This window comes from Bactrocera latifrons, unplaced genomic scaffold (genome assembly GCF_001853355.1).
Source record: "Bactrocera latifrons isolate USDA-ARS-PBARC rearing strain unplaced genomic scaffold, ASM185335v1 scaffold_130, whole genome shotgun sequence".
NCBI classification, from domain to species: Eukaryota; Metazoa; Arthropoda; class Insecta; order Diptera; family Tephritidae; genus Bactrocera; species Bactrocera latifrons.
In genome coordinates this window covers 384,364-527,999 of record NW_017534742.1, presented here as the reverse complement: position 1 = coordinate 527,999, position 143,636 = coordinate 384,364, and the positions used below count along the sequence as shown (strand labels likewise).

The following is a 143,636-nucleotide window of genomic DNA, read 5'->3' as shown; positions in this document are numbered from 1 at the left end:
TTTTGATTTGACGCTTGCACTGGCTGATTTGACACCATATGCAGTGTATTAGATTTATAGGTACGGCCAAGTAAAGGTACATGCTCTTCTAAAATAGAACAATAACAAAGTATAAATAAATAAATGTAAGACATGAGGAAAATAAATTGCATAAATAAAAATTTATTCGGATGTGCTTCCATATGAATATGCTGTGAAATTAATATMAACAAACATACATAAATATATACTACTGTGATCAATTTGAAAGGTGAATTTTGTTCAAAGTAATCCCCTCCCGCTGAAATACACTTATGCCAACGAATTTTCCAGTCATCATAGCACTTGAAAAAATCCTCCGTCGTTAGGGCCATTAGAGCCGTCTTCGATTCAGCTATTATATTCTCAATTGAGTCAAAACGGTGCTCTCCTAGTGGTCATGGGAATTTGCTGAATAGCTAGAAGTTAAACGAAGGTAARTCAGGCGAATGTGATGGTTGCGWCACGATGTTAGTTGAAAATGTGGCGAAATGATCACGAATAACAATTGCAGTATGAGGTGGTGCATTATCGCACTTCTTTGTTCAATAAATTCAGAAATAGTAAACATCGAAAAATTCACTTTTAGAGCCTCACAAAACGACGCTATCTCAAAAAGTAATAAATATTTTGRCGTGAAATATAGCATAGATGTCACTAACAGTACTACCAACTTGAAGAAAAAAAATTGACCGATTCGAAAAACACGCGAAATATAAATTAAAAATTCACCTTYCAATTTGATCACAGTAGTATGTATGTATCATTTCATCTCCATTTATTTTACATACATAAAACAAACGATAATTATAAGAACCCATTATTGTAATTTGTACAGACACATTAGTAAATTTCTGGAGTCAAAGGTATCCAAAGTCAATTAATTTTAGGTTTGTTTTTAACGCGATGGCATAAGGGCAGAAGCCAACATTGAAACATTCATTTACTTTGATGTTTCAGTTAACACTTTTACAATCTGCATAACACAAAATACATACTAATACAAAGTTTCAAAACACAATCACAAGAACAAAATACGTAAAACCCAAAACATTTGGATGTGATTAGTTTATCTAAATTCTTATGTTAAATTAGGTGTAGTTACAGTTTTTACAGCATTTGATTTTTACACATGCATCGACAATTCCGCACCATACTCTCTATGGCGACAAATTCATCTATATTAAGTATATATGTATGTACATATGTACACATGATGTGCCTCATCTGAGGTTTTCTTATCAAATMTAAATTGAAAAATAACAAGTAAGATAGAGCTACGTTCGGATGCAACCGAATATTTTTTACTCTTTGAACTTTCAAAAATCAAATATGTAAAACCAGTGGATCGGAATCTAAGCAATTTTATATAGATATACATATGTTCCTTATAACTACTACACTGACGGACATATAAGGTATGTTAGAAAAATGAAAATCATGATATGTACTATATGGAAGTTAAGACAGTATCGACCCGATTTTACTGTTATAATGCCACATACTATACATATAAATGTTCCCTCGGTTTCATTAAAGGTACSTCACATACAATCACAAGTCTTATTGAGTAAATTCTGCCAGATGTTCGAAATACCTGATATTAATTATATGGGAGGGTAGGTCAAGTTTTTGTCCAATTTTATTTATTTTAGGCATAAGGATACACTGCTATGAGTAAAACATGCTTTGTAATTTTCATTGAGATCTTAATTGACTGCTTATTTATGGCACTTTATAGGCTTAAAGTTAAAGACGTTTTGTGGGCGTGGCAGTGATCCGATTACACCCTTYTATGAATTCGTAATTTTATTTTGTACTAAGAAACCCACATACCAGTTTTATCAAGATATCTCAACTTTTACTCAAGTTACAGCTTGCACGGACGGACTATCATCCTGATCGGTTAACACAGGTTGCAAAAGTATAAAAATAGTTGCGAAAGAATTCAACATTCATTGTTCGGCGAAGCATAKTTTTTATTCACAATGGCATTTTATGCCCATACAAAACCATACCAATTATGGTACCAAAGAACATGTATACACAGTTTCATCAAGATACCCTTTTGTTCTAGTTATAACTTCCAGRGACGACAGACAGTCACCCGAATTTACAACTGTCCTGCCGTCTTAATCATTAATATATGTATATATAATTCTATATCTACCTCGACTAGTTTTATGTGTTAAAAAAAATCTATTATACTCTGTAGAAACATGTTATGAGATTATAAAAATATACATTACTCAAATCACATTAAAAGATCTTTCAGATTGGTCGGTWTGTTTCTGAATGAACTTAGATATTTTTCTGTTCTGTTATTTTATAAATACGCTTAGGGGAAATCTAATTGTTGGAAAGAGTGCGTGGTCCCGTCGAGTAGACCGATTTCAACCTTACTATYATCCTCTTTCCGTTTAGAAGTGGTTGAAATCTTTATCGAATCGTTAATAAATGTTTACCATGCGTACAATGTACCGAATGAAAACACATAAAATAGTTAAAGAATTATATTTAACAACAAAAAAATTAAACATAACAAAATTTAACTAGATGATTTATTCAAAAGTAACATATTTACATACATACGTATATTACAAATATAAATCGAATGAGTCAAGCGATGCAAATAATTATCTACAATTACATATGTACATACGCACATACTATTACTACTACTCAGTATGCCTTACGAAGATAACTAATGAAGAATACAATAATAATACCCAATTTGTACATTTCATTAAAGCGTACATATGTATGAAGATACCTATAATATAATAAAATTATGTGTATATCCAATGTTTGTAAATATTTGCTAACAAGTGTCTGTTATACAAACTTATAATCTGCATTCAATTCTTTACTTACGAAAATATTTTTCAATCAAACTTTACTAAGCTCGTGTACAAGTACAATCAAGACAAGCACAAATTCTATAATCTCATGAACTTACCCTGSAGCTGGCGATTTATTAATGCCGTTAGGCCATGTCCTTCCACACTCTTCTTCATGATCAGCATGGGCTTGTCTTCGGCATCATCATAACTGCCCGATGGTAAAAAYCCATTACTAGCTATGGATTCGCTTACCTGAGAATATTCAAAAAGTAGATAAAAAAGTTATAAGAATTTATCATTCTTCACCAACCTGTGTGACTTGCATCAACTTCTTAACAACGTCGCGGCCCAAAATATGATCAAAAACTGATTGTAAAAATGGTTCAGCCATTATCGATAATTTTAATTTGTCACGATGCCAAATAAGAACGCGTGACTCCTCCATAGCCATAATAGATACCTGATGTATGTACACATTTGTTGTGTAAACATTTTGGAGATTAACAAAGCGAAATAAGCTATAACTCTGCGTATATATTTTCAATAATACATTTGAATATGCACACACTAGCATCTCACTTAGATAGGAAGCATTTAGCAAACATTATAAACGATCCTGGCTTAAMTGGATTTTCACTTTTACACGTAATGTAAGTAAGTATTTCTATGTCAAATTCTATAGTATTTTTATCTAGGGATCAGGTGCATCCTGACCTAAGTGAATGGCTTCGATAGCAATAGGTAGGTGCATAGAGTTTTTAGTGCGACATTAAAATATACATACCTGAAAGTAATCATCGGTTGATACTCCAAACCATTCCGGCGAATCTAGGAACTGATGAGGAAACACTATATGCAACGCCCTCTGATTCTGTGATACTACCAATCTATGTAAAGAGTATAAAAAAATAAAATTGTTCAGTTTTAATGGAAATGCTTTTAATTTTCCATGTCTTTTGCGAAATATTATTGGCATTCTATATTTCATATAGATTATCACAAGAAGATAACTCAAAGAAAACTTTTGGGCTTATTATTTCAACTTACTTTCCAGACAGAACGAGCGATAGACTGTCAACTTTGGTTATTTTTTCTTGCGCATACACTTCCTGGTATTTCAACGATCGGATTAACTTCATACAAGCCAAAATTTTTTTAAATTGATGTCTCGTCACGCGAAGGGGTTTAAATAAACTGGCATATACCTGAAAGCATTCGATACCATCTATGAAATCCTCAATTCTTTTTTTACATACTTCATTAATTAAAAAAATAAAACAATATTTACAAAAATATTTTCATACATACATACAATATACCATATACCATATGTATGTATCGTAATATTAAAAAAAAATTATATTTATAAAAATATTTTAATAGATTATGTATCTAATGATAATATATGACAATATCAAAATTTTTGCTGTATGTATATAGTCAAAATACATTCACGTGGCTATAGGTTTTTACAATAACAGACAAAGTCAATAATTTCTTATAAACTAATTTGAAGGTATGCAGCTAAATATGTGCGTTTTATCATATTATTTTATTTAAATATTCAATAAAAGTCAATCATTAGGAAAGATATCGCAATATACAAGTAAACTTAAATTGACTACCTGGGTTCATGTATGTACATACATATATACTATATATAATATTTATCGGTTATGCGTTATGACATGATCATTTTCATTGCGCTTCATTGTTATTCAAGAAAAATAAAACGTTAAAATTGTTCGTCAGTGCTTGCATGTAAGAATGTCAATGATAGTGCGTAATCTTAGTTGCGCAGCACCTTCAAATTCAAATAACAAATACGTTACGACATACGTGCCTCTTACGCCTCTGTCAGATGTGCATCTTGACGTTATCTCACAAATGGAGGGCTCTTATAGAAATTTGAACCCCCGCCTCCAAGTAACTGTTGGATTGTATTTACCAGAGGTTAACGGATGCCAACTTATTCCAGTTTGAGAGCGGATCAAAACTAGTGTTTTTATAAAATTTTAAATTGTGACCAAATAATAATTTTTGGGCATTTAAATTGAAACTCCGCAACATTTACTATCACTAAAAATTATTATATATATATACATACTTATGTATATTCGTTTAACATATGGAGAAACTATTTAAAACTTTTTTTGTGATTTTATGATATATTAAAACTACGGATTTGAATTTTTTACCATTTTCAATAGTAAATTGATCACAACAAACATCACAAAAGATTTCATCGCATACATTTCAATTTCGCGTCTTCTTTAATAGTGATCTTGAATAGTGGCAATAAATCTCTCCTTTCACATTTGTTTCGTGGAATTTCAAACTGACCTGAATATGTTAAACAAAATATGTAGGCAAGCAAAGATCATATTATGTAAACTAACAGTATAGTTTGAATACAGACTCACAAGATAACAGAATAAAATTCGATACATATGTACATATATTGAATGCTCCAAACAATCGTTTATGAAATTTATCTAACAATATCCTGCTAACGAAAGAAAGTGAATATCGCTTTTAATGTGCACACATTCCTACCATAGGCATTGATGATTACTAACTGTGGTTGCGCTCATTTATAGCCATCCGAACGGCACAGTAATGATTTTGCCTCTTAAGTGCCAAAGTCAAACAATGAACTGACAATAAAAAACCCGACTGCARAAAACATAATGTCATTAAAAGTAAGACTACCTAAAAATGAAATAAAATACCGACCGACCAGTAATATCACAAAAGCGAACGATATCGAAGTGAAAAAGCATTACAGAATTGCTCTTCAAGATCCRCAACTGTGCTTATATCGCTAGCGCAGACATTACTGATAACACCAGAGTCACGTACACCACTCGCAACCGGCCAATGATCCAACGATTCCACTGTCCGACAACTGTAATYACCAACACCAAGCAATTTTAGGTATATCCAGCATTTCTCACCCTGAGTAATCTTATAAGCCTGAGCGCGACGAGGCAGTATGCTGACATTATTCAGATTTGCCACAATTTCAGCCGATCGAGATGGAGCGCAAAACAATTTGCGGAGAATCTCATACAATAATTTGCAACAATAAAAACGCGCTCAAACCCTCCTGCACCGACAAACGCGTTACATCCTTTATCACCGTCCAAACCACCCACTTGCATATCTGAGCATAGCTTTTGCATTGAATAGTTTACGATACTTTGAATGGTGGGAATGAGAACGCTTATATGTATATCAACATAAATCCATACATACATATGTATATATGCATGTAGGGGAATTTTAATACCCATCAACAAAAATTAGAAAAGGAGTAAAATGTATTTGAAAACGAATTTTCTAAACAAAAGAATCTCAGTAAATGCACTCAGCATGAATTAAGCTTTTACTAATTAGCCACTAGTCCCTAAGTTACCGATTTATTATTTCATTAACGGTCATAATAATAGCGCAAAGCAATAATTTCGGGTAAGAAAGTATATTCAGACAAATTATATTAATGAAGATAAATAAGATAAATTCTTCATAACTCCCCAAAGAATTAGAGTCATCTCGACTAGTTTTTCATTAAAAATTTACTTTAATCTTATCGACTTTGGATGCCATAGATCAGCACAGTAGTCAAAGAGCTAAAAAGTCATATCTCCCTCAAGCAAGCTTTACTACTATGAGCAAAATAGTAAGACTTTGGTCATAATTTTAAAATTCTTAATTTATTCTTCAAAATCCATTCGTTCCCCTCAAAGTAATCCCCCTTGGCTCCAAAGTTTTTTCCAAGCCTCGAAACTAACTAAACTAAAGTCAACTTTCGTATTAGCTTTCAATGTGCCTACGATTCACTTTTAATGTCTTCAACTGAATCAAAACAATTTCCCCGGAGCGGTCGATTGAGTTTGCTGAATAGCCAGAAAYCACACGGAGCTAAATCTAGTGAATTCGGCAAGAATTTGGCGAAAAAGTCACAAGGAATCAATGAAGTATGAGACGGTGAGGGCACAATAGACCCTAGGTCGCGGTGCATTACCTAAAATAACATTATCTATCTATGAGACGGTGCATTATCGTRCTGCAAAAATCAAGAGTTTACGGCCTCTTGGCGCAAACGTCGTTTAACTCTCTAATAGTATTCCTTGTTGACTGTGGGGCCGGTCGAATGGAGTTCGGAGTGCACCACAACTCGTTAATCGAAGAAGACTATCAACATGACCTTGATTTTGACCTACTTTCACGTGGTTGTTTCGGCTTCGGCTTCGGTTTTCACGATATTCGGCCGATTGATCTCTGTTTCCGCGTCGTAAACCTACATCCAAGACTCATCGCCTATTTGAACAATTTGGCCAGTTATACCTACCTAAAAAAAAATATTTCGACAAATTAGTTTTTTGCGCGAAATTTAGAATAAAAAGTATTACTATCCCCTAGCCTTGCCCTATAYATATTTTAAAACCAAAAATTTATGTACGTACATATATATGAGAAATTCTTTTGATACGCAATTGCGTAGAATGAATTTACTATAACACTTTGGGGGGTTGCCAAAATGATGCAACTTTGAGCAATGCAATGATATTTTTAATAATCGCAAAACATCTAACAGTATTGTCATATATTGATACATTGTATGAAGCCCATTAAAGTCTAGCCAACAATTGATACAACACTCATTTGTTTTACCAATAGGCACGTGAGCGGTTAGAGGATTGCGACAAAAATTCGAATCTCTACTTTGCTGCTCGTGGTCAAATTTTCAACAACGAAAGATGTGAAAACAAATTTACTAGTTTAATCTAAAAACTAATAATCGCTAATGCTGACTAATACTTTTTCTATCTGTCATGCGAATCGTGRCTGCAGTAATTATCGTTTTTTAATTAGTTAAAAATATTTTGGAAATAACTAGATAAATTAGTATTAGTAAAAAAAATTTGATAATATTAACTTTAATACAATTTTTTAAAAGTTTTCTTATCAGAATTTTGATAAGAAATTCACATATGTATATGTATGTGTATGTACATATGTATGTATATAGGAAAATGCACACACATATGTAGGTACATTTATAAGGTCAGTGCCCTACATATCATCATTGAATTGTGGGAAAAATATTCAAATTCCTATAACACATACATACAAATGTGCATAATGTTCACATTTTCATTCTGTATTTACATASGTTATTGAATGAGCGTTAGAATAACTCCACATACGTACATATAACTCCAGAACTGATTCAATACCCATGAATTACAAATCATATTATTCGCGACAATAATTGGACCTTGGTTTTATGACAATGATAACATCACACTTATTCCTACAAAGTAATATAATACAACAAGAACGAGAAAAACATTCCATGGTATTGTACAAGAAAGTTACGAATTGAAATCGCGCAAGGTCTCACGTGAGCCATAGAAGCAACATACACACATATGTATGGTTTTGCCAATAACTTATCGTCAAACTACGCGATTAACGACTGTATGATTGTTTATCTAGARCACTACTAACACAGCAAAATTATTTCAATAATTTCACAAAAATTTCGTAAAGATTTTAAAATACATATGACTGCGCTCGCTTACTTTCGTCACAGACCTATTCATTCATTCTTATATGTGCGTACATACGTAATGCTCATATGATCGTTCATGATGCGTCCCGTGGCCGTATTGGCCCCCTAAAATCGAATATAAAATATATTTATGTATGTAGTATATGTCCGCTAACAATTATGTACACAATGTTTTACTGATCTTATCCGTTGCTAAGGGGATTTTTTCATACTTAYAGATGACGCTGCTATTGACACCAAATACAGTTATGATGAGCAACTGTATTTACCTTTGTACGTCATTTTGACCACACTCATMCTTTCAAACATCAGAAGTATATTTAGTCTACAAATCAGGTAATTAATTATTATTCACATACATTTCACATATTACATATACATTCATGCATATATATTTATTTTTAAAAAACTAAAAAATGTCTGGTAATATTTACATTTACTAAGTAATGTCATTACATGCAACAAAATGTATTGTCTTAATATTTTTTTTAATTACTACTAAAAAAATAATTATGATATGAACAAATTGTGAATATTACACTGACAATGATCACTATTCGATTTTGGTGAAATTTGTCTTGTATTTATGGATTAATGGTATGATTGTATGTATTGTGGGAAACTTCGCAACCGCAGAGTGTATCACATTTTTGAGCATCCAAAATATCGGGGATCCCATTAAAATGACGATATATGGAATGAAACTAACTCATGATTCATAAAGTACAAATCTATACTATTATCAGCCGAAAGCCTTTGATGCTAGCGCTGCGTACTTTAGTTTATTTAATAATTTGTTTATTATGTAAGCTTTAATAAAATAAAATAAAAAAAAAATACTATATAGATTAAATGATTTAAAACAAAATGTCAAGTACTTTTAAGAATCGAATATCTAAATTATATACCTTATCATAGAATTACAAGATCCTTAAAATTAGTTTTTAAGTGCATACATTTACGATTACCTATTTACATATAGTACGTTTCTATATATGTAAACATAAAATCTTCTATAAAATTAAATAATAGTCATTACTAGGTATACATCCCTGGTTTTGTAATTTCGTTTTTTTTTTTTTTTTTGGTGGAAAATAATATTCTTCACTCAATCCTCTTTGATTCCAATTTTGTCAAATTAAATGATGTACTTAAGAAATTTAGAAAGGAAACTGTTGAGTTCAGTTATGAATTTCAATTGTTTTATTATTTTGAAACCTGTGTCTGAATATACATATATGATATACATAGGAACATATGTATGTATAGTGAAATAATAATCTGGACAATAAATAAATTTGCGCACCATTCAAAAAGCTTCACTTGCGCGCTTGTCACTAAAAAATTTGGAAGTAAAATGACATTAGTACGCCGTCCCATGAAGGAATGATGACAATCACAAGGTAATAGTGGTAATAAAGACAAGTACCATCACTTCCATATTGGAAAGCTGTAAATCTCACGTAATTTCATGCCAGTATTCTAACATCGTATATTTAAGGCGTCAGTTAAAGCACACATATTAATACCGATAAAGTTTAACAGTTTATTCCACGTATGTATGTGTATTGAACTCATAGACAAGTGATCAAATCGGTTATATTTTATAAAACTAGGAATATTTAAAAGGTGGCATTCTCCCTGCGACAAACCGATGAGTTCAAAAGCATGGTCTGAAGGGTATACAGATGTCAATATATGTACTATATCTGACTTCCCAACAGCAAACTACCAAGAGAAGCTTTTATTTACGTTTTATACTTGAAACTCTTATATTTCGACAATTCAGCGGACGATCTGAGTCAACTGAGCGAATGAGTAGTAGTGCCAAGCGAAGAGCAGTTTGTTCACGTTTTATGTTCTCTGGTTGAAGTTCTCGGAGCGTCATGCGCACAACACCGAACAATGACTGGCCGCAGTTGTTGTTGTTTGATGTTCTCTGGACAGGAAATGTGATCTTTGACGAATGTATTGCACGAATATAAAACCTCACTGCAGTGATAATTGAATCAAAAGCGTTCAATACTTCGACTAGTCCAAGTATCGTGCGAAAGTTACGGTGCGGTCAGTTCGAGACAGTTACAGTGGAAACTCACTAAAGGAATAACAAAACAAGTGTGAAAAGGCTTTTATCGAAATTAATAGTGAATCGATCGAAACCTACTAATAACCATTTTAATTTTAAATTAAAACTCCAACCACAGTGCCTACAAATTTCGAAATTTAACAATTATAAGAAATAAAAAGAATAAAGTGGCATATTAAATTAAATAAACAAAAAATACACTTATGTATATGCTGACACTCATACCATATTCCTCTGAAATAACCATTTAAAAAAAAAAAGCAAAAATATGTGCCAAACTTCCGGTCCCGGTATGCAAAGTGATCAAATTCGGAAATTTATAGAGCATGGAATGCCGGAGAAAATTGTAAAGACTGTGCAGTATACAATTCGAAAACGGGAGGCTGCACAAAACTCCCCTAACACCAACATGGATACACATAATATAAACGATGTGAATGCCTTAAATCCACTTCCTACGGAACAGATGAAACCTTTAAGTATTCCCCGCCTGTGCGGGCGTTTTCGCAACCAAGCAACAGAGTCCGGTGCTTCATTGCAGGATAAAATCACTAACATCGGTGCTGCAGGTAGTGAAGATATTCAAAGCAGTAAACCTCAAGGCGATATGGACGCACTCGCCATAACAACTGAAATGACGAAACACTTCGTGCAACGCATGTGTGACATTGTGGAAAAAATGCAAAACAGCAAATTATATACGTAAGTCTTCAAATCGCATGGTATATCACTTTGTACATTGCTTGTAATTAAGTTGGCAACAGCGCATTGCTGCTGCAATGGCTTTAGATTTTTGATATTATTTTATTCTGCTTATGTTCGTACAGACTTTGTGCATGTTAAATACATACATACACATATAYATCCAAGAATAATTCTTTCGTGGTCTCATGACGCTTGAACGGTTAAAAATTTCATTTACTTATTAAACCTAAGGACGTATGCATACTGTATTTGTTTCCGCCCGACATATGAACATATTTACATGCATATGAAATATTCTTTTCAACGTGAATGTTATATATGCAGTGTCCTAATGGCAATGTCATTACGAACTTGTGAACGATAACAACGTCACGACAGCCACCAATTGACATTCAGAATTAGATCAGTTTTGTAGCAGGTGCTCTTTCAGGTACTTACACACATACATACATATGTATATACATCTGCCCGTATGAAGTTAGGTATAGGTGCGCGTGTACAAAAGCTTTGTAAATTTTATCTACAGACGTTCACGCGCCCGCTATTGGAAAGTTTCCGCCTGAAAAAACAATGCAATTGATAGTCGATGTGAAATCATACACAYAAACACATATACATACACCGYTTGCATGTAGATGTTATTTCTATGTCAACACGTGGCTTCTCTGTGACGATATGGTTTAAGTAATATAGAATAGTAAATAGCTTGAGGTGTGACATCGTAATCGTCGTCTACCGATCATAAAAAGTTTGCGAAGCTTCAAAACCATCCGTACTTTTTTATATCACATTCATGCGCGCATTCTCGTTTTTCAACGTGTAAATTACAATTTGGCGCCTTCTTAARTTTCGACTGAAAGCAAATGCCAGATTGCCCAACTACAGTTGTATTCGTTGTAAAGAAAACTTCTAAAACGATTGAATGAAGAAACTTATTTTGTTGTCACTCAAGACAATACACCACGCACTGTATGTATACATGTAAGTGCACTTGAAAGGCCTAACATCGCCTCCGCAGCCAATGAATAGTGGCGAAATATTTTCAATACGTCATTGATGCTTTAAATGTACTTTCACACATTTAGAACACATATTACATTATGCACTAACTGATTTATTATATAAAGCTCGACCTGCATGTGCATACATAAACACTTTATTAATTTCTGCAAAGGTAGTTTCAACCCAATAGTGTCATGTGGTCTATACACACACAGTTTCAATTATATTTATATATGTGTGTACTTTGTACTATAAATGTTTAGTACAAAAAATCTGATTAGACAACGCCACAATAAAGATCGCAAGTTCATAGTTCACGTTGAAATGTGCCATAACACCGCACAATTAAGCTTATAGCTTTTTTTTTGTTAAGATTTTACAAAAATTAATTTAGCATCCTTTCGCGCTAATTACGAAAATACATTTGTACCTTGAACCACCTGCCGTTGCGTATTTTATACTCCATTTTACACCTATACTTATTATTTGTCCAGCTAGTCAATTAAGTGTTGATATACCAGCAAATCAGGGTTTCAATTTGCTGCAATTTTATATAGGCAAATATTTAGATTTGTACATTCATGGAAATGCAGTGTCAATGAATAATTCTGCCGCTTGAGGGTTCATAATAAAGCGTTAAATTTGGAAAGTACATACATATATCTGTATATTGAGAAGGTGACAGCAATTTCGTGCGAGCACAACCGTTCTGGTCCCAAGTCAGTACTCATATGAAAATTTAACCTCATTTAAACTGCATGCGTTTTCGCACGTACGCCACACCGCTGCGACTTCTAAGCGCATAAATATGCAAGGCAGAGAAAAAATTCAAGCTTTTTTCATAAGTTTGGTATTTTTGCAAGCTATACACATCGTATTTTCAGAAATAAAATTACCTGTAAAAATTAAGCAAGTCTCCGGCTCATATCATGATGTTGTCAATTCCTTCAACAAATAAATACATTGCATGTATAACCGTTTTATAATTTTGTTTGCGAAATAGGAAATAATAACTATAAGCCGTCCCTGAATTCCTTTGATAATTTTGAATAGTATAAATGCATTTAAAGTTACAAACTATCGATATTTTATCAATTTATAGATTGTTGACGAGAACAACGCAACCAGCCCACATTGTTGCCGTCTGCGTACTGACTTTTGTTACTTTCACGGTATGGCCAGATATAGTCGACACCCGTAACGTCTCCAATAACAGAGCCTCGCACCAAGTTTCACCAATGGGCGATCGCCGAAGCGAACGACATAATACTTTGGCTACAATCGCATACTTGGGTGCATTCGCAACGCATTTTGGTGCCCAGATATGGATGACATTCATCTCAGGTAAATTACATATAGTTTTCAGTGAAATTACTACATGTACGCTCTGCGTAAATTTATAGAAGGAATTTTATTTCTAAACTAAACGAATGTTACATTTTCATTGTCCATATATTTTACAATTTAAAGCCAAAGCCGATCCCAAAATCACCGGTTATCAGAAGTGCGCAGACGAACCAATTTTCTGCAGAAAATTTAATAAATTATTCGAGCAAACAAATATGTACATATATACATGTGTATATTCGTAATATGTATATATTAATAGGCGCACAGAAATATAAAATTTGAACCAGCACAATATAATGATCAGCTTATGTCCGTAAATTAAATAGTTCAGTAACTGTATTCATACATGCATAAGCAAGTACTATGTTTTTTTTTTTTTTTACAAATATTATACGTATTTATCTCTCGCATCTATTGGAGGAAAGAAATTACAAACACATCAATATTAATTRCAGATATGATCAGGTGTCTTAGGTATGTTTCCTAAAGGTGGTTAACCTGATATTCTAAAAGTGCCCTATGTATGGTTGTATATATAGAAATGTTTTAATAAGATAGTGGATTATCGATGCCTTCCATGTTTGCTGCCATATTACTCTCAATTTTAGACTACAAACGAACAGACAAAAGCAACAAAATCATTTCGATATTTGTATACGTATACCTACCAGTTTTAGTTTTATTGCTTTATCAAAGTGCTTAGTGCGCAATTAGCATTATTAGCATTCTGAAAGGATCAAATTATCTTGATTATATAGTTCTTTAGTTTTGAAATATTTGATGAATTATTATTATTAATAACAATTTGACTCTATTTCAGGTTTATCATTATATTTCTCGTTGCCGCGACATATTTTTGGGCAATGTCAACAGATTCTATTCCCACGTTATTTTGCTATGAGCTCAATATTGAGCATAAGTATGCTGATACTCTTTGTGAAGTACTTCCTCACCTCATGGAATGCAACCGCAATAACGCAGCTGATAGCACTGAGCGCCACTGTTTTAATTGAGATTATTATACGACTCTACCTCGCTCCACCAATGCTGCGCCTGATGCATGAGAAATATCGGATTGAAGGTGCTATCGGTAGTGGACGGGAAGTGGGCTCACTTGAGCAAGGCATTCTTATTCAGTGTCCGCACTATCAAAGAATTCACACAACTTTTCGTCGCATCCATATGACGATCGCTATGGGCAATATGTCCGTATTGTTAGCTACATGCCTTCACTTGTATTTTCTCGCATCGAAAATACAAATTAGTTAAGGTACTAAAGTGGATAGATTTGATATTATCCAAACCAAAAGTAGCAACCCAACAAAAATCGTTTATAACCATATTTTGATTGAGTTGAAACAGTTTGTGGCAGCTACCAGACCACCGATCGGGTTATGTATGCGGATGTGACAATATCCAACTATATACCAAAAAATTTATTGCATTTGTATAATATAAGAAGTTATTAAAATAACATAGTATGTATTTTATTCGTACATTCTTATTAGTAAAACTCATATTCCCATTATTATAAAATGTATTCTATAAGTTGCATTAAATTTAAGTATGCGAATATCAAAAATAATTCATAATTATAAACTGTGATACCCCATAACCCTACTCATATAAATCAGTATATGCCCGATAGACAATACCCATCCAAGCATACATACACGCATATACATATCAGATCCAGTCCATTTAACCATGCAACCAAATTAGAAATACTGTTGTTATGTTAACGATTGAATGAATAGCTACTAATACTATCTAGGATGAGTACATATAGTAATGTAAGTCAAACACATTCATACACATGTCAGTTATTCATATTAGCAAATTTATGTACGTAAATACTAGCAGGCACGTTCGATGAGTATAGTAAATTTTGAATAGTCTATCAAATGAAATAACGATTTTCTGATTATTGAACCAATATGAATTCTAAAGGTATAACAAGTACAACTATTCTCTACTAGACATCTGCATGTTTTTACATTTTATTATAATCTCATGAAAATGTGTATAATGATTTTAAACCGATTAACATTCGAGATAAACATCTCATGGAATTAAAATAAATACGAGATTAAATGATATGCAATTAAAAAATATGATTTTTAGTATAACTCTTTAGGTAAGTGGATATTTAATTGTATACTCGTATTATTTCTCAAGTATAAATATCAAAGAAAACATACAACTTTTTTAATTTTTTTTTTTTTTTTGTAGATTCTTAAATTATTTGTATTTAGATATGAAATTACTCCGTTTTTAATAAATAAGGATATCATTCTTTTCGAAGTATTTTATATTCGTGCATTCATCTGAAATATTGTTTATCATAGAGTTTAGCAGACACCTGAAAATATTTTACCTGCCTTTAATTGTTGCAAATGGTCAAAGTATATAAAGTATGTATTTGTAACAAGCGCATTTCATACTTCTTTACTTTTTATGATTTCAATTTATAATAGCAGTTTTAAGTGACTAAATTTCCATGTAAAATATTATTACAATATTACTATACGGTTTTTGTGTGTCATAAAATTAAAAAATAACCCAGTAAGTTAGCGAAATGTCCATAATTGAAACCATATCGCAATGGATACATATCCCACTAATAAATGCAAATGGTTAGCTCTCCATCTTACTTACCCCTTCAATTTCTTTATCGAATCGAACAGGTCGCAATCGACACAACACAATAATTAGGTAAATGAAATTGACGATGAAAAATAGTCCAGACCAGATCACTATATCTGGTTTACACTCTACCAAGTAGCCATACATCGCCATCAGCGTGCATCCTATGAGAATCAGTGCTCTCAGCCACAATGCGCCAAAAGGTCCATGTGGTGCCAAGAATGCTAGTAGAAAGAAGGCATTCCCTAGTTGATAATAAAGATGATGAGGCCTTTCCCAAATAACACACTGTTCGATCGACCAATCGCCTGGATTAAGTGATCGAAGAGTACCATTGTTATCCCAAGTAATGGTACCACTGCTCGCACTACTGCCAACTGATGTCGTTGTATGCGCTATTGAAGTACCACTAACAGTATCTGTTGTCAAAGCTTTAACATGAGTGTCTTCTGTGGATATTATCGGCATTGTGCCACTTATCACAGCGTCCACGTTGTCTTCTGCAACAGCTGTATTTATCGCCGACGTTGTGGCTGCAGCCACCGCTGTTGTCGCAAGATTAAATATGCCCAAGTGAATGCCTGCATTGAAATTTGTTGAGTCCACAAAACCCAGGGCGAGCGCACTTATAAGTAACATATTTTGTTTCGCTCTTACAGTAAGTAAATGAGTGGGAGTAATAGCACAGAGTCATTAGGGCTGAAAGCTGGAATAACTTTTCTTTCTACATATGTATGTAATACAGGATAATTATATCGTACGCTTATTACTATTTAATACAGTGTGGTAGATAAGGTTTATTTTGCATCTCATATCACACGTGGTGTATATCCAACATTTATTATCGAGTTTTCTGCAAGACAAATAATTTTTAAACACATTATTATATACAAATGTATGTAAGGATGAAAATATTTGTTGTTTGTATAGTTAGTTACTGCCTTTTGTGACAATTAATCTTTGAAAACTTAAATCACCTTTAAGTTCAGCTYTCTCTATAAATATGTATCTCTATCTCTATATAATATGTCGCAAACTAAGCGAGAGGAATTTTTTACAGTGTAAATTGACATATTATACATATATACATATGTATAAATAATATTTTTACATATGTATATATGTAAATTTGCACCTTAAAAATAGATGAAATCGGAAGATACCCACGCCCACTCCCCATATTACCGTACTGTTAAAAACTGCTAAAAGTACGAAAAAATCATTGCAAATTTGCTAAATATACCAGAGACATAATTTTACACCCTATATGATATGAGAGGGTTTTAAGGGAGTCTGGGCATAAACGAACGAACGATTGGCGTGAACAACTGTTATAAGRAGAGTAGACGGATTTATCTTCCSATTTCATCCATTTTTACAGTGTAGCGAATTTGGTTATTGTAGCTTAAGTGGTTTAGAATATAGTTAGATTAACCCAATTATAGGCTGGACCCACTCCCACTTTTTCAAAAATTTTAGCCCACAGGTGCCTCTTAGTATTACGAACTCCTATGCTAAATTACAATTCCATATCTTATTTTGTACTTAGTTATGACATTTCATATGTTTTCGATTAATGGTGTTTTGTGGGCGTGGCAGTGGTCCGATTGTAATTGTATGCATCTTTTCTTAATTTTTACTCCAGTTACAGCTTAAACGGAAGGACGGACGGATCGTATTTAAAACTTTATATCTATATCAATTAGTTTTAGGTGAAGTATACAGCCGTAAAGTGAACTATTATACTCTGTAGCAACATGTTGCAAGAGTATAAAAAACAAAAGAAATATATTATATAAATGTATACCCCACGGAAGACATTAAATTTAATCAATATATTGCATTTGTTTAGATATGCATAATACAGGGTTTGTCCGGAGAATGAGTAGTGAAAGCCGAAAATGCAGCGATTTACTCGGTAAATCTGCGACAGATACGTTTGATATGATCAAGCAGGCTTACCCAGACGTTGCTTTAGCAAGAAGTGGTGTGGTTCGGTAGCACCAGGCCTTTTTGGATGGCCGGGAAGAGGTCGCTGATGAAGACCGTGTTGGCGCTGGCAGCGCTGCATCGACGCAGAAAGAGCCTATTTTGAGAGTTTTAAGAGAGTTGTAACGATTGGTTTAATATTTTTTTTAATTCGACTCAGTCCTGTTACTTTCCGGACAAACCCTGTATGAATACGAACTATGGACCAAGGTCTAAGCCAATTCCATTCGTATTCATCGCTAAGCCACCTTATTTTTAAGAAAAATTGTTCACTTAATTTCATTAAAATATTATACATGACCAACCTCAACGGTTTAATGTAAATGGTTTATGTCACAGATTGACCGACATTTTCGATAAAAATTTCRCACATGACACTGGAGCATTCGGTATTTGAGGGCATATGTAATTTAAAATTATGTTATATAGGAACCACGCCCACTGTTGTCAGCTTTCGCCCATTTTCACACGGTATCACGAAAATGTCAAAATTATGTTAAATTTTTTTTTTTTTATTTTGGCTGTGAATTCCGGCTGTGAACTTTATTGTCTCTGACGCATTTAGTTATTGATTTATCGGACATTATATACATTACAAATACGGGAAGTAGGCGAGATTATAAGTCCATTTCAAGCATTCACACACTTTCGGTAGGGGTGTCGCAATGACTTATCTTTATCAAATTTGGTTATTATAACTTTAGTGGTTTAGGAAATATGTACATTAAATACAGATGCCCTTCTCTAGTGAAATTTGTTGTGCTAAATGACGGTCTTGTATCTTATTGTAGAGCATAGTTATGGTACTTTATAAGTTTTATATTAATGGTGTTTTGAATGCCAAGGGACATGTATAAGAAGCTACATTAGGGTTTAGCACACATATGTACGTACGTTATTCGACAGAATTGTGAATGAATTACAATCGTATTGGCATTTTATTAAAACTATACATATCGTTACCTGAAATGCAAAATAACGTATCATCAAAAAATTCGAAATTGAGTGCCTTATTGATTACGCTTCATTACTTCAAATTACATACATAATATTACATATGTTCAACATTTTCAGGTTCTGTGCTCAGATATAAACCAGTTTTAACCTGCATTAAAATTTTGTTTCACTCATGTTCTATTTTATTTCGTGTTTCATTCGTGCCACTGTAAATTTCCGAAAATGTTGTTACGTTATTTTGCATTTCAGGTGACGATATGTAGACCATAGACTAATTTACATTTCATTACGAAATTTTCTGTGGTGTCCGAGATATTTATATTAAAGCCAAATCAATTAACTCAAATTGTAAGTGATCTAAGTTCAACCAAGGAGGAAAACTTAACATCTGCTATTTGTATAAGAAACACATACAAATATACAAACATATTTACATCACTTAAGTTGGGGCTAAAGGAAGGCCTGGACTGATTGACTTACTGTTAAAAATTTCTTTGCTCATTGAATTTGTATGGCGCATACCTAAATAAAAGTGACAGAGAGTTGGAAAATTCGATTTTGACAACGCGATAAGAAGTAATTTCCGTATTTTTCTTAAAAATTTGACGAGTGATCGAGTGATGCTTAATGCTTTTGCAAATGAATTAAAGTATTATTAATAAATTAATTCGTTTTGCATTTATATCTTTGTATTAATTTTAGAATTTAAGTGAATACTCGTCGACATTAACGCGTTAAGCACCGCACAGCGCGTTTATTGAGGTATGCCAATTACACAATTTTATGCATTTAACTCACACTGATTCACATATGCGAAAAACGGTCACTTTCTGCCAATCTGCAAAACCACATTCTCATGACGACAGATCGTGTCTCATCACGATGCCAACTGTGAGATGAAAACTATTATGCTTTGTAACAACATGTTGCGAGGGTATAAAAGAGTGCGCACCACGTTTTGTTACTCAATTCTTTTTACTTTTTTTGTAATATTCACATTATTTGAAATCCTTGTACACCACTTTGAAATAAGGGGACCGATACGGTAGTGATCGAATCAAAATAATAGTAATGGAAAACGAGTGCATTTCAAGGTATGAACACCAATTTTTCGAAATAAAAAATGAATTTTTGAAAGTGCCTTTACACCTAAAGTATGTCATCTTCTGCAATTACTTCTCGAAGTTACTCAATTTGGCAATCTAATTATCATATCTAACCGGGAACAGGGGTATTATTATGAATATCCACCGTGAGTTACGAACTACGGCAAATCGAGTGGTGAACATAAACCAACGCACTTTATTCAGGGTGACAAATACTGTGGTGATGGAAGCACTTTTGAGCAATATGCGGAGGTGGTTACCATGAAATGGAAGTGGGTGTAACAGATACAACATCTATGATGCTTTTTATTTAGATATTAGTTTTTTGTACTTGTAGATATTTACATACACATTCACAAACGAATTAATGATGTCATCGGGTTGATTTTAAGACAATAAAACTTTCAAAATTAAATCACATTTGCATCGCTTTGAACAGGGTTTAAACAACAATAGCGAGTACACAAGTTAATAGAGAAAGTTAAAAAATATTGTTATCCAATTTCAACAATGCGGAGTAATTCAAAAGATTTGATTGCCAATGAGAACCGAACTGTTACCCTACAACAGCGCATTGTAAATAAAAATATTGTATATGAATACAGGAAAACACACATTCACATACAATGAACGAATCACTTCAGTCAGCTGATTTCATATTACCGTATAGTATACGACAATTCCTTCATATTGCACCGACCGTGAACGCACTTTMACCGCTGTGATTGGACTTTCTGACTGTCGGTCTCAATGTTACCTAATTCGATTTTTCGCAAATTCACTTCGAACAAATAATTCTAGTTCCGCTRCTATGGGACTAAATGTTTATTGAGTTGTTTAAGCGAACATTGTCGTATAATTTCACTGCATCCGTTTATGCCCTTTTATATGGCTCTTAACTGTTCTACATGGGAATAATCCAATGAATTTTCTATTTGGTTGTGAATCAATATTTGATGAACGACTCTCGTTTTCTTCACAAGAATCAAAGCTAACGTGTGATGTGTATACATTGTATAAACCCGACACACACATACATACTTGTCGCTTTTGTATACGAAGTGAAACAATTAAGAGGTTAATACTCACGTTTTAATCAAGAGACTGTTTTGATTGTTGGGCTCATTTAAACACTTTTCTAACTATTACAAAATGTTAAAATTTAATTATATATTTCAATGTTTTTACTATTATTAACTTCAATATATATTTTGTTACATTTGTACATAAGTACGTCTGAACTTTACTCTCGAACGATGCGGGGGGTGGATGTTGGTTTATGAGAAATTTCCTCTTCTTTGTATTAATGTTAATATGTTGCTTTTATTTAATCACAATCTATKCTTGTTAATTTTGTTATCATTAATATATAGACAGGCATTGCCAAAAATATGTGCCTTCACTTTTCCCTTTGACGTAAACTAATGTACCACAATTTTAATAAACTTTTATAGATGCATGGATGTGTATACATACATAAATACATCGAGTAAAAAGAACTACAAATAATCAAAGCAATTGTTTCCAAGCTTCTATTACCACATATTTACACGTTAATCCTCAAAATCCTCAAATCCATACTGATTCTTAGGTATGCATTTGACACTATTTGTAATATTATATATGTACATATATTAATTATTTCGAATAGATTTTCCCAATTTAGTAAACTTTACACTATCAATAAAGAAGAGAGAACGAATTATACGAAAACTTTTTAATCCCCTCCGTATAAAAATTTACCGACATCGACTACTCACAGTTAGTGAGAAGAAATTTAACTAGTCGCTTGTTTATCGAGAGTCTGTCTGTCTGCCTATCTACCACGCAGCTGATTACTAGCACGCAAAGTACTCACATATTATTGTATGTATATGTACATGAACTGTGGTGAAAACCGCTCTCATATATACATATATCCAAACGTAAGGTAATGTGAATACCGCCTCTATTTTCTCATACAAATTTTTCACTTTTGTTGCTCTTCTTTAAAGGATAAGAAGGCAGCTTTCGYAATCTTTCAATAAGTGATCGATTTTAAAGTAAATAATTTCTGAATTCCATACTCTTAAAAGAATATATTAAATTATATGATTTCAGTATGTAAGCAACTTTACAGCTGTTTCTGTCACTAATCGGTTTACCCTAATGTGTTTCAAAACTCAACATTGAATTGCAAACAAACTGACAGTAAAGAGACCACACTCATTTCACCAAGTAGTCAAACAAGCAGCTGAGAAGTTGGCAAAGTCACTTTTATAAAATAAGAATGTGTAATAAATGTGTGTTAATTATATGACAATTTATAATTGTATATACATACTTATCAAAATTATCAATTGTTATATTTCTTTGCGGATTCTCTATTTTTCAGCATACATAACATGCATACATACATATGTCTCTKCATGTTTACATTTGGTGCAAAAATACATACTATGTGTATGTATGTTTAGACGCATTCAGTCATCATAAACTCGATGGTATTACCACCAATTACGTCATATAACTTTTAATTTACATCCACATACATGTTACCATATTAATGTTCAGTTTTTTTTATCTACACCACGGTTTTTGATAATGCATATGTACATATGTATATACACTTCACGTTCTCTGGTTTAATGTGCCAGACCAAACAAAATATGTAATATAGGCAGTAACATTTTTAACCACCCAAGAATATGGTTTTCATGGCATAAATATGTTCCTACTATGTTTTCAATTGCATACCTTTTGGCGCATGTTACGAAGCAGATACAATTCTTTAACTTCGTTTCTTCCGTTAAAATCATCATTATTATGAATATGCATAGGCAAAAAATATATATACAAATACATATATAATATATGTATGTATGTATACATGTGTGCATGCTTCGGTTGTAAAATAGTATCGAACTGATCAGAAAAATATCAGACTTGTATTTGGTTATAAAGCGATTTATAAACAGTTATTATAACGAAATTTGTAAAACCCATAAGGAAACGTCGGGACCCTATAAAGTATATATATAAATGATCAGCATSATTAGTCTATGTTGCCGTGTGTGACTACCTGTCCGTCTGTTTGTCTGTATACATACATACATATATGCGAGCTAGTTGTTTTGGGAAATTGATCTGAAATTTTCCATACGCTCTTTTCTTCCTAGGAGCAACTCACTTGTCGGAAGCATGTAGCTGCCTTAGAAACTGATCAAACAAAATCAAGTCCTTGTATGGAATACTTTTTTATTTGCCAAGATACATATCTTAAAGAAATTTGGCATTGGTTATTGACCGAGGCAACGCTGTAAGCTCTGAATTGTTCAGATCAGACCAATTTAGCATAAGCTCTTTGCACATCCTGTTATTTATGTAAAATTATATTAATTTGTTTACTTCAAACACAAGACTAATATTAGAAAATTTTTAGCTTCATTAATAGAGGTATTAATTACTTMTTAAGTTATATTTATTAAAGGAAACTAACTGAGTACTAGCTATTCCTACGTACATATGTGCATACATACATACTCACACAATGTTCCGACAGATAAAATAATGTATGGTAATAATAATAAATATGTATAATGAATTTGAAATCGCGCCAGACATTGCCAATGGCTTGTTTAGAAAAGGACGGCGGACAAATATTCCAAATGTGATAGAGGTTGTAAAGTAAATTATGAGTTAACATGATTTGCAGGTCTTATAGGGATAGCCTCAACATCAATGCGCGTATGTAAGTATGCATACAAATTATACACAAGTATGTATATTTGCGGGTCACCAGGAAACGAACTTACATTGTTGCTATGGTCAACAACTAGCACATAGCGACCAAACGTAAACAAATTTGTGCACAAAAACTAAATCGTTAAGTTCCAAACAAACGTATGTACATACTTATGGTATACCATTGTATGTACGAAATGCATACGCATACATATGTACACATGTAAATAAATATTCAAAAATAAAAGTTGCGACAATGCACTACGTATCCTCGCAGAAACTTTCAATTGAACAATACTATTTTAGTGATAACTTTTTTCATTTGTGACTTCACCGTGCAGCTCCTAACAAAGTTGACTGTGGAAAATATCGAATATAGCTCGTTGAAATATCTCAAATATGTATATTTTAAAAACTTTTTGTACACTTTTATCAAAAATAAACATAMATAAAAGGAGTAGAATAGCATTTATCCACATATTCTCAAGTCCAGTGCGCAAAATTCGGTCAACTCCGAAAACTAAACGCCAATGTCTACAGCTAATATCAGTTGGAAGTGTCTAAATAATTTGTGCAAAGATTCAAGTGAAGACTACGTAGTTTTTACTACATAGATACATGCATACATTCTATATTTTTTAAACTGATTAAGTGCAATTAGCCTTAAAAGAAAAATTTAACAACGATTATAGGGCAGTGTCCTCAGCCATGTAAATGTTTTTAAATTGGCGTATCAGGAGAAACATACKATCAAAAATGTGGTAACACTTGATCCAAGCTCATAATTATCCACCTGTGTTGCCTCTAAACATATCTTAACTCCATATCTAACAATTGCAGCTGCTGTAAAATCATAATATTGTACTGAAAGCGCAGAGAATATCAACAGTGATACTGTGAGTGATAATTTTTCTTAGGTTGACATCAATAGTGACGTTTACCAAAAATAAAAATGGAAATGGTTTGCATATACCGTGTTAAGAAATTTGATTCCGAGGATTTTATACCTTTATACATATTTATTTATTAGGTTTCAGCTAATGTGTACGTATSTTTTGTGTATGTATATATTTCAGTTGATTGAGTTTGATTGGCCTGACAGAGCCGAATATAACTGCAATTGTATGCACGAAATTGCACTCAACATTGTATCACTTCATTGATAACGTTTCATAGGATTGACGTTATTGTTCCTTTTTCAATAATAGTGCAACGGTTCTATTTTATCATCGATCTAACAAATCCGTTTGGATTCAACATTTTATTGTATCTCATATAGTACGTACATATGTATACATATGTATCTAGGTATATTGTTTCGGGTTACTTGAGTAACAACACCACAAAAAACAAAAAAGGCTCTCCAACGCGAACATAAATACCAAGCCGCTAACAGCCGGTTGCACAGTTTAAAAATGTAATGTGTTATGATAACCTTTATTTCGATAAAATAGTAATGTCTTCTGTCTAGTTGCGTGTTGTAAGATATCGACAGTTCCAATTTTCCCAATCAAGCGTGTGGTAGAGCTTCACAATGACAACCAAATCCAAGACTCAACAAGAGAAGCACAAAATGTCCGAGATCGACGAAAATATTTCGAAAATGTTTGATATAAAAAAGGTAAATCACTTTTGATCAAAATGCTAAGGCTGAAACTAAAGATGAACAATAACTTATAAAATATGACTCATGTATGTATGCACATTAAACTATCGCATTACACTTTCTTAACATACTTTTTTCACAAATATAACCGACAGAAAAATCTCTTTAACATATTGCAATATCTCAGTTATTTTATTGATATCATCAAATTTAAACATTAAGCAGGATGTTATCCCTCTTTAAGACTGCTTAATTCCTTCACCGAACTGTATTGGTTATTTTACCAATTTCAATGTGTTTGAAGTTTAAATCAAYGACTCGGCAATATTAATTATTTTTACCGCATTTATACCGCATTTTCATTTGTGGATTAAAATGTATAAGTTCATACATAGTTATTTAACTAGAATAATAAGTCTTTAAAAATTTCTAGCGCTTGGGTAAAGGAGCATATGGCATTGTGTGGAAAGCAATGGATAAGCGTACAAACGAAACAGTAGCAGTAAAGAAAATTTTTGACGCATTTCGTGATGAAACTGATGCGCAAAGAACTTTTCGTGAAATTGTTTTTCTAAAGGCATTTCGTACTCATCCCAAYGTCATACGATTATTAACTGTATATCGGTTAGTATGCAAGCCCACTACACAATTTCCTAGGGCTTTATATTAAAAAAAATTATATTTTTGCCGTCCTTAAATAAATATGCTTAATAAAGCTTTTGATTTACACAAGTTAATTGGATCTTTCAGAGCATCGAACAATTTAGACATATACCTCATTTTTGAATATATGGAGAGTGACTTGCATAACATCATTAAGAAGGGCACTATTTTGAAGGATATTCATAAAAAATATGTAATGTACCAATTAATTAATGCCATTAAGTATATACATTCCGGAAATGTGATACATAGGGACCTGAAGCCAAGTAACGTACTCATAGATAGTAAATGCAGGTGACTGAGACAATTTCCCAACTTTAACTGAACCTATATTCATGCTTGTCGTTATAGATGTAAATTGGCCGATTTCGGACTAGCACGCTCTGTTTCRAATCGGCCAATGCGAGAGAATAACGATATGACTAGTGATCACGTCATCGAGCCCATACTTACAGATTATGTCGCTACGCGTTGGTACAGAGCTCCAGAAATTCTTGTCGCAAGTAAAAGGTATTTTCAGTTATTTATTTGAAAACTATCGCTTTATAATTGCAATTGCGGTGTATTATTATTGCAAAAGATATACTAAAGGGATCGATATGTGGAGCTTGGGTTGCATACTTGGTGAAATGATACGTGGAAAACCATTGTTTCAAGGCAGTAGTACTGTTAATCAAGTAAGTAACGCATATTTGCATAATAATGTAATTTATATATATACGGTTAATAGATTGAAAGGATAGTAACAGCTCTACCAGAAATAACAGATCACGACGTTAAAGCAGTGGGAGCTGGTTTTGGATCCGTACTTCTTAGCAAACAGATTTCACGTGAAAGGTGCATTTAAGATATAGTAAAAATATTTATGTTCATTTTTTTCATTTCACTGTGTGCATTACAGGAAAACATCGTTAAATGAAATGTTGTCTGATGCTCCAGAAGATGCTTTAAATATGGTCAAATCATTATTAGTCTTAGACCCTTTGGCTCGACTTACAGCGAAACAAGCCCTTGGCCATCCATACGTAGAAAAGTAAGGTGGTCTGAAAGACCATTTTAGAATTTAAACCGATTTTTTATAAAACAGGTATATCTTTTAAAAACACCAAAGATTTCGCAACTCTATACCAGAAATTGAATTGAGTGTGGACATTTTGCCACCATTCCGTGATGATGTGCGTCTGACGGTACCTGAATATCGGTCAAAGTTATATGAAATTGTTCAACATAACGAAAAATCAGACAAACGGCATTCGACTGCAACTGCTAAGGGTTCCAATATAAATCAAAAGTAAGTAGCGCCAAAATTCCTTTAATACATAAGTTTACTTAACTAGGTATCGCCTTACGAGTACAGAGATCACAAGCTTTCAAAATCCTACGATAAGACTGATCCATTAAAGAARCCCCACAGGACTAAGCAAGGCAAAATCTCAGAGGACAAATATATATCAAAAGATAAGTATTTAACTCGACCGGAGAAACACGAAAGTGAAACACAACCATCTATCAGCGTGCCCAGTATAAACGGTAAACCCACTAAAAAGTTAACTACAACATCTCCTAATGCAAAACGCAAGTCCGGCAAAACACTTTCCAAATACTTTGTCCAGCAAACAGTAGAAGTTTTAAAAGAAAAGAAGCACCTAAAAGTACATGAAAGCTGTGATGATCATTTTCCCGTTAATGTTATTGACAAGCGTCATTCCATAGATGCAGGCTACGCTAGTCTCCCAGATGGTAGAGTAGGTTTAGGAGGACAATTGGGAGAGCTAGTAGGTCGACAGACTACATCGCCGAGCGGCACACTAAAAAAACTTGATAGCACACGGCGACAACACCGTAGCTCGTCGTCGATAAGTAAAGGTGAACAAAAACACAAAACAGAGCAAGCAACCACTCATCTTCTTCAGCAACAACAAAATAAATATTCTACACAGCAAAAATTAGAATACCGGCAGCAAGATAGTAGCTTTGCTTATCCAGATATCGACATAGAAGTTCAAGATCYATACAACAATAACAGCGCTCCATTTTTAAAGAAGCCTTCATATGTTCGGAACTCAAAATCAGACGTAACGAATAACATTGGCGGTGGTGTGACAAAGTCTACTGAAAACATTGTCAGAGGAAATGATCGATTATGTTATGAAAAACGATTGAAAAAATTAGAGGAAGAAATAGAAAAATACAAAAAAGAAGTAAAGTCATTTTGTAAAGAAACATTTAGTTATACGCATCAAAAATCGCCACAAAAGCATAGTAAGGGTAATAGTCAGATTCAAAGTCAAATCCAAAATAACTTCCGAAACGCAACTAATAACCAAATACAACATACTCGTCCCCATACTCAGCAACAGGCATACCAGGAACGAACGAAATCCGATGTTAAAAACAATAGACATCAACAACAAATACAACAAAATTTGTCCAACACAAAACAAAATCCCTATTATGATTTGCTTGCTAAGGTAACTCGTGAATTTGGAAGTAAAAATGGCATTAATTCAACGATTTTTAATGGTACTCTCAACGTTGGAGCTGTACCTATAGCTACAGCTGAACACGAAGGAGTGGAATATATTGTAGACCGATCGACGAAAATGTCGAATAAAGACGTATTAATAGAAGAAAAACATCAGTCCTTCCACGCGCACTCTAACATATCAAAAATTCATCAGACGCATCAACAGTTTACACACAATATTCATCGCAACGGCAGACCCATGTCGAAATTTATAGCGCGACCAGCCCAACATAGTAGCCACTTAACGAAGCAGACATTAACAAATTGTCAATGAAATTGATTTTACTATTCTACGCTAGAATAACTGCCATTTTATCTATGTTATTAAATGCGCGTTTTTATATACGTTTAATGGTAATTCTATATACATGCATATATGTACTTACCTGTATATATCCAATTAAAATATATTTGTATGAGTGTCTATATTCACTGAATATTTTCAAGAACTACATATATTGTTAATTTTAATCTTATCCAATTAAAGGGCTAATAATCTCATATTACAGGCCATGAGAAGKATAAACTCAAACCGAATTCAATAATTTTTCGTACGGAAATGYAGTATGTCCAAGATAATAATTTTCCTAAGAAGTCGTATATTCTGACAAATATATATCTTACAAAGCTAGACCGATTTTATGAGATTTTAACTCCAAGTCACATTGATATGATCAAAATGTGTCCCTTAACTCCAGTAGATTTCCTAAAATATTTACCGATATTATCGGAATAATAGGCCTTATGTACGGAAATTTTCATATTTAGTATATTATTAATTGACTTTCTGCATCTTCCTATTGCCAAATAAATTTGCATAAAAGCATATTTTTCCTTTTCACTTCAGTTCATAAAATTAACCAATGAAGGTAATTTTCACACCAATTTTAAATATTTTAAATTAGTACATTAAACTACACATGGCTCTATGGTGAGCATCTATACTAAATTTGACTACCGTTAGTTTAACTTAACTACTATTTTACGAGAGCACAAAAACGATTTCTCATTAAATTAATTTTTGTTTGTGTCGGAATTGTGAATTAATTATGTCCAATCCAAAGAATAGATCTACCTACTTTTATTAGAATGTCATAATTACATAACATGAGAGGACAATGCACACATTTAAAATGTGTTWTGGCTTTGTTCATCGAGAGAGGACTTTACCATTGCCTTGGACAATAATTCATTCCAAATTTGTGAAGAAATCTAGTAAAAAAAAAGTTTCCCATAAAGGACATGTATATGTCGTTCAGTTTTTATGACAACTATATGCTATAGAGGTCCAATATCGGCGGTTCCGATAAATGAGCAGCTTTTGGGAAAAAACGTTATGTCAAATCTACATCTTAAAAATTGAGACGCAAGTGGTTAAATCGACTCAGCTCATGGTATTACAAACTTTGTGGAAAACTTAATATACCTTATTCAGGATACAAAAAAAATTTCAAATGAGTTCAAATTCATTATCCGATGAAACGACGAATGGTTTACATCCCTATTAACCCTTTAAGTGACGGAAGCCGATATATCGCCTCCAGCTGTACTTGCGAAAAGTACCAGAGCCGATACATCGGCTCGCGCCTTGAAGCGGTTTACTCGCATTGCGGCAGAAGTCTATCTCAAAATAAATTTATAATGCGTTATAAATGATCTAATTTCATTACAACATAATTAAAAAAATTATTTTTTTGTTTGAACTTTTTTTGRACGACGTTTGTTCTAACCCTTGAAAAACTGCGAAATTCGGACGGTTTTTTCGCATAGGCACCTCTGTTTCGCCCGGCACCAAAAGAGTTAAGTATATTGGTTTTAGTAATGTAGGCACATACATATGTATATTGCCTCTCATAATATTACTGAGATGTATTATTGACCCGTACTGGTCTATTTACACTTTTATTGCAAATCCGTTACAATATAAAAAAAAGAGTATGGCTATTGTATTGGCTAAGAAGCCTAATTTTGAAGGCGATACTAATTTGATATACACACTTGAAAATAAAGCTTTTTCAGTCAGTTCGAGTCATTTTTAATCAGATGGTATACTATATATTATTTTAGAGACTGAGAAATCTTGATACTCTAACAATACCAATTCTTTCTTTTAATTTTATGAATTCAAATTCTTATTCTTAGTATTTTATTGAAGCACACGTAAGTATAAATTTTTAGATATAATATGTAATACATACAAAATTTTTGGTTATATAATTAACATTAACGACTTTTTTATAATACGGCTATAAGAGTAAACAACTCAAAAATAAATGTAATTTATTATTTACGTTTACATTTTAAAATTCAACTTTCAATATTTATCATTTATTTGAAATTGGCTATCATTTCTAGTTTACTAAAATCTCTTACGTTTTACGTTTCTGATCCGCTTGTTGTTGAGGTAATTCCTCTTGCAATTGTAAAATATGATCTACTGGTTGTGGTTTGCCGTCCTCACCAATTCGACAAGGTTGTACCACTCCCGTTTTGTGTAATTTGTCCATTAGATTTACAAGCTGCATGGCCTCATATTGCTTCTGGTCCTCAGACATACCTTCGAAAGGACTCTTTTTCGGAGCCTCATAACATCCAATAACTGGGTTGATATTATGTTGCACTTGTTTATATTCCTCTGTATCGCTGTYCTCGCTATCTGAAGAATAATCAATGCTTTCGACGTGCCGGCCTCCTAGGAGACCGCGTTTTGCAAATAAACCAGCAGCGTTACCATAGCCTGTATGTTTTACCATGCGTGATACATTTTCTTTACAGCACACAAAAAGTAGCTCTGTAGCTAAATCACGCAACATCATTTCTGGTAAAGTCAAAAACCGACATAAGTGATTTCGTAGTTCATTTCCCACCTCGGGTCGTGTATAAACATTTCGTAATGGGGGTAACACTACACTTCTAATATAGTGACGCAAAATCCTATCACTTCGTGCACACTTCACCAGCAATGTTAGAACTGGAGATATTAGCTCATTAGATGTTGCAGCTTCTTCCTGTTCATCTAATATCACTTTTAAATACCTGGTAATTATTTCTAATGCACGCACATTATATCCTTCATAAATTAATAAAGATGATGAGTCCGGACCTCCTGATTCACTTTTCATTATCAACTCTGTCAAACAACTACTAGAAATATTTGTCAAAAGGTTAATAGCGTGCATAATTATATTACGTTCTCGGTCATTCCTTAGATCTCCGAAATTTAATAGCAACTTTCGTAGCACACCAGTCAAGTGTCGACTCTGAATTTCATTTTCATTTGGGCTTCTGTCAGAATTTGTAGTAATATTAAACATTACCTTTAGCATCTCACATAATAAATCCATATGCTCATCACTAGCATCTTTCTCTACAAGTTTTTCATCAAGCCATTCAGTCATATAAGCCACCCCATTTAAATCAATTTGTACACGTGTACGGGTTGCTGGCTCCATTGCTGTTATTAAAAATAACAATTTCATATCAAAAAATTCAACTGAAGGAGGATGTTGTACAGATGAAGCGATCCGCTTTAGAATAGCATCTGTAATGTTAGATTTTACGCATTGCCGACGGCGATCTGCACATTGGTATACTAAATTACACAGACACTTAAGAGACTCAACTACAACTCTKGTTGTGTTACCACTCCAGTGTACATTAACACTTTGAACTGTTGAACCGTCTGAATCAATGTCAATCACATTCGATTCACAACCAGTTAGCTCAGTAGCATCAGAAACTTCTACAGCTTCAGGATGCTCCAAATGAGCTAGTTTAAGAAGACAACATACATCTTCTTCTAAATCCTCTGTTTGTAAACTACATTTGTCTCTGGTGAGGATACGGACACTATTTAAAGTTAGATCATGCAAATCCTGTAAGCTATCGTCTTTAAGTATATCAAAGAGTGCACGCCACAAAGCATGCCAGCGCCCATCCACATGGAAAGCCGAAAAATTGAATAGGTCATCATTCTAATCAGTTGAGAATAATAAAAAAAAAAATATTACATCGGTGTTTTGTTGTTTTAGATTTTATAATCTATGTTCATATATGTACATATAAATACGTGATTATATATATATTCATATCAACCATTATTTGTATTTTATACTTACTTTTGTRTTAAATTCGGTCAATATAGATTTAATCTGACTAAAATTTTTGCTACGCAATTCCTCTAATTTGTGTTCTTCCATTAAAATTTCTTTTTTAAAAAGATAGGGAAAAAACTTTAAAACTTTTTCTCTCTAAAGCCAAACAAATGCATTCACTAGGCATATTATACATGTATTGCAGTACGATAATTCTGTGTCTACACCTCACATTTATTACCAACATAAATATCTATAAACTTCATAAAGTGATCGATACATATAATATTTCTTTTGATTGCAATAGAAAAAAAATTATTCCATTCGCCGATTACGATTGACTTATTATGCATTGGGATACATTTAATACGAGGATTTTTATATATGCATTTAATAACAATGTAACGAACTTAAGTTAAAGGTGGGCATATTCATACTCAAATATTCAAATCAATGTAGCATGCTAGAGTTCTATGCAGATTTGCTTTCAGAACATTTCTAATATAATTGAAGGTGAAGACATCCTGTTATATTTTATAGACTGTTTTGAATTTTTTCTGATATTGAATGTCAAATTATTTTTGTATGTAAATAAGTTTGACTTTTCTTTTACGAATACTTTCAGCCACATGTTTTTGTAACATTTTATTTGTGGAAGTTTTTAAAGCAATCAWAAAAATTTATATTTTGTGGTGAAAGATACGTTTAAAAAGAAAACTAATAATGGAAGTGGAAAATATAAATAGTGATGATTTTTTACCGTCTACCGTGACTAAAAAGGCTCCAAAGCGATCTGCAGATTATAACACAGCGATGCAAGTTGACGAGGARGCTCCATTGCAGGAAACAAAGCAAAGACTCCAAGCACCGCGTGCAAAACGACAAAAAAGTGATACTAGGAAAATTTCTGTTCCGCCACACAGGTATTATCACAGTACAGTATATTTAATTRGAAACTGACATTAAAAATTGTTAGATACTCATCTCTTAAAGAACATTGGATGAAAATATTTACTCCGGTAGTCGAACATATGAAGTTACAAATAAGATTTAATATGAAAGCGAAACAAGTAAGTATAATGATCATAAAATGGTTGAAACTTGATTTAAGAATTTACATGGGTTTCCTCGGGTAAAGTGCATCCTTTTTCAAAAATTGTTTACTCTTATAAAAAATTAAATATTTGATTCGAATTTTTTATTGTTATTAAAAAGAAATTCTGAAATTTTTGTAAAGCAAATTTAAATCGGCCATTGATGCGCCGGCGTTAGTGGGATCATCTAAAGTGAAAAAATATGTGTTTTAGTTAAAACTTTAACTTAGAACTTGGACGAAGAAAAAAATTAAAATTGGATTTTTATCAGAAATTTTTGCAAATAATATTGAAATTTCGATAAAAAGTCCTTCGTAAAAGTATTTAAGAATTGCATATCAAAGACCTTTGTAAATTTTAAAAAAGATGSTAGTTATAAAGGTAGATAAAGATTCTGTAGTTCTCGAGAAATCTTGCCAATCGACTTCAAAAATACATCTTCGAGAAAAAGGCGTTTAAAGACGGCGCACTTAGCCTCGAGCACACAAGTTTCCATTCCCAAGRCTGTATCTCCAAAACTATTACTCGGATCAACTTGAAAAATCGGGACAGTATTCTCAACGTTGTAAAATTTAAAGAGACAATAAAAAAATTAGATTTTTTGAAACCCATAAACCCATGTAACCCCTTAAGAAATCACATACCATTGTTAAAGAATAATTTATTCATGCAAATTAAATRTAATGGTTTTTATTTATCTAGGTAGAGCTAAGAATTAGCGATGAAACACCTGACATATCTAATCTTCAAAAAGGTGCTGATTTTGTTAAAGCATTCCTTTGTGGATTCGATGTGGATGACGCTTTGGCGTTGCTTCGTTTAGAAGATTTATTTGTTGAAACATTTGAAGTAAAGGATGTAAAAACTCTACGTGGTGATCACTTGAGTCGCGCAATAGGACGTTTGGCAGGCAAAGGAGGTCGCACAAAATTCACTATAGAAAATGTTACAAAAACTCGCATTGTTTTGGCTGACAGCAAAATTCACATCTTAGGGAGCTATCAAAATATTCAACTAGCACGGAGAGCCATTTGTAATCTTATTTTGGGTTCACCCCCAAGTAAAGTATATGGAAATCTCCGATCAGTGGCTAGTCGGTTGTCTGAACGTATGTGAAAAAATAGATAATCAATTATAATTATTATTATGTTGGTGATGAAATATAACTTGCTTATATATTGAATTAGTAATATTTATTTTTCACATTTATAACTTTGTAAAAATAAGGAGGAGAAGCATAAATAAAGTTACAGATGCCAACACCATAATAATACACATTTTCCGGTTTTTTCTTTGATACATTTCAGCGCGTTGTAATTGCCGAAGTCCTTCAGATACCCTTGTCTGAGTTTGCTCGACATTGTAATCAATACGATCTAATATAGTACCTTGTTCCTGTACCATTTGACTAAGATCTTTAAATATATCATTGAGATCATAAATGGATTTTACGATTTTGGTGACTTCTTCGTCACGATTAATTGCGAAGCGAGTGTTTTCTTCTTCAAAAAGTAGAAGCTGCTGTTTAGTCATGCGGTTCGATATAGGACGTTGAAAATSTTCATCTATTTGTTCAGAAGATTCATCATCATATAAATACCCACGTTTATTAGTGGACATATTATTATKTAATACAGAGGAAACGGGTTGTAGAAAGTTATCAAATGTATCTACGAAATTATCATGATAATCTGTAGTACCCGAAACCAAGTCAATGTTTGTGAAATCATCATTTCTAAAATATTTTTGTGAACGTTCTTCTCTGGAGTTCAGTTGTCGTACGTAGTTACTTTGGCTGTTACGAAATTTAGAGGTCAATTCTTGCAATTGAATTAGCAAACAAGTAACCACATTTTCTGTTAACCGCTGTTCCTTCTTAGTTCCTATACCAAGACTCGATCGAATACATTGTATATGTCGGTGAGTGGATGTGATAAGTTTCGAAATCTCCTGGCTAAGGCATTCTATTTCCTTCTCTTCCTCAAAATTTTCATCAAAAGCAGGTTGCAACAGGTGTCTTGCATGTAATGAACCTAATTCATCAAGTTTTGGCTTTATTCTAAAAAAWTGTTTAAATTAAATTTACTACACCGATAAGAAAACCTATATATGCGAATACTTAGATAAAGTGTATTGTACTTCCTCCAGCTTATCTATCCACAAAGGAGGAGTACCGTAGTCATCCCGCATTTCTAAACCTTCCTCTGCATCGCGGATTGAATTATTAATTAAACGTTCTGCATCATCTGTCATCTATCCAAAATGGAAGATACCTTTTAAAACATACATTATATTTAAKATTAAATAACATACTCTGCTTTCAGAATACAAATTTCGATGTTTGGACGCATTATTGCGCATTATCACAAAAACCTCAGTTAGGTTACGCGAAGTCATATTGTTTATATCAGAATTAAAACATTAGTTATTTTTAAAAGGTTATTGCAGATATCCAACGTCAATAACTTCACTTTTCACTTGATTAATTTTTCATCCATATGTTAATGTATACTGTTTATTAGTTGTTTCCATAAACAATCGACGTAACGCAATAATATTAGAGGTAATAATTTCAATCGAGATGTCAATATAAAGTAGGCAATACAAGCCGATATAATTATTCAGATAAATTTCGTTTGAATTGATTTGAAATTTTGATAGTTTTATATGTTCCACTAGATTCTACMAAAATATTATTGAAATTTTGAACGAATATATACACATATGAATAGCAGAATTTTATAATTCTAATAATTTTTACCTATGAAGAGGCAGCGTAGTCATGCTAAAAAGTATGGTGTTGATCGCTTTTAGAAAATTATATCACAGGTGAGGTCTGAGTATAATGTAACACAAAGCTTTCAAAACTGTCCTTTTGTAATAAAAGATACTCCTCTATACAACCGTTCAACATTAGGTTTCATATTTTATTGGCAAATTTGATTAATTTGTTGTGCGATTTCGATAAGCTCACATTATACCATTCTTTGTTACTTGAAAACCTTTTGTAGTTAGGTAATTATTTTTATTAATTACTCCTAATTTTTTTTTTATATATTAACATCATTTTGTTTTAGCGAAAATGAGAGTTATTTTCATTGGTTTTTTTCTATTGGCTGTTGCTATCGTAGTATCTGGAGAAAAAGATGCAACTGATGCGCATTTTTTATCAAATGAATTCATTGAACTGGTGCGCAATAATGCGAAAACATGGACAGTAAGAAACTTTATTTAGGAACTTATTGGTTTAATTAAATATAATTTTTTTTAGCCGGGAAGGAATTTTCCTGAATCTATCGGTGAGAAATACATTCGTGGTTTAATGGGAGTCCACCCAGATTCGCATAAATTCGCACTGCCACAATTAATAAAAGAATCTGGTGATAGCGATATTGAATTGCCAGAGCAATTTGATTCGAGAAAGCAATGGTCTCAGTGTCCTACTATTTCGGAAATACGGGATCAAGGTTCTTGCGGATCGTGTTGGGCGTTTGGAGCAGTGGAAGCAATGTCAGATAGGGTAAGTGAATGCTATACAAATTGAGTACAGTTGATCGAAATACATATATTTTCCTTTGTTTGTAACTTTTTTGCGTTTCGTTAACTATCTCTTACACTTATACATAAACATATGTGTATTAAGTGCAAAATAAATATGTACATGCTTTGTTATTAATAATAAACCTTATCGCATTAGTCATTTGTTCTTAATACATACAATCAACAGAATTTGCCATTAATACTGTAGAGTTTATTTAGTACGCATGCATAATTTTAACTCTAAAACCTACACTTTTATTAAAAATTCAATATTCCGTGGATAGTTTTGCATTCATTCCAACGGAACCAAAAATTTTCACTTTTCTGCTGACGACTTGGTATCATGTTGCCATACATGTGGATTTGGATGCAACGGGGGATTTCCAGGAGCTGCCTGGAGCTATTGGACTCGAAAGGGTATAGTTAGTGGTGGTGCTTTTGGTTCTAATCAGGTAAAGCCTATGGTTATACATATCGTTTTATAAACAAATTGTATAATTTAATTTGTCTTACATCAGGGTTGTCGTCCATATGAGATTGCACCATGTGAACATCACGTAAATGGTACGCGTCCAGCTTGCGATGGTGAACATGGAAAGACTCCCCGATGCCAACATAAATGTCAAGCTAGTTATAAAGGTGATTACGCAAAGGATAAACATTATGGTGCTAAAGCGTATTCTATCGGCCGCAATCAACGAGACATCCAAGAAGAAATATATAAAAATGGTCCTGTTGAGGGAGCATTTACAGTTTATGAAGATTTAATATTGTACAAAGACGGTGTTTATCAACATGTAATGGGAAAGGCCCTTGGAGGTCACGCTATTCGTATTTTAGGTTGGGGAGTAGAAAATAATACACCATACTGGTTAATAGCCAATTCATGGAATACGGATTGGGGAAATAATGGATACTTTAAAATTTTGCGKGGCGAAGATCACTGCGGAATCGAAAGCTCGATATCTGCAGGTATTCCCAGGATTGAAAATAACTAAGTATCGGATATAATATAGGGGAGAAAATTCGTAATTTAGACCTTGAAACATGTTTATTGGAAATTATTAATATGTAATATATTAATGCATACATACGTATATATRTATCTATATTTGAATTGTTAATTGAGAAGCACTGCGTTTTATTTGTATATCTWACGAAATTTGTATATTAATTAAAATACGAAACAAAATGATTTTAAAGAATATAATACGTTCTTTCAACTTGAAACAAATGAAAGCAGCTTTTATTAATATTGATATTGAGTAATTATTAAATAATACATTTCTAAATTTGGTCAATTAATGAAAAGTATCAATAACTAGCAATTATGATTAAATTTACAATTTTATTCTATTATAATATCACAATATTTCGGAAATACTATATGTACTTCCATCTTATATGTAAGGGTTCCAATTGCTCCCATCCTCTGGAAGCAAGTTGTTTGTGATAAGTAGGATAACATCAATAACCCACCATACTCCAACGCCACCGAGTGTCAACAGCTTTCCTACGGCTGTGCCTGTCTGGCCTAAACAAAATCTATCCATACCTAAGAACCCTAATAAAATACTATATATAAGTGTGGTCACAAAATAATGATCTGTGTAGCGCACACAGGGCACACCGTCCCGTAAAAATGTTCGTGGTCCATAACAATCAATATCTGAAAATACWGTGCACAGAACTTCTGTATGCTCCACTTCTTCATACGTAGATCCTCCAAAACGTAGACATCCGTAACCTTTTACTGCCCTGGCTGTATTATTGTTATCATGGTCAATTGGATCTTTGCACTCCAAAAAGTCACGAGGCAAAAACGAACACATAACCATTGGTCCAAGTGGGTTGAAATCTGAGGATACTGCTGCTGAACCAGTTAAAGACGATGGAGACGTAATAGGTACAACCGATTGAACAGCTGTGGTTTGCATTTCTTTTTCACTGCGTGCATGAATAGCACTCACTACTCTCATACGTGAAATTAAATCCAAAGCAATTAATACAGTTAAAGGATTAAATAGAATGTGTTTACTGTGCATTACCATAGTTTCTTTATACCTCCAATAACAATACTAAGTTTTACAACTTATTAACATTACTCCTTAAGCAGCAACTAGTGATTTCCGCTCCGCCTTTCCGTAGTGACAACTTAGGTTTTGTTGTTCTCTCTTGATCCTATTTGAGCAATAGTACCAATGTTCAACTTGTATATATTGTTTTGACACAACTAACTTTTCAGTTATAATTTTTCATATTGTAAAACATTGAAATGAGAATCCAATTATTAAAATGGTCTACATAATTATAAATAATTATATTTAACGTAATTTCGAGCTAGTTTAAGAATACTTCAAATATAGTCAAAAAAAAAAAATCACAAATAGCATAACAACAACTAAGTTGTCACTACGGAAGGGCGGAACGGAATCATTAAATACAGCTTTACACTATCATGTGTGGAATACAATGCTCGCGACAGACTGGAAACGACATCTGTCAAATATTAAAATACACACGTTCTTATGGACGGACCTATTTTGACAGCTGCACGACTACACGACGGCAGGGCGATATAAAAGCATAAAATAGCTCTGTTACATCATTTATAATAACAACTGTTAACAAAAATTTCACTTTGAACAAAATATTAAAATTTCATTGAAATGYAAGGTATTAGTATGGCCGCAACGAAATTGTGTACATGCAAAATGGACAACTGCGTTGTTTTGTGTACATGCCGGCTATTGTTATGTTGCTGCCCTCTCACAAACGTTCATGTAGTAGGATTCACAACGCCGTTTTCAGTTCACTGTCGTGCTGCTGCAGTCTGTCGCGAGCATTTTGCTCCGCGCATCAGTTATACAAGGTTGTCATTGTCACCTGGAAAATGTTATTGCGAAGAAAATATTTCCAAGATTCTTATTTGACAATAAAAAATACAACTGTAGATCAATTCAAACATTTTTTTTCTGATTATGCTATATGGTTTAAATTTTTTCATCCCCAGGTAAATTTCTTAACGCTTCAAGAAGTTATACAACTTAGATAAAAAAAAATTACAAAATGCAGTTAGTAATTGTAAAACAATAATCATTGCCACAGAAGATCATTGTTTCTCATTGTTCATTGTTTTTCTCAACTCAGCGTGTCACCACTATCGAAACTCCCATATTTGAAAGAGTTTTAGCCGACTCACATACAAAAACGAAGCTTTGTCAAAATTTGGATTCCTGAGCAATGCGAAGTCACCCTTCCCATGCTTTGAAAAGGATGAACAATCACATGTACACAAGAGAATCGGTTAGATTTGTCCGTCTTAGGAACCATATATTTCTGTTAAAATTAAGAGTTAGGATTCTGCGGAGTTAAGAAAACTATCCGAAACATTTGCATACGTGGGGTAGTATATTCCCCTTAACACATTAGCAGTCACGYCGATGTTCGATATTCAAAGTTGTCATGCTTCTTGTGCGACGGGACATGAATTTGATGTTTTCTTGGTAGGCTAATATCTGCTCAATAATTTGGTCCAATTTTCAAGATTTTTTGACAATGTTTGYAGGTATTATGATAAAAACTGCGAGGATAATATGGGTTTAACAAAAAATGGCTAGTCAATGTTTTAAAGGAACTATGTACATATGTATGTACATAWAKGTATTTATTTTCTTTATTATTTTATTTCACAATTGAAAATAAAATGCAAGTACTTCTAAAATTTACGTAACTGTTCGTTTTTACAGTTCTTTTTAAACTATCTAAAATACTTCTTGCTTTGCATTTTATGTATGTATGTACATTGATGCTTTATCAAGAGATAGAAGGCTGCTTGCATTGAGTCAGCCAGCTTTCCTTTTATTGTGTGTCGAGGTAGATTCCTTTTTATAATATTCCAATAATTAATTTCCAAAAGAACGATCGGTTGCTGTCTATGCGGAAAAGTACGGGTTTCGTACAAAGATACATTGCAGAATGCAGTTATCCTAGGCAGTTTTGCTTTCGGGATGTGAATTCATCAATATCGGCCAGAAAATAGAGTAGATATTCTCGACCATAGTTTTACTTATTTTCATATAACATAATACTGAAAGTTAAGGTTTCCTTAGTAAATAATCATTACTTTGAATTCATATAATTACACGAARCCTTTTATTTATTTCCAAAACTATAAATAATTCACTTAAGCGTTTACATTTTACACTATTTTTTATATAACTAAATAAAGAGCATATGTAAGCAACACTAGCCAATGATTAATAAAATTTACTGCCGACCATACATTTAAATTGTTGACAAAATCATTATCTTCGTCAGCTATAGATTCCATCATTGCACCTATGTATGCTAAATGGAAAATTGTCGCCAATGAAAATAAAATATTTGTCAGTTTTACTAATAGCGCGCCATCGCTTCGCCAACCTTTACTGGGGCAGTATTTAAAATTACATGGCTTTTGGCAAGCTTCTGCAGTAACACACGCATTAAAAGCAATAGAAATCTTTTTTCGTAGTTTGCTTTCTACAAAACCAAATATTGCCAGTGAAAATAATGCTAAGTATATTTTAAAATACTGGCCATGCAGAAGTGATGAAACTAAATATGTTACAAAAATTGCAACAAAATGACTTTTAAAACGTTTATAAATTCCCCGAAATATAAATTCTTTTAGAAATTTATGCATGGGTATATTCCATGCTCGTACTACTGAACTCAGCGACCTAGGGAATTCGATGTGTATAGGCTGTGTAACCATGTAACCGAACCATTTATTCGGTTTATCGCCCTTATCAAAGCACAGACCACCAGCGGTAATTGAAGCTTGCGACAAAAAACTGACGAAGTAATGGCTACAACGAACCGCAAATGCATCACGAAATATTCGTATCCAAATTAGAGGAGGATCTGAAATCAAATATGGTACAATGCAATTCGACAAATTAATAAAACCAAGCGAAAGTAAACAGCAAAAACCGCACCACATCACTTTTCGCATACGAAATTGATGTAGTGGATTCATGCGAATGCTATACAAATAAGCACTGTATGGAACCCATGGGCCAACGATTAAATTTGCAGGAGTAAAAATATAACCAAAAAAGGAAAATACATTAGGAACAATAATACCGCGCTGACTATTCAATACTGTTTGCTCCATTTCGAAAGCTACAGATATAATCTTCATATTCACAACCATGATGGATCCCTTAATCATTTGCCAAGCTATTTGATGTTTCCATATTTGCTCGGAGCAAAGCTGTGTCAAAATTGTACATATTACCATAATGACACCAATATTTTTTCTAAACGGTGAAAACAAATTTACTAAATGAAAAATCGAATACGAAATAATCGCAAAAAAGATAATAAAAAATGAATTAGTGCCCACAGCAACAATTAACATACCGCATCCCGCTGATATAGAAATTAGATGTAAAACCCACTCCTTTTTGTTTGGGAGGTAATAGCAAAATACAAATGCCATTCGGCATAACAGACTAAAACCAAGTAAAACTGTCATGTACCATATAATTTGCATAGTGGATGGTATAATGCAGCTTTCACAAATGTTTGCCCACGAATTAATTGACAGATTTTCCTCCAATATGGTATCATACTCCTCTTCGGCATAATCAAGTGGCTCATCATAGTTGTAATATGACAGGTACATATATTCAGATTTATTTTTACGAGCTTTAACGGAAATTACTTCGTCTATCTTTAATCTGTGGAAATTGAATTTTAATTTTTATAAATATTNTATTTACCTTTGAATGGTTTGATCCTTTACACACTTTTACTTCCTTTGCTACATACATATATTGAATATTTACTACATGTTTATAATACTTAAATACACGCAAAACAYACATATTCCAATGCCGGTCTCCATTGACGCATCTCTCATGGTTGCATTTTAATGAAATATAACGAAATCGTAAAAAGTGATATACTTTTCTCGTTATGCTGGACAGATAAAACTTTGCTACCGAAGAGAGCCCAGCATAAAGAAAGTRAAAATGAACGCTTTCAGCTTCTGTGCTTCCCTTTGTTATTCAATATGTTATTTTGTGTTTGTTATGTAATCGTACTCTTAAAAGYGAATATATGAACATATATCTTATTTACTATTATTATTACACAGCTACAATTTAAAATTCTGCTATATCAATCATTTAAACCTTAYCTCCTTATGATATAAAAATTGAAACAGAAATTTTGATAAAAATATACCTATTAAKTAGGAACGGTGAAAATGATCGTTTTATATGTTATTTAGCACTGTTTTATTTTTTTTAGTACAATATCTTGATTATTTTACGTGGCATCTCTTTCGAACTGTCAATGGCCGCTGTTGAAATACAAGAAAAATACAGAGAAACGTAAAATTGTAATTTTATGAACACAATTTACTTTTTTACTACACTTGCAGGAGTTTGGTGATAAACAAGCGAGCATTGGATTGATGCTACTCCTTGCTTWTAAAAACGGTGGTTTAAGAAATTTTAATAGTGAAAAGATTAGTGGCGCTAATTTGTGGTACAAAGATCCAAAAATTTGGATAGTTTTATACGGTCAAATCAAACTAAACCCAAGCCAGAATATACCACCTTTTAGCAGTGGTATTAATTATCTACTATTTTGATAGAGGAATAATGGTACATTAAAAACTTCTTAATTCATAAAAACATATCAAGCGCCAGTTAAAATGTTTTAATTAAAATACCCAAAACTTGTTTTAACAGGAAATACAACAATTAGAAATACTTTGTAAGCAGCTGTATGAGGCCACCGATTCAGTGATACGATCAGATGCTGAGAAGGCTTTAGTAGCTTTCGTGAGTAGTCCAGATGCACTTCCTAAATGTCAAATGTTATTAGAGCGTGCCGATTCTAGCTATGCTCAGTTATTAGCTGCTACGACACTAACAAAATTAATACAAGGACTGAATTTGGAACAACGCATTGATATAAGGTTAAACAAATTTGAATATCCTTAGAAGATCATATTTATGAATATTGTAATTTTTCTCTGCAGAAGCTATGTATTGAATTATTTGGCTAATCGTCCCAATTTACAGCATTTTGTGGTACAAGCACTTGTTACACTTCTTGCAAAAATTACTAAATATGGTTGGTTCGACATGTATAAGAGCGAATTGATTTTTCAAAATCTTTTCGAAGATGTTAAGAAATTTTTACAGGTAAATATTTTATCGGTGTGAAAAATTAAAAAAATATGAACTTCAAATATTATTAATAAYAACATACGATTTTTAGGGCTCTGTAGAACATTGCACAATCGGCGTTCAGATTTTATCGCAGCTTGTTCTAGAAATGAATTCAATAATTGAAGTTGATGTTAATTTGACTTTTTCGAAAAATAGAAAAATCGCCACTTCGTTCCGCGATCAACAACTTTATGACATTTTTTTACTATCCTGTTCTTTATTGGTCACTGCTCGTGACAACAGTAAAAATTTAAATTTTATGGATGAATCCCAACAAGCGTTCGTATAAAATTTTGTAATGGTGCAATTTTAACAATGACAATAATTCATAAATATATTTCCTATATCTGCAGACTAATATCACATGTTTTGCGATTAACGAAAAACTGCTTAAGCTTTGATTTTATTGGAAGTTCAACGGATGAATCGTCGGATGATATGAACAGTGTTCAAATACCAACATCTTGGCGACCAGCATTTTTGGATTCTAATACATTAAAATTGTTTTTCGATCTTTATCARATACTTCCTAATGGTTTAGCAAGCTATTCACTATCTTGCCTCGTACAAGTATGTTAAGAAAATTAAAATAGCTAATTTCACCTTCAACTTATTTCTTTGAATAGATGACCTCAGTACGTCGGTCCCTCTTTAATAATTCAGAAAGGACAAAATTTCTTACTCATTTAGTTGAAGGAGTAAAAAATATTCTTATGAATCTACATGTAAGTTTTGTATATAATATATGCATTGATTTGTACTTTTTAATAATAAWTAACAAACACATTACAGGGGCTTAGTGATCCCGATAACTATCATGAGTTTTGTCGGCTATTAGCTCGACTTAAGTCAAATTATCAATTAGGTGAACTTATAGCGGTTCCCTGTTATCCGGAAGCTATACAGTTGATTGCTAAATTTACAGTTCAATCGCTACAGGTTTGTAATATTTAATTTTATATTAATATTTGTTATTATAACTATAGTTAGAGCTATAAATTACTGTTTTTTTTCAGATGTGGCAGTTTGCACCCAACAGTGTACATTATCTGCTCACGTTGTGGCAAAGAATGGTGGCATCTGTACCGTACGTTAAATCTCCTGAACCACATTTATTAGGAACATATACTCCTGAGGTAACAAAGGCTTATATTGAGTCACGTCTAGATGCTGTTCCAGTTATTGTKCGTGATAATATGGAGGATCCTTTGGATGATTTGTGTATGGTTCAACAACAATTAGAGCAATTGTCTGTGATTGAACGTTGTGAATATGATAAAACTTGCACTCTACTTGTTCAGCATTTTGACCAAAAAGCTAGAGAGTATGAGAATTTGCTACAGACGCGTAACGCCAATCCCATGGATATCACAGTTCATGAACTGCAATTGACATGGCTAGTTTATATAATTGGTTCAGCAATTGTTGGTCGCCTCACAGTTAATTCTAATGATGATCATGATACAATGGATGCGGAATTAGTGATAAGAGTATGCACGCGTTACATTTTATACAGAAAGGTTTTATGAGAAAATTATTTCAGGTTTTACAATTAATGAGTTTAACGGACGCACGTTTACCACAAGCAGGCTGTGAGAAACTCGAACTGGCCGTTTTAAGTTTTTTGGAACAAGTACGCAAAATGCACATCACTGAACAAACACAAAAAGCAAATGTTTACAAACGACTGAGTGAAGTCTTTGGTTTAAATGATGAACAAATGCTCTTAAGTTTTATTAATCGCAAAATGTGGGTAAAATATACTAACATGCATAAATCTGTTAAATCCGATAGTGCAACATCACAAAATTGATCTAGCTTTTTAATATAGAAMGTCGTAAAGTGCAGTGATCTTTGGTTACTTTTTCAAAAAGATCTATCTGTTATATAWTTAAGCCATCTATTCGAAACAAAAAGTTACTAATACATTATTATTATCGATACTAAATATTTAAAAAAGAGAAACTAAGTCAGTTTAGTGTGGTTAACAACTATTTTTGAGGAAATATCCTAATTGTTTATGTAATGAATTTGTWGCTTATTTGGTTTAAAAGTCACAGACCTTAAACTTCTGACAAATAAGAAAAACAGTTATATSACCTTTCAAAAATATAAAAGTTTCCATACAGAAACTAGATTTTCATCGATCAGTTTGTAGGGCAGCTATATACTCTAGTAGTCCGATTTGAACAACTTCTTTCGAGATTATACCTTTGCTCTAAACAGTTCTTTTCAGAATATATAATAAGGGGGGAAATACGAATATTTATCGATTTATAATTGAAAAGAGACAATTTCTAACTTGCATTGCAGTATAACTAATCTTAAGTTCTGGGGCCACTCTGAACAAATCATAACTAAGACACTAATGTTGCTTTCGGACCTGTCGGTGCATTTTAACTCTGTTAGAAAACTAGCAAAACTGGAGGAGGTGCAATTCATGTTAACCCACCACACGGTTAGTGAGTGATTTATATTATGTAAGATTTTCTTATAACATTCACTTAAACATTTCTTAGAGTGAGCATTTTCCATTTTTGGGCACCAATTCATCTTTATCGGAAATGCGTTGTCGCACAATGTTCTACACGTCACTTGGGCGTTTGCTTATGTTCGACTTAGGAGAAGACGAGGAACGTTTCTACAACTTTTTAACGCCTCTAACAAGTAATTGTAAAATAATATATTTATTAACCAAATCATTGCAAGTGAATCTAGTTGAAAACTTTATCGAATTTAATACATATTTCGTATAAATAAATTCGAATTAACGTGTATTTGCGTTATAACAAATTTACAGATCAGTTTGAGTCCCTGGGCACAGTGTTAATGGATTCTAATAGTTTTCCCAACGAGGAAGCTAAGAAGGCAATTATTGGTTTGGCTCGAGATTTGCGCGGCCTAGCGCAACCTTTAAATGCACGTATACCATACACAATGCTTTTTGAATGGCTGTAAGTATCTTATTTAAAGTACTCAAGTGTTTCAGTATCACCCTATTCAAATTGTAATGAGAAAATCTTAATAATATTTGTTTCCCTTTCTTTAAAGTTATTACGCGGACTATTTGCCTATCTTAATACGCGCGGTAGAGTTGTGGGCCCATGACCCAGCCGTTACAACACCAGTACTGAAGTTGTTCGCCGAGCTTGTGCATTGCCGCACTCAACGTCTGCAAGGCAATGTATCCAGTCCAATGGGAATTTTGTTGTTCCGGGAAGCGTCAAAATTAATTTGCATTTACGGCAATCGAATATTGCATCTAGATGTCCCTCGAGATCAACAGTATCCGATGCGTTTAAAAGGCATTTCAATTTGTTTTTTAATTCTTAAAAATGCCTTAGGTGGTAATTATGTAAATTTTGGCGTATTTAAACTATACGGTGATGACACACTTGATAATGTCCTGAATATTGCTGCGAAGCTTATTATGTCTATACAGCAAAACGATTTATTGGTTGGTATTATTAGTATTTATACATTAAACAATTTAATCAACGGTATTTATTACGTTTAGGAATACCCAAAATTGTCTTCGGCATATTATGGTCTGCTTAACTGTTTGTCACAGGACCATATAACCTTTTTGGCAGGCTTGGAACCGCGAGCATTTGTTTATATATTAGAAAGCCTTTCAAAAGGTCTTTCTGCTTTAGGTAAGAAAAACTGTAAACATAATTATTTAAAATTATTTCTAATAATTATTTTGTACAAATCAGATTCAACAATTTATATTAGCTGTTGTTCCATATTAGACAGTATCGTATCATATATATTTAAACAATTGCAATTAAAAGGTACGTATGAGTTTTGGTTTCAAATAAGAATTTCTAAAATCTATTTACGAAAATATGTTTCGTATATTTTTAGTTTCAACATTCCCAAACAAGAAGTTACGAAATATTACTCCCGAAAATGTACAGTTCCTTGAGGTACTTGCTAATCTCGGTTACCAAATTATTTTAGATTCTTATAAAATGTAAACTGTCTTCAGGTAGTGGAGATGAACTCAGATTTATTGCAAAACATGATGTCCACTTTGTTGAATAACGTCATGGCAGAAGATTGTAGGAATCAGTGGTCGATGTCACGCCCTCTTTTGGTACTCATTCTCCTATATGAAGACTATTTTAGGTACGTGCCATTCGTCTAGTACGCATATTAATCGGCATGGATTAAATACATTTTATTACAGATCCTTAAAAGATAACATAATCCGTTCGCAACCATTGGATAAACAACAAACAATGGCACAGTGGTTTGATGATCTTATGGTCGGGATAGAACGCAACGTTTCTAGCAAAAATAAAGAGAAGTGTGTGATTTGTATATTAATTATAATATATGTTGATGTTAATTTGTTCGAATTTTAGATTTACGCAAAATCTATCTTCTTTCCGTCGTGACGTTGTTAATTTACCAAAATCATCAAGTTATAATACAGGTTCGTATTAAAAATTTTAACTAACCTAATTTGCGCAAACAGAAAAACTTGCCACAAAGTTTTTGATAGCTGTAGAGGGGCAGATACTATTTATCTATTTAACTACATTTTTGTTTGAATTTAGTGACCCTTACGCAGTGTAGTCTTCCTTTTTTTTTTTTGAAATTCTTAAGTTTAATAAAATTAAAGTAATGTTTTTTTTAACTATAGCTTCTATTTTATGGAAATGGAAAGTGTTACATGTATATCGTTTATAAAATATTTATCGAGGCTAAAGGGGTATAAATTTCGACCAGTATTGTTCAATACTATCGTATAAGTAAATCTAAAGAAATACCCGACCAACGGTTTGCAGCCAACGGAAAATTTTTTTTAGTTCTTTCGATATAAGCTTTTAAGTTGAATTAGGATTACTTAATAAGAAAAAAACTTTATAAGCTTGGACGATGACAACAACCGATGAGTCGATGTTGCGAGTTTTCGAGAGAAAAGCTCTGTGAAAGATTTATGGTCCTTTGCGCGTTGGCCAACGCGAATGTATGAGATATATGACGACATTGACATAGTTCAGCGAATTAAAAGGCAGCGGCTACGCTGGCTAGGTCATGTTATTCGAATGGACGAAAACACTCCAGCTCTGAAAGTATTCGACGAACGAGAAGGACTTGGTTACGCTTGGAATATCCAATTGGCGCCACCTAGCGAAAAGAAGAAACGACTGGCACGCTGTTGTTAACTCGGCTATAATCGCGTAAGCGGTGTCTACGCCAATTAAGAAGAAGAAGAAGGAGAATAAGGAAAAAAAAATATATATAGCCAACAAGGTATTGTTATTGGATCTGAGCAATCTATACCAAAATGCCTTATACAATAATCTATACCAAAGTTATAATGTCGAATGATAAAGTTTTCCGTACAAGAAATTAATTTTTATGACAGATTTATTTTATAATAATCCGATATCAGGGGATCCAACAAATGAACAGGTTCTTTGAGATAAAAAACACGTGCAGAATGTGAGAGCGATATCTCAAAAACTAAGAGATTTGTGTTCAAGCTTTCAATTGAACTTATATGAGAAAAGTGATTGTGGTGCAACTGTATCATAAGGATGCCTAGAATAGGGCAGTGCTTGTTTAAAGCTRAATTTGAAAAGAAACTAGTTCAAACTTGTAAGCGCTCACTTCTCGCAATATCTTCTCRAATATATATAATACATGACTAAACAACTTTTTTGATTATCCATGATCTCAAAAATCTTCAAAATCACATCTATTCGTGGTAGATTGCGCAATAATTTTGCATACTTTGAGGATGGACAAAAGTTAATGGCACAACAAATTCTCAAACCGTGATATACTTTGCAGACTTTATATCAATCCTGTTTAGTTAGCTAATGAAACCATTTTATATGTTTGCGATCTAGCTTTTGATATTTTACTTATAGCTGATTTGCTTATGTAAGAATCATATATGTTAGATTGATATAACAATCATGATTGAAATAGTTGCAATTCTGCAGTTCGAAAGTCGTTTGTTGTGTCATGCTGTCTTAAATATTATATTTTTTAAAGCATTCGCATTTTAATTTTATTTATATTAATTAGCAATAATTGACATATAGGTCAGAAAGAAATATGTCTTTCTCTATAGTATAAAGATTCCTTCTTTGTCAATTAACTTGCCTTTCCTCAAAAGAGGGGGTTACGGAGCATAAGGTAACTGTGTACTCACTGTAGAAAATTCTTTATATAGATACATACATATACAATGTATACACATACGAGAACGCATCAATTCACAGCCCTACAATTCACGTATATATTTATTTATTATTTATTTCAGTTAATGTTATCAGTTCAGTTAGCGATATCAATGATTTTTTGCTCAACGAGCTCGAGAAAGAGTACATGAGAGATGATGACTAAATATTTTCCAGGACCTTTGGGAGGGTAAATTTAAATCACATGCTTACTAACGGTTGTAAGAACTAACAATGCCTTTTTATTGCCCAATAACTATTAAGTTCATGTTTTTCACATAATAGTATATTAAAAAATAAGGTTCATTGTTGTTCGAAAATTATATATTTTTACCAATAATATTTCTGTGCAAACAAAACAACCGGTAATGTCATGTTAGGTTAAAATTTATTATCAAATTTGTTAAGTTCTTTCTATTAGAATAAATAACGGCAATTGAATTGAAACAAATAGATTTTCAAAACATGGGATAAAAACAAAATGTTACAAGTAAAAATCAATAAACAAAAAGTTTCTCGAAAACGATATTTGAATTTGTTTATAAATCTGAAGGATGTGAAAACATTCAAAGTGGAGAATTGTAATACTGCATTAATATCAATATTTATCATCAAGATGAAAAGGGGAAGTGCCTTCATGATTTAAATAGAGATTTGAATGGAAATAAAAGATGATGATGAAAAAATTAGGTTAGGAAAAAAATTCAATTATTTGGAATCACGAATGGAAGTCAAAGTATACAAAGAATACATATAAGAGTATTGCTAAGCCTTTTTAATGAACTTAGTTTTGATTACAAATGAAAGAATACGAAAAATAAACTGTGAAAATATAATTACATGAACACCGAATTTCTGACAGGAGCAAATATTATATACATATTACTATATACAATGTATAAAGAAACTAATTGATTTCGTTTCTATTTATTTATTTTTAGATAATGCGTACCAAGTATATTCTGAGACCAATTATTCAGTTTCAGTATAATAATTGTTGGAAGGAAAACATCTTGTTGACACATTTATTGTCCTGCATTTTTTGAGTTAATTTCGATTGGATAAACATTTATTTATACATATTTAAAATAGAATATAATAAGGAGAAATCATAAGGAATATATTAATGAATACATTATTTTACTGCAACCGCGTGTGCAGTATAGTAGGTGTATTGTAACTGATGAAAGGGCTTTAATAGTGGCACTGATAAATGGCTGACTGTTTGCGATGACTCGATTTTATTTTGCTAACAAAAAAGTTTGTAATATGTTACAAGTAACTTGATTATTTTGTACGTGTACAAAGTTAAATTTTAATAAACACAATCCATGTAAATAATGATTTTATTGTTGTGTGCTGCTTTTTTAGATAGAGAATTCATCAATCTTTTTAGGAAATGTATARTTTTGGTCCCCCAACGAAGGAGGAACTTATTATTTTTGTTTCTGTAATCGGCTTATTTTAACGAGATGACGGTCGGGCAGTTCTTTAATAGGGAGACCTTCGGCKGCGCTTAAAAAAATAACCTTAGTCAATGCTATATCGGGGTGCCCATAATTGTTTTCAATCGCACTCCTTTTTGCATTCATAAAAACTATGGACACTCCTGTGTTGGACCGATCAGGGGTTATTTAAAAAAAAAAGCATACATATATGTATATCCTACCATTAAACTTTGCAGACTGTTGACTGAGCATGAAATTGTTATATTTTAGTTTTTTTACTTTTACTTAACGTTTTCGTGGGTGTCCACATAAAATAAAAAGTGCCGTTATTGCCTGAAACATATGTTGAACAAAGACTAAAGGACAAATCGAAGTTTGTGATATATGGCCAAAACGATTGCTTATATGTAAGGCATTCATCCAATGCCGAATACCAGCCGAAATATATAGTAAAAATGGTAAAACACAGAGGTTTAAGTATTATAGTTTAGTTGTRCTTTTCTTAGCAAGGTGTAGGCCACATTTATGGTTGCAAGGAAGCATTACTGGTCACCCCTATGTCAAAATAATTCAGAACATTATGCTGCCGTATGTAAATCGACATCGATAACGCAACTATAGGAGGCTGCGAGCGAATAGGATACTATTTACTCTGAAAGATGCCAAAAACTTGTTGACTAAATACTACGACGCAGTGCCGTAATATTAAAAAATTAAGCCCACGCAACTAAATATGAGCTTCATAAAAACACAATACCCCATTTGAAAAGAAAAATAAAATACAATTTTCCTTTTTGTTGACGTTTCTCATTTTATTAGTTACACTAGTATGTATTTGATCGTAGAAATTCTTCCTAAAGTTTTAAATAAATTTAAATGATTCATTTAAATGAGTTAAACAATGAGTATTCTTTTTTTTTTGTGATTTGTTTTATTAGTTTTTTATTATCGATATCAACTCAAAGTTTGGGTTGACGTATTCCTTCATCTCATTTAGTAACAAACAAAACGATTTCTTATTTGTACGAAAATAACTTGTGAATCTGCAACAAGCATTATTTAAAAGTAATTTAATTGTCAATATAACTTTTATTTACTGGGAGTTRGAAAGTTCCAATGGATATGAGCGGTCACGAAGACTTTTTCGTATGTTCACGTTAATTTTGGCCTCAACATTTTTGCCATCATAATATAAATCAAAAGCAATGTCCATTCAATAATTCACGTTTTCGTGAKCAATAACTGAATTGTTTTGATTTTTCGTTTAAAAATTTTGTTGTTTAATTATCTGTCAAAATTTAGGCAGAGAGCGTAAATTATAGTCAGAGAACGTATATAGTTTATCGTTTCTAGKACGTATATCATATTTTTCTATGACGTCTAGAGTGCTGCCAACTCAGTGGTTTAACCATTAAAATGAGTGGACAAAACTGAGGCTGTTGTTTTTTTAGTCATATATACTCTCCATTGATAAATATGTGAAATTGAATATACATATGTGTATATGTCTCTCTCCCTAAGATATTTTATATCTGTTTAAATTTTTAAAAAGTACAAAGAAGAAAAATAATGGAAATTTTATGTCACATGATTGCCTTTTAACAACTATATTACAATATATCTAGCTGCTTACTYCTTCTCTTCTACCTTATAATTATTTGAATAAGTTAGCTCAGATTAAAGAGAGCGCTGGTTTTTTAGAGTACAATAGTGGACATTAGTGGTCGGTCTCTGGAAAGTTTTTCTGGCAACACTAAATGATTACTTCGTGATAGGTGTTGGCCGAATTGTCATACTGGCAGCAGAGCAGCGGCGGTGACAGAGGTAAAGGCAGAGGCAGAAGCAGAGGATTTTGATTAGTGCCGCTCTCTTCCAGCAAGTAGCAAAATTAAATCAGTAGTAGAAGTTGGGTCCGAGTTAGTTGAGTGTGAAAATTTATTGTAGTAGGAATTTTTGAAAACTGAATATAGTGTTATATACTGGCAAAAAGACAAATCTGAATTCAAAAGAAATTTAAAATACTGTGAATTTCGATTCGTATGGTTTATAGTGCAGTGAAGAGCTAAGGGAAAATGTAAGGAAAAATTGCCGTGAAAAATTAGTAATAATGACTAGTGTAATGAAAGAAGAAGCACCTCATAGTGTAAAGTAAATGTTCCACATTAAAAGGAGCAGCGCAATGAATGTGCTGATTCGAGAAAATATCTAAAATTGATTTTCTTTTCTCAATATTTTCCTCTCTTTTGCACATCTCGTACGTTGATCCGGACATCTGAATATAACTGGTATGACTGCGACAACCGTTTACACTGGGATTCGTTAAATTTTCGTTCAACTTATTTGGTGTTTCTGCGACGACACTATATTGTGCTCTGCTAAACTGCTTCTCGCATTGTCGTGCTGTCGTCCGTCCTCTGTACCAAATACATATGTATATGCTGCTTTGTATCGCTGCTGCTGTCGCTGCCTTCGTTCTCCATAAAGCTCCTCTATTGGTGGTGCGAATTAAAGCGATTTTGGTGTACCAAAAAAGTAGAGCTAAGCAGAAGAGAACGAAGCGAATAATAAAATTGTCCAATTTGTCAGTAGAAAAATCGGTTAAAAATTGTAAAAGCAAACTGTAAATAAAACAGAGGCCCGTTTTGGTAAAAGTCGTTTAATTGAAGGCATACAAACTGTTCTGCGCTCTGAATAATCCGTTTAACTTGTGAAAAAATTATTCACCGCCATACCATAACCCGAATGAAAATTATAGAAGGTTCAAATATATGTATATATACATACAGCAGCAAAAATAATCGAGCGTAGGGAAGGCAAAGTATTTGGATAAGAGCGACATAAAAAACCAAAGACCGCAACACGAAATCTTTGATTGAAGCACAAGTATTGGAACGCACAAATTTTCATTTAAATCAACATATGATATTGTACCAATAACTATACTACATCAAAGAAAACTGGGATCGCTTTAATTTACACTCGATTAGAAGAGGAGACAAAAACCGCACCCTTAATTCATCCTTCTKGTATCGTCAGTGGATAAATCACTTAGGTACATTTTATGACACAGACTTATAAGCCTTATAAGCAGAGATGAAAAAAAGTATTAACGTTGTTATTTAAAAAAAAAAAGAGAATTTTATTGTACATATATGCATATATATTTAATTATTAACATAACTTTATATAAATCTTAATTCTACTATACATATATACATATAGGAGCTTCAAAATATTAAAAGGTAACACAATTTTATTGTATCAATTGCRATAGCAACATCGTCGAAATGAATGAATTAGATAGCTTAAGACAAGAAGCCGAATCTCTTAAAAATGCCATACGAGATGCACGTAAGGCTGCCTGTGACACAAGTTTAGTGCAAGCCGCTGCCACATTGGAACCAATAGGTCGTATTCAGATGCGCACTCGGCGTACTTTGCGAGGTCATTTGGCAAAGATCTACGCTATGCATTGGGGTAGTGATTCGCGCAATTTGGTTTCGGCATCACAGGATGGCAAATTAATCGTCTGGGATTCACACACCACCAATAAGGTGCACGCTATACCTTTGCGGTCCTCTTGGGTGATGACGTGCGCATATGCCCCTTCGGGAAGTTATGTCGCCTGTGGAGGCCTTGACAATATGTGTTCAATCTACAACTTGAAGACGCGTGAGGGAAATGTGCGCGTTTCTCGTGAGTTACCTGGCCATGGTGGATATTTGTCATGCTGTCGTTTTCTGGATGACAATCAGATTGTTACCAGCTCTGGCGATATGACTTGTGGCCTCTGGGACATCGAGACAGGCCAACAAGTAACCTCATTCTTAGGACATACTGGCGATGTAATGGCGTTATCTCTGGCGCCAGGATGCAAAACTTTTGTGTCTGGTGCTTGTGATGCTTCAGCAAAATTATGGGATATCCGTGAAGGTGTATGTAAACAAACATTTCCCGGACACGAATCTGACATCAACGCAGTAACATTTTTCCCTAATGGACAAGCATTTGCAACAGGTTCTGATGATGCCACGTGCCGCCTTTTCGATATTCGCGCAGACCAGGAGTTGGCAATGTATTCGCACGACAACATCATCTGCGGTATCACATCAGTGGCGTTCTCGAAGAGCGGTCGCTTGCTGTTAGCGGGTTACGATGATTTCAATTGCAACGTATGGGATACAATGAAAGCAGAGCGATCCGGAATTTTAGCAGGTCATGATAATCGTGTCTCATGTCTCGGTGTGACCGAAAATGGCATGGCTGTTGCAACGGGATCATGGGATTCGTTTTTGCGTGTGTGGAATTAAAGCGTTTGCGATTGTACGTTACGCCGCCATAAGTGGAAGATATGTGGATGCAAGTGCGGATGGAGTGGATTAGGAATACGAAGAGAGAAATATAGCGATAGTGAGTTACACCTTAAATTCCATTCGCTTTCCACAACTCACCTAGTGATCGAATAACGTGCACCATCGTAATACGGCCACTTCCCACGCTGTAACTCCCCATTATCCTCCATTTTCGGCAGTATATTTAAAATTTACATACAATACACAAAACATTCACTAGTATACACGCAAACAAAAATATATAAACACTCGAACTATCGAAAACCCGGGAAAGGGACAAGGGACAGGGGACACTGGACGTAAGACGGAAGCATATGCTGACACACGCATACGATTTATATACAAGCTTACATTAAACAAATTATTTATATAAATTATATACATAAAATCATATAAGTTAAAAGTAATGTAAAACTGATATAAAATAACGAGACCGATAAAATAATGAGAAAAATAAACCAAACGCAACAGAAACAAAGCCATTAAGTAAAATTTGCAGAGACAAAACAAAAAAAAAAAATAAAAATATGATTATGATGTCACAGTAAAATAATACTGAATATATGTAACTGAATATCAGAGAAACAAAGCACAGAAGCCCTGATAAAAGCGAAGGCTTTAACTGAGTTAAATCACAGCGAAATCTGTTGAAAACGCATTTACAAAACCACAGCAAGAAAATTAAGTCGAAATATTATAAGGGGTAAAAAATTGTAGAAGTATAGTGAATAATACTTGGAATGAAACCCAATAAGATATAAAAAAATTTCTTATTAAGTTTAAGCACTAATTTATATACAACTCAAAATTACAAATGATCAAGAAATTAATAAAAAATAAACGAATAAATTTTATATATGGCCATAAAAGCTATGTAGCAACAGCTAAAATCATACTTACATACACAAAACGTAAAAATAATGAGAAAGTTAGGAGAAAACTAAATTTAAATCAAAGAGCGTAAAATAATTTGTATATTAAAATATAAACAGTACCGGTATCAGCCGTAGAAATATTACGCCGTTCATACCGCTAGAATAACATACATATATGTGTGTGCGAGAACAAAATTAATTTAAAGTATTAGAAAAATATGGAAAATAATAAACCGATAAAGAGAAAGCATTATTAGCATCGGTAATAAAAAAATAACAAATTAGCAACATAAAAGCATTGATATGAAACAAATCAGTCTAATATACGTGCATACCCCACATGTACTGAATTCATATGTATATGTATATGACCTCTCTTACATTACCATTTCAACGCGGTACGAGGGGATATTTAATAAAATAAGAAGAGGAATAGATGTTTAATTGACTTTGTTACTCGTACGAAGGAAGCAAACACCTTTTATTATTATAATATGATCGCAAAGAAAGATGAAAGGAAGGCATTATCTAAAAATATGATTTTTTTTGTTTGGGCTTGCTGTGATTTGTAAATGTATGGGATGCAGAAACGACATATATAAAAATGTGAGAAACCTTTGTCAAAACAACAACATGGTCACATGTCAATAATGTAATGTTATCACATCTTTATAAGAAGTTAGAATTTCACTCAACATGAAAAATATTTACATATATCTACCATATGGAAATGCGTCTTTAAAAATTTTTAGTCCCCGTACTTGTGCTGACATACTTTGATGTGTTCATAAAACGTTGCTACACTGAACCACATACAAAAATACAAAACATACATATACGTACAAAGTAGTTGCACTTGGCGCAAGTACCGTATTGCATTTTATTACTTCAAAACTTTAAATATAGGCAAAAGGGTACAGTAGTAGTACATACAATTTAGATTTTGTTATGTATCTATTCAATTTACKTATTTCGTTGCCCAATTCAGTTACTTGACTCGTTTACAATCATTCATATATACATAAAAAAAAATTTGGTATGAGCTACAAATCGACTTTTAAGCACAAAAAATTACCTATTTTAAGATATAACATAACAAATTGTACAAACTCTGTGGCATAATTGCTAAGAAATTTAATAAATTATTCAACCGATTTTATCAAAAGTTTAATACTTACCCAACTTTTACAAACGCACACATAACACTGAAAACAATCGCAAAAAATATATTTAAAGAATTATCAAATAAAACGCACACATTTATTTTTATTCTATCTAATGTTATTTATTTAAAGAAAACATACCTATGAGTTGAAACTGATTATAATTGCAATTTACATTTTATTGCGAACACTAGCTTGTGTAGAATATATTTCTTTGTATGATAAAATGATAATAAATTTACTTTATTTGTTAATTTCTATATAATAGAATTACGTACATTTATGAACAAAGAATACTTATATATTGAGTGTATCCTATTTGAAGCTCATACAGAATTATTGACGATGACGAAACAATCCACAAATATTTTTAGAAGCATCAGTGACTCCTAAACTTATATAATATATAATTATGTTTAACGTGATCCTATTTGTCATTTATATAAAATAATTGGAATATACATATGTTTTCAATTATTGTTTCATACACATATGTTAATTGTTTTTTATTTTGTTTTATTTTTTATTTAAAGTTATACTGTATTAAATTGAGCTTTAAACATTTTTAAACGTATTTTTGTGTGTTTTGATATATTGAGTATTGTGTGGTGCTTACTTACCCATATTCGATAGTACCGCATACAAAATTTACGCTGTATTTGTTAATTTTCCTTTGGATTCTACAGTGTAGCATATGTACCTAAGTAATGCCGCAAACCTGCCGTGGATATATTTTGTAATTCTTTTCCTCCTCTTATTATTTTCGGTATTATTTCAAATTTGGGAAACGATTTAATAAAATTATTGATAGAATTAAAAAAAATAACACGTACATTTCTTAGTTCTTCCATTATTGCTATAATCTCATTTTGGTTTAACTATCATTTGCATTATAAGAATCACTCTCTGATATCCTCAATAACGCAATGTAATTTTTTTTATCACAACACATTGAAAWCATATTTCCACATTTTCAAACATTGAAAGTAAAAATAAAATTCAAATACRATTTTAGTTATAATACGGGAATCCTGGATTCAGGAGAGGTGTATGTGTAATGTATTTAATTTTTACATCTGATTAAAAATACGCAATTGTGTTTAGAAGCCAAAATTAAATGTAAAAACAGCTGAATACCTAAATATAATTAATAGTATAAATCAGAAAATGGGAACGGTGGATGTAACGTAAATGAAATAAAAATTTAAAACATCTCAACTCATATTTAAATCTGTAATTATAATTAAAATAAACTGAAATTTAAATAAAAAATACATTTGCTTAGTTAGTGTAAATGAAAAGTGGTTGTGTTTGGGATATGGTCATCGCACAATGCAATGATAAATGTGCATGCGCGTAATGTGGGATAGACAATGAAATTTAATTATTACAACTGATTATTTAGTTGCTTTACCATTTGAAGACTTATCCCAACTGACTGAATATCCTAAATATATTCTTATTTAAATTTTGTGATTTTATGCTTTTATTGCCTTTAGTTTTATTTTAATATATCATCTTTGTTAATTTGTACATAGGTTGTTGTTATGSTTTTAGATAAAAGACAAGCTCACGCCGATTACATGGGTCCGGCTAATGTGGGAACGGCTATTTGTTATAGTTACATTGTACATGATATTTTGAGAGTKCAGGGCCAGTTGTCCAACTTTGGGAAGTTGTAATATGTTTTGAATGAAAAAATATATTAGTTTGTATTATAAATTATTCGTGAGCAAAAAAGGGAGGAATTTCATTCATATTAATACTAAATTCACATTAGCGCTTCATCTCTTAAATGTTAATTTATRTGGATTTATTGTATATGGCGTGAAAATTAGGAAGCCGGCGTTACATCTGAGTATTAATGGAAAATAGTCTAGAAAATACATAACAATCACAAAAAGCAGTAGGCCAGTGTTGTTGTTGTTGTTGTTGTAACGACAGAATTCTGCCGAGTTGACAGTGCTTGGCCGGATAAAAATCCGGGTCCGTTCCGGTTTTCGTAGACCCGACTGTCGTGGGAACGGCAGTAGGCCAGTGGTATGGAACTATAGATGCCAAAGGGTTAACAGAATTTGATCGAATTTTTGTATTTTAATAAAGATAACTTCGTAATAAACGGAACTACAAAGAAGAAGCTCCATATTTAAATTTATTCCATTTGTGTGGGAAAAATAAGATACTTAAGTTGTAACAGCAGACAACATTCCGTCAAAATTTTCTGTGATGCTGGCGAGTTCACAGTCTTTGCCGGATGTTTATTCAAGACCGTTCCGGATACGTGCATAATTGTCATGGGAACGGCATGGAACAAACTCACATCTCTGTACAGTAACTGCTGCTTAACATATTTGTACAAAATTGTGAATTTTGATTTGTGTGGCAATAATTTGACAAATTTTTGAAGTATTTGAAAAGCCTTTCTACTGTAACTCCAGCAATAGCTCCGTCAACATTTCGTTGGAGATGATTCGTTTTTTATTCAATCTTTTATTTTTATCCACTCGGTTTCTTGCCAGTATATTCATTGGGTTAATTAAATAAACATTAGGGGTATTCTCTTGCTCAAAAAAACACGCAGAAAAATATTTTTTACAGCCCTTATAAAAACCCATGTTTATTTTCGTGCAATGGCACGTAAARAATAATTGCGACCATGTGCTAGCTGTCATTTGACGTTGAATTGTTGAGGAAAGTAAATTATAAATAGATTTTATAATTTCTATTTAAATTATAATGAATCCCCCTATTATATAAAACGTAATGGAAAGAATGACTATTACTAATACTCATAATATCTCTATTTGAAGTAGTACGAATATAATAATGCGATAATTATCGATTGCTCATTAAAGCTGAACTAGTATATCGGTTACTGTTGTTATTTTAGGTCGACCTGAACTAACTAAACTTTTGGAAGTATATACACATACATCTATTCATATATACCACATGTTTTGTATAATTTAGTTAGATACTTTGGTTTATTTCATACATAATTGTGCATATTAGCATTGATTTCTCATATGTACCAAATTGAGTTAGTGGTCAATGCTGTCAAAAATTTCCAACTTGAGAATCGGTTTGATTTATCCCATAACTGGGTTAAGAAAAGTTGTCACCCGCTTATTACATCTGAACATAAACCATAGTTGGAATTTAATTTGGTACTCAACTTACCGCACTGCGTATTCTCATCGAATTAAATACGAAATGGATAAGGTATATTTGCGTCATGATGGGTCCAATCAAGATCTTCATATCCACTTTAGGTTTACCAATGACGACATACGAGTGAATAGAGAGTTTAACTTTTGTCGAAAAATGACTGAAAATATTGAAGATGCTCTTGCACGTATACGGAATAATATAGAAAAGGAATTGAGTAAAAAGTCGAAAAAGGACAAAAAGAAAAGATTGTCCCAAACGCAAGAACCAATACCAAACACTTACGATAAGGTATATTATTATAATTGTTACTAATATAATTTAATATGAATTTCATTCAGGTTCTTGTAGAAATTGTACGTTCTGAATTATGTAAAAAGGTTGAAAATATGACTTTTGAAAAATTATTGGAAACCAAAAGTACTGACTTGAAATTACTTGTGATGGATAAAAGTTATGAAATAGTATACAACTTGCCTTGGGTTTTAAATTTAACTTTACCGACAAATATACTAGCAGGCTTTACAGTATACCCGAGCAAAGTAGAATTACAGTTTGCGGATCGTAAGTACAGTATTGGGAAATGGTATAAAGCAATAAAGGTAATTTGTATGTTTTAAATCTGTAAACATGTGCATATCCAAATTTTAGCAAATTAATTTAACAAATTTTTTAATTGAAATAGCCATCTAGTGGTGATTTACTTCGGGGAGCTGAATGGGTAGAGTGCGGTAATGGTTTCCACTATGAATCGAGTATTCAGGATATAGGATACTTTCTAAAGTTCCAGTTAACACCCAGCAACGAAGCCGGTCAATATGGCCCACAAGTTGAGCAAATAACTAAAAATGAAGTACAGGCAGGGCCTGGATTTTGCCCATTTCAGACAAGGCACTTGTATACCAAAAATAGATTGAGAGGTGATTACATTCGAGTGGTTTCGTATAACATTTTAGCTGATCTATATGCCGACAGTGATTATACGCGAACGCATCTTTTTCCTTACTGCCCACCATATGCGTTAAAAATCGACTATCGCAAGCAATTGTACTTGAAAGAAATAATTGGTTACAATGCTGACATCATTTGTTTGCAAGAAGTAGATTTAAAAATATTTGATTTAGAGCTGAAAAATACCTTTGAGTCTGAAGAATTGGGTTATCATGGTGTTATTGCTCAGAAAGGCACGTGTGGAGAGGGTGTAGCTTTATTTTACATGACATCTCGATTTAATTTAGTTTATAAATATGAACTTAATATTGGGGAAAACATTCGCACTTTCCCGCAGTTTGCGGAATTATGGAATCTAATAAAAAATAACAAGAAGCTCGTGGAGCGAATTTGTGATAGATCTACAACACTTCAGGTATATATGTACATCTGTAATTGATTGTGAAATGTAATTGAATATTTTTTTAAATAATGTTTGCTAATAGGTATTGGTGCTAAAGTGTAAGGAAAGCGGRCGTTATTTGCTAGTTGCGAATACACACCTCTACTTTCATCCCGATGCGGATCATATAAGACTATTACAAATGGGTTTTGCAATGTTGTACATCGAACACATATATAAAAACACTATAACTAAACTAAATTTGTTTGATCGGCGAGAGTTGTCATTACTATTCTGCGGTGATTTCAACAGCATTCCGGAATGTGGCATTTATAAATTAATGGTGGAAGGAAATGTGGGGAAAGAATGCATTGATTGGATAAGCAGTAGGAGTATTCACTTATTAGCATAAAAATATTGACAATAATGTCTGATTCTGTTTTGATTTCAGATACCGAAGAGGCAGTACAAAATGTATCCCTTTCTCAACCTTTTCAAATAAAATCTGCATGTGGTACACCTCCTTACACGAACTTTACGCATACATTTGCTGCCTGCTTGGATTATATATTTTATCAAAGCGATTGCCTAGATGTTCATCAGGTATTATAGTTTTCCTTTGACAATTCCCAAATGAAAAATATAATTTGAGTTACAGGTGGTACCGCTACCGACGGAAGAAGAACTGAAATGTCATACAGCTATACCATCTGTAGTTTTCCCCTCCGACCATGTGGCTCTAGTTGCAGATCTGAAGTTTAAATATTTGTAAACTATTCTAATTTTTAGCTTTTAAATATGAAAGTGAATAAATTTTCATTTTGCTTCTTAGTTTTTGAAATTCAAGAAGTCCCATTATGCTAATTGGATAGCATTAGCTAATTTAACAAAWTATATGCTATAACATATAGTGAGACAGGTTCGTTAACCCAATAATGTCAATATTCAGAAGTTGAAACTTGGTTTTATTTTTGATATCACACACAAGACTAATTATTATAGTATATATTACATAAAATTGTACTCATACCACTGTATACATCTTGTGATTTTTCTTAAATATTAAGGTCTGCAATGAATTTTATGTTTCACAGACCTACTTTCTGTACCACATTTGTAATGTTTTCATTCGTTTTACTTTTTTCTGTAACTGAAGAACGCCGTACATAAGTGCCTCAGCAGTAGGTGGACATCCCGGAACATAAATATCTACTGGTATAATACGGTCGCAACCTCGCACAACAGAATACGAATAATGGTAATATCCACCACCGTTGGCGCAACTACCCATTGAAATAACCCAACGAGGTTCAGGCATTTGATCATAAACTTTACGAAGAGCAGGTGCCATTTTGTTTGTAAGGGTTCCTGCAACAATTATTACGTCTGCCTGGCGCGGAGAAGCACGGAATACAACACCATACCGATCCATGTCATAACGAGGAGCTGCAATATGCATCATTTCCACAGCACAGCAAGCCAATCCGAATGTCAGTGGCCATATGGAACCTTTGCGGCCCCAATTTAAAAGATCATCCAAACGAGCAATCGACCATTCCACCATATTAGGCTGATTTCTACCAAATGGTGACGCACTTTTTTTCGGAAGTGGATTGTTTGAATCTACCACTGGCATTGTTTGCTGTTGCCGCAGTGCAATCYTGTTAATAGCAGGTCCGAAAGCTCCATTAATAAATAAAGTACTGGAGTATCCCGAGTTGCATACCAGCACTTTGGATGTTTTGTTTACCAGCGCAGCAACAGAGCGAAGCATTTTTAATTCCTACGAGTTCTGCAAGAGATATGAAAAATGTGACTGAATCCATTTCCCCGATAAATTATATAAAAATATATAAACAACTAAAAAGATCAAAAGTTTAATAAAAATTGCTTAATTTAATAAAAATTGCAAAAACCTTTTTTATATAACTCGATTCTTTCACTTTAGGTTGACAGCGAACATACGGTTGACAAATGTCAAAAGTCACAAATATTTTATCGTTTTTTTTACAAGTGTTCCGTGTCGATTGTTTTGACAGGAAATTGCAGAACGGGATACGTTATTATGGAATTTGCTCTGATACCAAAAAAAGCACTTTTGAATTAGTAAATAAAAACGAAAAGAATTCATACTAATAAAATTCCATCAATAATCAATAATTTTATTATTATTTTTATTATAATCTAAATACATTTTAATAAATTATAGACAGAGTTATGCACTATTTTATTTTGTAATCACTTCATTGTTATTACATTTTCTTAATTTTAGAATTGCCCTTCCCAATGATATGCTTCGTATTTAAACACGATATATATTTTATCGGAATTGCAGTAATGTATAAATATGTATTATATATCCTCTTCCGTTGGCTTGTCCCAATAAAGTAGGTTAGGTTATTTAAAAAAAGAACTAAGGAAAAATAAAAAGTTGCTTAGCTTGCTTCTCATTTTTGACTRAAATGCAAAATAACGTTGAATTCCTTTCGTCAGCCATGGAATGTACACAGGAATTGTCATCTTTCGTCACAAGACAAGATATATTAAATTTTCCTTTTCCATACAAATTGTGGTTAATTGTTCATTTAGATTATTGCGACTTTTTACGTTGGAATCGAGACGGAACCGTGATACTGCTTGATTTAATAGCTYTAGAAGATTATTTAAATTCTACTCAGTCTATTTTTAAAATTAAAAATCGTTCTGTCTTTTTGGAACACCTCGAGCAGTTTAAATTCGATAGACTTAATGCCATGCCGGAAGCGGATGAAGATTTACTCCTTCAGTATAGGAACGAAAACTTCCAACGTCATCGCCTAGACCTTCTAGCGAAAATACGACGGCATACTTATCAATTATTGGGAGAAATGGATCAAAAGAATAAAATCGATGTGGATACCTCTAACCAATTGCAACGTATGGCTGAAGAAAATAAATACCGCCGGGTTGCCGATCGYATGTTGGGCGACTTGTGTTTTATGTCACATGGAGGTTTATCAAATATTCAAAAGAGCAGATTACGCTTTCAAACAGTTTTGAGTTTCCAAAATGAAACACGTATTTTAGAAGACAAATTGCACGCSTCTGATGAATGTGCAGTTATTCAAGCTCAACAACGACGCCTAAAATCTGATGTGACTAGTCGTTCGGGTAACGGGCTTGTAGAGGAGGAACAAGTTATAGAGCTTCCCGTTGACTTATTTGAGAATCCGCACGATTCGGTGTTACATTTAGGCGAAGACTTTCGCCCAGAATACGCAGGCTATTACGGCAATTGCAGTAAAGAACAAGTCCTTCATTTTTTTGGAGATTATTTGCCAATGTATGAAGATGGTTCAATGGAAATTAAAAAAATTGTRGCTGAAATATGGTTTGCTTATGTAAATATTATTCTTGCTCATTTAATGAATATATGTATATTTCAGCACCGCTAATCAACAAGCTATTTTATCCACTGATGAATCATTTGGCGATCAGACCTATGTTGGTGATCAAGATGGTACTTTAACGTCGTCTACAACACCCTCATGTATTGGGCATAAAATTCTACCCACATTAAACTTATCTTCAACCTTAGAACCAATTTTTAAGAACGACGAAGATGATGATGTAAATCATAGTTTATMTAAATCAGAAGATAATTTTAACGTTTGTGCTATAGGAGATTCAGAAGCAGAAATTTCCATGGATGAGTTTATTAAATTCAAGGAGAATATCAAAGAAGATATGAAAGTAAGTTACGGGGAAAACCTAAAGGATTTCCCACAAATGCCTACAGCTATAAAAATGGAAATTACAGATGAATCTGATTCTGAAAACGAAGCAAACTTTCGAAATTTTTTCAGTCAGTACCGTGCATCTCTAAATTTACTATATGAACGTCATTAATGATCAGGGTTATTAGGTGTACTATTCAAATTTGTCAATTCAATAATTCATATCTTCTTAGTTTTTCACCTAGTTATAATTTTAATTAAACTTTAACAACCTTATAATTTGTTGGTATTTAGTTTTTTAGTTTATATGCGTCTTACTAAATAATACGGCTTGAAGATATTCAACAATACATGTTAGTTTTTGGTCTAAGATGTATCGATTAGAAAGTTACATATTTTCGTATATATTTAACAAGCGGCTTGTCTTTGTGACTCTTCCTTCGCTTCTTCTCCTGATACTTCTCGAACGCATCTAGCCATTGTTGGTGACGCTCGGGAAATCGAGTCCGTCATAAAGTATTCGCGCAATTTCTTTTGTTTCACATCTATTTTTGTATTTTCAATTGACTTGGACTAGAAAATAAAGTTGTTATCTTCAGCAAATCAAAAAGCTGTAGTAAAAACTTACTGAAGCCAATTGCTCAGTTAAACTGCTGAATGTAGAAGACTCCAACTTTCCAAAACGTACCAAGTGCGGAGCTATATCTTCAATGCGATTTCTCAAATCATCCAAATTATCATATGGCAAAGGTGTGCCTGGAACATTCAAAATCAAAYAATTTCACATTTTTAATGCATAATAAACATTAAGTTCACCTAAAATTTCTGAAAGAGCACGTAGAATCTTCCAGTCTTCACGAGCCATTCCTGGGGGTGATACAGCGGCTAATGTTTGTTGAGCACGACCTTCTGTATTTACATATATTGCCTGCTTTTCTGTATACGCAGCTCCAGGAAGAACTGCATCTGCAATCGAAGCACCATTATCACCATGGTGCCCTATATAAATAACATAGCAATCTTTCGGCAACTTTTCACGGTTGACTTTTCCACCATCAGCTCCTAGAAGTATTAGTACTTTTGGCTGAGCTTTAAGTGCAGAATGTATTCCCGGCTGATATCCAACATCCAAAGCACCGGTTTGCCCTGCATTATTTTGAAGTACATTAAATGAATTCCAGCCCTGGAATGAAAAGRAATAAACACAAACAAGTACGTTATTTTATGATAAATTGAATTTTGATTAAAGTAAGATCTGCCGAATATGGTGCGGAGATGTGGACACCATCTGATGTGTCGGCCTTAGGAGTGTTCGAGAGAAAGGTTTTGCGGAAGATTTAYGGTCTCTTGCGCAATGGCAACGGCGAATACCGCAGTCGATGGAACAGAGAGCTGTACGAGATATACGGCGACATTGAAAAGAGACAGCGGCTGTGCTGGCCAGGTCATGTTAACCCAATGGAAGAAAACACTCCAGCTTTGTGGGTTCTCGATTTAGTACCCGCCGATGGAAGCAGAGGAAGAGGAAAACCTCCACTTCGTTAGAGAGATTAGGTGGAGAAGTACCTGGAGAGGAACCGACTCGCGGGCTGTTGTTAACCTGGCTATAATCGCGTACCGCTGTCTACGCCAGTAAAGAAGAAGATATCACTTCATTTTTTTAGTTGTATAACTTTAAAATTGTTTACACAACGGAAAAGCAATAATTTCAGACACTAATTCGAAACACTAATCCCTTCCTGTTATTTTGACGGTGCAATTAACCGTAATACTATAAACAAGACTATTAAATAGTTACCGGAATCGTATTAACAAAATTTTTCATTCATTCCCCTAAGTTTGATATAAATTAACACTGAGTAAGTATTTCACAAATATTGATTAGCTAGATAAGTTTCGACCCAAACAATTGAAAAACGTTAGTAAAACGAAGGAAACATTTTCGCCAGCACTTTTTAACAATATTTGGGGAGAATGTTGTTGTTGTAACGTTAATCCAAACCCTGTTTTGGGGGTAAGACTCTAGTTAATTTCCATCAAATTCATTTAACTGGAATTTCAGAAAACGTGTAGTTTAGATGGAGTTGAACCATAGGAAAGTGTACTGGCTAATCTGAAGCTATATCTAGGCGACAAAACCATGCTGTGTAATTTATGACCAACCGGCCTATTGCCTTATAAGTTGTCAACAACGTTTCTTTGTATTTTCCCTAGGTCCTGTCCGCTAGTGACTTGACATTTTGTTGTGACTTATAATGCCGTAAGTTTAACAAAACGAGCATTGACTGCTAATGCTATTCAAGGTACCCACCTGTTTGTTAAGTTTCTTACAATACGAAGCTACTGTTGTATGTATTCCGGCTGCATCAGGTCTTTCCAATACATCTGCTCCCAACACAATTGCGGGTTTCTTAGCATTTTCAAGTACTTTTGAAAATGGATGTCCACCATTACAAACTTGACTAATTAAACCAGCATCTTCTCCCAAATTTTGATGATTGTATGAGAGATCTATTTTGGGTCCAATGGAAGCAATATCCATTTCATTATTGATATATGATTTACGTAAACGTGTGTTGATTAAGGGTGCTTCATAACGTGGATTGGTACCGATAAGTAAAACAGCATCTGCTTGCTCCAGATCTATAAGGAATATCAAACGATTTTTGAATTAATTATATTTATAGAAATAAAAAAATTTCTCACCTGCTATAGTGGTATTGCAAACATAGTTAGATCGCAAATCAGATCCAGAACCCTTAATATTAAAGTTTTGCTCGGTACAAAGAGTTTCTCCCCCATTACGATTTAGTAAATCTTTAAGAGCCACAAGCGATTCTACGTCTACTAGTTGGCCAGCTATAGCAGCAACGGCACCTTTTGCTTCTTTTATAGCTTTAGCAACCGATATTAATGCTCCTTCCCATTCCACTGCATGTAATTCACCATTCGGCATGCGAACCATGGGTGCAACCAAACGTTGACGTTTTAAACCATCGCATGCAAAACGGGATTTGTCAGCAAGCCATTCTTCATTAATATCCTCATTTTCTCGGGGTACAATACGTAGAACTTCGTTTGTTCGAGTACTTACGACAATATTGCTACCAACGGCGTCCAAAACATCAATACTAATAACTTTTCGAATTTCCCATGGTCGTGCTACGAAACTATTAGATCATTTTTTTCTGCTTTTTCTGAACAATACGAAAAATTGGAAACTAAAAAATGTACCTGTAGGGTTTGCTAGTTAATGCACCAACGGGACACAAATCTATAACATTTCCGGAAAGTTCAGACAGGAACAGTTTTTCAACGTAAGTACCGATTTGCATGTCGTTACCACGGCCCGTGGTGCCAAGATCTTCCACACCGGCCACTTCACAGGCAAATCGAACACAACGAGTACAGTGAATGCAACGAGTCATTATTCCCTTGACTAATGGTCCAAAATTTTTGTCCTCAACGGCTCTAAAATAAAATATTACAATTGAATTAATTTATAACTAAAAACATAAAAAATAAAACGTACCTCTTTCCAGTATGATTTATATCAGTAAATCTGGATCGATCTGAACCAAACGCCATAGCCTGATCTTGTAGATCACATTCACCGCCCTGATCACAAATAGGACAATCCAATGGATGATTCATCAACAAGAATTCCATTACGCCTTCACGTGCTTTTCTGGTCATTTCGGAGTTAGTCTTTATACGCCACCCTTTCATTACAGGCATTGCACATGCTGCTACCGGTTTTGGACTTTTTTCTACTTCAACAAGGCACATACGGCAATTGCCTGCAACTGACAAACGTTCGTGATAACAAAATCGGGGTATTTCTACCCCAGCCACAGCGCATGCCTGTTAAAACCAAAATATTATTATATTGTATAGTAATATTTGCAAAAATTCGGATTTTATTATATTACCTGTAAAACAGTAGTTCCAGGCAAAACTTTAACGGGAACATCGTCAACAAAAACCTCTATTTTTTCTGGTGCCTTAGCTGGTGTCTGCGATAACGCAGCGCTAGAACGAATGGCTTTGGTAATCCCATGTGTTGGTGAACCGAATCTTCCTTGGATAACCTTTGTAAGCGGTGCACGAAACATTTTCTTTCTAAAAATCAATACAATCAATTTTTAGAAATATTTTATAAAAAAATTAAGCTCAAAACGTATAGTATCTCTTAATTACATAAGTCAATGCGTGTATAAAGAACTAATTGGAAAAGAYGTAATAATAATTTTAAATACTATTAAAATGGTTTTATTATTTAGGTATTAATGTAATGTTAACGGAAATATATTTGATAGATACTTACTTCAAAATTTTAAAATGTTTTCAGCGACAGCAAAATATTGTGCACTGCAAATGTATTTTTTTTTTATGTGCGGAGGGTATCCAATAAGACAGTTGACAACTGATCAATGACATTCCGTATGTACGTATGTATACATATATCAAAACATCAAGTTTGCATTCAATGGAAACTTTAGATTAAATACTATTTTTCACATTAAATTGTAAATTATATCGCGAGTAAATTTGTAATTCACCGACAACCAAAAGAAGAATTATATATTTAAGTGTATGGTATATTGCTGCTCCCCAACGATATATACAAGAGCCTCATTTATTAAGAATAAAAAACCGCGGTTAATATTCAGGAGAGCGGCTTTTCCGAAAACGTGCACCAATTTTCACTGGAAATGTCTTAAAAATCGTGTTTTTAATTCCAATTTACGAATATATATGTTGCGTTATCTATTTTTATGCTTTTTTGCAATAAAAAMAWWAAAAAATATTACGATTTTGCACGATATTTACGTTATAAATGGCATCACAGTTCGAAATTCAATGGGCACTAGTGATACAAGCAGTGATCGGTTTCGAAATATCGATACTCTCGATATTCAAAACTGAACGAGAATTGATAAAAATGAGATACATAATAAAAAATAATAATAATTGTAAAAATAAAAATAAATTTAAATATCGATATTCTCAATATTCGAGTCTGAAAGAGAATTGTTAAAAACGAGAAATATATAATAGGAAAATTTAAAATACATTATTATTGCAGAAAGAAGAAGAAGTTGGACACAGGAAAATTATGAACACCGGGGTTTTGGACCGACCAGGGTTATTTTTTTTTCGAGCGCTCAATATATTCGTAAAGTAGAATTAAAAACGAGTATTTTGAGAYATTTCCGGACATTTTCGGAAAAGCCGCTCTCCTGAACATTTACCAAAACCACAAAATAGAAACCAAGGTCTTCTGCGCGTTTGTCGTAAGAGGCTTAGTTTAAATTTTAAATCACAGAGTTATTGTAATATACGAAAAGACAATAATAATATTACACACCTACATGGATAAATAAATTTTACATAAATTTCGTAAATATTATGAAACAAAGTCAACATATAGTTTTATTTTTATTGATAATTATGTATTTTGACTATGTTATAGAAAAATTTATAGCGCGATTCTGTAACCAGTCTCTCGTCTCTATTTGAGACATTTTGAGGTAAAATCTCAATTTGTGACTAGTTACTATTCACTAATCAGTCTCTAGCGTTAGTCTCAAAATATTGACTCAAATTTGAGATCTGGTAGTTAGCAGGTTACGAAACCAGAAAGAACTCTTGTCCGCCATTTTGAACATTCTGAATAGAGATCATCATAGATATTTATCGATTGATGTCCTTTTTTTTTGTAAGCAACTCAAATGCGAAAAGGTTAAAAATAAATCAATTTTACATAATTTCGTAAATATTATGAAACAAAGTCATCATATATTTTTATTTTTATTGATAATTATGTTTTTTGACTATGTTATAGAAAATTTAATATTTGTTATCGACATATTTATTTTCATTCAAGTTTAAAAACATCATAATGAAATGTATTAGAAATCGTCTCAAGTCTCAAAAATTGTCTCTTTAATATTTGTTATCGACATATGACTTGAGACTGTATAACAGTACAGMATCGCACGGTAAATATTAATAAATTTATTTAGGAAAAATATTTATCAAAAATGAATGAAAAGAACTGTTTTATTGATATTTTCAAACTATTAAGGTGAAAATTTGGTGAGCTGAAATCCCGGAAGTGGACGAACAAACTACTATTTAGAAACATTAAAAAAAAATTAAGGGAGCGTGGGAAGTGTTTTCAACATAAAATTAAATTCTTGAAATGTTTTGCTTCTCTTAAGCCAATGGTGTTTTGTCCCCAGCGCACATACTTATATGGTGTCCATAAGATTTAAAACCAGTTTTGGTTTCCTTTTCCTTTTTTTTAGGAAATTCGAATTTATTTGAGTGATCATGAAGGCTTTTTCGTATACATAACACATCAGTTTTGGTCCCAACATTTTCACTTTAATATAATCAAATACTAATTTTTATTTTAATAATTACATATTCACCTTCTTGTGAGTAATAACTATTAAAACAATTAAATTGTTTTGATTTTTTGTGTAAAGCTTTGAGCTGTTTAATTATCTGTCACATCTTTATTTTTGAAGTTGGCAACACCAATTGATTCAATTTCAATTCAACCGAGTAGAGTTGTAAACCGTAAATTTCTGACATTTCTATAKTATGGTCAGAGAACGTATAATTTAACTGATAGTTACTTGTTGGGGTCTTATAGGGAAAAGAAAATTGCTTCAACTTGGTAATCAATTCCAATCTTATAATGTCTAAAATAAGGATTAAAACTTTGTTTTTCTCTAAATCAAAAATGTACGTTCTCTATATAACTTCGACTAATTGCTTTAACCATATTGTCCCTTTGTAAGATTGCTCATACCCGAATTATATAAACTTTTCGATTCARATGATAAGAAAGGTCATTTGTCCGTTCCCGCAACAAGAACAATCACCGGGACGGATATAGACCTGATTGCCTTGAAAACGGATAATAATCTAGAAGCTAGTAAAATAATAGATAAAATCATGTTAAAAACAAGAATTTTATTAATTTTTTTAATAAATATATGTATTTACTTGAACAATACACATAACATATACATATGTATGTATATAGTTCGTCGGAATTAAAGTTTACATCTAAAGACGCATATATTGTGTTATATGTAAAATTAAGTAAATGACATTTCGGGCTGGATTTCTTCATTTTTGCCAATACCTTCCCTAAACATCTTAATTTTTAGATTTTTTTTATTTTAAAGATACTTAATTTAGCCAAGTAATTTTCTGATTTCTAAATCAACCACAATCCCGCATATGCTTTGTATATATGTATGTATGTATATGCTTGATAACACAAATAAGACACAATTTACGTAATTCCATCTAAGCTGTGCATAAAATCAAATGAGAATTGCAATTGCTTAAATATTTGCGATTTTTTTATCTTTCATTTATCTACTGATAACCATCGTAAAAATGTTCAGCAGAGGGTTTTTAAAGTTTTAATTAAATATCTTTTAGTAAACTAAAATTTTTGTAAATCTATCAATTGGGAACCCAAAACAAATATTTGAAAGATAACTACTATTTATTTAACTTCCTCATCGGTCGAGTTAGCCACACGCTTCCGAACACCGTCATCATTGTTGCTTGCATTTGTGGTGGGAGCAGAGGAAGTCGCGTTGACTTCTGTGACAATTTCATTGGAGTCTTCTTCCTCGTCGTCATAGTTAGTAGGTTGCTCACCTTTACGTAGTAATTTGCCCACAAGATCGTATTTTTCTAAAAAATATATTTTAAATGCGAACTCATTTGATTTACAAATCAAATTGATACCTTTGAATTGCATCTCCCATTCTCGCACAGAATCCATTTCCATAGCATTTAAGTCACTTAGATCATCATATTCTTCTTTATTATTGGGTTCGACGTTAAAGGTTGCCAAATTGCGTGACGCGTCCCTGCCAGCAAATGACGCATATGGCCCGCCTATAGATAATGATAAAAATAATTAATTGCAAATAATACGTGCATAATTTGCTTTCTGAGAATCTATGCAAATCGATGCTAATTTCTTGATGTTTAAGAAGTCTGACACCTTGAAAAAAATAAATGTCATCTTCATATGTACGAACGATGAGTTGTTATTTTAGGAGTGAATGGCAGATTTTAAGATAAGATAATTCTCGGCTATTTTTTTACACTCGCAGGAATACATACACAAGATTAGAGGTATGTCTTTATACAAAATCTTAATTTAATATGTTGCCATTTTCAATTTTTGTTGTTTTTTTTTAACTTGTAAGTTAAAATGCAAATATATGCGCATAATAAATCCTATTTGTAATAGAACATAGTTTTAATTAAAAAAATATACGTGATATGTTTTTTATAAATTATAAAATCGTTCAACTATTTATACTTAGTCTATGTTTATATGAATGCGTATGTATATCACCTGATAACATTTACGCTACCGGCCAGTCGCCAGTTTTTTCATATTATTACAATTAAATAAAAAGTACCTAAAATTCCACCCATTCATATAAATTGTGACTATATTAAAATTACTGCTATATGAGTTTTTATATTAATAAATAAATAAAAGTATACTATATACGTATGTAATATCATATTTACCTGGACCGTAAAAACGTTTTGCTTTTGTGGCGTCATATACAGTTCCATTTACTGCTATAAGTATTCTACCATCCGGTCCATTTCCATCATATGCACGCAACTCCTGTATGGTAAAATCTCGTCGCAATTTAGGAAGCTCAGGTATTTGGGAAGCACCTTCACCGGATCTGTCCCTGGGTACTTCATAGCGATCCTTTACAATTTTGTAAAAAAGAAATACTATGACTGCCACAAGTGCTAAATTTAAGGGGCTATAGATAATTTCTTCTACGATGCCCAACAAAATGGATGAGGATTCGTTGCCGGCTACATTGCTGTTCGAGTCAGCTGCCCCAGCGGATACTGTCATTTTGTAAGAATTTGTATGCGAGGTTTTACTTCTCACTACGCCTAATTCGAACTTTGATCTTGAGCCCTTGCACCGCTGAACCAGTAGTTAGATGCACCTTATTTAACTGTTTGAAAAATATTTTTTGCTGTTTCACTTTCGGTGGATAAATCGTAAAAGTCGTGTGAAAAATTTGTTCAACGGAAATGATAGAAATTTCAATGCACTCTCCCAAAAATAAAAATAATGCGCACTGCTGAAAAATTTATGTTGACGTTTAGAACTTACGACCAGAGAACGTACGTTCTGTGATACGACGGCCAATRAGTGAACTTCACATTAATACCGCTAGGTGACGCAACACATTTATATCCAGAGCTACCAAGTTTTAACAATAAATTATAAATATGTATAAATATGAAGTTGCTTTGAGTTGGGTGAAAAAATGTTAGGGCTGATTCACATAGAACATTTGCTTCGCTTTGCTCCAAACAAAGAAAACTCGAAATATATATATTTTTGTATTTACGCTTTGTTAAGTAACAATCGCAATTTTTATTGATGAGTGGCACCAAAACCATGCACTGGCGCATTATTCGCTTTGTTGTTGAAGTATGAATATTCAAGCAAAGCGAACAAAGTTGTATGAGATTCAGACAATAGGTGTCGGGTTTGGCTGCCGAGAATTATTACTGAAAATATAAATGTCATTATTTGCAGTGTTCCAACCAAAATTCAATTGTATTRTAGGATTCCGTTCAGTACGTTTATTAACACATTCAGGGCTACTTTTAAATATGTTTCTTCAAGAATTCAAAATTTGAAAATATTTTCTAGACTTTGAACGGAGTACAATGCTGGCGCATGTGTGATTTCGAACACATTGGATATGACATATGTATGTATGTGCATGTGTATACATATGTCAAAAAGTGGTTAGTAATTCTGGCCAAATTTCATATAGCGGTATAGTTCAACATTATTCAAAACCTAATAAACTTTCTAACCAATGGTTTTATTAAATTATTATATAAATAATAATAAAAAATCTACTTCTATACATCTGTGAAAGAAGCGGTATTGAAATCTATCATTTGTAATTGTCAATGGAAAGATATAAGTATAATTAGCGCTGAGGGTTATAAATAATATTATGCTAAGCAAAAACTTCTAGCTTAATTTTAAAATCTAATATGAACATATTTAGAAATCTGACACTTTCACTGATAAATATACTAGAGAGGAGGGGAATTATATTATATTTATTATATTGGAACTAGGACAAGATGTAGACCTCACAGCTTTTGAGAATCCATTTATAAAATATAGTTTATATTACAATATATACACGTTAAAAGTAATCCCCGTCTTCCGACTAAAATAAACTCATTTATTTTTCTCTGTGCAAAATAATTTAAAATTACATAAGCATGCATGTAGTATGTATGAATGTATGTATATGTTTATCCATCACTAAATCAATGAAACCGATGATAAATACTTAGTTGAACGTAGGCGCAGCGAACAAGCAGGTGTTCGGAGAGTGAGTGAGCAAAATCCCGTATCTACATACATACATACATACATACATAGATTTGAATACACAATTATGCGTTAGTATGCTCCATCAGGTATAACATAGACGTCATGTCTATGGTTGGTTGGAGAGCGTATGCGTAATCGCATGTAAGAGTGTGAACCCGGTATGGAATGGAATGATTACACGTTGGTGGAGTAGAGGTGGTGATTTTGACATAAGTTGATTATTAATTTTGTCTACAGACCACATAATAGTCAGTACTTCAACGGTTGACGTACACTTGAGAAGAGTGCGCATGATGAGGTAGCGATCAGTATAAAAAAGTTTCATTGATTGGATTTACGATTGGAAAAACTCAATTGAACTGGACTAGAAAAGTTGGAGAAGGAAACGAACAGGCGCATTCGATAGTATAAAATAATTATTTGACAAAACGTTTTTTATCTACATACATATATGACGTCCAAGATCAGCATATGTCTGACATGGAAGTTGGAAGAGGGATTGAACAGCTTGTATGTATTGATGTTTGTAATGAAGAGAGATTCTGTAACTGTCCCGAACTTTTTATAGAGATTTCAGAAATTGTATGGTTGAATATTTCGGAAACGTAAAAACTCCAAGTGGCTAGAAATGAATACCACAAAGATTTGAAATTTACGAACCAAATTTACTCTGGGAACATTTTAAACTGTCGATTAAAAAGTTAAATAAAGAGATTCAATAGATTCGGCGAACCCACAGGTACATATGTACATATGTATAGCAAGAATTATGAATTTAAATATGGAACGCAATAAAATCTAGTTTGATTTGATTTTTACCGTATATCGTTATAGTGCTCAATGCAGAAATGTAAAATAGTGCATATATACATTAATACGTATGTACATACATATGTAGGCTATATGTTGCATATCAGCAGAAGTATCCGGATGTTGCAAATATTAATATTATGGCTTCTTACGAGGAACTTCTGTTCGATTGGGTTGGATTATTCCGGCAGACAGATTATGAACAATGGACACAAGCGGGTAAGTAATAACTGAAGCTTAAGCAATTTTAATTAAATAATATGTGGTCGCTAATATCTTGATAGCGAATTGCTATGTTCAGTAAAACTTTAAATATTTTAAAGAGACTCAGTCAATAAAACAATTTTTTTATTATATAAGAAATTATGTAATCATTAGAACAGAATTGAGTAATAAAGTTTTGACAATAACTATTTGCACGACCTCCATAATTGTATGTAATCTAAGTTCTAATAAAAAATCAAAGGATTAAAATTAAGTTATGTATTAATATTGTATGTACATAAGTATATGTATTATACAATCGATATGAGAATACATATATACCACACAAACTAATGTAACAACAATGTAACACTCAAACGAACTCCTCAACTGGCGATAACAAAGCTGCATAAAGCAATATTAAATAAACATTAATAAAAATTGTTCCCAGAGTAAATTTAGTGTTTGAAGGGATACCAGCCTCAAAGCAACCCTGTGATATAAGACATTGAAAATAGAAAGAATGATGGGACATAAATTAAAGAATAAACATATACATATATATGTGTATGTAGGGGATACCTTCAAATATGTATATAAATGCTTATATACCAATATATATGTGTATACATATATGTAATTGCTCTACTATATTCTAGGATTCCAATCTCCAGTCCTGAACTTCGTTTCGGTTTCGTTGCACAACTGTAAATCGACTATGCTCCGCTACCTTGAAATATGCAAATTCTTTTTAGAATTAGTAAGTTACGATTTCTCAGTTGCTTCCGATCGGTCCGTGTGTTCGTCGCGTTGTGTCCCTTTTGTGTTAGTGTCAATTTTTTGTGTTAAATACTTTCAATATATATTTAAAATTGAGTGTAGACACTTGTTGAATATAAGTGGAAATAATTTTTGTATAAATAGTGGAACAATCCAATTTTGATTCAAGCATTACAATATGGATTCGATTATTTTACGCTTCGACACGTTCCGTGTCTTAGATGAAAACTTACAGTTCATGAGGAAGTTTCTCATGGATCTGAGCGAAAAAGGTAAGGTGAACTTTTACATGCAATTTTTGCTTTTCAGAATTAATCATTTATTGGAATATAAATAAATTGAAAACAAAAATGCTACACCAACGTTAAATTCAAAACATTGAAATATACATATGTACATATAAGGCCTACATGGAACATGCATTTGCGTCTATTTTTACTTTCTGAGACGAGTTTTTTAGGCCAGAATTCCAAGTTAGATTAAATTATGGAAAGGAAATTAAGTACATATATATATATATGAAAGTAATTTATGTAATCCTTTTTTGACAGTCATTGGACTGACACTAGATAATTGGTGTGCTCTGATATGAACAAATTTATAATAACTTGTAACATGGATGTATTTGCAATTCACCTTATTTCCCAAGCGAGCTGCCGCTGCAACAAGTGTTCAGCATTCAGCAAGCTAGAAACAGTCATATTTATTGGTATACATATATAATACATATGTATATATAGTACATRTACATAACCGCTAACTGAACAGAGGACATTGCTACTTTATGTTGTGCAATTCAAGTCCGTTCATTTCGGTTGTCGTGCCGGCGTAATGAAATATTGATTTGTTGAGTGTTGTCTGCTTTGCGGTTATCCAATTCGTTCAAATCTATAAGAAGAAAGCATTAAAGATTCAAATGAAATTGAAACAACATCAAAGGCTATAGAGTGTACAGGATGTTCCCTAATTCACTTTCTCCATATTACCGACCACAGAAGCACGAGCTCATTGCTGGTTGCTTGTTTATCCAGTCGGTTGGCTTCGAGTGCATTGATTGGGAAGCTTGCACTTTAGCRAAGGCGATATTAACATTCTCTCGGAATTCGTGAATCAACAAGCTCTATATATATATAAAATTGATCAGGAATGACGAGAAAATTTGAAATCCGGTTGACACTCCGTCCGCCCGTGCAAGCTGTAACTTGAGTACAAATAAAAATATCTTGAAGATCTGGTAGACACGTTCGTTGGCACCATATGAAGTTTGGTATTGTAGATGGGCGTAACCCAACCACTGYCACGCCCACAAAACACCATTAATCGAAAACGTGTAAAGTGCCTTAAACCGTAAATTGAGATAAAGAACTCAAATTTGGCACAACGAATCATATCAAGGAGAAGAACCTGTGGTATTATTAAAAAGTGGGCGTGGCCTCGCCCGCCGTTAAAGTTTAATGTATATATTTTCCGAACTAATGATATATATATAATATATATGTCACCCAAATTTACATAAAACAAAGTGATTTAAGTCCCTTTACGATGGTGTGAAAATAGGCGATGTCGGACGATAAGAATGCACACTCCAYATATAAAGGTTTTCTTAAAAACTACTGAAAATGTGACAAATCAGTAATTGAATGAATCAGAAAAGGTGCATATCAATCAAAGTTGYGCATGACATTCTTTTGATATTCCTATGTCACATTGCAAAAATGGGAGAAATGAGACTACAACCACTCCTGCTTACCATATAACATGATCAAACAAAATCTAAACAAGCCCCTAAGTCACGAATGGACCCCCAGTATATGATGTTGACTTTTTACCGAAGATATTAGTCAATTTGTGAGATATATAATTGAAATTTGGCGATAATTCTTTCTTGATAATAATATGTCTGAGTGTCAAAAATTGGTTCAAAGGGGTCAATCGGCTAAATACCTACATAAACTTCCGAATGACTTTATACCGCGTATATGGGCCAATATAGTATGTGAGCTATCTTAATGAAATTTACAAGTGAAAAACTCGACCAAGCCCTTATAATAGAAATTTTAAACAWTCGGCCATGCTCCATATGTACTGGTATGTGAGGTAACTTAAGAAAACCCAGAGAGCATTTAATTAGTATGTGGCATGTTAGTAGTATATGGTATTGGCTCTACCAAAAAAAAGCGATTTAAGAGATTTAGTATATTTTTCACTTTGATTGTAATCTATTCATGACTTCGTCTAACAATGGGGTTGAACCATTGACAACAACTGAAGGTTGTAATCCTCACAAATTGCAAGAGTATTAAATGTTTGGTTACACCCGAACTTAGCCATTCCTTACTTGATATGGGTTTCATTTTTTATTTTTACCCTTCTGTTTGGTAATGTTACATAGCACACTGGTTTTATTTGGACCATAGATGAGTTTCAGCGAAGCGAACTACTTTTCCAGTTGTATAAAAAATTTAACCTTTTGTTTTTTCGATTTAGTGCAAACTTCCAAACTTCTACCTAAAGTGGTTTAAAAGACATATATATGGAAATGAAAGTTCAAATCATTCTAAATGTTCATTCAATTACCTGGATTTCTAGTTTTGATCCTAAACTTTACAGATGAGTCCGTTGAATGCCTTGGAAGTGTGAGTTGCCATATATAAGTAGTACTAAACCATAATGGAGTAAAAAATCAACATTTTGAGCAATTGTGATGTCTTAGGAGGGAAGGCTCCTTTTAAAATTCGCAAGATTTTGATAACTTCCAACGAAGATAGGGAGAAATTTTCGCTAAATGGCTAGTAGAGATGTTGATGTCAATATTYCATATACATATATATACATATGCATATACATATATAGCATATATAATTATATATGCATGTTGCGAGTAAGGCCCACATAAAGTTACTTATTGCGCTTAATTTTTGTAATCAGATTTCGGAATCTATGGCCCATTTCGGATCGCAATTGGAATGTTTGCCTGGTGCGGCGTCAATGACGTTGGTGGCGAATTCACGTTCCCACATAATGCATATCCAACTGAAATTCAAGCTGATCTTTGTTTGCATTAGTTTAGTGTTTGGCACAATCGTTGCTCCCGATGGCCCGATGTACAGTGTGTCGGTAGCGATGAATATGAACTTATAATACTATAATACTAATTACAATATGTCTTTTAATAATAAAGTCTTTTACACTCATACTATGCCAACATTTTTAAGGCTGACATGCTTCATCCAAGGATGTTTATACTTGGAAACCACTAGAAGTTCAAACTTTTAATCTGTCATATGACAAAAGCCCGAAAAACAGCACATCGAGGAAAGTGTTACTCTGGATAATGTTCAGTTTGATTTTAAAATGTATGGACACTTTTTCAAGTTGTTCATTTCATCACTGTGTACAGCCAACAGGTTTACCTTGATTATGCACTCTTGTTATTCGTTGCATGTTGCGAACATGTCTATAAATACATGGATAGATATTGATACGTGCAAGTTTTTAGTGACTTTCGGAGTCGTGTCTGCCATTTAATTGTGCAGAAAGTGTAAACATGAAAAGAAGGTGCGCAAGACACATAAAATCTGCTTAAAATATTTAAACGGGCAAATACTTGTAAATAGATTATACCACCTACCCATTTTTGGCATCATATTGTTTTATAAATGTTTTTATGTTTCTCTCAAAACAGGTTTGATTCAATACTTGCTCGATTACGTAGACGGTAAGTTTTCGCGAAGATTATTTAGCTCATTTTTAAATTTGCTGCGCCTGTTGCAAAAACGRTAATTGGTCTACAAATTTTTGACTTTTCAATTAAAAACCATAAATAAATGTAGATGTGAAGGAAACTTTGGAAATCGATGTACTATAAGTCATATTTAAATCTCTCAGTGGTGCATAAAATATATAAAAAATCATTTAATCACTTATATACTTACATATATRCTTATGTATAAAAGTATGTTGTCATTAGTATTAATATTTATAAGTCATCGATACCCATAAAATATTACTAAGTCGGTAATGTCAAAGGGAATACAATTTGAATAAACATTGACGGCTACAAGCCGTTTTCAATAACTAACATAAGAGTGTATAAATATATAATGCATGTGTAAAATGTTACATACCAAGTAAAGCTGGGGTCCGTGTAGCAAATCCTTCTAAAGAAACGCTTAAAACATAAGTTTTTGTTGTAAAACTTTTGAATTTTGAAAATTTTCATGGCCACTTTAACTTTTCTCTATATTGTATAAACAATGACAGTTTGGGATCGCTATACGCTCCTTTATTCCGATCTGTCTACTGCCAAGACCTTTTATTAGTATCGGAAGATTTATGATGGCCAACCTTCGCGTGCGTCTATTGCAAAATGATCATAATTTATATATTTACTGAAAACTAAAAGTACACGCCTTATCGTCTATTTCTGACTGATGAGCCTCCAATATACATTAATGAAATATGGCAAGTATGAAACTGAGATTTGCCATTTTCTAAAGATTACTATATAAATCTGAAAAAACAAAGGCTTAAACTGCTTTTCATGTTCATTGATTGGGCATGTGCTATTATGTTTCTTTTTCCCACAAAAAATTAATTAAGTATTTCGTTGAGGTGCTATATTTTTGGTTGACCTGTACTGTTCACTGCAAACAGGTCATCTACGGGTGTGTATTCAGGAATCACTGAGTGGCGAATAAACTAGTGTTGCTTTCTTCSTCGTTACTTACTACTGCCATTGGCTGCGGCGTCACCACTTGTTGGAGGAAACTTTCCTTTTCAGGCAACACGGCATGCCTTAGTCTTTGTATTTGTATTTGTAAACAGTGAAATTCCATTCTTCAAACTGCACAGTGATCGATGCGATCGACTTAATTCCATTCACCTCCTCTACCGTGCCATTCACAAGTCTGGCTCAGCCGACTTGCCGTAAAGCTCTTAACTGTCAGTTCGACAACGCGTTTCAAATTGATGTTATGGTAGCTAGGTAACAGTGGAAGTGCTCATACGCCATTTGATTCGGTTCACAATTGTATGCACATCAGTACATACTATTTGGCTGTGAAGACTGAAGACAAAAAATTGCAATGGCAGATAATCGCTGCGATACATTTGCGTTAGTTTGGGGATATCGAATGCATCTTTGATGGAAAGTATATACGTGAAGCTATAACCTGGGAATTAATTAATTTGAAACGCATTGACCCATCTACTTTAGAGGGTAGCAATTTTCACGAAGATAAAGAGAAAGCACTTAGAATCCACATAATTATATATCCTGATAAGACAATCTTCATATCTAGACAATAATGCTATTATGGTTTAGGCTGGGACATTACTGCCGATTAAAATATCCTACCTATTCGAAGATATATAATATGCAACTTATTGTAAGCTATTGTTTCTGTTAGATACACATTTGAATATACACAATATTACACATAGATTGCATTTAAATTTGTCTTTTACGGTTATAGCCAATAACTATAAACTCAACAGATTTCTATGATCTACTTGTTCCATCACTTACATATGTATATCACTGTTCTCTGCGACTTGACATTGATTGCATAGCGAAAATAATACAGGCACTTAAGCTTTAGCTTCAATGGCTTAAATGGCCACTGAACTACCATTGGTCATGGTAAGAGCTTCCAATGCCTCGCTTAATAGTATTTGCAACCTTTGCAGTGTTGCCGATATGGCAGTTGTTTAGTTTAATTAAAACGTTTCCACCACAGCAGTTGTCATGCGCACTTCCCACATCAAGCGGGTATTGCCTTAACGATGCCTGCTGTGGAAAGTGGTAGAAACTTTGTACAAACAGGAGACTTTTCACAAATCCATAAAGTCATGCAAATGTGTGATGTCAATGAATTGATTTATGATCATGTCCATCTATACCCTCTTCCTATCTACGTATAAAAATATGTATGTGCATTTGACTCACTGGCGATTTTCAGCGAATTAATTGGTGTTGTTRCCAATTATGCGGTAATTGGTTGTGCATGGGTGGAAAGGGTGTTGCACTTTCTGAAGTTTTCCTTGCCCTCTTAACGTTTGTGTAATGGCGGTTTGTGTATATATTTTAGCATAGAAGACGCATTTACTGAAATTAGTGTTGTTTTATTGCAAATACTTTCAGAATTTTCACTGAAAATATGCTATTCAGATGCTCTTGAAAACTATATAGAGCTATCGTCGCTTTCATGCCTATTTCGTCAGGTTATTGTCAGGCCTAAAAAACATCTAATTGTTTGCTATCATAACGAAGTCACCCAATACAATTAGGAGAAGTTTATCCAAGCTGTAGAGGCGCAAGTATGCCCATACATTTACATATCAACAACGTGCCCTTTCATATACACATTTCGACGGCATTGGCATTGGCATTGGCACTGTTTAATTTTGGCGTTTGTTTACAAAAATGAACCGGCTTGCTGGAAAGCACCTTGGATGCTGGACACATTCTGATAGACGTGTATAATATTTGCAGCGAGATGCGTGATTCACTTCGCACTAAAAATGCTTTCAATGGTCGGGGGGGTTCTTTCCAGCTGGTCTCATAGATCATAAAAACTGCAGCCTTCGATTTTCGATGAAGCTTAAGACAACTGGAAAGTGTAATGGAACCTCAATGCATAGTTAGATAATAGATATGCTAAGTCAGGTGTTAAGTAGGAAGTGATATACGATTAGCTGCTAATGAAGTGAGCACGAAATCGTTACACGTGCGTATGTGTGTATTTCGCTTTTGTCACAAGACTGTAGCAGGATAGAAATAGCTATAACATCGACAGCATCAATATAAATTGTATTTGTACAATTTGAGTATTTGAAGGCAGTGAGTTTTCGGCATTAAGYGCATGAAAGCTTAGCGAGCACCGGTTTTCTTCATATTTGTGTAATGTTTAGCTCCGTTTCGCTTTCTTCATTACTTAACATATGCAAATATAACACATACATATGTACATGTACTATATATACAAACAGATGCAATTTTTATTGTCAACTGTTTTCAATGCTATGCATGTTGCAAGTTTTGAGCAGGCTTTACGTAGCAGGAAACGGTGAGCTGTTGCAAGACAAATGCAGCTTATGTCCCGTTAGGATACCATGAGTAATCAATGAAAGAGTGCAGCGTCAGTGGGGTATAGGTGAACTTTAAGAAACTTGCACTAGCAGCTGGTAGCCACTCCATGGTATTGCAGTAAGTTTTGTTCCGACTCATTGGAACAGTTGCCGGGCACGCGCTCAGCAAGTGCAATTCTTCTGGTGCGCATGCGTTGATCAGTGATATAATGAGGGTTCGCGTATCAGTCAGCACTGCCAGACAGGCTTTATGAGGGTGGTTGAAGAGAGAGTTTATATGCATACGTATTTGTTTGCTGATAGTCATAAACCAGGCTCTCTCGGACGAATTGCGAATACCACTGTGGGTAACTGTTTATACTTTTGAACATTACTATTTTAAAGAGGAAATGCCTAGAATGATGTTAATAATATATAAATTGTAAATAAGTCACAACTTTGTCTCCCAAAAATTTTCAATTATTAAAGAAAAAAAAAAAAAAAATTAAAGTTACATCTGTATATATATATTTTCTGAGGTGGATTTTCTTCATTTAATTACTTCAGCTACTTTGGAGAACTTCGAATTTTCCGACTTCGAATTATTACACAAATTTGTTCTTGATGAAATACCAAAGCTGGTATTTAAGCTTATCTGGTGTCTTTGTTATACATTTACCCCAGGTTCATAAACACATAATAATTAAACAGAAATGGCGGGTCTAAGAAAAATTATAAAAATATAGAAAATAATAATTCGGCGCTTAATTAGTAGTAATGAATTTCTTATCGTAATAAATTGAAACCATTTCCACTGTCCTTGTAACAAAAACACCCTTAAGAAATATTATTATTGTAAGCGCTTTTGCAGCGGGGTTGCACGTATGCTATTGTCTGCAAAGACTTTTTGGGGCGAGCGTTCATTGCTCGTGTGGTACGATGGCAAGGAACGATGGTTTCAGTTGTCACTGCTTTCGTTCGTTTTCACTGTTGGTTAATCATTCCGCGACGTTGTAAATACGCCAATCTTTTAAACAATAAAAGTAATATATTTGAACTCAATTAAAGCACAAAACATTCTAAAGTTAATAAGCATATAAATAATGAGACAAATGCATTAAAAGAAGAAGTTYCTTGTAGAAGTGTAGTGAATTATCGGCAAAATCTATTGAAAATATTTGGTGCTGAAAAAACAGAAGGAATCCAGCTTCCTATCGGAAGCTTGAAAAATCAATACATGGATTCTAATCTCATAAATGCATATTCGAATATATGTATATACATATATGAGCGCARTTGCATCTATAGATTAATGTTGAAAACAACTATGAGCTTAAGAGAAAATATCATCAGTAATAGAAATTAACCCGTCAGCGGAGTTTGAAAAATCAATATTTTCGACGAAGACATATGCAAATGTCTGCAGCACCTCTTAAACTCCACAACTTTTGCAGGCGTTAAATTACCATACTACCATAGATGCAGTTAAATTCGCTCGTCTCATTTACCGTCTTATACTTAAGAGCCAATAAAATTTAKAACTAAAATGTGTGCCAGAAATATTATAATACATAATTGTATACATACGAATTAACTATTTTACAATTGGTTTGAACCACAGGTCAAACAAATGTGTCATTGTTGATGTCCTAAGCTATGAATGGTGATAGATTAATCTGAAGTAAACCACTTTCATACCAGTTCAGAATATATGAAATAAAGTGTACTCTGATTGTGGAAGAAAATCCCTCAAACAAAATAACTCATTAGAAAGCTTTATATATTACAGAATTCAGTGTTTGTTTTTTGTGTAGTAGTTGGATTTCAGACAGAAATTTCAAGTATAAAGGGCAATCCAATAATGGGTTTTTGCTTATTTTAAATGTTGGTTTCCTTTTTGCATAGTTACTATTATTTATAGATAAGTGCTAAGCATTTAAATATTTCATAGATTTAGAAAAAGTCAAATTTTCCACGAAATTTAATAATTTTAATTAAGTATAGTTTTTTCCTACTTTGCATCCACTTGTGCATATTGCGTACATAGTATATCACTTGATATGCTTTTTTTTCTTATGTTTTGACATCTCTGTGGAGCAGTGCGGCGTGTCGTCCCCTCGGCCACCGCCTCTCTTCTCTGTATACCTACCCTCCCAAGTTGTAATGCAATATGCGAGACGGGTGCTGCATTATACGCGAGAATGCTCAAACACAAATTACCAACTTGCTAACAACCAAGAACAACAATAAAACGGAATTATAAACACACGTGTATATGAGCAGTTGAGCAGTAGATTGAATAAAATTGAATGCGACGACTTTTTGAGTTACATGATATTTCACTTTTACCAATGTAAATACGAGTATGCACATATATGGCATTGTGTGCGGATGCGTTAAAGTAAATTCCTGCGTTCGGTAGTAGTACGCCTTCATGGGTGGCGACAGTTTACAACATTGGGGACCAGTGGCCGCACGAAGTTAAGTGGAGTCGTTAGCGTGTTCTTTTGTGTAGTCAATGAAGTGCGTAACTGCGCTCGTCTCATTATCAACATAGTGCCATTTGGAGAGCGACAAACGTTCTCTTCCAAAACATTGTGATTGTTTAAATTTTGAGTGCTGTTAGACGCCGTTTGCTCTTACCTCCCCTTTCCWTCGACACGACTCTAGCAGATTATTAACATCGGACGACGATATGATGTTTAGTTCATTCGCAGCAGGCCAAACTTCGACAACCTACTGGCAAATATATTATATATTACATACATTTATACATACTTATTGCTCTGCATTATTGTGCTAATTTTTAAGTACATATGTCACTTGTGTTTAATTTTGTTGTTTGCCTTTGTTTAGGCGGTTTACTCACAATTGTTGTTGTTACGCAGACCTTTCGCAGCCGTACTCTGTCCACTCGGCGCTAAACTTGTTGACGTTCAGTTTCAGCTGTGACTCTCGTATTGTGTCGTCCGCTTTCTTAGCTATCGCGCTATAAAGACTGAAGTGAGTTTAAATTCAAGCTGAAAAGTTGTAGTTGTTGTTATGTGTTTCGTTTTTGTTGTGTATTATCAATATCAGCTGTTATTGATAAATACAAACAAACAAATGTGACAGAGGTTTTTGTGGCGCGACGGCCTCATCAACTGGACGAGTTAAACGTTACTCAACGAATTGTTTGATTACATAATGGGTAATCCACTGACAACATGTTTCATCAATTGCTACTTTCGTTAATGATTTCCAACTCTTATGAGGGAAAGAATATCAATTACGTTTTTAAAATCAAACAGATAATCGAATCGGTACACGACTCGTAGGTTCGGCGAAAAAAAAAAAAACAAAAAAAGTGCAAAGTTCATAAACAGAACACTAACATTACGAGTACATAATTCGACGATAATTGCAGTGTTCTGCTCTCACTCATTAGTTAGCGACTGAATCCGCCGAGAGCTCGCTGAAAGTTTAGCTTCGTAATTTTGTAATGTAAAAGCGTGTGCTTTTGTAATAATTACAGGTATTATCCCTGAACTTGTGATCAAAAGTACATTCATATATATTTCGCGTCCATATATGATATGCACTTGTGTGCTTAAATCTTACTACAATCCGCGTAGGCATACATACATACATACTTGGGTTATTAAGCGGCTTGCGTGTAATTATAAGTATTAAAAGCTATGGAAATTAACCTGTATTTTTCAGTTATTTTCGAAATCGTAATTGTTCTGATACCCTCGTCACAAAACAGCTATTTGTCGATTAAAACTCGTACATTTCAACTGACCAGTTCAAGGCCAGCAATATCATTGTTATAGTATGTTTTCAATGATCACTGCGTTGACAGATACTTAAATACAATTAAAGCTGTACCGCTATTTTATAAAGCCAATAGACACAAGTTATATTTTGAAAAAGTAAATATACAATAACTCTAATATAGTATGTATGYATATAAAACAAATGAAGTACTTAGCTATCATCAATATCATGAAATAATTACCTATTATGCTTTTACAATTTTCTGTACAACAAAARTTTATAAATAACAAACTCATAGCACAATCAATGACTTGAAGTATTAATTACAAACCCAATATTAAATACATAGTTCGACTATTCTACGCTTTTAAAAATAACTCGAGTTTGTTATCATTTTTGGCGTTTAGTAGTAAACCGGAGTTGGAGTTTTCTATACAAGAATCCCTACTAGAACTGTTTGTTATCTTTGGACTGCAGATTAAAATGTCATGACGACTAAAATATCAAATTATAAATAAAAAAGTAAAAGTAAAAGCTTCTACTCATGTTAAGGTTAATTTAAATGTGCATTTAGGTGCAGATTATCGAAATGTTCTTCTGCTTAGAAAGAAAATTTGGGTTCCATAGCTATTTAATGAAGTGCAAGGTCTCACTTTCGCAATCGTCCCCAACGCTTGTGCGAAGAAAATCAGAAATAAATCATGCAATTAAGTAAATTATTCAAGAACTTCTACCTCCCGTTGTGCCATATTTTTAGTCCGTGGCAAACGGATGAATTTGGAAGATATTGGATATGTCTCGTTTTGAGTTCAGACTACTTCAGAATAATACACAAGAAAGACCAGCTCTTTGTGTTGTCAAACAATAACATGAAACCGTCATCGGCAAATATTTGCATTACAAATATGAGCAACGGCATTAACATATTCACGATTGATTCGCATTTCAAATTATTTTGAGAAATTGTTTGTTGAACATGTCATATTCCAGTGTGGACAATGTGAGTGTGCGTGCTGTGTTTGTATTCAGCGCACAAAGCTGTTGTTTAGCGAARTGGACATTCAGTTGGCTGAGTAACTATCTGTTGGTTTTGCCGTTGCCGTTGTTGACTCATAAACATCTAACTTATGCCCAAATGCAGATACAAAGGTAAGTAAAGGCACATGTGCTTACCGTGTGTGCTATGTACATTCTATATGCGCTGTTGTTGCAATGTATGCAAAAGCAAATTGCGAGCGAACGACAGCGGTAAGCAGTCAAGTTACTCCGGTAAACAGCACTTTAACCAGCGTCTGGCGTTTTTAGACGAAGAGGGGTATGGTGGCGCAGGTGGCGGGTTCGCTTGTTTCGAATTACTTGTGTAAATGTGGCCCTCACAACATGCATATTAGCACTCGTATATATGTATTGGTGTATGAGTACAATTGCTAGGTTTGCTGGTCTGCTAAAGTATGTGTTTGTGTGTGGGTGCAATTCGGCGTCGTTGTGTGGCAATTGTCAACTTGGCAAAACGTCAGCTGAGTTTGATGGCGTTTAGTATGTATTTGTTTTGGTATTTAACCGTTTATATAATATTTGTGRAGAAGCCTGTAACAGCCCAGCGGTTGGGGGAGAGGTACAACTTGCAGGCCAATATTTGTTATTGGATATGCAAAGTTCTCTTCACTTTTATCGAACATATTTTCACTAAGTAATCGGATATGTGAGTGTGTAAAAGCAGTATTTTGCAATTTATACGTGCGTCGATGCGTGTACATAAATTTAAGTTCTTAGCTTTTGGATAATAATCACATTTGACTAAAACAACGGAACGCGGCAGGTGCGCCGATACCTCACCCTACACCGCCGACTAACGGCTTTTAATGCACAATAGGGTGGCTAAGCAGTAGTTGCTGCTTGGCATTTCCTTTGGAAAGTTTGATAAATTGCCTATACTAATAGAATATAAACACAGCCATAAGAACAAATGTCTGTGTATATAGGTATATGGTATGTGCGCATATGCTACGATTATAAGTTGTTTCAATCGACACATTAGCATGCGCTATGAAGTCATTGGGCGGGTCTGACACGTTCGCGGTTCGACAAGTTTATTCTCCATATCACCATTGCGGGTTCGGCTCCTAAGTCTTTTGTTTGGTCGTCTAATTCGCATTCAAGTTTCTGGCTTTCTCAAATRCTTACAACAAACACATATACCCATTCACATACAAACACACACGAGGATTCAAGTATTTGTAAATAGTTGTCACGGAATGTTGCCGTTAGATTCGAAACGCGTTTGCTTTTCTGTGCTCAATTTTCAACCTCGATACACACATACATTTGTATATCAATATATTCTATGAAACGAGAACCTGATGGTCAATTTGGCTTAATACTATTGAATGAGACAGCGGCAACAAGCACACAAACAATAMTATATAGAAAACACAAAAATAAGCAAACAAACGCCACCCTTATATCTTATATCTGCGAGTCAGCAAAATTTGGGCGTTTTGCAGATTCCGTATATCATTTGAATGTGTTGAATTCCGCGTATTCATTGCAATTCAAGGTGACGCACAAATTAACACAAAATGAAATGTGAAAAAAGCATTAAATTCAAATAAAGTGAGTGAGTCAAGATAAAGTGATCATCGCAAACCAAACAAGCTACAACCTGTGAGCGTAGTAATCGAAGAAACCAAAACGCAACAGAAACAAATGCAAAAAATGCATAATTTTTATCTAATCTATAATTTTACCTTTTAAAATTGTAATCGAATCGTGAAATCATCATGAGAAATGTAAATAATTTTAACTGACGTTAAACGAAAAACAACAATAATTACACACAAATGGAAGCGAAATTTGATCAATGTCAAACAGCGTGGTTGTGCGTGTCTGTGTTTCACGATTCTCAAAGCAATTAACACTGGGTGCGTTTACGAATGTTAACCACACACATTACACATACACTTAAACATACATTATAAAACGCAAGAATCAAGTGTTAAAGATTAAAATCACAAAAAAGTGGAATAAGTCACAGCCGCAATGGAGGTGTATGCTGAGGGACCGCAAAAGAGCGAAGAGGACGCTTCGAAGTACATGCTGGATGGTAAGAAACACTTTTAATCTTAATTAAAACTCTGAAAATATTCTACAGGATGTTCTGAGTAMTTAATTTTAAAAAACAAATATTTAATTCTCTTTGTATAAAAATTTCCTTGCGAGGTTTAGCCGAAAGCATTACGAGCGAGTWAAGTATTAATTTCGTTCTTGAAGAGAAGATTTTGGTTTTGAACCGTATGCCGTTCAAAAACGCTGGATTTAGGTTCATTCTTCCTCGGTGGTTCGCAATTAGCCGAGAATGTCTACAACTTCAAAATGATTAATGCCAACTGTGCGTGGGATGACCGTTCGTCTCTTTACACCTTGTCTCTTTCGTAAGACTTTTCTCTACTGACTGAGTAAAAAAGTGGCGTATATTTGTTCCTGGATTTATTAATAGAAAATGTATCACATAACATATGTTAAATATCCATGACCGCTGATATCGTTTAAYTTTGTTGTTACATGTGCCTTGTTCAATCCATCGAATTCCAAGACCCCAATTTGCGGAGCAACGTAGATGCCATCGACCGCGGAAGGGCTTTGGTAGCTGACACCACAGTCTTAGTTATTGACTTCAGWGTGAGTTATTGATGTAATGCGCCTCGTGAGATTTGTGTGACGTGTACCCGTACATAATCGTATGTAAGTTTGGCGTTGGGAAAAATTTCCGCAAGTTGGACAATTTGAACAATTTTCACGTCATTGCAAAAGCCACTTTTTGGCTTCATAGTACCCCCCATTACTGGTGTAATTCAGTATGTTTGCAATTACTTATGTGTGCATATTTCAAAAATGCATAGCTATATTTCATTGTTACGAGAAAATTCAAAACTTATTGTAAATGTCAAAGTGGAGCGCTAAATGACCGCATCCAACGGCCGGTGAATGCCACTCAACCGGCGGACGTAAGCAAATATAATATGTAAGAAGGTTTTTGCTTCGCTTTRTGRCTGTTTGTTGTTGGCGTTGTGCCAGATACAGTTACAAATTATTTGGTGATCGTGTTGATCATAAAAATGTGCGATGCCGCCGCCATTGCTTGCCTTTGTAGTGGCAGCAGTTGCCGCAGTTTCGGTTGTGATCGTTCTCACGCCTCTGCAAGCGTTTGCGCCCACGCATTCCATTCTCCGTTCATGTAGTTGCCGCAGCCACGGCGGCCATCCAGCTTTACTCTTAGCCGGCTCAGTGTTTTCAGCAATGAAATGTCACAGGTTGGCAACCGAAAACGCTATTAGAGTAACAACACGCGGATTTGCAGCAGTTAGTGTTGTTGTTGTTGTTGTTGTTGGACAGTGATTGCTTTGCCCGATAGCGAAAATACTTGTTCGCGCTCAAATTAAATAGTAAGGGACTTGGGGTGGGGATTCGAGTAACCGACTGGGCAGGCGAACAGGTCGTTAAATGAATAGCTGAATGTCTGGCAGACTGGCCGACCAGCAATTTGTTTTGGCGCAGAAAACTCTGATAGTGATGGCAGCGTCGGAGTCGAGGCTAATGAATGCAGCAGTACATATGTGCATGTATGTGTGTATGTATGTATCAGGTGCACACATTTGGGCTTTGCTCGAGATCTTCTGATGCTTGACTTTACAAGCATTCAGAGACACGTAGATAAATGCATACTTGTATACTATGCAGGTACAGTATAGCTTACAGATGGAGTTCGTATTGTTGGCGACACCACTGTGGTCCATGGCGTTGTTGCCATGTAGTTGCTTGCGAAATAGTGAAAGGTGTTGGGTGCTATTTGAATGACGTCCAGCGTTTCCATATCGCTATGCTGACCAACCCAAAACCGAAAACGATATGGTGTGCGACGGACGCGATCACATTTACCCATTCCGGTGTGGCACTTCATGTTGCTCGATTTGCCGCCAGCGCAAACAACGTCAAGTGTTTCGGAGAAATTTCAATTGCCGACAAGTGTTACGCCAAACTGCTATGCATTAACGCTACCTGAGCGTGAGTGTGCAAAGTGGTGAGTGCTGGGTGGTGAGGTGTTGCAGGGYAAGCAATCCGATCCATTCTTCAATTCGCTTGGCTAAATAAGCGTGCAAAAGAGGAGAGGGTTTTGGATTTCAGTGAGGAGCATTTKATACACCGCTACACAAACGTAAACAAATACGWAAATGSCGATGGTGAATGTTGGTGGGGATATTGCTGTACTCTGCCGCAACAGAATGATGCAGCAATGCCGATGACGGTGGAGAAAGCCGCGTTGTGTAAAAATAAGCTGAGTCGCCAACCAAACGCTTATAGAAGAGAGCCCTTACTTTTCAACAAAGTTCCAGGTGGCTGTGCAAAGGTAATTAATACGCAGACGCGAAATGTTGTCCATTAATTTGTGAATTAGAAAACACAAGGGACAAGTGTATGAAGCCGGGTGGTGATAGTGATGAAGTGATGGCGAAAATTCAACAGAACTTCGATTCYAGCCCAGTTGCTATAAAACATTACCGCATTCCGAGTCCTAAAGCTTCTATAGGACTTCCAGTAATTTTTTTAGTTTTTCCTCTGAGACTAAAATCTATTGTTGTTCTTTAGAATTACATACCATATCTCAAACTAATTAAAGCTGTATCWACAAAACTATTTTGAGTCGAGTAGTTGGGTTTTCACTGTAAGCGTGTAAAACAACCTAGCAGGTAGTAATGCTTCATTATTTCATTTGAATTTAATTGCTTTGCGTCCAAAAACTYCGCCTGCAACACCACAGYCTCCGCTAACTATAATCGTCAACGCATTCACCGCAATCGCTGACAGCGCTACACTGTCGTCGTCAACGTGCCGATCTTCAACAATCAGCGTCGCATTCGCCGCTCTCAATGCCGTGTGTTTATATGGTACTCGTTTCGTTCGTTTTGTTTATCTTTTTGATTGTTTTTGCAGCATAAATTTGCGCATTTTTAGAAAGGTAGTTTGCGATTTTTTACGCGCTTTTACGAGATTGTCTGCATGGTTGCCTCAAAGAGGTGTCCAATTTTTCCTTCTTTTCTTCAATTTTTTTCATAGCTCTACTGGGGCGMTAAGCGGCATTAGTTGGAACAATAYGCCGGCTGCAAGCGTTGTTGCCTCTTGTCTTGCGTTTAACAGCGCATTCGCTTGGACGGCAAYATTCAAGGTGTTCACTTGTTTTGGCATTATTCGGCACTTTTTCAACGGCTTTTTTCGTGCTTTGCTTTTYTGTTGATTGCATTGCAATTTTGTGTTTTGACGGTTTTTAATTTTGTTTTTATGCAAATTCGCACAAAATATGATAATTTGCACTTCAGCTCACTTCGTTCCATTTATGCTATGAGCCACGATCGAGCTTTTGTAGTGTGCAGGTCAGTTGACGTTTAGGCAAGATTTGCGCTGATGTTAGTATGATGACTGTGGGTGGCTAAGCTGCAGTGAACCTGGTCGACTTTGAGCTGTCAGCCAGCGGTCAAGCGACAATCTTTTGTTGCTGCAAACACTTAATGAAATGAAGGGTTGTTRTTGTGGCTGTTGACAGTGGTTCGAACGATTGGCGTTCACTAACAAATGACAGGTGGGTGTAGGAGACAGTGGCCATCAGCATAGTTTTTTTTAAGAAGTTTTGCCGCCCCTGAAAACGTGTAGCCGGTTAGTACATTTACCCAGTACGTTTATTTTTGTGTTGCGTACCGTCTTTGCAGCCTTTCACTTTCACCAAATCGTTGCCTGTTGACTATTGTCACTAACGCATCTATCACTGGCATCTGCAGTAAATCAAGCAAATAGCGATTGAGGGCCAAAAATTGTTGTTGTAGTTGTTTGTAAGTCAAGTTTGTCTAACTGTGGACAATGTATATGAAAAAAAAAATTGTGGAAAATCACAGAAACCTAATCGAACAAGGGTCGACAGTTGGGTCACTTRTTTGCCGCAGTCAGTCTCACTTTGTTGCACTTTTATTCGCCAATTACTGATGTCACGATATTCACCTAGCACGCAGCGCCAATGCCACCACCGCCATTAACAAAATTTATAAAAATGTATGAAAAGGTAATAAATGAACGAAGCTCAGAAACGCAATGTTTGAAGTTGGTTAATAAATTGGTAATTGCAACCACAGATCCACTTGCACACTAATAATTATAAGAATTTGTGCGCGCATAATTATCCAACTGACCAATTTCCGATCGGACGCTGAGTGCTGACTGCCAATTATTGCAGTCAAGATCACCATCAGTCAAACGCTGCACGCCCCAAATATGCGTCAACATGTAACATTCAAATGGTAGCAACCGGCAGTGGGTTGTGCAGCTCATTTGCCACAAAATGCAATTACTTCATTCATTAACTAAATTGCATGGTAATTGGGCATATAATAAGAAGCATTGCAAACGCTTGGTTTTAATTTTGTAAATGTAAGTGTATTTGTATGTGTAAGTGGGCCAAAGGAACCAACTAGTCTAGTTTCAGTTAATTTTCCATTCCTCGCCACCTYGTAAACTATGAAAGATGAGATCCTTCTATAACAGAACTCATTGCCTTGTGAGCCATGGAGTTTTTATAAGGAGGATCTGGAATGTTCAGACGGTGTTAGGTAGTCCTTTGAGGAATTGTGAATGATTTATAAAGTCAATGTTCGGAGAAGAAATAATCTTCTGAATAGAATAACCGGTTACCTTTTTATTGAAAGCACAGAGATTCTTGGGAAACATTCAGGAAATTAAACTATTTGCACATGATTTGTACTACCTAAACTTTTCGCTGGGGTTGTGTTAACGTAAATCGATTGCCCAGTTCCATAAAGCCACGATACATCAAATCCTGATGTCGACGTTGTCCGTAGTGGAGAGAACCACCCATAGATAAATTATTCTATAAAACCGTGTCATATGGTTGGTTCCGTTTTTCAGACTCTTATATATCAATACCAACTACAAACATAATTAAACGCATTTTTAGTGCCTCATATGGATAAGTAACTGAGAGTCTTCCGTTGAAACAAATTACAAATTGGCAGAAGTGTTACATAGAGGTGCCTAATGTTATAACAAGATAATAAGTATGATCTTAACCTTGCTAACCTACATAATATGATATTTATCTTTTGTTGGATTTATCTAAAATTTCTCTGATAACTTGAACGAAAACAAATACATAGGTTCGATGAYCGAAGTTCATTATTCTGTGAGCTACTGTACAGTTCCTTGCGCATCAAATTTCAGCGTATCAAATTTCAATTAAAAAACACTAAAGCCACTTTTATATTTGCATGAAAAAAACGGAGAAACATTATCTTCCTTTCAATATCGAAAGAAATATTTGCTTATGAGTTGTATGCTCGCCTTTGGATTTCCGTTATTCAAATGAGTGCACACACACATTTACGAACAGTCATTTAAGATTCCATGCAAGCCACGAATTGGTAAATAATCCTTGAAGAAAAGCGTAAACAAGAGCTATCTTTGCCAGACTTGTAGTCGGTATTTGCAGTGGAGGCCACTGACTGAGTTGCAAACAAAGTTGATACCTCGGTATACATTTTTGGAAGTGTGGAACTTGAGTGGATTGTAAAACTAAAGTTTCGCAGGTGTGCAGAGAGCCAAACCATCAGAGCAAGCTTGCAGTCGGCGTCAAGCGTCGCGATGCAGTGCGCTTCGAAAGTGCAAGCGGTGTTTATGCGATTAATGCAGCATATGCTCTGCCGCCGGCAGCGTTGCTTGCAATCGTCGATTAATCTACAGTGCAAAGTTCACTGTCACAGCTCCAGAAAGTTAGAGACGTTAATAAAATAGTAAGTAGTAGTAACAAGTAAAGTTATATTCTGACACTCAAGAACAGAACCAGTAAGCGAGTTATTGGCGAACGTTTTGTGGGAGATGGTCGAGTTGGGTCACCACTGTCAGCGCAAACGAAAGCAGCAATTAACAACGTGGCAGCAACACGTTTTAGCTTTTAGTGCTGCTTCATTGCTCTRTGGCTCAGCGGCTCTGATGTTGTCGGCTGCAGGCGAGTGCTTTCGCGTGCCTCGGTATACTCAAACCGAACGCTGCGTCAGTCCATTCAGTCGTTGACTGGACGTGCTGCCGACTACAACGTGAATTGACTGTGAATCGCCATTTCGTGGTTCCGCTCATTTGAGTTTTTAGTTTTACCTTTTTAGTGTTCTTTATTCGTTATCTATAGTGTCTTTGCGTGCGCGTTGATTGCGGTTGCATACCTCTAAAATTGTTGTGCTCTTGTGAATGTTAACAGCGCATTCGGCAAACCAGTTCGCCTCTGCTTCTGGCGGACGGACATGAATTGGTAGATGAGGAATCAGTGCAGCTGTGAGTGAATGTTGGAAACGTGAAGCGCGTCGAAACGAAAGAATTKATGAGATGTTTGGGAATTATTCTTATTGTTGTTGTTATTGTTTGGTGTTATTGGTCGTGGTGATGTTTGTTGCTTGAACGAAATGTGGTTGCCGTTGCACATCTACTACATATACCTGTGTAATCAATGCAAAAACAACAAAACATCATTGTGGAAGTTATTCGAAAGAGAAATAACAATTAGAACAAGTGTGAAATAAAGAATACATTTATAATATGCATATAAGATAAGTTGGATTCTTGTTTCCACATTGAACCTATCTGTGCGAAGTACATTTGTAGTTGTCGTTGCTGTTGTTTGTATATGGTACGTCGGTYTTCTGAACTCTTGGTCGCTGCGTCGAAGTGGATTATCTGCACTGCTGTGTGTAGTATGTATAAACCTGATGTAATAAGAAATACTCGTAAAACAGATTCCGAAACAGAAACCATTAAACAGAAAACAATAGCAATTGACGGCATTATAAAAAGTGAACTTCGGCTGAATAAATCCAGCTGGAACCTGCATTGTTCTCGTTCTTGATTTGTTCGCTTTCCCCTCAACGATTGCTGGTTGCTCGTGGTACCTTGAGCTGTAGCCAGTGGACAGGTTGGACAGCAGTGTCGGTTATCTATAGGTTGTTGCCGAACGTTCGACTAATATGTTAGTTTTCAAGGCAAACGGGCAGTGCGTTGACTTGGAACTCATATGCTACATCTCGGATCTATATTGGATTATTGTCTCGCTGCAGTCGTTTGGTTGCTGCGCTGTAATTCTGTACCTCACTGCCATTTTCGCACTTGCCACGCTGCACGTACACAGCTCACACGGCATGTCTTCCTTCCCTTTACCATATTAGTAAGGATAGTGATGCGTTAAAGCAGTTTAACCAGGTGCACCGGAAGAGTAACAAAATAACTTGCTGTGCTACATGAGCACTAAACATAATTGCCAYTTGCCAATAGCATCTTCGATAACAACAACAAAACTTTTGTTCACCAAGTAATAAATTTATAAAATTATAAATGTTTTCCGCCAGTGTAGTTTGTGATATACATAGATACTAATATATTTGAAATTAACAGCACAATCAGTTGAGTTATTTTCACAAAGATTTTGGGCGTCGTTAACGCGCCCAAAATGTGAACATCTTTTTGCACATTTGCTCCTGTATGTATTAGGCATAGAAAATATATTAAATGAGTGATTATAAATGTGTACAGCATGCAGCGAGCACATCCGCTGCCCGCGCCAACTCCACCAGCAAGCCAAGCAAACCGTTTTGCTCGTTGGCCTATCTGGCCAAATCCACAGTCGCCATAAATAGCAGCAGCGATGTTAGAATTATGAAAGGCCCTGGGCAAAACAGCTTTACTGATCCATCGAGCCCACCGAATGTGGCAGCCACAGCGAAAGTGAATGAACGTGGTTCGCCTGGGCTTCCTACTGGTACGGCAACAGCAAACAGGGAGCATAGTGATAATAGCCAACAACTGAACGAGGCTTCGTCGCGTATTGGTAATGGTCAATCCAGTAACAATTTGCCACGCGAGCAGTCGGACGGCATCAACCATTCACGTAGTATCGCAGAAGTTTTCGGTGTAATCAACGAGGAGGACGCCACACCCACTACCGATCAGGTGGATGGTACTGATATGCGTCGTCCATGGGAGCTTGGTGCGCACAATGGCTTCGTACGACGCATTCCTCCTGCATTAATGACACCCGCGAATGCACAAAATGGATTCCCGCATTGCTCTAATGGCCTGCCTTCACTGTCCAAGTTGAACAGCATGGACTGCTGGGACTATACCATCGAATTGGAATGTCTTAACGGTCCGCAAGGTTAGTAGTAAAGTGGAAATATTCCGTTAATTTATTTGAAAAGTGTAAAATAACTGGAACAAATTACAAAACTCTAAGTGAAACATTTCCAATCTCTTCCTCTAAAAAAGCAAAAACCACCTCTAAAACTTCAAAGAGACATTGTCATATAGTATATATAGTATATACTTTTTACTTTCTAAAGTTTGTCCACTAATTAGATTCCCGTCTTTATTTACTACCATTTGGACTTTAATAAGTAGCAAGTGATACACAATTAAAAGAAATAAATCAGTTTAGTTAATTATTGCATTTAAAATTGTTTTGTTGTTGCAAGACCGGACGAATAATGCTAAGCGGTGGCCCACATTCCGTGGCCTTTTGTGAAGTGCGCAGATTGACAGTTGAGAGCATGTTGCAAACACCCAATCGTTGCCGCGGCATAGCGATATGAAGTGTTAGCATATATTTGTATGCTTAATTTCTGCTGGGAGTGTCTGAGCGCTTTGTTTTATTTTTTGTACATTCCAACAAAATTAACTTATTTTGTTATAATTAAAAAACTGTGGGAATATTTATAACATAAATTATCGCCACATATAACTTTTTTTGTGTTGAGCATTTTTTCGAATTCATGAATAGTCAATGCGGCGTGAAATGCAAGCATTGCGTTCCTCAAAACGTAATCACTGGCGGCCTGGGCGACACCTTCGCTCCGAGAGTTTCAATGTACCTTTGTGTGATCGCGGTGAAGCAAAGCGCACGCGTGCAAAGTCGGCACCCAGTCTTCCCTCATAATGTTAATGATTACCCATGATGTTGCAACAATTATATAATTTTTGTATATTTTCGAGTTGGTGTTGAAAGTGCATTTGTTATATATATTATTTGAATATTACGAGTCGACTATTTTTTAGCAATTGCTTAAGATGTTTAAATTTTCTCATTGAATTAACTGTGGTAATTACCAATATACATATGTGGTGTGTGATTTCATTAGTCAGTCGCCAGTCGCCAGTCGCAAATCGACTTGGAGAAATGTCCCTTTGGAGTTTTTATCTGATAATACGTTGACCTCCAACTTACTTGAAATTTTTTATATTTTTTTTCAGTACGAATTTTCAGTACGAATTGCTGTACTAAACTGCTAATAGAGAACACATTTTGGAGAATATATTAAGAAATACTGACAAGAAGCTAACCTGACCTAGTAATTTTTAGTTCACGATTYGCCAAATTAACAGTTGTAGTGCTAGAATAAACTGTAAACAAGCGAAAAGTATATTCTGCTGACTTAACGAATGCGTCAAATGGATAAAATGTGCGGTTTTATTTGTAATTGTTAATTTACTCGTCTTTAAAAAGTATTTAATGTTTCTTATTTTATGCCAATTTTATTGAGAAGTATAAAGATTTATAATGCGTTCTTGGTGTCTGAGTCATTTGTTTGGTCGAGTCTTTCTATATGTTTTGATTAACGGTATGGTAGATCATCTAATTTTAATTTTCTTCTTTTGCATTCTCATTGCACATATTTATGATACCCACTTATTATATATCTATATTTTTAAACTTTCATGGCTCATGCTAGAGAATTGAACCACCTTTTCATTTGTGATTGGTAGTTTAAAGGTTGTTGACATCGAAAGAAGAATTTTTAAAGAGCTTTTGTATATAAATATGAGTGGATGGAGCAAAGAGTTTAATGAGCAGCAATTATTGGCGAAGTAACCCACGGGCCACACATGACTGCAAATGGAGACGACCATGCGATTATCCGCTTTTGTGGATGAATTTCAATTAGTGGAACAACAACATACATACATTAAAAGCACCTAGAATATGCCGACGATTTCCTGTTAATTCTGACGAGAAAGAAACAAAATTCAGAACGAAAATTGAAAAACGAGTCACACTAGCGGGAATTCATTGAGTAATTATGGAGCTTGGACTTAGTTTTAGAAATTTATTTATATATAACCATAAGTATATACATATATAAAAATGTATGCCCAAAYTTCATATAYGTRCATATGTATGTACTGGGCATTTTTCTGGTTCCTCTCTTTCTTAATCTAACAGTTAAACGTGAACATTGTAATCAGCGAATTTACATAAACAAATTTCGATAACAGTAAATTAAAACTTGGGTATTAGGTACTTATGTAGGTATTCAACTCCAAAATACTCAATGCTTTTAATTAGCGGCAATAAAATATGTATGTGTGAAYTATTGTGCTCTGAGAAATCTGGAATCACAAGCAACACATCGGAACTCACCTTAAGCACTAGAATTCTATTTGACCACAGCAGYTGTGAGAGCCTACAAATCGATTATTTGCTTATGCCAATATTTATAATATTTGACGCACTGAACTTTGGACGATCTGTGGCTTGACTGTGTGTGTATGTTCATTTATTTTGTTGTCTTCACATTTGAAATCATTAATACTTCATTGCAAATAACCTAAATTATTAATGATAACAATTTAATTTCAAAACAAATTTTATTTTGTGTTCTTTGTATGGAGAATCGCTTTCTCTTGTAGTTTTTCTAAGTTTTCAGATCAATTACAAATCTAACGGAAAACAACATAGCGACAAAAGCTTCAATTTGGAATGCTAATAAATTATTTTTAGCTGCGTTGAATGAATTGTAATTGAAATTGTAGTTTTAATTGAAATGTGACCGCTTTCGACCTTAATTCTACTTTATTATRCTTTCAACGTTCGTGTTTATTTGTTTTCTCTCATTGATATGCTAAATACAGGGTTGTATTCGAATGTACATTGCTATGTACTCACAAAAATGAAAATTTGTTGGCTATTTGCTTCTTTAATTTTCACTTTTAGCTTCTATTATTTTTTATAATTCGTAAGTTGTTTTTGGGAGAGAGAATCATATGTTATCGCATATCTGATCTTTCTTGATTGTTTATTTCATCATACACCCAAAAACACGGTGAGAGTGCTTTGATGTTATATTTATCAATATATATAATATACCATATAGGTACTTGGCATCCGTATAGTAAATAGATAACATAACTGACATGTCATTACGTGTCGCCAGTTGTAAAACCAATCAATGATAGGGCGACAAAAAAACAAGCGAAAGCGCCAAGTCATCGGGTAGAGTTGGCCGAAATGTCGTGTACCGCCGTCATCACTGAGCTAGTAAATGAATTTGAATTTCACAAAGGAATAATATTAGCGAAGATAGCTGAAGTGATAAGATAAGAAGCAATACAAATCGATGCAGACCTTTAGGTATTGCGGAGTCTTTCCAATATCCAGTTTATTAGTATATGAACATAAGTATGCACGAATTTTAAGTGGAGCGATCGAGAAATGCTAAAACAAACARAAATATAGTGAAGATGACCACGAATGAGGCCAAACAATTACATACATATGTATGTACACTGTATTTTTCCCAATTGAAGTGATGAAGGTTTTTGTTGTCAAAATCAACAGACGCAGCCATTAAATATTGCCCACTCTTGCTTTCATATCTATTCGTATTTTGTTTTCCAAAGCAATTGAGTTGAGGACCCGCTCCGTGCTTCAGAAACATTCCAGAATGTGACACCGTTATAATCGCAATTCACTCATAATTTAGACGAGAAACAGTAAAATGTTCGTAGCAGATTACAGTCAGCAGTTAGTTATCATGTTTTTGCTATACTTTTGTATAAGTTTTTGTGGCTCTGAGCCAATTTCGCAACCTTAAAACTTGCTCGAACGCTCATAATTCCATTGTAAAATGAATCTCGATTCGTCTTTGGTTGTTGTTTAWATGATTTCGCGTCTTCATGTAAGAGTAAACAGCTAGAGAGCATGTATTGTGTTGGCAGTTCAGTGAATGMTAATTTATTTTCTATTTTACTTATTATATGTACTGATAACGTAACTGTCGTTAATTTATTGTGACAGAAATTCTATAAGTAGGTCTAAGTAATATTCTGTCCAAAGTGTTTTTATTTTATTTTATATCCAAAAAATATGTAATTTTGTCTAATTTATAATGATATTATCTCCAGATCCTTTATATAAAGTCGGCTTCAAATTTCCAGCGATCTCGCCACTTCAGCTTTCTTCCAGACTAATGTTTTGCAAATAACTTTTGAATATTCGTGTATGTGCAGTTCCTTCCAAGCAATGCCTCATAAATAAAAGGATTGATTTGCCTAACGACAGATCTTTATTTGATTCACTCATATCCACATTCACACTTGTGTAGTAAACATTTGATCGTCTACTTGGACTCTTCAATATATTTAAGGTTTGCATTGCGTGCAATTGAAAAACGAAGTTTGGAATTTGCGCCGCCGTCCGGTTTTATTCTCCGCGACGCGCAGTTGTCTCTCTTAATCAGCCGAGAAGTCGTTGGAGCCATACAACGAACCGTTTAAATAGTTAATAATTACTTAAATAGTGTTGTTAGTCGTTGYGGCTTAATTGACTTGCCTCTATTTGCGTTTACGTAAGTGAACGTTCGTTGCTGACGATGTGTTTTTCACATTGTCAGCGCACAAGGCGCTCCGATTGCAATATGAGTGACACCGGGCATTCAATGCAGTGTTAACTGCGTACACCTGTCTATGTGYGTACGTGTGCGTGCGTCTCGRGTTCAGTGATACCGCATGCKAAGGCGCCACCGATATGTCGTTTTATAAGAGAAGCATTAGCCTAAGTGGTGACCTTGAAATTAAATTTTTTTTTGGAATTTCTGTTGCTGTCAGACAAATCTTAGTTAGTTGGTTCGTAGCACGAATTTCCTGCAATTTTAATGATGACTAAAATGAATGATGATAGTCCTAAAGGAATTAAGTGCACGATATAAGTACATACTATATTATATTGGCTGCCAATATGCAGGAATGTGCAAGGGTTTCAGAAGGGAAAGATCTACTGGAACCAATAACGGCAGTGAATTTAGAAGAATTCCACAGTCTTGTATTTACACACATACCAATAACGGCATGTGCGTTTCTCATTAATTCTCCTTTGTTTGACAGTTGTCTTGGCAGTTTAGTAACAAGGTTATCAGGTAATCAAACATTTTTCAAAATATATCTATCCCTTGACCAGTGYATTGTATGGGTTTCAAGACGTGTTTGAGTGCTTTTCCATTATTCAATTTTAAGTCCTCAGTTTTAGCCTTTTTGTTCTTAAAGGTTCCAGAATAGGGAGGAGAATACCAAGAATACAGACGATATGCTTTTCATATTTGCTCGCAGTGAACGCACAACGTGCTTTTAAGTGTTTGCGTGTTGGTCAAAAGTCATTTGTTAAGTGCTGCGCACACAAAAGCATTGCAATTATATKGGTTGTTCGCAAAGGGAAATGTGTGGCGCCGATTGCATATTTAAGAAAATTTGAAAGTTTTCCCAAGAGTGTGTGTACGTAAATTAATTTGCCCATATTTAACTAATTTTAAGGCAAAATGTACAAATTAAGCCTATCCCAATCGATATTAGGCTCAGAGGTGAAGCYATCATTTGTTGCGCAGTGTTGCTATAAATATTATATTTAACAATTATATTTCTTGAACTTAAACTCTCCACTTATAGCTTTACCCACTTATATATGTATGTAATCGCGTTTGAGATGAATGCATTGCCTTGCAGATTTTCCAAATTGCTTCCAATGCAACCATCGTCATCTGAATTTCCAAATCGGTTAATTTGCGGTGTTGAAGTAATTTTCAATTCCTGAATCTACTCAACCGCATCTAATAAGTATTTATAACTGTCTGAAGCTAGTGTTGTTGCCGCCGCTGTCGAAGAAGATGCTGGGCGTGTTCAGCTCGACTGTGAGAGTGCAGCTGCATCGCGGTTTTATTGCGTGAGGAAATCACTGAATTTACCTATGTACAATTAAAGCTTATACAAAGCACCACACGAAAGTCGATGAGGCGACTGACTATATACAAAAAAGTAAAAATTCAAAATTAATTAAATTAACATTAWCGAAATAAAATAATTAAAACAACTATTGCTTTGAATCTTCGGCATTTCCTTGAAGAGTTTGTGGGTCAATGTACGTCTCTGTAGACATCGTGATGAGTCAAAGTTAAAACTAACAAAACTGACATATCTAGATACTTTGTGATGACACATGAAGTATTGTCAAAGCAAAGCTGTATCCAATAACAAAAATCGAATTAGCCTCTGCACAACAAGAGTTAGCCATGCAACTGCTTTATTACTCTTTTATGGCACAAATTTGCATTTTCGACAAAATTCACCGAATTCAAATTTCACCGTCACGTTGTTTCGCCGCATTGTGGCAGTCGAGTTTTTTGAATGTACTATATAGTATATTGTATAACGGGTCCATCGATATGTGCATGTGTCAAGCTGAGTTTTGGATTGAGTCTTTTATGACTGCTCTGTCAATTTAGGATATTTTCACTGTTTATAGTGTCTTTGGTTCTCCGTAATGTTGACTGTAAACTGTCGTGTGGAAATATTCAGTTCTGCTACCATTGTTTGGTGAGCATAATGAAGCTTTTAACCAATTATCTCGGTCRAGGAAAATTCTTTTTTTTATCTCATCGAATATTTAAATTGTGGAATATTATAAATGTTATKTTACCGCGAWTGTCGTTTGCCATCGACGCTCTGCCAAACGGTTGACCCTGTGCCACACGTGAGTTGGGATCTCTGGTTTATTAAACGTCGTACATTGAACCAATGTGTGATACGAATAGCGTCTCAGACTCAACTTTCGTARGGAAATCTAGTTGCAAAGAGCCTGCAAATAATGCGTTCACATCKAATGTCATTTGTGTATTTTGTCTGATTTTGATACATGAGCACATGTTATTATGGTTGTCGCAGCAAAGCCGATGCAACAATGCATGCAACAAAATGCGGAATGAAATATGACAGCGATTTACATGATTGCCTCTTTTTTCCGGCTATAAGGCTCACGCTACCATGTGGTGAGTTGAATTGCCTCTCCTCAACCGCCGCCTCATCCATTTGTCTAATTCGAGGCTGGCATATTAATTCAATTGAAACGTTTTTATTGTCGCATCCGAATACCATAAAAGTGAAAACGAGGCGTGGAGTCGCGGGAACAATACCTTACCAACGGTAGTCGGAATGTCGGGTGTTACGCTTAAGATTTCCACTCCAAAATTCATGTGTCGCTTCGTGGAATGCCACAATGCCACATGAGATATGCTTTAAACGGCACTTAAAATCGTTGGCAACTTTTCATTGTGTTCATTTCTCATTACAATTTGTTATGCTTGCGTTAAAAAGACAGACGGAGCATGTGTGTGCATTTTCATCTGTGCTTTATAGCTTTTCACGCTGCACACATTAATGTTATCTAGATGTGTATAAGAGACAGGAGCATGTGTGTGCATTTTCATCTGTGCTTTATAGCTTTTCACGCTGCACACATTAATGTTATCTTTATCACCTTCATTGTTGTTGGGTCGGGTGAAGCTCATTTTTGATGACGTGAGAATACTTGCTGATGGAAGCCTTTGCGATCGGTTTGGGGAASAGGGTAGTGTGCACTTTCAAACTGTCCAAATAGAGACKGTATCCATATGTGCGTGCTCGCGTGTGTATGCTTGTTTTAAGTTTTTTTAGCAAATGTATTGTTAATTGAGACATCATTTCTGATTATACCCACGTTTTTGTTGCTATTTTTATTATTCTCTCTTACTGACTTGGTGGCGAGCAGAACATTGCARTTTTTATTTTATACTATCGAAAGAAATGCAAATCACTCAGGCTGTGGCTGAGRCTGCGGCTGCGGTGGTCGAGTAAAAGTGAAACGCCAGGAAYTCAAGTGAAACGAACGAAAACGCTGACAATGAGCGCAGAAAATGTGCAAACGGTCACTTCCATGTGCGCCCGTTTTGGCGTGAGTGTGCCGATGTTTTTAGTGTTTGGTTGCATGCCGCATGCACGGCATTTTAGAAATTGTGTTAGCTGCTGCCCCAGCTGGCGTTTTATTCCGCCCACATGAATACGGCGAAAAGTACTTGGGCACAGAGAATCTTCGCAGAGACAGTGCGCACTCCGCCTTCTGCCGCACTTATACCCGCCCTTTCTTCGGATTGCTGGTTGTTGTGCACGTTGCATGCGTGATTCATGTAAAATGTATTGCGATGTTGTCTAACCGCCTCGGCCATCTCTTCTATGTGCCTCTTTCAATCATTGACAGTCATTTTCGAGTAACTTCGCTGTTGATGAGCTCTTTGAGGTTTGGTTCTATAGCCGTCACACGCATTCACAAAAATATTTTCATAATTAATGAAGCTTTGTCAGCGATAATAAGCCACATATCCGTATAGTACATATCGTATGTGTGAGACTGAGTGTGGATGCATTTGGACATATTTATTTCGTTGGAACGTTTTGCTCGACTGCAAGATTGACGACACGGTGAAACCTATTCAAAGGCGGGCGTGTTTTTCAGGTTTAATATCTTTAGCTTCTAAAGAAGAGCTAATGCAGCGTTTAGACTTAGTATGCCTAAACCGACTAACGTCAACGTGATGGTAGAAGTTGCTTTTGTGGCATATATGATTTTTATTGCTKTACCTGCCATTTTGCATTAATGAAGAACTAACAAATTTGTGTGTAACGTTTCACTTTGTATGAAATATGTCGAATCGCTGATAAAAAAATGGCGAACCAGCATAGAAAAAGGCAGAAGACTGCAAATTGGGAGATGTATGATCGCGACGGCTCCTGGTGGGTTGGTGGCATTCTGCTAAAACTTGCTGCGTGGTTCACTGCAGGTGCGTCAGCCCGTACGTGTTTGGCAACTTGGCCACTTGCTGCCGGTCCAACCATATGAAACCAGTTTTGTTGCTTTTAGGCATTCCCCGAATGACGCTGTCACTCRTGCGCACTTATAAAAGAAGCACGTCTAATTTGTGTGCCTCTTTTTAGAAAATTCATAAATAGTTTTGGCATAAATTCGAAGAGGTACATCTTTTCCCGACCCCTATGATGTTGATGTATGGACAGCGATTTGCTACGTCTGGGCATTGAACGTTTGACTAGAAAACTAAATGCTGACATCGTGGCCCCCTTCTCTGCCATTTGGTGCGTCATTCTGTCACTCGAAAATGGTTACGAAGAAAGTTGAATTGACCTTTTTGGCGATGATGGGTGGAAAGCGCGTTTGGTTTGCTTTGTCGACCGACGGTCTAACTCCGCTTATGATTAAGCCTTGAGCGCGGACTTKTCGCGTCCGAAAGTGGTTACTTTGCAAGATTAAATACGCTGGAAGTAGTTAAAAGAATATTTAGTAGTGTGTGTGGTAAGTCTTGGTAGCGGAAGCGCTGAGCGGTTGGTTGTGGTTATGCCACATCTTGCGAATATTATGGTTGCGAATTTGAGGCTAAGCTTGTGCTTACAGTCTTATCATTGTTTGCTGGCGAAATTCCAATTCTTGCGTGCTTAAAGGCTCACACGACTGGTGTGAAAGTGCCAGGCTAAACTCTGACGCTCACATGACCGACACCTGAAACCTGCTTTTTGCACCCAGCTGACTATATATTCCTTAGCGCCGTGCAGTTAAGCGACCATTGAGGCATTTAGTTATTTTCTTGTTTGTGGAAGAAAAATTCAGACAACTTAAAGCGCGTTTGAATGCGCGCACACGCCCTGATTATGTGCGAGAAAATGTGTGAGGCAAGTAAGCTATGATTCTCCTTTCTAAGCTGGGATTTTCAATAGTGAGAAAGTGACATATGAAGTGTCAAACGTCTTTTAAGCAATAAATAACTTCTTTTTATTTCTATTTTAAATAATGAACTTAAATTAAATATGAATAAGGAAATTAAACTTGAACGCAGTGGTCTACCAGCTAAACCAACTGGTCTTTTTCTTCTGTACCTCCCGTTGCGAGTACAGTTTGCGTAGGAAATTTTCCACTGTTGGCTCAGGATTAGCGCGCTTTGACTTGAATCGCGTCTTGCGCTGTATCTTSCGCGTTCCCTTGCGAATTTGCTTCATTAGGCGCCTAACGTAGCGATTAAATTGTTTCATACTTATCAATCGCGCCTCATCCACCTCGCTTCCGGACATCATTAAATCGTTATCACCGCGTTGCTTGTTCGCCTTCCGTACGGCCAAGTCGCCATCTAACGCTCTTTCGGCTGGTGTGATGTCTAATTTGGTGTAAGYCGGCGTAAGTGGTCCATTGATGGGCGAGAATGCAAGAATGTAATAGTCGCGAGAGTTCAGAGCACGAGATCCCCGTTTGCGGTTAGATCGTGGCTCTACTTCCGCCGAGACGTCTTCGTCTATTGTGGCATCTGCGCTGAGAGAGTTCTTCTCGTTGTGTGCTCTSATCGCTTGCGAAGGGAAGGATATCATCTGCACCAGTTTATTTATATCCTCATCACTCAACGCGTCACTGTTTTCTTGCATTTTGCTTTCCATACTACGTCCCAAACGTGTTGTYTGCAGTGACTTCGACGATGCTGCATCATCTGCTGCTGCATTAACATTCAAAGCCTCTTTGTTGATATCATCGTGCAACATAAATAACTCATTTACGTCATTGTCATTCACAGTCAACTCCAAAATTTCAAATTGAGGTTCTTGTGGTAACTCCGCACTTTCCGTATTTTGTACTGTTTTTTCATGGACTTCAGTTACTTGACCTTCAATGGGAAGTACCTGAGGTGTACCGTTAACACCCATATCGGACTCAGTGCCTAGATCAGTGGCWCTGGTTATAGCAGCTAAGACCACAACCAGCAACCAGTAGTACGAAACGCAACGCACTGAATTCATTGCTTGATTTTTTCACGAATGTGTTACGATCAATTAGCACTTTGAACACTCGATTTGCAGGCGAAATCCAAATTAACTAAACACCGCACAGAAGTCACGCTAACTTTTATACCTTCTGGGCTGCTGTGCTGCACCAGAGCTTAGTGTGCAAAGATGCCAGTGGAATTTTTGTCAAACCATCGCGTGAAAGCAGTCATAGAGACAACGGGCTTGTTGTTGTTTTAAAATTTCACTTTTTTCGGTTTTTTTTTTGGGTCGATTACGCCTGTGTGTTTTAACTGCCTTTTGCCATATGTCAACCTTAACAATATTGTGCGCAGGAACGTGAGTGCGGAAATCAGCCAGAACCAATCAAATCTAAAATCGACAAAAAACGTTTTGTCATTGCAGCAAATGATTGTTTAACATCTTGGTAGAATCGTTTAGAATATGTGTATCCAGCTTTTTTCTTGCTGAAAGTATAATACACAAATCGCACAAATACGCAGTGAWGAATTAGTTATTCCACTAAATTCCAAACGCAAATTAAGCTGGGGTTTCTCAATTTCTCTTTCCATTTCTTTTCGTTGAGAGAAAAGGAAATCGAACACACGCACACACTAAAGGCCGGAGTCATTCTCGGGAAACTCAAAAAACACAAAAACAAAAAAAAAAAAATAAAACAAAAAAAAAAAAATAAAAAATAAAAATACATTTGCGCTCTAATTTGGTTTTAACGGTATAGTTGTAGAAACTAAATAAATTCGCTTTTTTTGTAAGTCAGTTTTGAGCATTTTTGTCATCATTACCGGGCCATTGGTGTCGCATCCACATGAGTGAAATCTCACACAAACAGCAATTTTAATGGTCAGTCAATGGTCGAAGGCAATTTACATACGTAAATACTTTGCTCATATGAAGCTGAAGCTAAAACCGGTACATTAGTTGGATGCCTTGAGAGCTTTCGACTCTTGCATAATTGGTGCGTATAAGGCTGAGTGGAATGATAGCGTCTTTAGTCTTTAGCTAGTCAGTGAACCTTTGCATAATCACATCTAAATGGTTATAAGAGGAAATATGAATTTGTTTTCCAATTAGTCGATTTCATTTGCTGATATTTAAATCAGTTTGCAGCGATTACGACACACACAGTTCAATTATGGAAAAGAAATTTGATTTCTTCAATCATTTAATTACATTGGTTGTCTAAAACAAATACACTGACTGTGACTCCAAATATGTACACAGTTACTAATGCAAATAAAAGGTAAAGGCTTGGTGCGCAGTTATCGAATTTTATCGGTGATTTTATGTAAACCATTGGCTTATCTAGCATCCTCTGTATTTGTAGTTAAGTCTAAATATAAATTTAAACCATGTTAAGAGTTCAATTTKTTCGGTTCTATCATACCAAGATTCGTCAGGAGAATTGAATCGTACATAGTTTGCTCGCATAACAGCATAACATCGTCTTTTCTCGATGACTGTGCTCCGACTTTCGACCTTAGATGACAAAGTTAGCAATATGACAAATGATCGAACGATTTTGTTTAAAAAGTCACCAGCCGAAAATAGAATGKCTAGCTAAAAGTCACATGAAATTAGAAGATTCATATATTTTTCGCTTCTTCTCTCCTCAACAAACATAAAATAAATATATAAACTAAATAAGATGCGTGACCCAGSTAATTAAGGAAGGAAATCGAGAAAATAATTAATTACAAGTCAGCCGAGTGATCACTTTATGTGGCAAATAAAATCGCGAAGAATCACTCCACTAATTGCCAAATAAAAATATGTTTCTATCTAAAATACAGACATGATGAAGGTGGTCTTAGAAAACCTCATTATTTTTAACATACGAAATAACAAGCTAAATGAAATGGACTTTTGGCAAGTTGTTTTAAAGCATTTCGCAATTTTTTCATCTTAAAATGGGTCAAGTGGATGGGGTCAGCAGAAACGAAAGTATATGCTGTGGTTTTGTAATAATAATTAGTTCCATTGCTGAACTAACACAAGCAATTCTCTGTATTAAATGTTTTTAATAATTAACTAATGTTACAAAATCGCTGCTTGTGCTACTTTGTAAAGCGCTGATTTAAAGTTTGTTATTTAATTAATTAATTTTGGTCCACCAACTGAAAGTTATTTAAAGAGAACATATATAGTATAATCATACAAGTAAATTACCGAATATATCATAAAATTAAGTAAAGAAGCTACTTTCTCGAGGCAAGTGAAATATATCGAAAATACACATCTAGATGTGTATAAGTAAATTACCGAATATATCATAAAATTAAGTAAAGAAGCTACTTTCTCGAGGCAAGTGAAATATATCGAAACTTTATTACAATAAACTGAGTACGCATTAGTTTGGACTGTAGCTAATTTAGTAATGAAATGTATAATAATTCAAAAATTGTGTCCTATTTATTTGAAATTTTATTTATTTTCAATTAAACAGGAACGAAAAAGACTCCAGTTTTAGGTTTTCCTATATATTCAAATTTATGTATTCCAAAGAAAAAGTGAGCTGTAAGGAGATACCATTTAGGATCCATGATGGCTCAGTAGTGAGTGGCAAAAGGATACTCTCTTACATAATTGCATGGTTATTTGGTTTCTTTTAATCCCAGTTTCGTGTGGAAAAAATCATTGAGAGATAMGGAAATATTTCGAATTTTTAGATAACACCAACGGTATGGGAGAGGTGCGGCCATTCACCTACATGTATTTTTCTATAAACATACTTGTTGGTAAAAGAAGTGTGGAGTGTGTGGAGTGTATTGCATATTCTAACGGTAGTTAATTACCGCGATAGAAAGTTCTGGCGACACCCATCGATTGGAAGTTTGCATGAATTCCCATATCTTTCAACGAGTTTGCCGACGACCCCATTGGCGAAATATACAAGCGAGTAGCAGTGGGTCTGGTGAGTTACCTCAGAACTACAGGGTTATGAAAACGTTTCGTGGCAAATAATAAACGGCAAAACAATGTATAAAGTATTTAATGGAATTTGCGCATGCGCGCGTGTGTACATGCATAATTTGCTAGTTCTGCATAAAAAACAACGGCGCGGATCATGTGGACATGCTGCATTATGTGCGCTTCGARTGCAATGGAATGTGGCCTGACTGGGTTTCTTTATGGCCCACCGCTCGATTTGCCATTTGAATGAGWGAGAATAAACGTGCTGGTGATGTGAGYGAGGTTGCTTGGGAGTTCTTGTGCACAAATACGCAGAAAGTGTTGCAAGCTGCTACACGCCCACGAAGCTCGGTATAATCGTTTCGAAATGACAAATGCGCTAGGGCGAAGTATATATGTAGCATTGTTGTTTGTTTTAATGTCGGGCCTGCACTTTATGTGTTGACACTCATCAGAGCTGGGCTATAAAGTGAACGCCCGCGTGGGACGCACATGTTGGGTAGATTGCGCAATTATGGAGATATTACGACATGTGATKTAGCCGGATGAAGTATAGTGCATTTGCTGCTCGGAAGCCTTATTGTTGGTATTGTTGGGCCCAAGCCCTCTTTAGAATGCTATCGAATGTGCTATCGCCTATGAGTGTTGRTAAGTCAGAGACGAGTATAGGCAATACTGATTGATCGCACCGACCAGATCCGACAGATCAATTTGTAATCATAAGAAAGAAAAGTACCTACCCTTTCTGCCGACTCCGCATCCGAAATTTTAGTCTTTCAACAAAAGCTGCTCCAGCCGCTCGTGATTGCAATACCATTCGAGAGGAAAAASCAAGGAGAGTAACGCGACTTGAAGCGGTCATCCCCATATTTACATGGTTTGCGTGAATTTTGGCTCCATATGAAAATCCTTTGCCATTGCCCCGCATTATCGTGTTTCCTTAATTTGACTTCAATAACAACACAATCGACAGCGGCTCAGCATCTGCGTCTGTGCGAAATGGTATGGTGAAAAACACGCACCTTCAAACGCGCCGATTTGTACTTTCACTTTCACATGCGCGCGTATATAATAAATCTATTGGGTGTAAATATGTGCACAATGACAAAATAGCGCGTCGCACAGGTGTTCGTGATTGTGTGCATAGCGGAAGACACGAACATACGTTGGGCGGGGAGGGCGACGCGCGACGAGCTCTTGTACGTACTCTGCAATAAAATCAAAGCGCGCTTATTACGTGCGCACTTATGCCTCAGTGACAGCATCTATTATGAAATCCGCGCATTACGCACAACAGTCAGCGATAAACGGGATGCAACCACCATACCGGTGAAGAAATAACCACATAGACGGTTTAAGAAAATGCCATAATAATGCAGTAGCTACTCAAAATGTACACGACGCACAGTGGCGAGAGGTGCGGCACATTAATATTGCATGCGTAATTGCGGAGACAAGGAAAACAAGATTTATGGTTGCCCATAGCCTTATACACAAGCTGCTGCCACTAAACGCTGCCCGCTGCCCTCCATCCGCGACCCACGCGTACTTCTCAGCCTCAGGTGCATGTGAAACCACTAAATCAAATGCGGTCTCCTTGACAACTTGACTGCTCAGCTGAAATTGACAGAGTGTTTGATTTGCTTTTGATTGGCAAGCCGATGCGTTTGGAGAGCCAAAGAAGTGACAGTACATCCCATAGTGCGTGCCGCAGTCAAGGTGGAAAGATAAAGGCTCTGCAGCTCAACGGGAAAGAGCATTCAGATARGCAGTCGATAATAATGTCTTGTTGGCCGCGCCTCATGCGCAAATGTGTTTCTTACATACCTGCGACTAAGCATAACACGGATGGGCTTAATTAAATCGACTCCAATGCACATTTCTTTTACTCTCCAACAGAGATGGAACAATATCCAGCTCATTAGCTATGAAATTCACAAAGCGGCTGCATTTGCGTTATCTTCAGTGCATACGTTTGATCAGACGCATGTTACTGCATGCTCTATCTTTAGGGCGTGTTTCTCCACGTTGGTTCGTTTTACTACTTGAATTAATCATTGGCACGTTATTGTATCTAATATGCTTAGCCTTTGGTGGCTGCTTACAATTCTGAGACAAATCCAAAGGCATAAAAATAACAAATAACGGCATCATGTACTATTATGACGGGTAATAAGCATGAAAGGTCACATTCAAGACTCAAATTTGCGGCTTCTACATCTCTTGTCCGCACGCACACAAATGTACCTATGCCCGCGCGCCTCTTTCTATGCTGTCGCTTGTTGTATTTTCTTAGTTTTATCGACATATGCATATGCAAGTCTCGTTAATGTCCACGGTGGTTGCCAAGTGTGGCACGATTAAGTGGTAACGCGCGCAGCTCTGCTGCCGATGATAATTGTGTGGCCTGGTCGGTCGGACCGTGGTCGGGTGCGCTCTGCAGCGGTCACCTGTGAACGTCGCCGATGCAAGAAGCATTTGTATTTGTGCACATGTGTGTGTGTATTTATAATTGATGCCGCAGTCAGTCGTTAGTGGCAAGTGATGMTACGCAGGTTAAGAAGTCGCAATGAAATTAAGTTGGAAGTAAATGGAAAATTTAATTGCTGATTGTTTGAATTTCTTTTTATTTAATTCGCAAAGTTCACGCGTGTTTAAAACTTCGCTTCYTCACCTATGTACATACAAAGAGTAGAGAAAAATATGCAAACACCTCTCTGATGGGTRGGTTAAAAAATAAAGTATGGTTTGTAATGCTCGTATGTGTGTTATGAAAACTGTGTATAAATGAACACCTGAATAGTTGTTCATGGCATTTGCTAATCTTTGCCTGGAAAGTTTATGAAGGTAAGAAGGCGCTGCTGGGATTTTTACACATTTTTAAATGTTTCCTCTCCGGTGTTTTTATTGAGTACCGTTTGACATTGGTTTAATAATAGTTTTAATTAACATTTTTTTATACGTTTTCCATTTTACAAACTTGTATTTAGCAAGTTGTTTTGAACGGTAACCTTTTGTAATCACGTCTCTGGTAGGGATCACTTCTATTACAATATAGAATATTAAACAATTGGTTTTTAATGAAAGTTTGCCGAAAGACTTGTACCGTAGAAGTAAGACTCATTTTAATTACTTCACTAAAAACATATCTAAACTAATTCGACCATGTTTTTACGTTGTTTGTTAATAAGTATATAAATCGCGTTGCTAGATAGAAAGCATAATTCGCTCAGTAGGAAGCGATGGCTATGGTGAATTAATTTTGGTTTTTCCTCGGTTGAAAATACTATTTTTTACCTTCTTTTATTAAATACGAACTTTAAAGTCAATGCATATTTAAAACTCACTTTTGCCTGTCCCACAATCCACAAAGAAAGAAGATAATAAAAGAAGAACAAACCTATAAGACAGTTTCCCACATACATACTTACATATATCACCACCATAGCTATTTTTTCCACCTYTAGAAGCAATCAACTTCCTAACCCCTGAATACACACTTGCACACACACATGAATAACAAATAAATGAATTCTGATTCCTCCCGCGCCCCATTTAATTAAAATAATACAAACTCAATTAACCCGCATATCTGAGAGTGGCCGCTTCGGCGGTTGCTGGTAGAAGCTGTGCAGTCTGCTTGTGTGTGGCTCATTGCWGTCACATTTTCGTACCTCGGCTCTCCGCCGAATCGGGTCAATTGGAATTCTCGCTTGAATGGATTTAAGAACGGTTGGCGATGGRTTGGCGAACTCTGTGGCTGATATTTGGCGTTTCGGCTTAGCGATGCAGTGGTGTGTGCTCGTATGACGTCGTGTGACCTCTCAAATTTATGCGCTCGACTGCAGTGTGAAATAATGACCAAGTTGGGTTTGGCTGCAGCTACGATGTCTGATGAAGTATGTTGTTGTTGCATATTAATTGACTGTTTTTAYGTTGTAGCAAATAAATTGTGTTAATAAMTATCGACTTGAGTAMCTCAATTTGAAATATTTCAGCTATTTTTAAAGCAAAYCTCTAATACATACTTACACACATGCCAGATCGTAGATTTGCTGTTACGTAAATTTATATTACATTCCTTGTTTGCTGATTCGTGTTTTTTTTACCTTTTCCGTTGCAGACTTACAACTTGCCGCGGAGCTAGGCAAGACGCTGCTGGAGCGCAATAAAGAGCTCGAGTCGTTGGTCAAAGAGCTGAAGGGTACYATCGATGAGCAGCAACAGGAAATTGTGGTAAGTTGATGTGTAAATAGTAATTGTGGCAAACAGTTACCGCGGCACGTAAGTATCTACTCAAGATTCATTGTCAATATGTCGTATGGTGGGGCACGTCGGCTATTGCAACGCCAGTCTGCAGCCCACAGGCCTTTAGCAATCAAATCATTGACCACCAACTGGGCGCTGCCTGTCCGGTACACCGTTGGCGCTGAAATGCGTGTCTCGGTCGCAAGCTGACAGTCGTTTAAAACAGGAACGGGCAGGAGTATGCAGGCGTTCTCATATTGTTTTTRTTGTTATTAGAGCATGCTAAAGACAAGACGCATGAATACTACTGGATAGTCGTATGCATACTAACACGCTTACCAAATGCACATATTAATACACATTGATGTGGAGGTATGTCGTTATATGCCTTCATACGAGCTTGTAGGAAAGGAGCTGTAATCCTTAATGTTGTTGGCATATTATTGTTGCTGTGGTTGCAAATTCTATGCATGCCAACCAGTCATTCGCCAACCGCCAGCCGCCAGCCACCAGTCAGCAGTTGTAAATTGCACTTGKCCAACCACATTCCAGCACCGGAGGACATGACTAGCAGTTTCCTATCTGTTTCGGCGTTCGTTGTTTTAAATTATTTTTAAATGGGGCCAATTATGGAGTACAAATAGGCGAATGTTCAAACACGTGCACACTGTACATGCAAAAACTCTCGTGTGTTTGGACAGTTTCTTTTTCAGATAATTTTCACAATTTTCTGATGACTAAAGATTTAGTTTGAATTCGTTCCTCCCTGTTCTCCCTGTTCTCCTTGAAAGGGCATCATAGAGAGTTTCGATCTAATCGGAATTTTGCGAATTATTTCATTTAAAAGTCAGAATTCTTTATTAAATTGTTGTTGTCAAGATTGGTGAAGGTCTCTTCTATTGTWCAGTTGTAATGAATAAATTTAAAGATTTATTCACAAGAGCTATYCACATTGAGTGTAAATAATTTTGCGCAAATTGATTTTTGAAATCGATTACAACCTTTCTTGTTTCGATTAAGTTGTATTTAGGTCGGAAACCGTTTGAGTTGAATGCATAACGGTACCGCACGCTTGCATGGGAAATAAAAGTGCCAGGCATCATAGTGCAACGCCGTGGCGACTCAAAGCATTAAACGCRTTCATATAAACAGTTATGTTCCAATTTGGGCATATGTGTGTATGTGTGAGTAAGCTTGTCCATTTACGAGAATATGTGCTGTGCCGCTCTGAATGCGCCGCGTGAGAGGGTTGCGCTTCATTAAGTTGCCACGACACAAATCCTGAGGCGCCACCGACTTAAACATTACAAGAAAAAGACGTTGCAGCTGCGCCAATAACGACAATAGCTGCAACTCAATCAGGCGTGACTGTTGGCCGCATTTTGCCGCCGGTTTGCGTGCCACAGATGCTGGAGGTGCTGCAGGCGCTGCTGCCATCTGAAACATTTTCGATTACATGAAATTTCACCTGAAATTAAAATATTCAATTTTGTGTTTTGGTTGTTTCCAAACACAGACTCACTGTTCGAATCGTTGTGTGTGTGTGTATGTCGCGGCTGTGTTTCGTGTTCAAGTGGAAAGTAGTGTCTTAACTTGCAAATTCGCCAAACAAAACTCCTTWGTGGTTGTTGCTCAAATTATTTTGCTTGCGACTCTACTTGTAATTGTAGTTGTTGCTACCGTTGTTTGCAGCTGAGACATGTGTAAAGCCTCTTGTTTGTTTTCATTGTTTGAATTGCCCAAGCAAAGTGAATCGAATGCCAAAAGCACAATTAGGAGAAGTAAAGTAAAGCGCGACTGACCCATTTAACGCACGAACGCCTGTGGATGACGCGAGCGAGGTATGCCACAACTGCCGGCTGCAGGCCACGCCATTAGCGCGTGAATGCGCCTTGATGTCTCTGCTGCGCCAGCAGAGGGCGACTTCCGCACTCTCAAGCCAAACTGCGCAGTGTCGAGATGCTAAAATAGCATATCTCATTCCGCTCTTAAAAGCAAAAGTAAAAAAAAATAATAAGAACAAACTTTTAATTGTCTCTGTTTTTAATCATTCGTATAGTACTTGAAGAAACACACGACCGCATTGCGCGAGGTCAATGACACGCGTTTGAAAGTGTATGAGCAATTAGATATTGGCATACAGGATCTGGAACGCGCAAACCAGCGTTTGACCGCTGAAAATACCAGCGACAAGAAGCATATTAAAACGTGAGTTGGATGCTCTTGATTAGGCATAATGACAACGATCTAAGTTAGTCTGTGCTTGCCATTTTAATTGTCCATTACAGACTTGTACAAAATATTGAGGCACTTGAGGCGCGGCAAGATGAGCTCAATAAGCAATTGGAGGAGCTCCGTCAAGCGCTCTCAATGGAGCGGCGAAAGAACGAACGTCTCAGCAGTGCCAACGAGAGACGCAATGCCGCCGGTGTGGCCAATGACTCCCATAGGAACAATGGAGTGCTGGATGGTAGTGCGGTCGAAGAGCCTACTTCAACCAGCAATAGCAACGAGAGCAGCAGTGAAATGGTAAGTTCTCCGTCCTAACTGTACCGTTGGTTTGAATATATGATTGATTTTTCCTTTGTTTTCCAACAGTGCTTCGAAGCCAACACTACGGCGCCTGAGAACTGTAGTTTTGCGTTCCGGTCGACGGCGCCCGCGGACAGCAAGGCTAATTCAACCAGTATCGGCGCCCACCAGAGTCATGACAATTCAATGGCGTTGAGTGACTTGGTGTGCAGCGCAGATGACGGTGAAGAAATCATAAAGCTTGTCAATGACTTAGAGATGACGAAAAAGGCGTTTTTGGCCGAGCAGCAACGTTGCACAGAGTTGGAAGAGCAACTAGTGGCCATAAGTGAGTAGATGGCTTAATTGTTCATTTTTATAATCCAATGCTCATTCCATGCAGTTCAAGAGAATCAAATGTTGCAAAGCCGATTGGCGAACAATAGTCCCAACGAGGAGATGCGGTCAATGCAAGAAGAGCTTTCCGTACTGGATGAAGTGCGGTGAGTGGACATGATCTGGCCAGATGAATGCAAAACTATTTAAAAATTGGAAATTGTACTGTTGTTTGTATTGCAGGCAAGGGAAGATGTGCAGTCGCTGCATGCGCGTTGTTGAGGAGCGGGGCACCATTGGTGACGAGCAGTCGTCACTAGCCCCCACTGAGGAGTACCACGAGGATGAGGAACGAAGTTTGCTCGATAACGGTAGCGAATGCTCACAGGCCGCCTATCGTCCCGGTGTATCGATTAAGGTGAGAAATTGTTTCTATTTCAAGACACTGCTCATTGGCATAATGCGAGGCTTATGACATTTGCATTGATGCATTTGATGGTGAGGCTGGCTGCGCAAGCGCGCGCACTGCAATATTCTGGTGGGGAAGCMATTATATTTATTCTTGTAGCTGAAACACCTACGAGAAAAGGAAAACATAATTACTTTCACTAAACTCAAACACAAACTCTTTCCAATATCCTAGAACCACAAATTTCCCCACTCTCAGCCAAGCACTCACCCCAAGTGCCGTTTCACACCAAAATTGTTATCGCCAATATCATCGTTAATGGTTGTGTATTTATCGATACTTAAGAAATCATTCAAATTCGCTAAATTAAATGAATACGAATCATTTTGCATTTATCATATTTACATCAAGTTGCGTTTACATATTTACGTTTTTCATAACTTTATTATTTTAGTACAAAATTTTCTTGCCACCTTAATATAATACGACAAGCAATCTACTTTTTTATGATTATTATTAAGAATTGTGCTACACACCACACTTAGACGCTACTAATGGTATTACTATATTAACCTTTGAATATATTTACAAATATACATGTATGTTTATTTAGTTTGTAGTTATACATTGGCTATCATAACTAGAAGCATCTTTCATTTTTATGTGAATAAAATTATATTCGATTTCAAAAACTCATACCTTTCTATTCATTGTCTGTCACAATCCATCCATTCACACTCACATATCACCGCCAGGAGCGTCGCACGAGCTCTGATGCCACGTTCACACTGCTTGCACAGTAAGGAATTGGTGTTTAAAATATTGGGTTTCCTTTCATTATTCATTTTCGAAGGTAAAAGGTAGGACGTTCTTATTCGTCCGTAAGAGTTACACTGATTTTCGAAATTCGGCAATTTTTTGAAGATTTTCGATATACGAAGGTTAAAGGACAAACCTGGAAAAAATTGAATGAGCCAATATTTYGAAATATATTTGCATATTTCCTAAAGCTGGGTGAATGTGGCATTACGTTGCCTTTCGTTCGAAGGATCATACGTTTCGGCTCTTTTATGCTATGCATTTCTGTGTGTATAACAACAACATGTATTGTGTGTGTTTTTGTGTTTACTTGTCTAACATTTACTTACTTTGTTTGTGCTAATCTGCTAATGAGTTAAAGAGTTTGTACAAACTAATGTTTGCGCAAGCTTGTAGCAGTGTCTCCAACTGCAATTGTCATCCGTCTAAGCGCTTTCCTATAAGTTTACTTATTCTAACCTTTGTATGTATTTTCACCAACACCTTTGCATCACGACAAAACCAATTTTACTGTCTTTATAATTTCTACATGTGTGTTTTTCGGCTGTTTTTTTTTGTTGTTTTTTCACAAATATTTTGTTTCTGTTTTTCTTTAATTTCTAATTCAAGGCTGACAAAACGACGATTTGTCCGATTTGCAGCTCAAATGCCAACACAAAGTACCTGCAAGAACGTTTGCCACTCTCGTTAGACTCAATGCTTCTGAAGCATTGGCAGAAGACCATGAGAAAATTCAATGTTTTATGTTGGATTGTGAAATTTCTGCAATGGCCCGCCTTGTTCATTTGCCGTCTGATTAGTTCCATCCCAGATGATGAAGACTTCGCATTGACCTTTTGAAATGCGAGGCATATAACGCTGTCACGAAGCTACATACATACTTATACATATTATATGTATGTACATATGATTACATACCACATGACTTGACTACCACCTGTCTACCTGCTATTACATACAAACTTACTTGCATAGATATGCGACGAGAGCATATTCGATAAATTTCCTATACATACATACATATCCTTTGAATATGTACATAGCTAATAGATGTATATATGTATTTTGCATACATATATATCTAACTTAAATTATCTGTAATTAATACCTAATTAAGTAAATACCATATAATGTTAGATAGATAGATGGAGCAGTGAACCGTTAGACGGTCGTTAGCCTAAGTGATCATTGTTAATATTCGCCATTTTTCTTGTTATTAATTTTTGTGTTAATCAATTTTTTTTAATATTTTACTATAATTGAGAAATGCAATTGTAAAAGTACTCACACAATTTACCTATATTCCCTTCAAGGGGATACGCGGCAAAGCAAAAGTTATGTAGTGTCCATATTTAATTTCACTAGTGCCAACCATTGTTTTAAGTTCAGTGTCCAGCCTAGTTTTAGTTGTAAATGGCGTTTTTTTCGTTTAACTCGAGATCGGTCCAGTGCCTACACACAAACTTACTAGTATTTATAAGAACAGTAAAACTAATTTATGTACTTATTTATGTTGCTATTAAGATAGAGAAAGAGAGAACGCAAGACCAGGACCGCCCTCCCCCCCTCTCCCCCCCTAAGCTCTGAATGTTCACTAACACTATTATATCTACGAAAATCACCATTACTCACAATTATGTATTTACTAATACCGCCTGCTCATGACTGAGGAGCCACCTTTATTTTGCTTTATTCGATACATGACTAACTAGTTTCCAAAACTTTAAGCGTCTTATATTCAATAAAAAGCGCGAGTCCCGACACGAATAATTTTAAAATAATTAACTTGATCCGATCSCACCATAATCCTTCAAGGGTAAAAATTAACGAAACTTTCTCTAGATACAATATACTATACGCAAACATGGCTAAATGAATGTTTTAAACGCTAACTCCCCGAATAAAGATCTAAAGAGAGTAGTACCCAACTTCACMCAAAAGTATTTATAACTTTTCTAACCTCAATTCTCAACTGATTTCCCCTCTCCAACGTGCACCTGCCACTCAGTATCGGTCTTGTGTTCAAAAGTTKTTTTTTTATAAAATGCAAATATAATGTTATTGATTAATGTGAATTTAATGCTAATATAATCCAATGGAACGGTTTTGTGATAATTTAATAATTAAAAATATATGATGACAAATATAATATCTGCATTGTTTAATTATTTGGTATATGAACGCATGAGTATTGGGTGAAAACCGTTAGGAATTTCAGAAAGCAAAAGCAACTGGACAAATCGTGTACGTCCCCATAYTCCTAACTAGTTTTGTCTTACTATATTTTTATGCGTTTATATTTGGCCTTAGTTTTGCATGATTTCTGTGTGATTTGGTTTCTTCTTCTCTATTATATTTCGTTTTTGGCATTGTTGTACTTGCTTTGTTAAAACTGTACTTTACTTCCTTTTTTCCCCACACATATACTTACATAACTCTTCCCAAGAACGCTATTCGCTTTCTTCAATTTTTGAATACAATGTCAACCATCATCATCATCTTTCCAAACCAAATAATGACTAAATAATAACATAAACGACCTATGCCTTTGTCAAATAAACATGTAGTGCCATGTTCACCTATTAACTATAACACAACCCAATTGTCCATCATCGTTTTCCAGGTCTCTCAACGCATTGCTGACTCATTGGATCTGAGTATCCCCAGCAGCCCAAATCCGTACCGAGAATTGGTAGAGAAATACGAAGCTTTGCTTGAGGTTCAATGTTCGGCTATCGTGCGTAAGAATACTACCATGGGCGGCGCTGTCGGCAGTGGCAGTGGCAGTGGGGGTGATGGAATGTCACTCGCCGACGAGTTCCAATCGTCGGGTGAATTTAGTCAGTCACAAAAGTCGCACACGTTATCCTCCGTTGCCGATGAGACCACAGCCGATGAGAGCTGTGGTGCTGGTTCGGCAGTTGGCAGKTCCTCTGCAGCCGAGGTGCAGAATGGTGGTGATTCAAGTTTACCTTCATCCAATGATGCCAACACCACTAAAGTAGTGAACAGTACGAAGGATATGCGAGGCCGTACGCCTACTGAATACTCAGAGGCGGAAACTTCTTCTTCTGGTTATGCCGATGAAACTAGTAATAAGTCGACGCAGACAGAAAACCGACCTGGTTCTTTTCTTTGCACTATCGGTGATGGCGAGGTGTGCAAGTTTAGTATTTATGATGATGCCAGTCCAATTGAATCGCATTTCCGTAATCGTCCCGAATACAAGGAACTATTCAAAGAGATTTTCGCTGTACTGAAGAAAGCGGCTACTAATAAGGAGGAGGGAGAGAGATTGCCTTTGCTCGACGACACCGAGCCAGCCGCAACTAGTACGTGTACCGCCGCCAAGGTGCCGCCAGTGACACCTGCCAATGAGGAGCTGCCAATAGGTTTTGAAGATGACGCACAAAGCATTATTTCATCAGCGGTGTCCGAACAWTCGTTTGCCATGTCCGAGTGTATAACCAAGTTGGAACGCAAGACCGCGAAGAAGCACATCATCGAGAAGAATCAAGAAAATCAACCCCCATCGCTGCTGGGCACTTCTATAACAACATTAGTTGTTGGCGGTAAATCGCCAATAGTTGAAAATGGTCGTGTTCTGACACCATTGAAACGGGAACCGCTTGAATATCTGTCAGTGGGGGTAGGCATAAAGAAGAAAAATCGTCGTAAGAACCGCAACTTTAGCGGCGATCGCTCCGAGTCTCCAGCCACGCTGCCGTCACCACCACGCTTTTTCATTGCGAGCGGTAAGAAACGACGTGATGTTCGTCCATATGTCCAATCACCATTGGCGAACACCTCTTCCGATCAACCACGCTCCTCACGCAGCTCTGGCGGCGCACACTATGAATGGAGTGGCAACTCGATGGTCATTTACAATCGCAGTTTGAATTCACCTGGCACACAGTCGTCATTACGAGGACGAGAAATGGATTTGAGCAATCTTGAGTACCGACCTAGCTTCCTCTCCAGGGAGCTAAACCAGCTGAAGAATTTGGAGATGTCGTACGCCGAGGTTCTGCGCAGCGCCGATAGCTGCAAGCACAGCCACTGCCAATCGGCCTCACATCATCACCATCATCATCATTCACAGCAACAACAGCAGCAACATCACTCACAGCAAAAACAACAMAAACAACAAAAACTGCAGCGAAATCGCAAAAACTAAGCAAGTAGAGACAAATGATGAGCAAGCAGGTCTTTTTCGCCAACGAAAAGTCCTTTCCCCATTGTCAAGTCTGCATTTGATTTCCGCTCAATATCCATAATTGGATCTATGTAATCTAAAAAATATAAAACTAAGAACATAAGAACAAATACATACATACATACAAACATGTATAAGCGTACTAGCCCTAATTAGTATTTGAATAGTTTGAAGAAGTAAACTTTTTGCCCCCACCCAACTAGTTAGGAAAAGCGAAGAGAAGCACAGCAGTAGTATTGAAACTGAAACAAAAACAATAAACATAATCACATATACATATGTATAACAAACCATAATATTCCTACGGCTAATTCAATGTAAACTCATAAAAAAGACATTACAATACAAACACGCACTCTAATGAGAAGCAACTGCTAAATTGGAGTCCTGAACAATATATACACATACACACATAAGCCACAACTGTAATAATGATTCCCATTCAGTGTGTTTTCCTTGGAATATCACAAATGTCAAAAGTTCAGTCCGGGAGCAATTTGTTCCATTGTAACTAGGTGTTTGGACATGACCAAGCAGACAGGCAAGCTATGAGAGAGGACAGTTGCAGATTGCGGTGGGCGTGGTTTACGATTCCTACGCACAAGCCGCCATTTTCTATTTTTAATTAATTTAGTACCCTTTTGTAAATAGTACGCTTCAAAATTTAAACTTATTTTAAATGCTGTAAAMAGCAAATAATTTTTACCGGACAAAAATAATTGCGACCAGAAAATATTCAGCTCTATTTTGTTTACTACACATGTGAGATGCAGATGAATTAGATTTTGTATTAACTATGATTAAATAATTTATGTTTTTAAATTTCAAAAAGAGTATAGACGCTTTAGATACTGCTGTAATTACATTCTAATTTGGTTAGAATTTATTTCCCCACACATTCAAAGTTTGCCAAAAAAGAAAAAAACACCAACATTTTATCTTGCTAAATTTATATTTAAATACTTTCATTCGATGTACTATAATTTCCACCAGGTTTTTAAATATTTGTAAAAATCTAAAAAATAATTTTGAAAGAAAAAMCGAATTAAACTGAGAAAATTGAAAATGTAAAGTAATGTATGCAAAAGAAAAGTCGGGCCGGCAGAACTGAGTAATAAATATGTAATAAGGACTATAACAACAACAATAAAATAAAAACGTATCCCGACGTAAAATAATAATAATATAAAAAATGTGTTTAATTTGTACTAACAAAGGAAGCGGTAAGTACGATAATTAGTAAAAACGATAAAAATCTTTATTTACTTTTTGAGAACTCGACTACCTTTCGGTATTGGCAGTTTGAAATCCGATCGAAGAAACGTTTAAAATAAAATCGATTCCTCTCGCTCGAGAAATTTTTGATAAAATACACCATTCTGTCAAAATAAATATAACGTAAAATATGGTATGTAACAGACGACAATCTTAAAAGAGGTATTCTTTTTTTTATATTTATAATGATTTTTAATGAACCAAATATGTATCATTTTGGTCGAACACTTTTTTCCCTTGGTTTCTCGGCGAAAAACTGTGACAAGTAAWTTTCACAGACTTCACAGAAAACTTTACTCCCTTAAGGGAGTTCTGCAATGCTCGAGTTCCGGTTTTTGCCGAGTCATCAAAGATAGGTGTGGTCTAGCGCTGTCCTGATGGAATACGAATCCTTTTCTGTTGATCAGTTCTGGCCGTTTTTTGCTTGCTTCAGTCTCATCAATAGGTGACAGTAAAATGTAAAATCAATCGTTCGATCAGGCTGGAACAGCTCATAGTGGATGAATCCTTTTCAATCCCTCAGCAAAACCTTTCGAGGCGTCAATTCTGACTTTGCGACCATTTGTTGAGCTTCACACGGTTGGACAATGATCTTTTTCGCACATTATTTTCGTATTTGATCCACTCTTCGTCTCCTGTTACCACTCGTTTCAGAAAAGGTTCGATTTCATTTCGTTTCAGCAAAGAGTCGCAGCCATTAAATTTTTCACAGACAATTCATGTGGTACCCAAGCATCGAGGTTATTTTGTAACCAGCCWTTTTTAAATGGTTCAAAACCGTTTGATGACGAACGTTAAGTTTCTTAGCGATGTCATGGCTGCTTATGTGAAAGTCCTGGTCAATTTTTTCCATAATTTCAACGATAGGTCGACCAGAGCGAGATAAAAGATTCACGCATCGAAATTTCCAGAACGGAAGCGAGCGAACCATTGTTGTCCTGCACGTACTGATACAGCATCGTCTCCGTAAATTTCACAAATTTAATTGGTGGCTTGCGTGGCATTTTTCTTTTTTACAAAAACTTTTATACAAAAATTTCAAGCGAATTTCTTTATTATTTTCAATAATTTTTGAACAGCTGTAACATTTTTCCAACTTCCCCGAATTTAATTTTCATATATTTATATTAATCATATATTTTTATTTAATCTTAGTTTTAAGATTCCATGCCACGAATTTTTTTAAAATCAATCCTTTACATCAGTTTATTATTCTTAACTTTTCTTAAGCTTGTGGATCTTAACGTGACATTAGATGAGGCTAATGTTTATTTTTTTTWTATTGTTCCCAAATCCAACAATAATTTATCTTTTCTTCACCACTATCAAAAAGACTTCGGAGATTTGCATACAATCTCAACAAATCTAGGTATTTAATTCTCCTGTGAAATAATTATCAATAGGATTGCTTGGGACKGCTTGTCAAATTTCATTACCCTGCAATTGTTTTCTATGACCGTTAGTAATTGTCTTACAGTGTATATTTCTCTGCAAAAGCTCCCAATTAAGGTTGCAACGAGTAGATAATTYGTTACTGTGCAGATGCGCTGGTAAAGTGATGCCACAATTTTTAAATGTTTATATAATGTCGATATTTAACAATTAATGCCGAAAATTTAATATTCATATAAATATTAAAATATTTGAATAGTTTGTTCAAAAGACGAAGACATTATGGAAAAAATTGTGCATTAGATGAAATTGCTGTTAACGGTTATATCCCATTGGAAAAGAGAGACGAATAAGTTTAAAGCATAAAGCAGCGGCGGACAGTGGAATTTGGAGTGCGTGCGCGCTTTAATACAGACTTTGTTGAACTCCTGGCAGCCATGACCATGGACAGTAAAAATGGTGGAAATATGAGTGCTCATACAGTAAGAAATGGCGCTCATGAGCAAAGTCTGGGTAATTTGAGCTTTTTGCTTTGTTGCAGAGTTGCGMCGTAACTGATTGGAAGTGCCGCACGTGCGCGGTGTAACTTGGAGAGTGGAAGATGCATGACCGCTCCCCCGAACGAGGTGAAGAGAGAAAGCGTATAAGCATTTCCAAAGCTGTGGAACAGTTGTGAATTCTTTTCCAGTGTTAGCTAAAGCATCAAGTGCAATAATGAGATTCCAATTTATGATTTAGTTTTGCGTAATTTAAGATGAGAAGCGCGTGAACATCAGGCTTAGAAGTGTTTCAAAATCAGTCAGACTCAAACGAGAAACGAAACAAACACGAATGAAAAATATAAATTAAAATGAAAGATAATGGCTGTTGGATAGGTCATCGATAAATCGGCAACAGCGTGTCCTCACTTTACGTGTTTATTATTATCTGTTGTGCTCRTACCATAAATGAATTCCACTTACTTCCAAAAAATTAACGAGCATGGCGATAAAGCCGAATGAAAACAAAACGCCTAGCAATTATGGACCTAATGTACATATGTACGGCGTATGCGAAATTAGAAATCTCGGGGCCTTAGATATGTATTAAAGATTACTGTTCCATTTCAAAATCAATGAATAGAAGTATGGAAAAATCGAAGTATATATTTAAATACCCCGATATTCTCCCTAGTTCTATATTTCCGATTTATTTAAACAATCAACCTTTAGATATTTGATAAAAGACAGGCAGGTAAAACGCATCAATCGACAGTAGATGCAAGAAGTGTAAATAACATTTTGGACTGAGTTCTGACATGAAATTGCAAATTTTTAAATACTGTATTTTTTATTGCGAAACTTTTTCATTGAATTTGAATATGGTTCAGCAAATACAACATTGAAGGTTAAACAATTTTGATCAGTATATTAGATAAGTATTCTAAATCCAAAACCAAAAGTACAGCATCAGTCTGCTTATTCTGGCTTAATTTTAGTGTGGTGGTTATTGGTAAAAATCTACGGGTAACGGTACAAAAACAGCTAAAAATAATAAATTTATACATTTTTTAGGTTAATTGTAATTGTTGAGTTTTCATTGCTTGCTACCTAAGTGCCCTATTTATTTTAGACTTCGAATATAAATGTRCTATTTTTGATGTGCACCTTAAGGCTTCACATTTCCTAGTTTTTAAATCCCCTACCTTCTTAATTTCGTGCATTTACATACATTTATTTTCATGCGAGTCTACAGTTTAAAGTCAAATGTTAGCATCTGATCGACTGATATTCTTATCCACTCACTGTGATAGCACTTAAGTGTAAATCCYTATGCATTATTTATGTGAATGAGTGAGAGTGTATGGCGGTTGTAAATTACGGTCGTTTACGCCTTGAGGTGTCGTCGAGTGCTTGCATGAGCACTTCAACTGTCGCCGTAACAAACTAATCATTCAATGGTCATTGTACCTATGCGGGAATGAGCAGTGGTGCTGTGGTAGTTAGTTGTCACAGCGAGAATTCAAAAGGGGGACGTTAGTGCAAATGACACTCTCCCCCATAAGAGAGGCACTATGGTATTGTTGTCAATTTGACAATGCATCAATGATTGTGAAAAGAAGRGAAGGCGGTTCAAGGATGACACGGTATGGGTCAGGTGATATTGTAAGTGCATTGAAAAWCAAAGAAATGGATATGGAAACTAATAAAACAAAAACAGAAAGGAATGAGACTGTGAAATTGGAGTTAATACGAGTACAAGTATAATGAAATATTAAATATTTCTTGTCAGCGACTGATTGGTACTCCTGGTTTGTTCATCTTTGTTTTCTTCTATAACACATATACGGAATTAATGCTAATTTTAAGACGGTAAAAGTCGTTTTCGATTTATAGCGAGTCAATTGGCCACTGCTTGCATTCTCATTGTATTCGAAATGCCCCCCTTGTGATGGATATGTCAATTGCGCTGCACAACATCACCTAAACTACGTAGACGCCTCCTCAATACATCGTTTACTGGAAGTTGCAGAGTATCCTTTGTTGTCCGACTGCAGTCACCACAAACCATTTGCCTGCAGTCACCACAATCATTCGTTGTGATGTTGTTTCAATTTGGCAAGTTCAAAGGTCACACAATGACGCTCACACTTACATAACTTGTCCAGTGCGTACGTGATAACATTTTCTTTGAACCCCATTCATTTTGCTATAACATACATATGTATATCGCACATGCGTATGTGTTCTAATATTTGCTGCAGATCCCAACTCGCTGTATCTGTAATCGCTGTAGGTCTTATACTTGCCGCAAATATTTKCTCTACTCTCCTTTAAGCTACGGATTCTTCCGGCACATTTGTCATCCCCCACCCTTTCCGTTGCCAGACGATGCATTCGAAGTGACAGATTTTGAGGATTTATYGCTGCCATTAAGTGCAGCCGTGGAGCCACTTGAATTCACTACAAGCCACATTCTTCCATTCCAATGCATTCCACTGCATTCGCATTCCCATTATTAAAGTGCATGGCACTTACAAAGACTGAGGTCGCATTATAATTTAACATCCTTCTCTAAAATATAACTGATAAATTTTAAAAGAAGTCAAGAAAAAGGAAGAAACAAATGGAGATAGTAGCGAAAGGCACTGAGAATCGCGTATGGTATTTAAAGCATACTTCCTGGAGAATATATGCCGTTGGATTATCGAAATAGTAATAGAACAATTGTAAGAAATCGCGCCCAAGAAGCAAAACAAACTTCAATACAGACATTTGTTACCACTCTTCATTATCTCAACAAAAAMATTAATACTATTAAGATATCGTGAAAACTTAATGTATGTATGAAACTAGCTTTTTGTTGTTTTTTGCATTTAGAATAATCTGGCAACCTTGCATATGTCGGAAAAGTGCAAATTTATAATTGATTTCCCACTGGAAAAAGTTAAATATCCTATATCACTGTCAGAAAGGTTAAGAATAATTGAAATAAAAACTAAAATGACGAATGGCATGGCAGCGAATATGAGCCCTGCTCCTCCAAACTAGGAGTTTTGATAGTAAAAGTTTTGTCGTGCAATCAGGCACATACGGTTTTACCATAATTCTCCGACGCACATACTTTCGAGATGTACAGGTATGGCGAGATAGATATGGTGTTATATACATATATATAAATGATCAGGATGACGAGACGAGTTGAAATCCGTGTGACTGTCTCTCTGTCCGTCCGTTCGTGCAAGCTGTAACTTGATATGTGGGTATCTTAGTAACAAAACAAAGTAATTGGACCACTGCTACGCTCACWAAACGCCATTAACCGAAAAMMTATAAAGTGCAATAACTAAGCACTAACTTAAGATATGAAACTCTAATTTGGCACAGTTATCACAGTCGCAGATGGTCAACAACCAGATATGTCAGATACATTAAATYATATCTCCGATATGGTATGATAGGRATTATTATTAACGGAGTCKAKTTCAAAATTGGACGATTGCCGTGGCACCTGCTACTTTTAGGGGAAAACTCATATCTCGGGACCCGCCAAGCCGATTTYTACCAACTTCGGTATATGAAATTTTACTGACATTTCTATATTTCAGTGTGAAAATGAGTGAACTTGGAACACAACCACGTCTACCATTGATTCTCTCATTTTATTGTGTAAAAATCRAGAAGCATATTAACTGCGGATTAACTTATGAATAAAACATTGCACGAATAATGTCTTTAAAGTACGTCACTATTTGACCAAAAATTGTCCAAATCCAACCAAACTGTTCAGGACACTGGGTTCCAAATATATGGACCCAGTGTCTATAGTTGACTTTCAACCGAAAATATCGGTCAATGTGTGTGATATGCCATTGAAATTAAGAGGTAATCCTTTCCTGACAATATTAATTCTGCGTATCAGTAATGGGTTGAATAGGAATAATGTTTCCTTAGCCACCATATACATAATATAAAGGTTTTCGAACTTCCATCTGACTTTACATCGAATATATCGCSCAATATGTAGTTATCTTAATAAAATTGAGAGAGCGTGTTTTTATAGAAACGCTGGATTTTAGTGCTTAGAATGAATAAAATACAGGGTGGGCCATATAAAATTTCAAATTAAAAAAGTCAATAAAAAAAACGGCTTGATATTTTTTAAAGGTTTAACATTTATTTAAAAAGTTGTTTAGGAAATTTATTTGTGGAAAACAATTTCGGACAAATGACAGTAGCTTATCCGATCCACTCAATTTTGGAGTACTTTCTCGATGGTTTCAGATCTTATGGCAGCTACAGCAACTTGAATTTCGTACTTTAGATCTTGAATTGTTTCTGGATGGTTGGCGCAACATTTATTGGTCTACGAAAAGGGGGCTAACGTGCGAAAACTAGTAAGGAAGGGCTAAGTTCGGGTGTCACCGAACATTTTATACTCTCGCATGATAAAGTGACAATCGAGATTTCAGGCGTGGTTGTGAACCGATTTCACCCATATTTGGTACATGTCATCAGGGTGTTAAGAAAATATTATATACCGAATTTCATTGAAATCGGTCGAGTACTTCCTGAGATATGGTTTTTGGTTCATAAGTGGGCGACACCGCGCCCATTTTCAATTTGAAAAAAAAAGCCTGGATGCAGCTTCCTTCTGACATTTTTTCCGTAAAATTTAGTGTTTCTGACGTTTTTTGTTAGTCGGTTAACGTACTTTCAGTGATTTTCAACATAACCTTTGTATGGGAGGTGGGCGTGGTTATTATTCGATTTCTTCCATTTTTGAAATGTATATGGAAATGCCTAAACGAAACGACTTTTTACAGTTTGGTTGACATAGCTATAGTAGTTTTTGAGATATGTACAAAAAAGTTAGTAGGGGGCGGGGCCACTCCCACTTTTCCAAAAAAATTACGTCCAACTATGCCCCTCCCTAATGCGATCCTTTGTGCCAAATTTCATTTTAATATCTTTATTTATGGCTTAGTTATGACACTTTATAAGTTTTCGGTTTCCGCCATTTTGAGGGCGTGGCAGTGGCCCGATTTTGCCCATCTTCGAACTTAACCTTCTTATGGAGCCAAGAAATACATGTACCAAGTTTCATCATGATATCTCAATTTTTACTCAAGTTACAGCTTGCACGGGCGGACGGACAGACAGACATCCGGATTTCAACTCTACTCGTCACGATGATCACTTTGGTATATATAACCCTATATCTGACGCTTATAGTTTTAGGACTTACAAACAACCGTTATGTGAACAAAACTATAATACTCTCTTTAGCAACTTTGTTACGAGAGTATAAAAATAGGTTGAAGTGTGATTAGAAATACGAAGAGACTTTTTCGACGCCCCAATATGTACGTATCAGCTTATCAGCTTTGAGTGCAAAAGCTTATTATATATATTTTACTGTTTCTTCTAAATTTAGTTCTGTCAACATACAATAACAAGATAAATTAGTGGCCAACTAAGTACCGCTCTCATATTTAGTTATAATATGTGCCAAACTTCTCTCTTCGCTCGTATACGTGTGTTGTGTTGTTGTTGTTTCGGCACATTGAATGTGAACACTACTGAAGGCTGATTATGTTCTTTTCTTTTTTTGAATGAGTAATTGTTTGCGCTGGACGTTTTTTTAAATTAATTTTAAGTCTGATGTTTGTCACTGGATTTCAAAAGACTCCGTGGCGCAACGGTAGCGCGTCTGACTCCAGATCAGAAGGTTGCGTGTTCAAATCACGTCGGGGTCAATACAGTTAATACATGTGGCTTTGATTGCCAATGAATTCTCATCCTTTTTAATTGAAAATGTTGTTGTCAAGGATAATAAGAAGGAATATAATAAAATATATGTATACTCGTATTCGCACCCAAAATATAAGACATGCATGGCATCATTCGTCAAGAACCAGTATTGTAGAGTATGGAATAATTTTTGAAAATGTCTAACGTAGACATTCATTATAATAACATTTAGGATATCACATTAACTTGTATATTAGTGGCATTCATTTAATATCGCAAATTTGTGGCATTTGTTGCAAACTTCGCAAAATGACAATTTCGGACAAGAGCTGTTAACTTTACATGAAGCTTATTTTGCGACAAAATTGCAACTGTACGCGACTATATAATACTAGTATATTTAAATATAATATTATATTACTTGATTATATTAAAATAAATTAATTATATGTCAAAAAAGTCTTACGGTATTAACGTTAGTTGGCGCTGAGAGCGCGTAGTTCTAGTTTTATTCGTCGCATCGCGTCATGCTATACCTTTTTGGAAAGCCCATTTCACGCGCTAACACGTGTTTGATTGATTGTCGTTTCGGCGTCGCAAACATGGAGCAAAATAAAGAGTTTATGCAGTTTATGGACCCGGTACAGTTTCCATTTCCACCGCACAACGATGGTTTCAACGTTTTCGTTCTGGTGTAGAGGTGGTCGAAGATGCGTCACGCACCGGAAGGCCTGTCGTCGAAAATTGCGATAAAATCGCTGAATTGGTCGAAAGAGACCGGCATAGTAGCAACCGTAGCATCGGTCAATAGCTGGGCATGAGTCATAAAAAAAAAATTTGTGAACAATTGAAAATTCAATAAAAATACCGCAAGACTTTTTTGACAACCTATTATTTGTAGGAAAACGATCGAGGATAATTGAAGAACAGCTGATTTATTGATAATGCCTCGGAACGCTCATTTAATCCAAATTGCCATTTTGACAATGTTATATAAGTGCCGTATTAAATGAGTACCGTTGTTATATATCAAAAAACGTAAGTCATATTATTGGGTATATGGACTAGGTCTAATGCCTATAATTATGTGTGCAACGATCCGYTTAGATTGATTTATCAAAGGCAAGTTAAAATTGGACTGATATGATCAGGGATGCCGTGATATCGAGTTCCCCACTGCCAATATGATGTTCATTCGTTTGTTGTAATTCCAAAATCATCGAGGCATGCATCCATTGTATGACCCGCAACATACAAACATCAACCTTCTCAAGTGTGCCTGTAAAGAGTAGAAGAGTCGCCTGTTGCCTCGAAGCAWGATACTCTGTGAAACTTTCAATTTCTCGCATTCCTTCAATTTTTAACAATTTATTTCTGGCACCATGCGCTGAATAAGTACATCATTGTGCCGGTTCAGTTGTTTCACTGCTCTTGGCCTCTTTTCGTGTCAGCCGAATGCAGGCGGCGATGTGTCAAGTGTAAATGCGTTGAACGTTTTACAGCTCATAAAAGTCTATTAAATTATTCAAATGCGCTTCAGACATTGTAGCGGGGTGGGTGAGTCAAAAGCAGGAGGCGAGGCGGAAGCTAGCTGAGTAGTCAGCAACAAGAAAGTGTTGAATGTGGGAATAAAAATAAGAGAAGAAAACAAATGTCATTACACGATGCAACGTTGTCGTGCCCGCTAAAAGCTTTGGAGAAGGTAAAGACACTCACGCATACACATACATATGAAAATTATGAGCGCGAGCTGGGATCCCTGCTGAAAAGTCCACAAACGCATTTAAAAACATTGTTGAAGTATTTATGTATGTATTCACTGCTTCTTCCTTGCGCGGACCCCAGAAGGCATCTGTCTGATGCTTAACTGTGTGGGCACTACGGCACTTCACCGTTTCTTTAACTTGTAAGAGTTATGTCTGTAGTTTCAATCCTGTGCCTCAAGACGTTTTAAACCACTGGCAGAGCTAGTGGATTCGAGCGCCTATTTTGTGCGAAGAGTTTAATRGGTTAAGTGTTTGCGAGCTGTATGCCTTTCATTTGCGGTTAAAGCTAGAAAATTTCTACGTGAGATTGCATGATTTCTTCTGGTTGACCCAGAGAATTATATGTAGAATTTTATTGTAAAGTAAAGTAAAAGTATTATAAGAGATCAGTAGCGCTAAAATTTGTTAGAAAGACCTAGTATACGTTAGATTTTGGTGAAACCATGGAAGTTTCAAGTAACCTATGATGAAATATTACTTATTCTGTTCAGATGTGCACTCTGAATGAATCACTCTCAGGACCAGCACCGAGCACACATATGAAGAAGATTGTATGATTTTGTCTAGTGTTTGTTGCAACATTGATTTCTGTCTAGATTTTTGGCTATAAAGTCTTTGATTGTCGATGACGCGAGTGAAAACGGAATCAGTGGGAATTGATGAACACATTGACGAGCGCACTTTGAATATAAATAAACTTGTATTATTTGTAGCTCAGAGCTGTAGCAAATATGTCAATTTTCGGAATAGTAAACCGTAGAACTGTTAGATGYGAGGATAAGCGGCGATCAGTTAAAAACGCTGGTCATGTTTTACTTCTTAACTAGAGGATTATGAAGGAATGCAAGGAAATGGTTCAACCCTGCCTTCTGCCATAGTGTGCAAGACGTAATTTTAGTAGCAACTCTGCGACAAGTCTGGGTCTGGTCTTGTTTAAATGGTGTGGAACAGTTGTTGCCACCATTAATTCAGTATAGCGGGTCTATGAGCCGATTTATTGASTGCCTTATGAGCTGGTATATTTGCAACTTGAACGCTTTACCATTAACACCAACTGAATTCGCACACAGTCGTTAAATCTTTCGCTCGGTTGCTGACGCCGTTAGTGTTGTACTATGAATGTGCTGTAAATGGTCTGTCAGTCAACAGCTGTCAGTTTGATTGTGCAACCTACGGATATTCAATGTGTGGCGTCACGTATGTGTTCACATTGGACGTGTGACATTTGCCACATTTGCATTGATTTTCAATTTGATTTCATTTTAGCTGTTTTCCGCTTTCAATGAAGCGCATCCAATTCAACATTTGCCTTTTAGTCCATTTTCAACAAGTGCTCGTCAATACCCGAATATGCGACGGCGAAATTGGTGGTAGTGCATAGCGCCAGCTGCGCCTGTGGCGATGGTTGAATTGTCGGATTATGTGGCACTTTGATCGGATATGTGGTAGCTTGGAAAATGTTGACTTCCGATTTGCTGGCAGTGGTTTGGACGTCACCAACTCGTTTTCATCATTCGTTTGGCGGTAGAAATAAAAATGAAATGCTGCAAAGAAAGAATAAAAAGCACATGCAAACTAATACGAAAAGCTAAATTCCTTCAAAGATAAAATAGGAAAATGAAAAATAAATGAAAAACCGAAAGTACCATCGCAAATAAAGTCGCGCTAAAAGAAAACATGAAATTTGCCTTTTGCAACAGCGGCCAGAACAGGCAACGGGATAACCCGACAAATGTCAGCATTATACTAGCGTCTTCAATACAAACTAAAGGCGGGGAACAAAGTCCTCCTCTATTAGTAACATTTGCTACTTGCGTTTGTGGCATGTTGTTGTTGACAGGTTATGGACACACATACGTATATATTTTAAGATATATGCTTTCTCACAGAAAAAACAGGGAGTTGCAATGGAATGATGAAATAAGCATACATATGTGACATGCGGTCGCTAAGAAACTTAGGTGGCGCACATAGAAAACTTGCAATAGCTTCGCAAAATCTGGCTGCGTGCGGGAGAAAACTACAAACTTTACTGTTATTGTTGCATGCGAGCGTGAATATTTGCCCATAAAATATTTCCATTCAAAATCGCTTAAGTGCTCAAGGAGCTTGAACTTGCGAAGCCCCCTCTGTTGGTTTTGAGAGAAATTATCAAATCTTCGTCATTCCTAGTCAGCTCCACCTTATTAAGCTTCCCCTCACTAGCTGTGACCCTCTTCAAAACGTTTCTTTGCTGTCAGCAATTGGCGTTTCAGCTTTTGGCTAGCCGATGAGCTTTTTGGCAAAATATTGTTGTTGTTGCAGTTAAAAGTACGTTGGGGCTGTGTGCTAAGTTTTTAAGGAGTCTTTGCTGTCGACATAAATTTGGGCGGCGTGGTTACTATCGAGGCAAGTGAGAGCACTTTTGTCCAAACGGTGACCTGGTTACCGTTAATTCCGGTGCCACGTAGAAATGCAGCAATGGCATGTGCCTCATTTGTATATGTATGCACCCGAACAAACACAAATTGGCACAAAATGATTGCGAAGATACTCGTAGGCAATTAAATGAATTTTCAGATACCAACAACATACATAACTGCAGCCATATATGTACATATGTACTTCACATACATATATACATACATATATGTACATATAGTATATAGGTGTGGATGTTAGAGGTCTTGTAGCTGACACTGTCCGAGCGTTTGACTGCCGTTCAATTTGCATGTCAAATTAGTTTACTCTTCGTCGTGGATACAAGCCTCTGTGCCTCTGGGGCATGAGAACTGTGCCACTGTAACATGCAAATAACACACACAAGCTACATGCKACCGCCCACACACACGCAACACGCATGTGATAGAATTGCAATATGAATCCTCATAGTTGTTGTTGATATTAATTCGTCTATTATTATTGTAGTTATTGGGGATGTTAGCTCATTCATCCCAGCGCAGTTTCTAAAGTCCAACAGTTCTTGCTACAATTTGTTGCTATATTTGTATAAACGCAATTAGGAAGGAAAGTGCTTGATTATGAATGTATCTGGGAATGTGTGTTCGTGTTTGTCTGTGTGTGAGCAGCGTAGAGAGCCAGCACTCCAACAACATGGCACCAGCGAGCGCTCTGCTGTTCATAACAAGATAATCAACACCAGGCGCTGTGGCAACAACAACGACTGTGGTCACGCAAAACGCACCAATAACAGCAACAACGAATATTCGGTGTCTTGACTCTACACATGYATACAGGAGCACACAAACAAACGTTGTTAACGTTTTCTCTCAGTGTGTTGCTGATATGGGTTGCTATCTAAATTTCTTTGCCGTGACATCACTTAATATTTAAGCTTCGTTCATGTCTGGGCGCCTGCAGTTATGCAACGCGCCTGAGAGCACTTCAGTTGTTGTTGACTGTGGTCAGCTCTCGTTTGTGTCAGGTATATGAGGTATGCATACGTGCATGCAATATTTATTGTGTTTCTGTAGTGTAAGCGTCTTGGCTTTTCGGCGGTAATGGCTTTTCTCTGCGTTACAAATTGAGTGGAGAGCCAAGGCCGCTTGGAATTATTTAAACTTAATTCTTTGTGCCTAAAACTCTTTTATATTGTGGTTTAATCTTTTTTATTCTTCCAGGCCCTCTCATTTAAGGTTATCGCATCTCAAAAATTATTATTTCGATTTCACTTAAGTTTCAGTCGAAATCGACTCCTAGATCCATCCCAGGCGGGGCTGCTGCTCCTATGGCGACGAAACCGTCGCTGGGCAACTGCAGCAACAGGACAAAGACTCCAGATGGTGTCTCTTCTTCAGGTAGCAGAGGGGGGGAAGCCGGCGCMAACCCGCCGGCAAAAGAAGTAGCGAAGGGTCCATCCTCCATACGCGGCGGAATCGAAAGCACTACCAGGGGAACCTCTGCTAAAGTCAGACCGTCGATTGGCGGCCAAGATCTTGGAACGCTGCGGTGGCGACCATGTTGATCAGGTATCTGAGCAACATACTAGTACACTCGAGTGAGCCAAGAAGGTGTTGAGCGAGGATGATAGGGCAGGACCGAAAGCTAATAGAACAGAGCCAGCGGTCACGGCAGAGGCCGTACGAGGAAGAACCTCCCGTGGGAAGAAACCCCGAACGGAGAAGGCGCCAACCTTTAACGAAATCGCTAAAGGCGCTGGTGCTAGACTACTTGGGGTGTTCGATCGCAGTAGAGAGRACGGTGCTGTCTCCCATGATGAATGGAAGAGGGTAGCGGCGGCTAACTCGTCGGTCTTCCTGAGGTGGACACCTTCCACTGCGAGTGAGATTGAGGAACTCGTCAGATATTGCAATCCCTCACTTCCAACGCAGGACTGGAGAGTTTTAAGGCTAGAGAGAATCGATGAACCATATCTGCAAGCGCTGATAACGCTAAACTCGGAGTCCATCGGTTCCCTCAGCAAAACAAAGGGAGGTATAATCTATGGTTTTGAAATGGTAGTGCTGAAAGTACTTCCATTAGATGCCAGAGCTGGTGGTACCCAAGYTGCGGCTGCGGTGGGTGCGACAGAGTGCGCGGTCAAACGAAAGTGGAAATCGACCCGAATCTCTCGGACGTGGCGAGTACTAGGGGCAGTTCGTCGATTGGCGACTCCGTTCAGCCTCGAACAATTGCTTGAGGAGGTGCGGGTCGATCACGACTTGGGYGCTGAACTAGCGCTCCTGGGGGAGAGTCTGAAGGATGAAATTCCTCCAGATTAACCTTCAGCACGCCAAGGTGGCCTCCGCCAAACTATTGCCTCGTCTGGGAAAAGACGGAGCTGATGTCGTCCTGATCCAGGAACCGTGTCTGCTTGGTAACAGGTTCTCTGGATTAAAGAAAAAGAGTCATAGGCTCCAGACGGGTAAGGAAAAGAGYCTGTATGTTGTTAAGGAATGAATTAACGGTATTTTTTCTACCTAATTTCAGCAACGCTGACGTAGTGACTAGGAGTGTGACAACGGAGATTTCTGTCTTATCTCCGCGTACATGCCACACGATGATGTGGTGGGGCCACCTCCTTTACTGCTGAGGAGGACCTTAGCCGAAGAGTCTAAGACTGGTACCGGCGTCGTCATCGGATCCGACGCTAACTCGCGACACCCAATCTGGGGTAGCTTGGATGAAAATAATAGATGTGAGTCGCTTTTTGATTTGATTGTTAGCGAAAATCTTTGCATGTGTAATTGAGAAAACTCTCCTACTTTTGTGACCGCGAGCAGAGAGGAGGTTCTCAACTTCACAATAACCTCACAAGGGATTGCCCCGCTGATCTCGAACTGGAGGGGCCTCGACGATCACTCCTTTCCAGATCACAGGTACATCGGGTTTAGTCTAGTATGAGAAGGTCCGCCTAGAAAATCTTTCAGAAACCCTAGGAACACGG

General features: G+C 35.4%; 17 protein-coding genes, 1 long non-coding RNA gene and 1 other non-coding gene across 35 annotated transcripts in view; 10 read left to right on the top strand and 9 right to left on the bottom strand.

The window, feature by feature from the left end:
* LOC108964949 (blood vessel epicardial substance) overlaps positions 1-22,037 on the bottom strand; it is a 25,360-nt gene extending 3,323 nt beyond the window's left edge. Inside the window, exons 1-7 of one of the 3 annotated variants that reach the window (XM_018927023.1) lie at positions 21,373-22,037; positions 16,244-17,084; positions 3,909-4,066; positions 3,646-3,748; positions 3,172-3,321; positions 2,978-3,113; positions 1-88 (exon numbers count right to left, since the gene is read on the bottom strand). The exon at positions 1-88 is cut by the window's left edge and continues 64 nt beyond it. In XM_018927023.1, coding sequence (XP_018782568.1) covers positions 1-88; positions 2,978-3,113; positions 3,172-3,321; positions 3,646-3,748; positions 3,909-4,066; positions 16,244-16,870 — 1,262 coding nt within the window. In that variant the 5' untranslated portion in view covers positions 16,871-17,084; positions 21,373-22,037. The remainder of the gene's footprint in view (positions 89-2,977; positions 3,114-3,171; positions 3,322-3,645; positions 3,749-3,908; positions 4,067-16,243; positions 17,085-21,372) is intronic. The other 2 variants (XM_018927025.1, XM_018927026.1) reach the window with 2 other exon arrangements.
* LOC108964951 lies at positions 4,310-5,917 on the bottom strand. The gene is made up of 5 exons (XR_001993062.1): positions 5,598-5,917; positions 5,441-5,537; positions 5,285-5,367; positions 5,060-5,204; positions 4,310-4,857 (listed from the first exon to the last, which is right to left on the bottom strand). It is a non-coding gene; the product is annotated as an uncharacterized LOC108964951 (long non-coding RNA).
* LOC108964950 lies at positions 10,437-15,529 on the top strand. The gene is made up of 3 exons (XM_018927027.1): positions 10,437-11,230; positions 13,338-13,579; positions 14,406-15,529. Exons 1-3 carry the CDS (start codon positions 10,797-10,799, stop codon positions 14,852-14,854), a joined length of 1,125 nt encoding a protein of 374 aa, XP_018782572.1. The 5' UTR covers positions 10,437-10,796; the 3' UTR covers positions 14,855-15,529.
* Positions 22,038-24,380: 2,343 nt separating the features above from the next.
* On the top strand, positions 24,381-29,254 carry LOC108964968 (cyclin-dependent kinase-like 3). Of its 2 annotated transcripts, XM_018927061.1 has the most exons (11): positions 24,381-24,902; positions 25,083-25,423; positions 25,478-25,627; positions 26,046-26,236; positions 26,363-26,569; positions 26,627-26,785; positions 26,856-26,952; positions 27,006-27,112; positions 27,177-27,308; positions 27,387-27,566; positions 27,633-29,254. In XM_018927061.1, the coding sequence occupies exons 3-11, from the start codon at positions 25,541-25,543 to the stop codon at positions 29,074-29,076; spliced, it is 2,604 nt and encodes an 867-aa protein (XP_018782606.1). In that variant the 5' UTR covers positions 24,381-24,902; positions 25,083-25,423; positions 25,478-25,540; the 3' UTR covers positions 29,077-29,254. The 2 variants fall into 2 exon arrangements, with proteins under 2 accessions (XP_018782606.1, XP_018782607.1); XM_018927062.1 differs by lacking the exons at positions 25,083-25,423; positions 25,478-25,627.
* A 1,677-nt stretch (positions 29,255-30,931) lies between these two features.
* Positions 30,932-33,095, bottom strand: LOC108964967 (synembryn). The gene is made up of 2 exons (XM_018927060.1): positions 32,921-33,095; positions 30,932-32,776 (listed from the first exon to the last, which is right to left on the bottom strand). Exons 1-2 carry the CDS (start codon positions 32,999-33,001, stop codon positions 31,172-31,174), a joined length of 1,686 nt encoding a protein of 561 aa, XP_018782605.1. The 5' UTR covers positions 33,002-33,095; the 3' UTR covers positions 30,932-31,171.
* Positions 33,096-33,484: 389 nt separating this feature from the next.
* LOC108964955 (RNA-binding protein pno1) lies at positions 33,485-35,180 on the top strand. Its single transcript, XM_018927033.1, has 3 exons — positions 33,485-33,819; positions 33,873-33,966; positions 34,693-35,180. The coding sequence occupies exons 1-3, from the start codon at positions 33,620-33,622 to the stop codon at positions 35,104-35,106; spliced, it is 708 nt and encodes a 235-aa protein (XP_018782578.1). The 5' UTR covers positions 33,485-33,619; the 3' UTR covers positions 35,107-35,180.
* LOC108964953 (syntaxin-16) lies at positions 35,135-36,557 on the bottom strand. The gene is made up of 3 exons (XM_018927031.1): positions 36,304-36,557; positions 36,110-36,243; positions 35,135-36,049 (listed from the first exon to the last, which is right to left on the bottom strand). Exons 1-3 carry the CDS (start codon positions 36,385-36,387, stop codon positions 35,197-35,199), a joined length of 1,071 nt encoding a protein of 356 aa, XP_018782576.1. The 5' UTR covers positions 36,388-36,557; the 3' UTR covers positions 35,135-35,196.
* A 329-nt stretch (positions 36,558-36,886) lies between these two features.
* On the top strand, positions 36,887-38,661 carry LOC108964954 (cathepsin B). The gene is made up of 5 exons (XM_018927032.1): positions 36,887-37,005; positions 37,068-37,207; positions 37,262-37,510; positions 37,815-37,982; positions 38,049-38,661. The coding sequence occupies exons 2-5, from the start codon at positions 37,073-37,075 to the stop codon at positions 38,526-38,528; spliced, it is 1,032 nt and encodes a 343-aa protein (XP_018782577.1). The 5' UTR covers positions 36,887-37,005; positions 37,068-37,072; the 3' UTR covers positions 38,529-38,661.
* A 197-nt stretch (positions 38,662-38,858) lies between these two features.
* Positions 38,859-39,873, bottom strand: LOC108964956 (TM2 domain-containing protein CG11103). 2 transcript variants are annotated; one of them, XM_018927034.1, is made up of 2 exons: positions 39,579-39,873; positions 38,859-39,499 (listed from the first exon to the last, which is right to left on the bottom strand). In XM_018927034.1, exon 2 carries the CDS (start codon positions 39,465-39,467, stop codon positions 38,931-38,933), a length of 537 nt encoding a protein of 178 aa, XP_018782579.1. In that variant the 5' UTR covers positions 39,468-39,499; positions 39,579-39,873; the 3' UTR covers positions 38,859-38,930. The 2 variants fall into 2 exon arrangements, with proteins under 2 accessions (XP_018782579.1, XP_018782580.1); XM_018927035.1 differs by having other exon boundaries at positions 39,595-39,873.
* Positions 39,874-41,656: 1,783 nt separating this feature from the next.
* LOC108964962 (protein-serine O-palmitoleoyltransferase porcupine) lies at positions 41,657-43,721 on the bottom strand. Of its 3 annotated transcripts, none has more exons than XM_018927050.1 (3): positions 43,302-43,721; positions 42,940-43,259; positions 41,657-42,438 (listed from the first exon to the last, which is right to left on the bottom strand). In XM_018927050.1, the coding sequence occupies exons 2-3, from the start codon at positions 43,202-43,204 to the stop codon at positions 41,744-41,746; spliced, it is 960 nt and encodes a 319-aa protein (XP_018782595.1). In that variant the 5' UTR covers positions 43,205-43,259; positions 43,302-43,721; the 3' UTR covers positions 41,657-41,743. The 3 variants fall into 3 exon arrangements, with proteins under 3 accessions (XP_018782595.1, XP_018782596.1, XP_018782594.1); XM_018927051.1 differs by having other exon boundaries at positions 43,059-43,259; XM_018927049.1 differs by having other exon boundaries at positions 41,657-43,259; positions 43,302-43,342; positions 43,405-43,720.
* A 148-nt stretch (positions 43,722-43,869) lies between these two features.
* On the top strand, positions 43,870-52,316 carry LOC108964961 (ran-binding protein 16). Of its 2 annotated transcripts, XM_018927047.1 has the most exons (21): positions 43,870-44,192; positions 44,280-44,509; positions 44,573-44,738; positions 44,815-45,044; positions 45,119-45,335; positions 45,392-45,490; positions 45,558-45,704; positions 45,782-46,255; positions 46,309-46,514; positions 47,079-47,223; positions 47,285-47,432; positions 47,566-47,719; positions 47,817-48,222; positions 48,283-48,421; positions 48,485-48,562; positions 48,636-48,697; positions 48,760-48,899; positions 48,961-49,080; positions 49,139-49,209; positions 51,055-51,161; positions 51,913-52,316. In XM_018927047.1, exons 1-20 carry the CDS (start codon positions 44,190-44,192, stop codon positions 51,135-51,137), a joined length of 3,318 nt encoding a protein of 1,105 aa, XP_018782592.1. In that variant the 5' UTR covers positions 43,870-44,189; the 3' UTR covers positions 51,138-51,161; positions 51,913-52,316. The 2 variants fall into 2 exon arrangements, with proteins under 2 accessions (XP_018782592.1, XP_018782593.1); XM_018927048.1 differs by lacking the exon at positions 51,055-51,161.
* Positions 52,317-54,296: 1,980 nt separating this feature from the next.
* Positions 54,297-58,748, top strand: LOC108964963 (guanine nucleotide-binding protein subunit beta-1). 2 transcript variants are annotated; one of them, XM_018927053.1, is made up of 3 exons: positions 54,297-54,493; positions 54,904-55,471; positions 55,694-58,748. In XM_018927053.1, the coding sequence occupies exon 3, from the start codon at positions 55,707-55,709 to the stop codon at positions 56,727-56,729; it is 1,023 nt and encodes a 340-aa protein (XP_018782598.1). In that variant the 5' UTR covers positions 54,297-54,493; positions 54,904-55,471; positions 55,694-55,706; the 3' UTR covers positions 56,730-58,748. The 2 variants fall into 2 exon arrangements, with proteins under 2 accessions (XP_018782598.1, XP_018782597.1); XM_018927052.1 differs by having other exon boundaries at positions 55,642-58,748.
* A 2,954-nt stretch (positions 58,749-61,702) lies between these two features.
* On the top strand, positions 61,703-64,261 carry LOC108964971 (2',5'-phosphodiesterase 12). Of its 2 annotated transcripts, XM_018927067.1 has the most exons (8): positions 61,943-62,031; positions 62,082-62,268; positions 62,319-62,579; positions 62,663-63,343; positions 63,414-63,696; positions 63,762-63,913; positions 63,969-64,078; positions 64,143-64,261. In XM_018927067.1, exons 2-8 carry the CDS (start codon positions 62,134-62,136, stop codon positions 64,147-64,149), a joined length of 1,629 nt encoding a protein of 542 aa, XP_018782612.1. In that variant the 5' UTR covers positions 61,943-62,031; positions 62,082-62,133; the 3' UTR covers positions 64,150-64,261. The 2 variants fall into 2 exon arrangements, with proteins under 2 accessions (XP_018782611.1, XP_018782612.1); XM_018927066.1 differs by having other exon boundaries at positions 61,703-62,268.
* On the bottom strand, positions 64,259-65,332 carry LOC108964972 (NADH-quinone oxidoreductase subunit B 2). Its single transcript, XM_018927069.1, has 2 exons — positions 65,227-65,332; positions 64,259-65,102 (listed from the first exon to the last, which is right to left on the bottom strand). The coding sequence occupies exon 2, from the start codon at positions 65,082-65,084 to the stop codon at positions 64,407-64,409; it is 678 nt and encodes a 225-aa protein (XP_018782614.1). The 5' UTR covers positions 65,085-65,102; positions 65,227-65,332; the 3' UTR covers positions 64,259-64,406.
* A 263-nt stretch (positions 65,333-65,595) lies between these two features.
* LOC108964970 lies at positions 65,596-67,200 on the top strand. 2 transcript variants are annotated; one of them, XM_018927065.1, is made up of 3 exons: positions 65,596-66,680; positions 66,736-66,919; positions 66,972-67,121. In XM_018927065.1, the coding sequence occupies exons 1-3, from the start codon at positions 65,773-65,775 to the stop codon at positions 67,038-67,040; spliced, it is 1,161 nt and encodes a 386-aa protein (XP_018782610.1). In that variant the 5' UTR covers positions 65,596-65,772; the 3' UTR covers positions 67,041-67,121. The 2 variants fall into 2 exon arrangements, with proteins under 2 accessions (XP_018782610.1, XP_018782609.1); XM_018927064.1 differs by having other exon boundaries at positions 66,736-67,200.
* Positions 67,201-67,255: 55 nt separating this feature from the next.
* Positions 67,256-71,754, bottom strand: LOC108964969 (NADH-ubiquinone oxidoreductase 75 kDa subunit, mitochondrial). The gene is made up of 9 exons (XM_018927063.1): positions 71,354-71,754; positions 70,959-71,148; positions 70,559-70,890; positions 70,261-70,497; positions 69,733-70,196; positions 69,338-69,669; positions 67,843-68,209; positions 67,655-67,782; positions 67,256-67,599 (listed from the first exon to the last, which is right to left on the bottom strand). The coding sequence occupies exons 2-9, from the start codon at positions 71,139-71,141 to the stop codon at positions 67,435-67,437; spliced, it is 2,208 nt and encodes a 735-aa protein (XP_018782608.1). The 5' UTR covers positions 71,142-71,148; positions 71,354-71,754; the 3' UTR covers positions 67,256-67,434.
* A 2,319-nt stretch (positions 71,755-74,073) lies between these two features.
* On the bottom strand, positions 74,074-75,964 carry LOC108979017 (membrane-associated progesterone receptor component 1). Its single transcript, XM_018949579.1, has 3 exons — positions 75,616-75,964; positions 74,812-74,964; positions 74,074-74,757 (listed from the first exon to the last, which is right to left on the bottom strand). Exons 1-3 carry the CDS (start codon positions 75,962-75,964, stop codon positions 74,564-74,566), a joined length of 696 nt encoding a protein of 231 aa, XP_018805124.1. The 3' UTR covers positions 74,074-74,563.
* A 1,778-nt stretch (positions 75,965-77,742) lies between these two features.
* On the top strand, positions 77,743-128,120 carry LOC108964940. 7 transcript variants are annotated; one of them, XM_018926991.1, is made up of 10 exons: positions 77,743-77,998; positions 78,057-78,227; positions 78,323-78,517; positions 119,169-119,281; positions 121,353-121,501; positions 121,582-121,822; positions 121,892-122,153; positions 122,208-122,307; positions 122,384-122,558; positions 125,992-128,120. In XM_018926991.1, exons 3-10 carry the CDS (start codon positions 78,439-78,441, stop codon positions 127,543-127,545), a joined length of 2,673 nt encoding a protein of 890 aa, XP_018782536.1. In that variant the 5' UTR covers positions 77,743-77,998; positions 78,057-78,227; positions 78,323-78,438; the 3' UTR covers positions 127,546-128,120. The 7 variants fall into 7 exon arrangements, with proteins under 7 accessions (XP_018782536.1, XP_018782535.1, XP_018782537.1 ...); XM_018926989.1 differs by lacking the exons at positions 77,743-77,998; positions 78,057-78,227; positions 78,323-78,517 and adding exons at positions 99,226-99,493; positions 100,604-101,363; XM_018926988.1 differs by lacking the exons at positions 77,743-77,998; positions 78,057-78,227; positions 78,323-78,517 and adding exons at positions 99,226-99,493; positions 100,563-101,363.
* Positions 128,121-136,417: 8,297 nt separating this feature from the next.
* On the top strand, positions 136,418-136,489 carry Trnaw-cca. The gene has a single exon. It is a non-coding gene; the product is annotated as a tRNA-Trp (tRNA).
* Positions 136,490-143,636: the final 7,147 nt, after the last annotated feature.

Coding starts and splice junctions, on each gene's coding strand:
- LOC108964950 (XM_018927027.1), top strand. CDS start 10,797: ATGTGCCAAACTTCCGGTCCCGGTATGCAAAGTGATCAAATTCGGAAA. Junction 11,231..13,337: donor CAAAACAGCAAATTATATAC/GTAAGTCTTCAA, acceptor ATCAATTTATAG/ATTGTTGACGAGAACAACGC. Junction 13,580..14,405: donor ATGGATGACATTCATCTCAG/GTAAATTACATA, acceptor ACTCTATTTCAG/GTTTATCATTATATTTCTCG.
- LOC108964962 (XM_018927049.1), bottom strand. CDS start 43,204: ATGTACCTGTCATATTACAACTATGATGAGCCACTTGATTATGCCGAA.
- LOC108964963 (XM_018927053.1), top strand. CDS start 55,707: ATGAATGAATTAGATAGCTTAAGACAAGAAGCCGAATCTCTTAAAAAT.
- LOC108964969 (XM_018927063.1), bottom strand. CDS start 71,141: ATGTTTCGTGCACCGCTTACAAAGGTTATCCAAGGAAGATTCGGTTCA. Junction 69,670..69,732: donor TTGCAATACCACTATAGCAG/GTGAGAAATTTT, acceptor TATTCCTTATAG/ATCTGGAGCAAGCAGATGCT. Junction 67,783..67,842: donor TGCTCTTTCAGAAATTTTAG/GTGAACTTAATG, acceptor TGAATGTTCCAG/GCACACCTTTGCCATATGAT.
- LOC108979017 (XM_018949579.1), bottom strand. CDS start 75,964: ATGACAGTATCCGCTGGGGCAGCTGACTCGAACAGCAATGTAGCCGGC. Junction 74,965..75,615: donor AAAACGTTTTTACGGTCCAG/GTAAATATGATA, acceptor CATTATCTATAG/GCGGGCCATATGCGTCATTT. Junction 74,758..74,811: donor ATGGGAGATGCAATTCAAAG/GTATCAATTTGA, acceptor TATATTTTTTAG/AAAAATACGATCTTGTGGGC.